The sequence below is a fragment of the Apodemus sylvaticus genome, chromosome 1 (assembly GCF_947179515.1).
Source record: "Apodemus sylvaticus chromosome 1, mApoSyl1.1, whole genome shotgun sequence".
Classification (NCBI taxonomy): domain Eukaryota; kingdom Metazoa; phylum Chordata; class Mammalia; order Rodentia; family Muridae; genus Apodemus; species Apodemus sylvaticus.
Window position 1 is genome coordinate 179800806 of NC_067472.1, and position 144179 is coordinate 179944984.

At 44.9% G+C, this 144179-nt stretch overlaps 2 non-coding genes and 1 pseudogene across 2 annotated transcripts; all 3 read left to right on the forward strand.

Annotated features, from left to right (window-relative positions):
- The first annotated feature begins 3029 nt into the window (after positions 1 to 3029).
- Positions 3030 to 3136, forward strand: LOC127676936 (U6 spliceosomal RNA). The gene has a single exon (XR_007976343.1). It is a non-coding gene; the product is annotated as a U6 spliceosomal RNA (small nuclear RNA).
- A 26577-nt stretch (positions 3137 to 29713) lies between these two features.
- On the forward strand, positions 29714 to 91324 carry LOC127695441 (igE-binding protein-like; annotated as a pseudogene).
- Positions 91325 to 96538: 5214 nt separating this feature from the next.
- Positions 96539 to 96645, forward strand: LOC127676901 (U6 spliceosomal RNA). The gene has a single exon (XR_007976310.1). It is a non-coding gene; the product is annotated as a U6 spliceosomal RNA (small nuclear RNA).
- Positions 96646 to 144179: the final 47534 nt, after the last annotated feature.

A 144179-nucleotide genomic window follows, 5' to 3' on the forward strand; every position in this document is an offset into this window, starting at 1 on the left:
TTGTGAGATGGGGCAGTGAGCAGGGTGAACTAATTAATAAAACAGGCAAAATAGAACAACAAACAAACAAACAAACAAACAAACAAAAAAGAGGTTAGCCTTGGAAGGGGTGGGAGGAGCATTTTACACTCATTGTACCTGTGAGGTTTCTCTCTACTATGTGCACTCTAATGCTGAGCAGGGGTTAATATAAAGCTAAGGGATTTCCGGGACCCACTGCCTTTGTAAGGCCTTTCCCCAGTATAAACTCTCTAATGCAGATTAAGGGAGGATAGTTGGCTAAAGTATTTCCACACAATGAATGGATTCATGTGTAGTAAAAAATAGCAAAAATCCCATGCTTTGACACTTCCTAGATCATTGAGTTGTTAGATGACAGACACACTCATGCCCTTTATATTTACAATAAGCCTTAAGCATCAAAATAGTTGGGCAGTGGCACACCAACTCCAGTTGAATCTGTGTGATGAGTTCCACAGACTGAGGCATTAGACTTTAAAGGAAGGAAGTCTTCTGGAAATGATCGTGGAACTCTTGGCTAGAGCAAACATATTGAGCCATAGTTCTCATGGCAATTTATCTGTTTTGTTTTCTTTCATTCCTTAGTGACAGGCTCCTGGTAGCCTAGGCCAAGATCTCAAGCACGTATTATTGGGCAAGAAACCATCCCTTGAGATGGGGTCACTCACATGACTTTATCCCGGGGGAAACCAACACTTTACTTTTTATACCATTTACAAAATTATTATGAAAAATATAAAATTTACCAACAATAAAATTCCATATGGCTATGTGTGTCATTGGAGGTGGTTTTGGTATATAGTAAAAGAAAGTCTTAATTAGAAAGAATTAAAATAGTTTAAGTTCATGTGTTGAAGATTTAAAAAATCAGGCATTAGATGTTGTCTTAGTCAGGGTTTTAGTGTTGTGAACAGATGCCATGACCAACGCAAGTTTTATAAAAGATATTTAATTGGGGCGGACTTACAGGTTCAGAGGTTCAGTCCATTGTGGTCAAGGCAGAAGCATGGCAGCATCCAGGCAGGCATGGTTCAATGCTCCAGACCTTTAGAGATGTTTTAATCTGCATAGTGGAAGTTTTAGACCCTTGGAAGATCCCCCTCACCTCCTCCAAGCCTAATGGCTTGACTTCACTGGTCAAATTGACTAGATTTAGAGTCACCTCGAAGGAGGCACAGCTCTGAATGCCTCTGCAAGTTACTTTTCAAAGAGGATTAGCTGAGGCATAGAAGGCCCATTGTATAGTATGAGACAAAAGCCTGCAGAGGAGGAGCCTGAAGGGGAAAGGGAGAGAACCAGAAAGTACCAGTATGACGTTCTTTCTGCTCTGTGATCTACCATCACCCCAACTGCCATCCCACCAGGCCATCCTTCATCCCTCCCTATGTTGGACTGACAATTCCGGAGGCTGACGCCAGATGAACCATCCCCCCTCTAGGCTCCCTCTCTCAGGTATTTGACACATAGTGGAGAGAAACACTAATCCAGTGCTCTCACTCTGTCCTGGCTGGTTTTGTGTGTCAACTTGACACAGGTTGGAGTTATCACAGAGAAAGGAGTTTCAGTTGGGTAAGTGTCTCCATGAGATCCAACTGTGAGGCATTTTCTCAAGTAGTGATCAAGGTGGAGGGCCCATTGTGGGTGGTACCATCCCTGGGCTGGCATTCTTTTGTTCTATAAGAGAGCAGGCTGAAGCAAGCCAGCAAGGAACATCCCTCCATGGCTTCTGCATCAGTTCCTGCTTCCTGACCTGCTTGAGTTCCAGTCCTGACTTCTTTTGTGATGAACAGTAATGCAGTATTGTAAGCCGAATAAACCCTTTCCTCCCCAACTTGCTTCTTGGTCATGATGCTTGTGCAGGAATAGAAACCCTGACTAAGACAAATTGGTACCCCTGTAGTGGGGGTATCCCTGTGACAACCTGACCATGTTTTGGGGAGGACTGTGGAAGGACTTTGGAACTTTGGGTCAGATGATCCATTCGGTGTTAAGAACTTGGTGTAATGTTGTGTAGGAGCTTGGAAGATAATGTTGAGAACATTGCAGAAGATGGAGGCCTGACCTGTGAAATTTCAGAGGGAAGATTAAAGACTCTTATCAGGGCCATGTTTTGATTGTGAAGATTCTGTGGTTTTGGTTAGCTCGGGTTGAAGAATCAGCTGTGATTAACAAGATACCAGAACCACTAAAGCAAACCTTTGTGTTTCTAGGACTATTGATAGTGGTTAGCTTAAGCTAAGAAATTAGTGGTGATTAAGAAGAAACCAGCATCACTGAGGTTAAATCTTCTGGGAAGTGTTTTCTGAGAGCATAGAGGCTCTCTTCCAGAGATAGCCACAGTTGTATTTTGTGCTGTCGCTGGATTTGGTACTGTGTAAGAGTCACCCAGATGCTGCTGGTTTTTAAGGCATGAAGGGGTCACAAAGAGCAGCTGAGGCTCTTGGCACACAGTGAGAGACCACGGAAGGCCATTGGTGAAGGTGCAGCCTCAGTTGCAGTTGATGGCCCAGGTCTTGATGGGGTCATGCTTAGGAGCAGGGGCTTGTCACCATGAAGAGAGTCTATGAGAGGCTATTGGTGAAGGCTAATTACAGTGGAAGATAGCAGTGTTTTGGAGATGCCAGTACCATGTGATGACCACCAAGAACAGCAGCAGCAGTGGAGTACAGGCAGCTGGAGCCTAGAAGACAAGCTGTGTGCTACAAAGGGCAGAGCTGGAGAAGTGACCCAAGTCCTTGGAGGAGCCTGGAAGATCATGAGTTGGATCCCAGACATTGAACCATTGGAGTTTGAGTTTTGCTTTTGGTTGTGACTGTGCCCTGATATGTTTCCCTCTTGAAGGAAGAAAGTATTTTAGTGGAGCCCAGAGTTAAGAGACTTTGAATTTTTAAAAGACTTTGAATTTTAAAAATATTGAACATTTTAAAGAGATTGACCTTTTAATATGTAAAAACTGTGGGACTTTTAAAGTAATTTACATCTTGGGGATGAATAAGAAAGTAAGGGTTGTGCTCGCTTCGGCAGCACATATACTAAAATTGGAACGATACAGAGAAGATTAGCATGGCCCCTGCGCAAGGATGACACGCAAATTCGTGAAGCGTTCCATATTTTTCTAGAAAAGGGAAATCATTTGAAATGTAAATAAATTATATCGAATAAAAAAAAAGAAAAAAAAGAAAAAAAAGAAAGTAAGGGTTGAGGCTTAGTAGTGATGTGTTTGTGTCAAGTTGACAAGGGTTAATTGTACTGGTTGGTTTTGTGTGTCAACTTGACACAGGCTGGAGTTATCACAGAGAAAGGAGTATCAGTTGGGGAAGTGCCTCCATGAGATCCAACTGTGAGGCACTTTCTCAGTTAGTGATCAAGTGGGAGGGCCCCTTGTGGGTGGATCCATCCCTTGGCTGGCATATTGGGTTCTATAAGAGAGCAGGCTGAAGTAAGCCAGCAAGGAACATCCCTCCATGGCTTCTGCATCAGCTCCTGCTTCCTGACCTGCTTGAGTTTCAGTCCTGACTTCTTTTGTGATGAACAGCAATGCAGAACTGTAAGCTATGCAACAGATGGAGACACTCATTTTTTTTAAATCTCTAGAAAGAAGCATGGTAGACAAGCCTCCAGGTTCCTCATCTGTAGTGAGGAGAGTTAAGTCACATCAACTTGACAGTCTTTAGACCACCCATAGGCCCCAGAGAGGCAGGAGGCCCCCCCTTCAGAAGCAAGCTGTGGCTAGACACTGGTGAGTTGGAGGCCTGGTTCACAGACATCAGGCCTCAGTCTATGCAAGATGGCCTCCTCCTGTGCTGTTTGGTTTGAATCTGGTTTCCTTCTGTACCCTGTTCCTGTGCTGGAAATTTAGTCCCCAGTGTGGTAACATTAGAGATGGTGTCATGAGGAAGCAGGATGATTAGGTCTCTGGGGTGTTGCTCTAGGAAGGGACAAATCCTATAGACTGGGTGACTTTAGGCTGGAGAGCACTCACGCACTGAGGTGGCCACATGACTCATGCTATTTTCTGACTCTAAGCTGGTGAACCGCTCCTCAACAGAGGTTAAAAAGTGAGGCCAACCTGTGATCTAAAACTCCAGGCTCCCCTGTGAATTGCAAGGCTTTTATTGTTGAATTTCTGTTTTTAGACACCGTGGGGGAAGGGGTCGGATTTGCTACATCTCTGCAGGTGAGCAGGCAAGTGGTTCCCTTGAGTCCTCCTTGAGAGCAAAAAGGTTCCCATCAACAAAAGTGGCTGGCTTTAATTCTTTCCTGCAAAGAGAAAGCCAAATGAGGCCTCAGAGGTAAAGGAGAACTCATGCCTCACTGATCATGCACTGAGAAACCTCCTGGAAGGACCGGCAGCCAGTTTGCAATTGCTCTTGTGTCTTACCAGGACCAGGGAGCCTGGTCCCAATCTGTTGAGACTAGCTCTGTTAAGAGCCTCCAATCCAGCCAGTTGGGAAGAGCCATCTTGTGGGACACCATAGGTACCTGTGGGACAGAAAGGGGAGGAGCTGACAGGGCTCCATGTGAGCCTGTGGGAAGCTGGGGCCTCACAGGGAACTGACTCCTGTCACATGGTAATTATAACCCTCAGAGTTCTGCAGCTGAGGCAATGACTTATCCTACCAGTTCTAGGGACAACATAGGTTCACTTTAATTCTATCCTCGAATGTCCCAGGCCTGGCATCCACACAGTGGCCTGGAGGTACTGAGAACAAAAAAAATAGAGAACTGTTTTGGGGCTGGTGTGGTAGGCTTGAAAGGTCAGGATAAAAGACCCAGGCTGGGGAAGGGTGCCAGGCCTCAAGCTTGTGCAGCTAGACTTGGGAGGCTGTGTCAGGAAGACTGATGGAGGCCACACTTGAGCAGGGATCTAGTGTGGCTTGTCTGAGCTGAGCAGCCCGGCCCCATTCAGGAAGCCTGAGAGTCCCTTCCTGTCCTACCCTCCTGCCATCCTCAATCAGGTGTGTCACATTTCAGTATTCACAGAGAAGCTTCAGAGGTGGGGAGGGCCACAAGGCATGCCCCTAGCCAGACACAGAGTCTCACAATGACATTGGCTATGTGTGTCTTGTCTTTCTCTGTCAACTTGCTATAGGCACAGTTCTTCTTTCTTTCAGCCTCTTCCAGTAAGACAGTATTATTAGTGTATGCTTTCACATGCTTAAGGTAGTCTTCTAAGGTCCCGAGAAAAAATAGTTCAACTTTTGTCTCTATAACTTGGCAAAGGCCACAATCTGGAACACAAAAGTAAGGTCACCCTCCTTTGAAAGTCAGGCATCAGCATAGCCCAGGGGATAGAGGGAGTCAGAGCCTGGAGAGCCTGCATCCCTGGCCCCACATAGTAATACCCACCTCCTCCTGAAGTCAGGAGCAGGACATCCCCGAGGAGCACCAGAGCACCAGCGAGCTTCATGGTAATGGTGGCAGGTGCTCCCTCCCATCTTGGTGCTCTTTTATCCCTGCCCTAGTCTGCTCAGTGGGCAGGGGTGCCTATGCTGAGACCCTCAAGACCCCTTCCAGGACACATCTTAGAACTTCCTGGGACTGTGTGTTTGTGCCCTGGGAAGGTGTATATTTTGGCAAGACAATAGGATCCTGGTCAAATACCTGGCTCAGGCTAGTCCTGTTCTTAGTGATCTTAAGGTCACATGTCATGTGATGGTCAAAGGAAAGTATGACTAGGGAGAGGGTCAAATGACCTCTTAATCAGACCATGAGAAGTAAGGCCTGTGTCCCCCCCATCTCACTGTGAACCTCAATGTTTAGTTAAGAGCTGTACTCACAGTCTGTGTCTAGACAAGGCAGACTTCAGACCACTGTCCATGTGACCCCTGCCCTGTCTCTATCCTGCCCCTGTCTTCCATTTGCTTCGTGGCTTCCCTTGAACAAGTCTCTTCAACCCAAGTTCTTCTGCTGTTATAGGCATCTCAATTTGATCTATCTTTGTTGGTTGTTTTGTTGAGATAGGGTCTCTGTACACAGCCCAGTGTGTCCTGGAACTATGTAGACCAGATTGGCCTTGAACTCACAGAGGGTTTTGTGACTCTCTACCACATGACTTCTGAAGTTAAGGCAAGCACTGCCGCATTTGTCTAACCTTGACCTCTTAAACCCCTGTTTGAGGTTTATGTTTTGTGTTTTTGGGTTCCTTCCTTCCTCTCATTCATTCTTTCTTTTTTTGAGACAGGATTAGTCTTGAGCTTATAACCCTCCTGAGAAAGGTTTGTGTGTTTGTGTGTGTGTGTGTGTGTGTACACATGCTGTATGTTTGTGTGTGTGGTGGATTCAGTTTTCCTTGGAGCTGCTCCAAAGAACCATTTCCAAACAGGTCCACACCCCTCACAGGCTTTGTTCCCTACTACCTCTGGTGGGTGGTTAGTTAAAAGGGATGTTAAAGTGTTTAAGAACCTTCATTAACAGTATAGTGTGAAAAAAATTAAATTTAAAGGGACCCCATACAGGCAACTGGGGATCATGGGAGAGAAGGGCCACATCTTTACTTCATTTCTTTGGACTTTGCCAGTCACCTGACTGTACTGTGTACACCTGAACCTGGAATTTAGCATTTACTTAGCATGTTTGTCATGTGCAGTGTCTCTGTAGGAGGAAGGACACCATTTCTCCATTAGTGTGACCCAAGCGAGAACCAGGGCCTTCATATGCTCTGTTCTCCCTGTCTGAAATGATTTTCCTTCACCTGTCTGGAAGATTTGTCACCTAAATCCCCAGACTGCAACAAAACCAGAATATCTGAGGGAGGGCCAGGTATAGTTTCAACATGTCTTGGGTACACACCAAACACCTGTGTAGAGCCTGGGTCCCCAGTGTGGTAGGGCTGATCAGTGTATAGCGGGTGCTTGAGAAGCAGGGTGGAGCCTCTGCTCTGTGTCTTCCACAATCCCCTGCTGCTCTTCTGTTGTGCACCTGGTGATCAAACAAAGGCCATAGATCCCTGAGGTTATCCTATTCTTGACTTTCAAGATTCCAGACCAAGAAGCAAATTAACCTCTTTCCCATATACATTACCTAGTCTTGTGTTTTTTGTCATAGCAACACAACACAGATTACAACCCTGCAGGGTACATGATGGATCCCTTGTGTATAAGAAGTCTCCCCACCTCCACCATAGTGAAGGCTCTAAACTCCACTTCATCTTCTCTAGATCCTCTTCTATTGGATGCCTTTTGGTGTTCTTTAGTTGTCTGAAGGTTCAGGGGAGCAAGGCCATCCTCTCTCCCAGGGTTAACACACATAGGAGGTCTTCACAAATGCTGGTTAGACTGGCTGAAGGGCTATCTCACGTCTCACAGGTCTATAAACAAGACCCTTCTTAAAATGTGCAACACCATCTTCCCTCATAACTCATGCTTGACCTCAAACTGCTCCTCCTGCCATGCCTATATTACATAAGTCTTTGTGTTTGTGTGATTTGGCTGGTATTTCATTTTAAAAGTAAAGATTGTAAGTGTTTTGATAAGTCAGAATTAAGCAGTTGTTGTAAAAGGCACTTGACTGTCACTTTCTCTCTGTCAGCTGGTGACAGAATGAAGTTTGCTGAAGACTTACTGGTTAGCCGTGCCAACCAGGATTCTCATCCGGTGTTTGGGCAATTAGGTGCCAAGTTCTGACATCTACTTGTGAACTGTCTGCTGAGCCCACTGGTCTTTGTTTTTATGGCCTTCCATGTTCCAAGGGCTGTGGAGGCCTGTAGAATGTTCCCACTGGGGGCCTTTCTCTTCTGTACAGGGTTGGGAATGGGGACAAGCACACAGTGTGGCTAAGCCAGTGACTACTGCTGGGTGACCCTATACTACTCTGTTTTTGGCCATGGTGTCATATCACAGCAACAGAAATCTTAACTAAGACACATGGCACACATATGTGTATGCAACAGGTGGTCAGGGACAGACAGTGAGTGGCTTTTGTTGCTCTCCACCCTATATATATGTGTGTATGCATTTTACATACATATATGTGTATATACATACACATATAATTGTATATATAAACATATGTCTGTGATTTTTTGACATTTTATTTAGTTTTATTTTATGTATGAGGGGACTGTGCCGGCCTGAGTATCTTATGCAGTCATGTTTGCTTTCCCTGTGGAGGTCACAGGAGAGCACTGGATCCCTTGGAACTGGAGTTACAGATGGTTGTTAGCTGCCGTGTGTGTGGTGGAAATGAATCTGGGTCCTCTTTACAGCTGAGACCACCTTATATATTTTGAAACAGGGCCTCTTATTAAGCCTGGAGCTTGTTGATTTGTCTAGATGGGCTGGCCAGTGAGCCCTGGGTGGACTCTTTGGGACTGGGGTTACCAGGGGGCACTTTGTGCCTGGCGGACCTCACAGGTTCTGAGGGCTGAAACTCAAGGGTTCAAGTGTGTGCACCCAGCAAATGCTTCACTGACTGGGCCATTATGTAGAACTTTAGAACTTGTAATACAACTCACACCTAGGGAGGTCAACTCCTAGGAGGAACCTCTACAGATCCCCAGGAATTCTTCTGTGAGATGTAAGAACACTGACTTTTATCCGTATTCATTTATCTGCCATGCAATCATTCACAGCAGAATGGGTTTATAGGTGATTTTACTATTAAGCCCAATCCAATATCATGTTGTTTAGTTTGTTTTTCAGATTGTTTGATATTTGTCCACTAGGAACTTTTTCGAGCTTCCTCAGGGCAGTTTCTCCAGACATTTGTAGGTGGGTGTTCATGTGTTTGTGTGCTTGTGTATGTGTGTGTGTATGCCTGTATATGGGCAGAGGTGCCAAGATGTGTGTGTGTGCACGTAAAGGTCAGATGACAATTTGGAGGAATTAATTCTCTTCTTTTACCAGGTGAATTCTGGGATTTGAACTCAGGTCTTCACCTTTAATCACGACACCTTTAATCACTGACTTCCCTCAACAGCCTTCCACCTTATTTTTTGAGACAAAGTCTCTTATTGAACCTGGAGCTCACATGGGATTAGGCATGCATACCACCATTCTCATGGGTTCTGGGAATCTGAACCCAAGCTTTTATGCTTGCATAATAAACAATTTTCATATTTATTCATCTCTTTGGCTGCCCCTGTTTATGTGTGTGGTGCTGTGGAATAAACCAAGGGCTTTGCACATGCTAAAAAAATCCTCCACCCCTGTTGTAGCGAACTAGTCACCAAATGCCAGGGGAGAAGCACCTTTCTGCTCACAGTTTGAAGGGACACAGTCCATCACGGTGAGCTAGGCACAGTGAGGAACTTGAGGTGGTTGACCACATCTACAATCAGGAAGCAGAGAGGCACGGATGGTTTTGCCCAGCTTGTTTTCCTCTTTCCACCCCTTCTATGACCATAGTTCATGCTGACACATGAAAGTCAGTCTATACTCATCAATTGACAAAGCATAAAAACTCCCACACAGAGCTGTGTTTCCATGGCAACTACAACCCTGTCAGGATAATCATCAAGATGAACCATCACACGGCAAGCAGGGTGAGCTTGGACTGAAGAGCTTCCTGTCTTGAGAAGCATGGACTACAACACCCAGCTGACATGTCATTTGTGCTGAAAATGTCTTCCTTAGGGTAAGTAGGTTGTTCTGAACTTGAGATAGCTTACACACAGAGCACTGCCAACCAACTCAGCTCCAGAATGTGATCGATGAGAGCTTCCCCCTGAATCGTCCTGAGTGGGATTTCAATACAGCTGCAGGTGATGAGCGACTGATGGTCTCCCACCAGGCTCTGGTGGCAGGTTTCTGGGGGGCAGGCCGATACCCCACCAATCTGGCTGTGGTAAGGGAAGTTCTTCAGGGGGAAAAGGAGCCTCCCTCTGTGTTTTTAGAACGGTGTATAGAGGCTTACAGGTGTTATACTCCTTTTGACCCTACTTCTGAGGGTCAGCAGGCAGCAGTAGCCATGGCTTTTATCGGGCAGTCTGCCTCTGATATCAAAAAGCAGTTGCGGGCGGCGGCGGCAGCGGCAGCAGCAGTGGAGCAGTGGCTCGTCCAGCTGAAGGGCCATCAGCAGTGGAACCAAGGCGACACAGGGTCCAGTTAGGCCCTGCGCCCACGACCACTGACCTTCGCTGACCAGCCGGGAGGCAAGCAGCTGCGGTTCTGTGGAGCCTTTCGCTGCACGGAAGCCACTTCAGAACTCGGCTTCCCGCCAGTCAGGAGAGACTCACCTCCATCTTGATTCCGGGCTCCAGAGATCAGACAGACTGAGGTACACAAACATAATCCGAGGCCAACACCGCAGGGGGCTGAGCCCATCGGGCATTGGCCTGCACCTACGCCCTGGGCTGTTCGGGTAGCCATCGGGGTGCCAACCCAGCCAGGAGGGTTTTTTGCCCTGGCCGGCGCAGGCGCCGCCATTTTGCCTATAGGACCCAGAGTGCTCGGGAGGGCAGAGACGGCTAACAAGAGTAGCCTGAGGCTAACAAAACGGTGGTCTAGGCCCCAAAAGGCACAGGACTGACCCCAAGAACTGGGCGGCTTGGTGGGCCATCTGTGTGTCAACCCACCCAGGAGATTGTTAGCACAGCAGACTCTCCCGGTGCTTTCAGGGAGCGCGGACGCACACGCCAGCCATCCGGGTCACCTGGCAGACCCAATTAACAGTCATAGCCCTAGGGGAACTTTGCTCGGACCTTGGCATCCCAGGCTTTTGCCTGGACTCAGGGACTGGGTGGCCAGGCTAACCTTGTGTGCGCCAGCCGGGTTGGGGAACCTGCTGCCCAGCTGAGTGAGCGGAACACAGGGGAGGTCACAGCAGCCTACACCTTCGGCGCTCCCTGGGGGTGCACACAGGCTCCATCTGGTCCACAGACACAATCTGGGGCAAGGCCTCAGGCGGGAGCACTCAGCTCAACTCTCTCCGCTTCAGATCAGCCTGGGCGGGTGCACCACATCTCCAGGTCCCTCAAGAGGCTAGCGGGGGCTTCCGGGCGGCCAGCTGGGAGAAGTCGGTGTGCTCCGGTAAATCCTGCGGGCCCCAACGGGAGCCTTCAGGTGCCTGCTTCGGGATCTGAACAGCCTGGACAGCAACACCCTGTCTACAGGCAGTGCAGGGTGTAAGCTGTGCACCAGAGGCCAACGGGGAAGGGGCAGCTTGCACTAGTGAATCCAGCACTGACAAGACCAAGTAACACCAGTGAGAGCTAGATGGCAAAAGGCAAACGCAGGAACGTCACTAACAGAAATCAAGCCAATATGGCAACATCTGAACCCAATTCTCCTCTACCAGCAAGTCCTGGATACCCCATCACACCAGTAAAACAAGATTTGGATTTAAAATCACTGGTCATGATGCTGGTACAGGAACACATGAAGGACATACTTAAAGAAATTCAGGAGAAAATGGATCAAAAATTAGAAGCCCTTGCAAAGGAAACACAAAAATCATTGAAAGAAATCCAGGAGAATACAAAAGCCAACAAGGAGGAAATGCAAAAAACACTTAAAGAAATACAGGAGAACTTTGGTCAACAGGCTGAGGTCATGAAAGACAAACACAAAAATCTCTTAAAGAAATACAGGAGAACTTTGGTCAACAGGCTGAGGTCATGAAAGAGGAAACACAAAAATCTCTTAAAGAATTACAGGAAAGCACAAACAAGCAAGTGAAGGAGCTAAGCAAAACCATCCAGGATCTAAAATCAGAAGTAGAAACAACTAAGAAAACTCAAAGGGAGACAACTTTGGAGATAGAAAGCCTTGGGAAGAAATCAGGGGACAGAGATGCAAATATCAACAACAGAATACAAGAAATAGAAGAAAGAATCTCAGATGCTGAAGATTCCATAGAAACCATGGACTCAACAGTTAAAGAAAATGCAAAATGCAAAAAGCTTGTAACCCAAAATATCCCGGAAATCTAGGACACAATGAGAAGACCAAACCTAAGGATTATAGGCATAGATGAGAGTGAAGATTTACAACTTAAAGGGCCAGCAAATATCTTCAATAAAATTATGGAAGAAAACTTCCCTAACCTAAAGAAAGAGATGCCCATGAATATACAAGAAGCCTACAGAACTCCAAACAGACTGGACCAGAACAGAAATACTTCCCGTCACATAATAATCAAAACACCAAATGTTCTAAACAAAGAAAGAATATTAAAGGCAGTAAGAGAAAAAGGCCAAGTAACATATAAAGGAAGACCTATCAGAATCACAGCAGACTTTTCACCTGAGACTATGAAGGCTAGAAGGTCCTGGGCATATCTCATGCAGACTCTAAGAGAACACAAATGCCAACCAAAACTACTATATCCAGCAAAAGTCTCAATCACCATAGATGGAGAAACTAAGATATTTCATGACAAAACCAAGTTTACCCAATATCTATCCACAAACCCAGCCCTAAAAATGATAATAGGAGGACAACACCAATACAAGGAGGGAAACTTCACCCTGGAAAAAGCAAGATAGTAACCTTTCATCAAACCCAAAGAAGTTAAGCAATCAAATTATGAAAATAACGTCAAAAATGATAGCAAGTAACAATCACTATTCCTTAATATCTCTTAACATCAATGGACTTAATGCCCCAATAAAAAGACACAGACTAACTGACTGGATACGTAAACAGGACCCTACATTTTGCTGCTTACATGAAACACACCTCAGGGTCAAAGACAAACACTACCTTAGAGTAAAAAATGGGGTACAGAGTTAAACAAAGAATTCTCACCTGAAGAACTTCGGATGGCGGAGAAGCATCTTAAAAAATGCTCAACTTCATTAGTCATTAGGGAAATGCAAATCAAAACAGCACTAAGATTTCATCTTACACCAGTCAGAATGGCTAAGATTAAAAATTCAGGAGACAGCAGGTGTTGGAGAGGGTGTGGAGAAAGAGGAACACTCCTCCACTGCTGGTGGGGTTGCAAATTGGTACAACCACTCTGGAAATCAGTCTGGCGGTTCCTCCGAAACTGGGCACCTTACTTCCAGAAGATCCTGCTATACCACTCCTGGGCATATACCCAGAAGACTCCCCACCATGTAATAAGGATACATGTTCTACTATGTTCATAGCAGCCCTATTTGTAATTGCCAGATGCTGGAAAGAACCCAGGTATCCCTCAACAGAAGAGTGGATGCAAAAAATGTGGTATATCTACACAATGGAGTACTATTCAGCCATTAGAAACAATGAATTCATGAAATTCGTAGGCAAATGGATGGAGCTAGAGAATATCATACTAAGTGAGGTAACCCAGACTCAAAAGGTGAATCATGGTATGCACTCACTAATAAGTGGATATTAACCTAGAAAACTGGAATACCCAAAACATAATCCATACATCAAATGAGGTACAAGAAGAAAGGAGGAGTGGCCCCTGGTTCTGGAAAGACTCAGTGAAACAGTATTCAGCAAAACCAGAACGGGGAAGTGGGAAGGGGTGGGTGGGAGGACAGGGGAAGAGAAGGGGGCTTGTGGGACTTTCAGGGAGTGGGGGGGCTAGAAAAGGGGAAATCATTTGAAATGTAAATAAATTATATCGAATAATAATAAAAAAATATGTGTAGAAAAAAAAGTTCTTAAAATAAAGAAATTGTAAATATTTGATGATAAAAAAAAAAAAAACTCAAAGCACACATTGAACCTAACACAATAATTGTGGGTGACTTCAACACTGCACTTTCCTCAATGGACCGATCAGGAAAACAGAAACTAAACAAGGACACAATGAAACTAATTGAAGCTTTGGACCAATTAGATTTAACAGATGTATATAGAACATTCTATCCTAAAACAAAAGAATATACCTTTTTTTCAGCACCTCATGGTACCTTCTCCAAAATCGACCATATAATTGGTCACAAGACAGACCTCAACAAATATAAGAAGATAGAACTAATCCCATGCCTCCTATCTGATCACTATGGAGTAAAAGTGGTCTTCAATAGCAACAGAAACAATAGAAAACCCACATACACGTGGAAATTGAACAATACTCTACTCAATGATACCTTGGTCAAGGAAGAAATAAAGAAAGAAATTAAAGACTTTTTAGAACACAATGAAAACGAAAACACAACATACCCAAATCTATGGGACACAATGAAAGCAGTGCTAAGAGGAAAACTCATAGCCCTGAGTGCCTCCAAAAAGAAAATGGAGAGAGCATACATTACCAGATTAATGACACACCTGAAAGCCCTAGAACAAAAAGAAGCTATTTCACCCAGGAGGAGTAGAAGGCAGGAAATCATCAAACTCAGGGCCGAAATCAATCAAGTAGAAACAAAGAGAACCATACAAAAAATCAACAAAACCAGGAGCTGGTTCTTTGAGAAAATCAACAAGATAGATAAACCCTTAGCCAGACTGACCAAAGGGCACAGAGAAAGTATCCAAATTAACAAACTTAGAAATGAAAAGGGAGATATAACAATGGAAACTGAGGAAATCCAAAAAAGCATCAGATCCTACTACAAGAGCCTGTACTCAACACAACTGGAGAATCTGAAGGAAATGGACAATTTCCTTGACAGATACCAAATACCAAAATTAAATCAGGACCAACTAGACCATCTAAACAGTCCCATAAAGCCTAAAGAAATAGAAGGAGTCATAGAAAGTCTTCCAACCAAAAAAAAGCACAGGACCAGATGGTTTCAGTGCAGAATTCTACCAGACCTTCAAAGAAGAGTTAACACCAATACTCTTCAAACTATTCCACAAAATAGAAACAGAAGGAACACTACCCAATTCCTTCTACGAAGCCACAATTACGCTGATACCAAAGCCACACAAAGATCCAACAAAGAAAGAGAACTTCAGACCAATTTCCCTTATGAACATCGATGCAAAAATACTCAATAAAATTCTTGCCAACCGAATCCAAGAACACATCAAAACGATCATCCACCATGATCAAGTAGGCTTTATCCCGGGAATGCAGGGTTGGTTCAATATACGGAAATCCATCAATACAATCCACTACATAAACAAACTCAAAGAACAAAACCACATGGTCATTTCATTGGATGCTGAAAAAGCATTTGACAAAATTCAGCATCCTTTCATGCTTAAAGTCTTGGAGAGAACAGGAATTCAAGGCCCATACCTAAACATAGTAAAAGCAATATACAGCAAACCGGTAGCCAGCATCAAACTAAATGGAGAGAAACTTGAAGCAATCCCACTGAAATCAGGGACCAGACAAGGCTGCCCCCTTTCTCCTTATCTTTTCAATATTGTACTTGAGGTCCTAGCTCAGGCAATTCGACAACATAAGGAGGTCAAAGGGATACAAATTGGAAAGGAGGAAGTCAAACTATCATTATTTGCAGACGACATGATAGTCTACCTAAGTGACCCAAAAAACTCCACTAGAGAGCTCCTACAGCTGATAAACAACTTCAGCAAACTGGCAGGTTATAAAATCAACTCCAGCAAATCAGTGGCCTTCCTATACTCAAAGGATAAGCAGGCTGAGAAAGAAATTAGGGAAATGACCCCCTTCACAATAGCCACAAACAATATAAAGTATCTTGGGGTGACTCTTACCAAACATGTGAAAGATCTGTATGACAAGAACTTCAAGACTCTGAAGAAGGAAATGGAAGAAGACCTCAAAAAATGGGAAAACCTCCCATGCTCATGGATCGGTAGAATCAATATAATTAAAATGGCCATTTTGCCAAAAGCAATATACATATTCAATGCAATACCCATCAAAATCCCAACTCAATTCTTCACAGAGTTAGAAAGAGCAATTATCAAATTCATCTGGAACAACAAAAAACCCAGGATAGGTAAAACTATTCTCAGCAACAAAAGAAAATCTGGGGGAATCAGTATCCTTGACCTCAAGCAATACTACAGAGCAATAGTGTTAAAAACTGCATGGTATTGGTACAGTGACAGGCAGGAGGATCAATGGAACAGGATTGAAGATCCAGAAATGAACCCACACACCTATGGCCACTTGATCCTCAACAAAGAGGATGAAAACATCCAATGGAAAAAAGATAGCCTTTTCAACAAATGGTGCTGGTTCAACTGGAGGTCAGCATGCAGAAGAATGCGAATTGATCCATCCTTGTCTCCTTGTACTAAGCTCAAATCCAAATGGATCAAGGACCTCCACATAAAGCCAGACACTCTGAAGCTAATAGAAAAGAAACTGGGGAAGACCCTTGAGGACATCGGTACAGGGAGAAAGTTTCTGACCAGAACACCAATAGCGTATGCTCTAAGAGCAAGAATTGACAAATGGGACCTCATAAAATTACAAAGTTTCTGTAAGGCAAAGGACACCATCAAGAGGACAAATCTGTGACCAACAAATTGGGAAAAGATCTTCACCAATCCTACATCAGATAGAGGGCTAATATCCAATATATATAAAGAACTCAAGAAGTTAGACTCCAGAAAACCAAACAACCCTATTAAAAAATGGGGTACAGAGTTAAACAAAGAATTCTCACCTGAAGAACTTTGGATGGCGGAGAAGCATCTTAAAAAATGCTCAACTTCATTAGTCATTAGGGAAATGCAAATCAAAACAACACTAAGATTTCATCTTACACCAGTCAGAATGGCTAAGATTAAAAATTCAGGAGACAGCAGGTGTTGGAGAGGGTGTGGAGAAAGAGGAACACTCCTCCAGTGCTGGTGGGGTTGCAAATTGGTACAACCACTCTGGAAATCAGTCTGGCGGTTCCTCTGAAAACTGGGCACCTCACTTCCAGAAGATCCTGCTATACCACTCCTGGGCATATACCCAGAGGATTCCCCACCATGTAATAAGGATACATGCTCTACTATGTTCATAGCAGCCCTATTTATAATTGCCACATGCTGGAAAGAACCCAGGTATCCCTCAACAGAAGAGTGGATGCAAAAAATGTGGTATATCTACACAATGGAGTACTATTCAGCCATTAGAAACAACGAATTCATTAAATTCTTAGTCAAATGGATGGAGCTAGAGAACATCATACTAAGTGAGGTAACCCAGACTCAAAAGGTGAATCATGGTATGCACTCACTAATAAGTGGTTATTAACCTAGAAAACTGGAATACCCAAAACATAATCCACACATCAAATGAGATACAAGAAGAAAGGAGGAGCGGTCCCTGGTTCTGGAAAGACTCAGTGAAACAGTATTCAGCAAAACCAGAACGGGGAACTGGGAAGGGGTGGGAGGGAGGACAGGGGAAGAGAAGGGGGCTTACGGGACTTTCGGGGAGTGGGGGGGGGCTAGAAAAGGGGAAATCATTTGAAATGTAAATAAATTATATCGAATAAAGAAAATTTAAAAAAAGAAAAAAAAAGAAGCAAGAAGAAAGAAAGAAAGAAAAAAAGAGCAGTTGCAACATCTAGAAGGCCTGCATACCTTGTCCTTACGGGACATGGTTAAAGAGGCATAAAAAGTATATCATAAGAGAGAGAGTGAGGAGGAGAGGAGAGAGAGGGAAAAGAGGGAAGCTGAAGAGAGAGAGGACAGGCGGGACCATAGACAAGAAAGTAATTTGACTAAGATTCTGGCCAGAGTTGCAGGTGACAGGGAAGCTAACAGAGAAAAGGAGAAACTAGACAGTCAGGGTACCTTGGCAGCTCACAGTCAAGAAGACCCTTGAACCCTGGAGGACTCCCATGTCAACCTTTAAATAAAAACCAATGTGCTTTTGGTAGAGAGCATGGACATTGGGCAGGGGACTGCCCATAGAAGAAACATAAGGCACCCAGGGTTCTTCACCATGGAAGAATATGAATAGGGGAGATGGGACTCGGATCCCCTCCCCGAGCCTAGGGTAACCCTAAAAGTGGAGGGGACCCCTATGGACCTTCTAGTTGACACTGGAACAGAATTTTCTGCCTTAAGGAAGCCTCTAGGACAATTAAAGGATAAAAAGACTATAGTAATTGGGGCCATGGGTCAAAAACCATATTCATGGACTACTGACAGGAAGGTGTACCCAGGAAAGTGACAAGTAACCCACTCTTTCCTTTTCATCCCAGAATGTCCCATGCCACTACTAGGGAGAGATTTACTAACTAAACTAAAGGCTCAAATAAGTTTCTCTTCGGAAGGAGCAACAGTTGATTGGGAGACTCCCACATCTATGGCCCTGGCCATGAAGCTAGAAGAAGAATATAGATTACATGAGCCCCAAGTCCCTGTGATTGAGACACTAGAGAAAAGGAGAAACTTTTCTCTAGTTTGTGTGGCTGAAAAAGTTCCCTAAAGCATGGGCAGAGATGGAAGGTATGGGGGAAGCAAAACGAGTACCCCCCATCATCATTAACTTAAAGACTGATGCAGTTCCTATTGGGTTGTGGCAGTATCCTATGAGTAAAGAGGCTTGGGAGGGCACCAGACCTCAAATCCAGAGGCTGCTACAACTAGGTATCCTAATACCCTGCCAATCTCCCTGGAAGACTCCACTACTGCCTGTCAAGCAGCCTGGTACCAATGGTTACTGGCCAGTGCAAGATCTTAGAGAAGTTAATAAGAGAGTGCAGTACATCCATCCTACTGTCCCTAACCCTTACAACTTGCTCAGCTCTCTTCCTCCTGACAGAAAATAGTATACTGTTCTTGACCTAAAAGATGCATTTTTCTGCCTGAAGCTGCACCCCACGAGCCAGCCGATTTTGGCTTTCGAATGGAGAGACCCAGAGTTGGGACAAGTTGGACAATTAACTTGGACACGACTGCCTCAAGGGTTCAAGAACTCTCCAACTCTCTTCGAAGAAGCCCTCCATTGAGATTTGGCTCTGTTCAGGTCAGAGAACCCCCAAATAACTTTGCTGCAGTACATTGACGATTTGATTTTAGCTGCTGATAATGAACCGGAATGCACACGGGGGACTGAGAAACTGCTGACTGAGTTGGGTGAGTTGGGGTACCAAGATTCGGATAAAAAAGCCCAGATATACCGAACAGAAGTCACTTACTTGGGATACACTCTTAAGGAGGGGAAGCGATGGTTGACAGAAGCTAGGAAGAGAACTGTGACCCAGATCCCCACTCCTACTATCCCAAAGCCAGCGAGAGAATTCCTGGTCACTGCAGGTTTCTGTAGATTATGGATACCAGGATTTGCCATCTTAGCAGCACCCCTTTACCCTCTCATCAAAGAAACCGGGTTTTTTTCATGAACTCCTGAGCATCAGAAAGCTTTCGAAGAAATAAAAAAGGCTTTACCTAGTGCACCAGTCTTGGCCTTGCCTGACTTAACTAAGCCTTTTACCCTCTACGTGGATGAGAGAGCAGGAATAGCCGGAGGGGTCTTGACCCAGGCTTTTGGGCCATGGAAATGACTCGTAGCCTACCTATCAAAGAAGCTAGATCCTGTAGCCAGTGGATGGCCATCTTGCCTGAAAGCCATCGCTGCAGCAACCCTACTTTTCAAGGATGCTGAAAAACTGACCTTAGGACACCAGGTAACTGCAGCCCTCTGACAGGTGGATGACAAACACCCGCATGACTCACTATCAAAGCCTGTTCTTAACTGAGCGAGTGATTTTGTCCCACTGCCTATCCTCAACCCCGCTACCTTAGTACCTGAGGCTGACGACTCCCTGCCTGTACACCAATGTATGGACATCCTGGCAGAAGAAACCGGAATGCGGAAGGACCTCACAGACCAATCCTGGCCAGGGTCCCTTAATTGGTATATAGATGGCAGCAGCTTCGTGGTTGAATGTAAGCGGAAGGCCAGGGCGGCAGTGGTGGATGGAAAACAGGCCATCTGGGCCAGTAGCTTGCCTGAAGGAACATTGGCTCAGAAGGCAGAACCGATTGCACTAACCCAAGCCTTGAGACTGGCAGAAGGGAAGTCCATCAACATCTACACAGACAGCTGGTATGCCTTCGCCACCGCACACAAACATTGGGTAATTTGCAAACAGAGGGGGCTACTCATGTCAGTGGGAAAGGACATTAAAAATAAAGAAGAGGGGTCTTGAGAGAAAGCTCAGTGGGTAAGAGGACCGACTGTTCATCCAAAGGTCATGAGTTCAAATCCCAGCACCCACATGGTGGCTCACAACCATCCATAAATATATCTAGTGTCTAAACACAGCTATGGTGTACTTGCATATAATAAAAACAAAAAAGAAATCCTGAGTTTACTAGAGGCATACATCTACCAAAAAAACTGGCCATTATACATTGCCCTGGCCACCTAAAGGGCCAAGATGCCATTGCCAGAGGAAATCAGATGGCTGACATGGTGGCCAAACAAGTGGCCCAAGGAACCATGATCCTTATAACCAATCAAGGGGCCAAAGAGTCCAAAAACTATTATGACATCAGAGAGACCAGTTTCAGATACACTCCTGAGGATCACCATCAGATGGAAAGATTAAAAATAGTACATAACTACACCCCCTACGGAGTAACAGAGACAGAAGATGGGAAATCTATCTTACCCTGAAAAGAGGGACAACACTATGTCACCAATCTACATCAACTGACCCACTTGAGAGCTAAGAAATTAAAAGACCTTATACTCCACTCCGACTATCATGTCATGGGCCTCTCAGATATTGCTCAAGAGGCAGTACAAAATTGTAAAGCTTGTTCTTTAACCAATGCTGCACATCATATAGGCACACCTGGTAAGCACCTGCAGGGAGATAGGCCAGGAGCATACTGGGAAGTTGACTTCACAGAAGTCAAACCAGCAAAATATGGTAACAGATACTTGTTAGTTTTCATAGATACCTTTTCAGGATGGGTGGAGACCTTCCCCATGAAAAGGGAGATGGCCAACGTGGTGGGAAAGAAGATATTAGAAGATATTTTTCCAAGTTTCCGCATCCCTAAGGTAATTGGATCAGACAATGGCCCTGCCTTCGTTGCCCAGGTAAGTCAGGGACTGGCCACACAACTGCGGATTGATTGGAAATTAATTGTGCTTATAGACCCCAGAGTTCAGGACAGGTAGAAAGGATGAATAGAACATTAAAAGAGACCTTGACTAAATTAGGCTTGGAGACCAGCGGGGAAAGATTGGACAGTCCTCCTTCCTTTTCCCCTGTTTCAAGTACGGAACACCCCAGGGAAATTCATACTCACACCATTTGAGCTCCACCATGGGGGACTGCCCCCTTTGACAGAAGCAGGAGGGATTTTTGACCCTGATGCTCCTTTTTCCCAACCCCTCTTAGCCCACTTAAAGGCCCTTGAACTTGTCAGAAAGGATGCCTGGGAGAAACTCAGAGGAGCCTACGAGCCAGGGACCACTGAGGTGCCCCCACAAGTTCCAAGTGGCAGACTCTGTCCTGATCTGTCATCACCAAGCTAGAACCCTTGAAGCCAGGTGGAAAGGACCCTTTCTAGTACTCCTGACCGGCCCTACTGCTGTCAAGGTTGATGGTATCCTAGCCTGGATCCATGCCTCTCTTGTCAAGATCGCACTGCAGGCAGCCCAAGATGACACCTGGAACCTGGAAAGGACTGATGATCCTCTTAAGCTGTGCCTCCATCGCCTGCCAAACCTTGAAGAATAATAACCCTCAAGCCCCTTAAAGCTGACTTGGCAAGTCCTGTCTCAATCGGGAGACATGGTCTGGTCTACCTCTAAGGCAGCACCCCCTGATACTTGGTGGCCGTCCTTATATCCTGAAATCTGTGCCCTAACAGCAGGCTTAGACTCTTGGGACATTCCAGAATGGACTCACGAGGAGGTTCCCTCAGAGACATCTCAATTAGAAAAACACACCCTTAACCAGGTGGTAAACTCTCAGGGCCACTATATAGCTGATCACCCAGGATGTAAAGATGGGCCTGCCCAGAGGAAGCTGCAGCAAACTCCTTTTTACGTTTGTTCTTGAGACGTCAGAACGCGGGCTGCGGCTTACAGATGTGGAGGGTTAGAACAATTCTTTTGTAAACAATGGTCTTGTGTAACTTCGGGTACCATATATTGGCATTCAGGGCCCTCATGGGATCTGATTATGGTTAATAGAAGAAATAAGGGAACAGACTCCCTTAATACCACTTTTACTGCCCAGGGTAAACAGTTTTCCTCCTGGCATAAGGGACACCTATGGGGACTCAGGTTTTATATGACAGGATGGGATAACGGGTTTACATTCCAGATTCGTCTCAAGATAGAAAGCCTTCCTCCTGTCTCTATAGGACCTGATAAGGTTTTAACACAGCAAGGACTCCCCAAGACTACCCCTAAGAAGATCTTTCCATTACTCACCCCCTTGTGTTTACCAAATCCCCACCTACCCTGCCACATAGTTCCCCTGCTACTCCTGGCTCAACTAGTCCAGAAGAACCACTGAGCACTACCCCTTAGCCCCTACAACTGGAGATCGACTCTTTAATCTCATACAAGGTGCTTTCTTTGCTCTTAATGCTACTAGCCCTGATGCCACGACATCCTGCTGGCTTTGCTTGGCAATGGGACCCCCCTACTATGAGGGAACGGCCATATCAGGTACCCCAACCAGTACCACAGATCATAGCCTATGCCCCTGGGGAGCGAGGGGAAAGCTCACTCTTAATGAAGTTTCTGGTTTTGGGTTTTGTTAGGAAAAGTGCCCCCACCCACCAACATCTCTGCAACATCTCCATGATTCTAAACTCCTCAGAAGTAAGACAGTACCTATCACCCTATCGGTACCTGCTACCCAATAATAACAGCTGGTGGGCATGCAGTACTGGGCTCACCTCTTGCATATCCACGTCCGTTTTCAACCAGACCAAGGATTTCTGTGTCATGATTCAGCTAGTGCCCCGTTGAAGTTGAGCATTTTTTAAGATGTTTCTCCGCCATCCAACGTTCTTCAGTTGAAAATTCTTTGTTTAACTCTGTACTCCATTTTTTAATAGGGTTATTTGGTTTTCTGGAGTCTAACTTCTTGAGTTCTTTATATATATTGGATATTAGCCCTCTATCTGATGTAGGATTGGTGAAGATCTTTTCCCAATTTGTTGGTTGCCGATTTGTCCTTTTGATGGTGTCCTTTGCCTTACAGAAACTTTGTAATTTTATGAGGTCCCATTTGTCAATTCTTGATCTTAGAGCATATGCTATTGGTGATCTGTTCAGAAACTTTCCCCCAGTACCGATGTCCTCAAGGGTCTTCCCCAGTTTCTTTTCTATTAGCTTCAGAGTGTCTGGCTTTATGTGAAGGTCCTTGGTACATTTGGAGTTGAGCTTAGTACAAGGAGACAAGGATGCATCAATTCCCATTCTTCTGCATGCTGACCTCCAGTTGAACCAGCACCATTTGTTGAAAAGGCTATCTTTTTTCCGGATGCTTTCAGCCCCCTTGTCGAGGATCAAGTGGCCATATGTGTATGGGTTCATTTCTGGATCTTCAATCCTGTTCCATTGATCTGCCTGCCTGTCACTGTACCAATACCATGCAGTTTTTAACCCTATTGCTCTGTAGTATTGCTTGCGGTCAGGGATACTGATACTCCCAGAATTTCTTTTATTGTTGAGAATAGTTTTAGCTATCCTGGGTTTTTTGTTATTCCAGATGAATTTGAGGATTGCTCTTTCTAACTCTGTGAAGAATTGAGTTGGAATTTTCATAGGTATTGCGTTGAATCTGTATATTGCTTTTGGCAAAATGACCATTTTAACTATATTAATCCTGCCAATCCACTAGCATGCAAGCCCACTAAAATCAGGGACCAGACAGGGCTGCCCCCTTCCTCCTTATCTTTTCAATATTGTACTTGAGGTACTAGCTCGGGCAATTAGACAACATAAGGAGGTCAAAGGGATACAAATTGGAAAGGAAGAAGTCAAACTATCACTGTTTGCAGATGATATGATAGTTTACCTAAGTGACCCAAAAAACTCCACTAGAGAACTCCTGCAGCTGATAAACAGCTTCAGCAATGTGGCAGGTTATAAAATCAGCTCAAGCAAATCAGTAGCCTTCCTATACTCAAAGGATAAGCAGGCTGAGAAAGAAATTATGGAAATGACCCTCTTCACAATAGCCACAAACAGTATAAAGTACCTTGGGGTGACTCTTACCAAACATGTGAAAGATCTGTATGACAAGAACTTCAAGACTCTGAAGAAGGAAATGGAAGAAGACCTCAATAAATGGAAAAACCTCCCATGCTCATGGATTGGCAGGATTAATATAGTTAAAATTGTTCCATTTTTAATACTGCTAATTCTTAAATTTCACAATTGTTTACACAAATGTAATTCAAATTTCAAAGGATATGTTCTCTAAATGACTGTCCTTTAGATATTTAAAAGCTAACCCAAAGACTGGAGAGACAGCCATGGGTGCTGGGAGCTAGACTCTTATATTTTATGGTTGTAAGCCTGGAGAGATGGCTCAGCCACTAAAGGCTAGGCCCTCATTCATAGAGCATGAGAGCTTGAATCCCAGTGACCACATGGTGACTCACAACCACTTGTGGTGAGATCTATCGCCCTCTTCTGGCGTGTCTAAAGACAACTACAATATACTTATTTTTAACTAAATCTTTAAAAAGGTGCCTGGACATGACCCCTTGGGGCAGGGCACATAAAGTTTGTATCCCAAACAGGCTATATAGAAACATTCAGATGTACAAGCACATTTATTATTTATATCATCAAAAAAGTAATGGCTTAAAAAGTAATTTTATATTTTTATGTTCATGAAATTATAAAGATTTGTTCTTGATGTCCTCAATTTCTACTTCTACCACATAATGGTGTTACTTCTAGTCGACTTAATTAACTTTTACAGATAAATGATACTCATATTTCTAAATTAGAAAATCAAAATATGTGCATATAACTATGATTCATTTTTGGGCATTCTAATTGCAACTGCTCTAGCAAAAGGCAACTGAGAATGCTAGGTTTATTTTCTATAATTACATAGTTATTGCCTATGTTATGGTATATGCTTGTTGTTCCAACTTAGATTGGAACAAACAATAAAACTGGCCATTTAATAAATAAAGGTTATTCATTTGAGATATATTTGACAATTTGATTCTTTATTATCCTCAAAGATGAGGTAATATAAAACATTTTTTAAAAACAAAGCAAAACAATATCTTCTTAAAAAAGAAAGAGAGGGGAAATGGTACCCCCATGCATATGATTTGAATTATGCATATATATGTTTAAGGCATATATATTTTTAAGAATATTTTCAAATTTGGATGCCAAGGAAATCCTTGCTAAATATATATGGCATCCTATCACTAGGCATGCCAATGCCTAGATGAGATGGAAGAATTCACTTATTGGCATGGCTGTTGTCCTCAAGATAGATTAATAATGTTTCTTAGATATGCATGAGGTTGTATTTACTAATATGATCTTTATAGCCTCTGTATAAAAATAGTCTTGATTTTCATAGATGGCTGGTCTGAAGGAAGAGCTAGATATCTTATTTATAATCAACAGGTGGTTATAGAAACACCTGGGCTCAGCTCAGTTAGCAGAGCTGACAATGATATTAAACGTTTTTCAACCTATAAATAATACTTTTAATCCTTTTACAATTAGCTTGTATGTTGCAAAATTTGTCCTTTATTGGAAACCTATGGCATGTTTAATTTTAATATGCCATCAGGATCTGTATTTTCCCTATTGTAAAACAATGCCCTAACCGCCTTTTCTTATCTCCAGCTCCTCATTTAGGGGTTGATCCATGTGGCCTTATGCCCAATCATTTTTGACAAATGGATGTAACTATGTAGATCAGGTTGGACTAGAACTCACAGAGCTTTTTGTGACTCTCTACCACATGACTGCTGAAGTTAAGGCAAGCACTGCCACAGTTGGCTAAACTTGACCTCTTAAACCCCTGGTTGAGGTTTATATTCTGTGGTTTTGGGTTCCTTCTTTCCTCTCATTCATTCTTTCTTTTTTTTGAGACAGGATTAGTCTTGAGCTTATAACCCTCCTGAGAAAGTTTTGTGTGTGTGTGTGTGTGTGTGTGCGTGCGCATGTACACATGCTGTATGTTTGTGTGTGTGGTGGATTCAGGTTTCCTTGGGGCTGGTGGTAAGCACTGTCAAAATCTATTAACAATGGCCAGCTATGGTGGCTCATACCTTTGATTCCAGCTCTTAGGAGGCAGAGGCAGGCCAACCTCTGTGAGTTAGAGGTCAGCCTGGTCTACTTGGAGAGTTCCAGGCCAGCCAGAATTATACAGGGAGACACTGTTTATAAACATCATTAGTGTGTTCACTCAGTTCATGCTACAAGTGCCTGGTATTCATTCTCTCAGAACTAAGCAAAGATATTTAGTTTGGAGCGACTTGATGCCCTAACTGGCCACTGCCAGACTATGTGTTGCTGCTTTAGCTGCTCTGAATGCTGGTCCAAAAGCCAGCGGGATGGGCCATTTAGAATATTCCACAGCTACTTTGGAAAAAGTAGAGTCCAATCTCAGCGAGTTACCCCAGCTCCTGAGGGCTCAGCGTCTTTCCATCTGTGCCAGTGTGTCCAGCCGAGCTTTGCTACCACAGAATTCCAGATGACACTTCAACCATCTCTACCTTGGCCGGAAGTGGAGCACCTGCTCTTCCCACCGACGGAAGCAGATTGCTTGGGCCCACTCGCTCAGCCAGGATACACACTGAAGATGGCTCCACCGGCACTGCCAGTTTGACCTCATGAAAGTCTTACATTGAGCAGTCTGATTCTTGTCTTCCTATCAGGAATATGGGTTGAACAGACGGCAGTGGAGAAGGCAGCAGACAGCAAAGGCTCAGGTATAGGTGAGTAGTCATCAGGCTTAGCTGTGAAATAGGCCAAGTACCTTGAGCCTGCTGCCCTGTGGTAGTGGAAGCATTTGACCGAGGTGCAGGGCAGAAGATAGAAAGGTCTGGAATGAACAGAGGGCAGTGACAGACTCTAAGAAAGGACAAAAGGGACCGAGATGACAGACTCTTTAGTTCCTGTTTGCCAGAAGAGGTCTAGGGATCTGTATAGACTTTGAAGACTCCACCAGGGTCTAGAGCCATCTTACTGCGGAATGCCAGGGAGGCTAGGCTTCCTGTCCATGCTGTGGAGGATCTTCAGCATAGGTAGACCTCACTGTTCCATGGTAGTGTGAGGACTGCTCACCATAGGGCACCACTGCTGCCTCTACCACCTCCAGCTTTTGGGGTTGGTCTCCTGCTTCTGTGCATTCAAATGCCATGATCTGGATGCCCCCACACTCTGATTCTTGGGTAATCTGGTAAACAAATTCTCACATATGCCAAATGTTGCTTTGTAAAATCTGCTTATCTTTGTTGTGACTGGTTAAAAAATGTGTCTTTCTGCCAATGCTGGAGAAAGAGTGGTATTTTGGGCTTTGTTTTTTCACCGGGCTGGGTGCCATAGGTAGGGATCAGAAGACAAGAGAAGAGGAGAGAGGAGGAGAAAGAGGATGGAGAGAGAGGAAGGATGCCATGAGGCCTGATGGCTCAAAAGCACGTGACCAGGAGCAGTGGATCCCAGGGACAGTCTGATGGAGCAGGAATAATGGGGAGCAACACTGAAACAGTAAGTAACACGGGGCCTATGGATTGGTCATAAGTTAAAATAGTACAGAACCTGCCCAATCTAGGCTTACAGCACTTCAAATAAAATTATGTCTTTGTGTGTTTAATAGAGGCTAGCTAGATTATATACTTCATTTACAGCCAGCTTTGGCTCACTGTTGCCACATGTGGTGGGCAAAGAAAGAGACCAAAGTTAGTCCCAAAGAGCATTCCCTTGCTCAGGCACAATTTCTATCTATGTGAATAAGGGGATTTGAAGGGGAAACAAGACGTCATTGGAGAGTCAATTGTGTTGGATGGTGTCTTGCTCAAGCAAAAATGTGAAGGAGTGTTTTCTTGAAGTAAACAGATGTGAAAGGCAAAGGCAGACCCGTGAAGGAACATTTGGGTGAAGCAGACACAGGGGAAAGGATTTTCTCCTACAGCCATCCTGTGAAAGGACAGGGGATGAAGGATTCTTTGATAATGACACACATGTATTGGTTCAACTTAACTGTGTAGTTGAGCTCCGTTTGTCAGGACTCCATAGGAGAAAAGTACCAAAATACTTCCAGTGGTGCGTTGCACAGTGATGTTGTGTGAGACAGACAGACATCTGACACAGGACCCATGGAGGACACATGGTTCTTGAGGGAGTATAAATAGAACTTGACAGGCAGTGACAGAGGTTGGGCTTGACTTGCTGGTACAGCTAACTGTGCAACTCTATTTGGTCTTGCATCTCTGCTGATCTCTTCCCTAGGAGAGGCACACCAGAGAACCTCTCCTGGGATTCTTCCCCAGCCCCTCCTGCTGATGGAAGTCGCAGCTGGGACTTGGCTGTCTCTGCTGGATAGTGCCACCACTACTCATTCAGGCTTGGTATCCCAACACTACAGAAATGGACTTCTGATCTATCAGTGAAGTGCTTGTTAGTAGATCAAGCTACTGCTGTCGATATGTGAACTGAACTGAATTGCCGATTTCCATACAACACACAAAGGAGCTGCTCCAAAGAACCATTTCCAAACAGGTTCATACCCCTCATAGCCTTTTGTTCCCCACTACCTCTGGTGGGTGCTTGGTTAAAAGGAATGTTAAAGTGTTTAAGAATCATCATTAACAGTATAGTGTGAAAAAAGTAAAGTTAAAGGGATCACAGACAGTCAACTGGGGATCATGGGAGAGAAGGGCAACATCTTTACTTCATTTCTTAGGACTTTGCCAGTCACCTGACTGTACTGTGTACACCTGAACCTGGAATTTACCATTTACCTAGCATGTTTGTCATGTGCAGTGTCTCTGTAGGTGGAAGGACACCATTTTTCCATAAGTGTGAGCCAAGTGAGAACCAGGGCCTTCATATGCCCTGCTCTCCCTGCCTGAAATGATTTTCCTTCACCTGTCTGGAAGATTTGTCACCTAAATTCCCAGACTGCATCAAAACCAGAATATCTGAGGGAGGGCCAGGTATGGTTTCAACATATCTAGGGCACACCAAACACCCGTGTGAAGCCTGGGTCCCCAGTTTGGCAGTTCTTAGCAGTGTATGGCGGGTGCTGGTGAAGCAGGATGCAGTCTCTGCTCTCTGTCTTCCCCAATCCCCTGCTACTCTTCTGTTGTGCACCCGGTGCACAAACAGCACAAGGCCATGGATACCCGAGGTTGTTCTATACTTGACTTTCAAGATTCTAGACCAAGAAGCAACCTAACCTCTTTATAATATACATTACCAAGTCTTGTGACTTTTGTCATAGCAACACAACACAGATTACAACCCAGCAGGGTACATGATGGTTCCCATGTGTATAAGAAGTCTCCCCACCTCCACCATAGTGAAGGCTCTAAACTCCACTTCCTCTTCTCTAGCTTCTCTTGTATTTGATGCATTTTGTTGTTCTTTAGATGTCTGAAGGTTCAGGAGAGCAAGGCCATCCTCTATCTCAGGGTTAACACACATAGGAGGTCTTCACAAATGCTGGTTAGACTGGATGAAGGGCTATCTCACTTCTCACAGGTCTATAAACAAGACCCTTCTTAAAATGTGCAATACCTTCTTCCCTCATAACTCAGGCTTGGCCTCAAACTGCTCCTCCTGCAATGCCGATATTCCATAAGTCTTTGTGTTTGTGTGATTTGGCTGGTATTTCATTTTAAAAGTAAAGATTGTAAGTGTTTTGATAAGTCAGAATTAAGCAGTTTGTTGTAAAAGGCACTTGGTTGTCACTTTCTCTCTATCAGCTGGTGACAGCATGAAGTTTGCTGAAGACTTACTGGTTAGCCGTGCCAAACAGGATTCACATCCGGTAAGTGTTTGGGCAATTAGGTGCCAAGTTCTGACATCTACTTGTGAACTGTCTCCTGAGCCCACTGGTCTTTTTTTTTTTTTTTTTTTTTTTTTTTTTTTTTTTTTTTTTTTTTTTTTAGCCTTCCATGTTCCAAGGCCTGCGGAGGCCTGTTGAATGTTCCCACTGGGGGCCTTTCTCTTCTGTACAGGGTTGGCAATGGGGACAAGCACACAGTGTTGCTAAGCCAGTGTCTACTGCTGGGTGACCCTACACTACTCTGTTTTTTGTCATGGTGTCATATCACAGCAACAGCAATCTTAACTAAGACACATGGCACACATATGTGTATGCAACAGGTGGTCAGGGACAGACAGTGAGTGCCTTCAGTTGCTCTCCACTGTATATATATATGTGTGTGTGTGTGTGTGTGTATGTATGTATGCATTTTACATACATATATGTGTTTATACATACACATATAAATGTATATATAAACATATGTCTGTGATTTTTCTGATGTTTTGTTTAGTTTTATTTTATGTATGAGGGGATTGTGCAGCCTGAGTATCTTATGCAGTCATGTTTACTTTCCCTGTGGAGGTCACAGGAGAGCACTGGATCCCCTGGAACTGGAGTTACAGATGGTTGTTAGTTGCCATGTGTGTGATGGAAATGAATCTGGGTCCTCTTTATAGCTGAGACCACCTTATATTTTTTGAAATAGGGCCTCTTATTAAGCCTGGTGTTTGTTGATTTGGCTAGATGTACTGGCCAGTGAGCCCTGGGTGGACTCTTTGGGACTGAGGTTACCAGGGTGCACCTCGTGCCTGGCGGACCTCACAGGTTCTGAGGGCTGAAAATCAAGGGTTCAAGTGTGTGCACCCAGCAAATTTTTTACTGACTGGGCAATCATGTAGAACGTTATTGCTTGCAATACAACTCACACCAAGGGAGGTCAACTCCTAGGAGGAACATCTATAGATCCTCAGGAATTCTTCTGTGAGATGTAAGAACACTGACTTATATCCATATTTATTTATCTGACGTGCAACCACCACACCAGCATATGTGATTTCTCTATTATAGCCCAATCAAATATCAAGTTATTGAGTTTGTTGTTCAGAATTTTGATATTCGTCCATTAGTAACTTTTTCGAGCTTTCTCATGCCAGTTTCCACAGATATTTGTAGGCATGTGTTCATGTGTTTGTGTGCTTGTGTGTGTGTGTGTTTGTTTGTGTGTGTGTGTGACTGTGTGTGGGCAGAGGTGCCAAGATGTGTGTGTGTTCACGTGAAGGTCATACGACAATTTGGAGGAGTTTATTCTCTTCTTCTACCAGGTATGTTCTGGGATTTGAACTCAGGTCTTCACCTTTAATCCCAACACCTTTAATCACTGACCTCCCTCAATGGCCTTCCACCTTACTTTTTGAGACAAGGTCTCTTATTGAACCTGGAGCTCACATGGGATTAGGCATGCACACTACCATTCTCATGGGTGCTGGGAATCTGATCCTAAGCTTTTTTGCTTGCATAATAAACAATTTTCATAGTTATTCATCTCTTTGGCTGCCCCTGTTTATATGTATGGGGTGCTGTGGAATAAACCAAGGGCTTTGCACATGCTAAAAAGTACTCCACTGTCGGGCCTATCTCGACCAGCGAGAAAAGACGCAACACACGAACTCTTCTTTAAGCGGTTTATTCAGGAACCTTGAACAATCTTCTGACTCCCGAGGCACTTCCCCTACCCACTTAAATATATTATAGTGAGCCAATCCCCATGAGCCACCTGGCAGATGCTCATAGGCCACAGCAAGCAGAAGCATTCAAGGCGCTCTAGCTCTTTCAAACAAGGACCTGCCCATTCGTCGAGCAGCCAGCATGGTGCACAGCCAGGCGCCATCTTTAGGGCCCATCAAAACGGCTCCCCACAGTTCTCCCTTTTTAATTTTATTCGTAAAAAGCAACAGGCAAGAGTAGAGGTCCAATCTCTGTAACCATTTTAAGGACCTTGTACCGACTCATAGCAGGGCTCGTCACCCTGTGGGGGTCAGACCAGTCCGACATCTTTTTCTCAGAGACAGGATCTGGGATGCCAACCTGTATGCAATCTGATGTGCTCTTCTCGGGGCCTCTAGAAGCTGACCCGGAGTGCAGTGCTTAGCTTCGCATCCTTAGTGTGCTGATTATTCGTTCGTCATGGAGAGCCATACCTGAGGGGACTAGCCAGCATCCATAGCCACGAATGCTTGCGCCACCATAGCTGCATGCTGCTTTTGAGCAAACCTCATTTTGCAAATGCACCATAAGCCCACCAGACAGGCCACTACCAGCATGACTGCCATGACTCCCAATCCCGGCCATTCTTTCAGATGATTCATGGCTGAGGTAATCCAAGATGACAGCCCCTCAGCAACAGACAAATCCACTCGGGTGGAATTCACATGGACAACAGCAAGGCGAAGATCCCTCATGGTGGATTCAAAATCTTTGGACCCATTTCGTGTCATGACGAATTGGAAGGGGTTTTGGAAACACAGACAATATCCCCCATCTGGGTCCCACCTCCACCTTGCCCCAAATGAGGATCATATCCAGCACTGGCATCAGCTGTATCAGGGAATTCTTCATGATTATCACCCTTGCGAGCTAAGCATCCTGGGATCCAAAAAGGTTCCAAGCGATCCTGAGGGAAAACACACACAGATCCTCTCGCCCACGCCAATACTGGATGTGGACCATGCCAAGTGCCTGTAAGCACATCCTTCCACTTAATGAAACCTTTCAATGATCCACCTTTGTGACAATGATGATCTGCTGTGCTTAGACCCTCAGAATCCAAAATTAAAAAATTAAGAGTAAATAAAGCAAGAGCTATTCTCTCCTTAGGGGTACGACCATGGCCTATTCCCCTTTTTTGTTTTTCAAGAATCTCCTTAAGGGTGCGTTGGGCACGTTCCACAATGCCCTGACACTGGGGATTGTAAGGCAACCAATGAAGTAACTATACCTCCATTTGGCTACAAAAGGAGGCAAAGGAATGTCCTGTATAAGCAGGTCCATTATCTGTTTTCAATTGTTGAGGCTTACCCCAGGCCGCCCATGCATCCAAGCAATGACCGATGACATTTTTTGCTTTCTCTCCACTGAGAGGAGAAGCATAAATGATACCTGAGCAAGTATCCACAGACACATGAACATACTTCAAGGTACCAAACTCTGGGAGATGTGTAACCTCCATTTGCCAAACTTGTAAGGGTCTTAGACCTCGAGGATTCACACCCAAAGAGGGCAGGTGTAGATGAATTATGCATTGAGGACACCTTAAAACCACCTCCCGAGCATCAGATCTAGAGATTTGAAACTCACTCTGTAATGTCTTAGCATTAACATGAAATTTCTGATGAAAGGCACTAGCGTATTCAATTTTGGAACTCGAAAAAATGAACTGCATTCTTCTAAATTTATCCACAACATCATTACCTTCACTAATAGGCCCAGGAAGTCCAGAATGAGCACTCAAATGAGTAATAAAAAAAGGAGTTTTTCTTCCCATAATAGATTTTTGTTATTGCACCATATATGTCTGAATAGGACTAGATATTTTAATTTTTCCTACAGCTTCCAATACTCTTACTAAATTGACAACATATGATGAATCTGATATCAAATTAAAAGGAAACTGACAATTTTGAAACATGTCTAAAACGATTTGGAACTCAACAATCTGAGGAGATCTTGGCTTAAACTGAAACACTTTTGGTTCTCTTTCGCCTATTAAATACGCTCCACATCCTGTTTTGGACCTATCAGTAAACACATTAACGGAGCCTTTAATGGGTCCTTGAGTTGTTACCTTGGAAAAATTATGGGATGTTCTTTAAAAAACGACATCAAAGGATGTTTAGGATAATGATTATCTGATTTGCCAGCAAAACTACATTGTAATATGGCCCAATCATCAATGGTAACATCCAAAATCTTAATTTGCTGAGCAGTATATGGGGTGATAATTACGGCAGGGGCATATCCAAAATATTGTAAACACTGTTGAATACCTTCAGTAGCTAAAGAAGCCATTGCTGTAGGATAATACTCAACCGATTTGGCGGCTGATATTGTTGGATGAATCCACAGCAAAGACCCACCCTGCCACAGCAACCCTGTAGGCTGCCGAAAAGATTGTAAAATGCATAAAGAAATATCCTTGCCCTCTTCTCTACGTTATAAAAAGGCTCCAGCCAGTTCTCTCTCTACTGCTTCCAGGGCTTGTCGTGCCTCAGATGTTAAGCTTCGAGGAGAATCAAGAGCAGCTTCTCCCATTAAAATATCATATAAAGGCTTTAATACATAATTTGGAAGTTTTAAATAACACCTAATCCAATTAATATCACCCAACAATTTTTGAAAATCATGTCAGGGTTTTTAAATTATCTACTCGCAACTCCACCTTTTGGGGAACTATTCATTGATCTTGTAGGCTAGCTCCCAAATAATCTATCACTTGTTTTTGCTGAGCCTTTTCCGGGGCTATAAATAATCCTCTCTCCTCTAAAGCCTTCACCATATCTATATAAACTTTATGCAGAACTTCTTCCAAACGGGCAGCAATCTAAATGTCATCCATATAATGGATGCATCTTACTCAGGATATTTCTTTCTAAATGGCAAAAGAGCTTCTCCCACAAAGGGTTGGCACATAGTGGGACTATTCTCCATCCCCTGCGGTAGCAGTACCCACTGATATCTTTTGTCTGGTTTCTCATGATTAAGGGAAGGAACAGTAATTGCAAATCTTTCACTATCTTTTACACATAAGGGAATAGAAAAAAAAGCAATCCTTAATATCCACAGGCATAAGAGGCCATTTAGCAGGTATTGAAGAGAGCAAGGGCAGCCCTCTCTGTACTGGCCACATGATCTGCATTTGTTGATTAATGACTCTAAGGTCATGTAATACCCTCCATTTTCCAGATTTTTTCTTAATTACAAAAATGGGTGTATTCCAGGGCTTTATATGTCCTAATTGTAATTGTTCCTCCACTAATTGACTGGCTGCTTGTAATTTTTCAGAGGACAGAGCCCACTAAGGAACTCACACTGGCTCCTCTATTTTCCAAGTAATAGGTATTCCTTCCCCAGTGGCCCTATGAAAAACCCAAACCCTCGTTTCCCTTATTTCCTCTAGCTTGAACTGGATTTCTTCTTCCTTGTAAATATTTTCCCACTCCAATACTGGGATAAAACCCCATATCTCTGATCATGGCTTGAGCCTTAAGGGAATAGGGAGAATCATTACTCAATTTGAACCCCATTTCCAGCAAGAGATCTCTCCCCCATAGGGAGACTGGTAATTCTAAAACATAAGGCTGCATAACATCCTTATGACCTTCCGCATCTTGCCATCTTAACTCTCTTGCACTCATGTCTGGGGTTTTTGCATAACCTAGTCCTTGTAGAGTCTGTAAAGTAGCTTGTATTAGCCAACTAGCAGGCCATTCCTTTTTTGCTATAATACTTTTATCTGTTCCAGTATCTAACAGACCCAAAATTTTCTTTCCATCTATGATTAGCTCCAACAAGGGTCGCTTATCAAGATCCAGGGACAGGAAGGTTAAATCAGTCCCTGTAGAGCCAATCCCCTTATTTCCTCTGATTTTATTTTTTCCTTTTGAATTCAGCAGCTCCTGAAGAGCCAGAAAAATTGCGTGCGGTGGAGAAGCGCCCATATTTATTTTCTCTTTTGCTTAGATCGCACTTCAGCAATTCGTTATCACTCCACACAGGAGTCTTTATAGTCTCTTGTACAGAGGACTTTTCCCTTTGTCCCTCCTTACCTGGGAACTTACCAGCCAGCTGCCCTGATTGCAAAACTTTCTGAGTCGTAAGAAATGGAGGATCCCCGTAGGGGCCACCACTTGTCATGCCCATCTCGACCAGCAAGGAAAGACACAACACATGAAGTCTTCTTTAAGCCATTTATTCATGAATCTTGAACAATCTTCTGACTCCCAAGGCACTTCGCCAACCCCCTTAAATATATTATAGTGAGCCAATCCCCATGAGCCACATGGCAGATGCTCATAGGCTGCAGCAAGGTGGAAGGGGTGAGCCAATCCCCATGAGCCACGTGGCAGATGCTCATAGGCCACAGCAAGGCGGAAGCAGGGTAGGCACTCAAGCTCTTTCAAACAAGGACCTGCCCATTCGTCGAGCAGCAAGCCTGGCGCATGGCCAGGCACCATCTTTAGGGCCCATCAAAACGGCTCCCCACACTCCAACACTGTTGTAGTGAACTAGTGACCAAATGTCAGGGGAGAAGCATCTTTCTGCTCACAGTTTTAGGGGACAAAGTCCATCACGGTGAGCTAGGCACAGTGAGGAACTTGAGGTGGTTGACCACATCTACAATCAGGAAGCAGAGAGGCATGAATGGTTGTGCTCAGCTTGTTTTCCTCTTTGCACTCCTTCTATGACCATAGTCCATGCTGACACATGAAAGTCAGTCTATGGTCATCAATTGACAAAGCATAAAAACTTCCACACAGAGCTGTGTTTCCATGGCAACTCTCAACCCTGTCAGGATGATCATCAAGATGAACCATCACACACTGCAAGCAGGGTGAGCTTGGACTGAAGAGCTTTCTGTCTCGAGAAGCATGGACTACAACACCCATCTGACATCTCATTTGTGCTGAAAATGTCTTCCTTAGGGTAAGTAGGTTGTTCTGAACTTGAGATAGCATACACACAGAGCACTGCCTGTGGCCTGTGGAGCACTGTACTTTACAGCCAGGCAGTCCACACTATCCCGTGGGGTTGTGGACAACCGAGAGCTCATGTAGAGCGGTGAGTCCCTCACTCTACCACTCACTGCTCTCACCACATGGACTCTACTGATCAAACCTCTTAGAGACATGGTTCCTGACAGAGCTGAGAGGGGACAGGGTGAGCAGGACAATAGGATTGACCTACTATGGAGTGAAGCAGAATTGGTGATATAAACCCATCATCAGCCTCCAAGGATACCCACATGGCCAAAGAGCTGGGAACTACCCTGGCTGAGAGAAACCAAGAGTAAGATGTCACCTCCATGTCCTCAGGGATCCTGATCAAAGGCCTCAGCAGCTAAAGATGTTCAAGAGGCCTTACAAGAACCCAGACATGCATCCTTCTGCTTAAGCCTTGACCTCAGGCACATCCAGTGTTTTGGACTGCTGACTACCTACAGAGACAGAAACCCTCCTTGACCCCTGTGCCTTCCTGTCCCAACTTGGAGAGGGCATACTTGGAACCAGAAGAGGTGAGGATGTGACCAGGAAGGAGAGTTGTCAAGTAAGTCAGGTCCTTGGGGCATTTGGCTCAGCACTCGAGCTGAGCTCCTTACAAAGGTCAGCTCTAACCTCTCTTTGGCAAAGAATGAACAACTTCTCTCCAGAAAGGGATGACTTCAGGCCTTCTCATGGTGTTTGTTCTTCTGAGTGGGAGGGGCTCGCATACCCCTTCATGTCAGCAAATGGGACAGGGATCCACCAGTGCTAGGTTCTGCCAAAAGGTATTTGGAGCATCTGGGGTGTAGGGTTGGGGGTGGGGTTTGCAGGGCTCAGGGCTATAATGGTTTATAAGGAAGAGCATCTGCTCTGAGTAGTGCATTTAGCACTCTCCACCATGAAGGGGACACTTCTTCTGCTGGCCTTGCTGGTGACTGGAGAGCTGGGCTTCCAGACAAGTGATAGTGGTACCCTCGCTCACCCCCATCTTAGTCCCATGTAGATCTCTAAGTGGGGCCCTGAGACAGACCTAGGGGTCTTTGGGAGGCAAGGAACTGCAGAGGACGGTTGTTACTTTCTGCTCTGGGTTACAACACTTGGGATGGGTGGGTCGGGGAGGTGGACTTGTGCTGGTGATGATGCTTAGTTGTACAGTTGAGGCTGAGGCAAACGGAGGACTTTTCTGAAGGGTCAGTTATGCGGGCCTGTCCACTCATATGAAGTGTGTGTCTCATGGAGACCATGTCATATCTGTGAGACTGCAGTCTTTGGGAGGGCAGGACTATGAGAAAAGATAGTGAAGGCATTTGTAGATGTGTCAAGAACACTTGAGCCTGTTTCTGGCAGCCTGTGGCCTTATAATGATGTCTGTGTTTGCAGCAGAAGCATGCACTCCTTTCTTCAGGGTCTATTTTTCAATACTCTTTGCAAGTAAGAACATGATGAAGTCCCGACTTTCATTGTTTGATGCTTCTACTGAGGAATTGGAGGCCTTTGAAAAACTCCAGGGCTGCTACGAAGCGGGAGGTGTTTACAAAATTCATCTCAATCCTCAAATTCTGGTAAAGTCCTCCCTAACCTCACTTACTCGCCCATGCAGTAAATTGTGGAAGGCTGTGTACAAATGATCAATGTGATCATTAATACATGCCAGGTGACCTGTCACTGAGGATTCAAACCCTTGATCATCATAGCACAGGTCAAAGTAGCATGCCAGGTACACATCCAGTCTGTTCCATGCAGGTTCCTGCAATTCACTACCACATGCTAGGTAAACATGGGGTTCTTACCCATAGTAGGAACAGGGGAGTCTTTATTCTAGCCTCTGCATACGTACAGTAATCACAGATCTGTGCTAAGATACCAGAAACTTCTGTCTACTTACCAGGGTCCTCTTTGGAACCTCCCTTGACTCTACTCCCCTGCCTCAGATGGAGGCGCCATCCATTCACATCATCTGAGGTATAGTCAGAACCTCCCCCAAAGGCTTAAATTCCACCCCTATGCCCAGGGATTGCCTGCCACTGCCTACCACAGCTGAGATGCCTCCTGTTGCCTCTTGTTTCAAGCATAACGGAATCGCAGAGACATATATTTTGAACAGGGCAGCTCTCATCCTGTTCCCCAAAGTACTTTTATTTGAGTGTCAGGTCCGGCAAAACCACAGTGTTATCCAAAAACGAATTTCTTCTAACAAGCCCCCATGGGGGATGTATTTTTAACATGGTCATACTGCCAATGTGCCTGGGGCGATGTGCTCAGGTATTGGAGACATCACCAAACTCGGACTCAGCAATCATGTCTCTCTCTAGACCTAGCCCCCATCATGACTCCTGAAACCTTCTCCCCTTCTTTCCTGTCTGGCTATGGAGGCTTTCAGGTTTCCTCCTGAAGGCTGTGGGTGGGCTCCAGTTCCCTTGAGGCAGAGTCTGTTTATGGAGACCTGAATCACTGCAGAAGATTTTCTTTCTTGTGGATGAAGAGTGATCTCATTCTGGGTGGTTGGGGAGCCCTGCTGAGGTCCTGCACATTGACTGTAGCCACCTCTGTTTCTGTCTGTCTGTTTTCCAGGAATCCATGCTCCTCAGCCCAGAATGCCTGAAATACCATGGCAGTGATATGGTCTAGAATATTGTAGATCAGCTCACCAACTTTAAGGCCCTTACAGTCTAATGGGCTTGGGCAACCCATCTTTGCACCATGTCTGATTCGAGTGCTGTATTGCTGTCCTGTCCTTTTTCCTGAAGTTGGATTCCTGACACCTGTGCCCTCATCCTTGGGTCTCTTCAGCTGATTTTAATAAATGCCTGCAGCTCTGTTCTGTGCTCTGTGTTTGTGTGTGTGTGTGTGTGCTTAACGGGAGTACAGTGATGTCTTCAGAGGATCTGGGAGTCAGTGAGATTAATGACTTGTGTGGTCACTCAGAGCAGAGTGACAGCCCCTGATTAGCCAGGTGATCCTGGGAGAGCCCTTGCAACCTTCTTTTGATGATGCTATGCAGTCTAGGTTGGCCTTGGACTCACAAGAGATCCATGTGTCTCTTCCTCCCAAGTTCTGGGACTGTAGGTGTGCTTACCCATGCTCAGTTTACTGCAGCTGTGTGGTACTGTGCAGACTGGGGTTGTCTGACGGAAATTACATGTAAGCAGCCTTAGACTTCACCAGATTGCAGGACAGAAAGGAGGTTCACAGACACCTCATGTGTTGCCTCTGGGCTTCATCAGAGGACTGTGGGCTACTTGTGTCCAGTTATACCAGGGGAGTTACTCAGGGATCACATGGGTGTGTTTCTCAGATTCTCTTGGTTTGCTAGTGAGAGTCATCATTTGCCACAGCCTGGTTGACTTAGCAATTTCTAGGACAGCCAAGTGTACATAGAGAGACCCTCATCAAAAACAAAACCAGGGCATGGAGAGATGGCTCAGCAGTTAAGAGGTGGCTGCTCTTCCAGACGTCCTGAGTTCAATTCCCGGGGAACCATATGGTGGCTCAAAACCATCCGTGACCCTCTTCAGGTATACCTGAAGACAGCAAAAGTGTAGTCATAGTCATAAAATAAATAAATAAATCCTTAAGAGAAACCCGTACCTTAATAATAACACTTCAATGGGGAAAGAGATAGATGTCCATGCCCAACTAAAGGAAAAATAGGGAAGGGCTGGGAAGAAGGTTCGATGGGCAGAGTGCTACTGTGTGTTATTGGGGACCTGAGCTCAACTCCCAGAACCCGTGTAAAGTCAGACTTGTTAGCATGTGTCTGTAGTCCTACTGCTCCATTCAAGAGATGGGAGGAGACAGGTGAATTCCCAGACATTTGTAGGCCATCTGGCCTGGCAGTCCACAATGTCAGACAGCCAGAGAGCTGTCTTAAATGATGACTGAGGATTGCACCATGATCTCCATGCACACTGTTCTATGTGCTTGCCCTCTCTCCCACATACACTCAAACTCCCAACAGCAGCCACACAGCTAAGAGGGAGAGGAATGGCAAGCAGTGTAAAGGGAAATGATGAACTCCAACTGTTATAATGGACAAACAACACAATACCACAACCCTTTTTTTTAAAGGGAGAAGGATGTAGGTCTTTATCTTATTTTATTTATTACAATTTTCTACAGATGAGCTACTGTGCAATATTCAAGTAATTTACACTGATCATGTGCCAAAATCCGTTGTGTATTTTCTACTGGAATGTGGTATGTGGAATGGATTCTCAGATTTACCTCATAGTACTTAAATTTTGCACAACAAAATGCCTCAGAACATATGATTCATCTTTACAACTTCACATCTTTACAAGTGCTAGGACTTGGCAATGGAAGGGCTGTATTTCACCCTCGGTACAGGCTTTTCTCAGTTGCTAGGAGACTGGCTTCCTAAGCAGGTGTCTGCTTACACTTAGTACCAGCTGCCACCTCCTTACTGAGCCAAATCCAAACTGCATAATGAGAGGAACTCCTACAGGTGTTTCTCCACAGGTGATATTAGTAATATTAGTCAGTTTGTCAACATGTACTTAAAAACAGATTTGAGCAATCTATACCACAACTCTTATTCTGTTTAAGTGTGGCAAAAATTGTGAAGACTTGTTGAACAGAGCAAGTGCTGGTGAGCAGGCTGAGGGACTGAAAGTCATACAAACAGGACACATTGGTCAGTGTGTAAGACTGACAAGCATGAAACCATTTCTCTGTTCATCTGTTTCCTGATGTGACATGATAACACCTAAGGCTTCCTAAGGAAGGCAGCTAGTCCTTGGGAAGTCAAATGTCCCCCCCAGGGACAAAGCTCTCACAGGCAATCCAATGATTCCTGAGCAAACAGACCACCTCCACCTTTTAATGCCCAAGCCAGTATCTTTCCAAAACATCTTTTCAGGCATGGTCCTGAACCTGAACACTATTGAGATTATTCAAACCAATAAATCCAAGAACTGTTTGCTGTGCCCATGGATTCCCAAGAAAAGGTTGAGGCCTCCTCTTCCTCATGTTTTTCTGTCTCCTGCTCAACAATGGTCTGTCTGACATAGGTCTGTGTGTCATGACGTGTGTACCTTCTCTTGGGACATGTTTGTACTATAATCCTTCATTGTTGACCTGTGCCATCATGTCTAGAAGGTAAAGTCTAACATGTAGAAATGGGACATGCAGGCCTTGATGTCTGGATGTTGACACATGGAAGAGAGGGACAGGCAAATGCTCAGAGCAGCTTTATTTGCAATGGTCTCAACCAGAAGGCTGCTAAACGTCTTTGGACAAATGACATGGGAGAAACTGCCTTAGAACACACAATCCCACACTTGAGGTTTAATGGAAAATCTTCATGGTTATACAGGAATGAAAGACACTTATTTTATTTACAAGAACTTCTCAAAGGGGAAAACATATCAATGAACACCAGGATGGGCAGTTAGGAAAGGGGTGACTGTAAAGGAGGGCACACTAGGACCAGTGAAGGTAGGTGTTCATTATCATGACTACAGTGATTTCTTGGGTTTATACATTAAATAATACCTACCATGCCAGGCAGTGTTGGCACAGGACTTTAATTGCAGCACTTGGGAGGCAGAAGTAGAAATATCTCTGAGTTGGAGGCCATCCTGGTCAACAGAAAGACATCCAGGACAGCCAGGGCTACATATAGTAATCTTGCCTCACAATACAAAACCACCACCACCACCATCCACAACAACAAACCTCTTACATTTTATAATTTATGCACAGTAGAGGGCACATAAATTCTGCTTCAACTGAGCTTTATTAAAGAAATGGTTTAGTACAAAAAGTTATTTTTTAAACCGTATGTCTTAGTCAGGGTTTCTATTCCTGCACAAACATCATGACCAAGAAGCAAGTTGAGGAGGGAAGGGTTTATTGACCTTACACTTCCACGTTGCAGTTCATCACCAAAGGAAGTCAGGACTGAAACTCAAGCAGGTCAGGAAGCAGGAGCTGATGCAGAGGTCACAGAGGGATGTTTCTTACTGGCTTGCTTTCCCTGGCTTGCTCAGTCTGCTCTCTTATAGAACCCAAGTGCACCAGCCCAAAGGTGGAACCACCCACAAGGACCCTCACCACTTGATCACTAATTGAGAAAATGCCCCACAGCTGGATCTCATGGAGGCACTTCCCCACTGAAGCTCCTTTCTCTGTGATAACTCCAGCTTGTGTCAAGTTGACACACAAAACTAGCCAGTACAATTGACCCCTTGTCAACTTGACACACATACACATCACTATTATTCCTCAACCCTTACTTTCTTATTCATCCCCAAGATCTAAATTACTTTAAAAGTCCCACCGTCTTTACATATTAAAAGTTTAATCACCTTAAAATATCCAATATCTTTAAAATTCAAATTCTTTTAAAAGTTCAAAGTCTTAACTGTGGGCTCCACTAAAATACTTTCTTCCTTCAAGTGGGAAACATACCAGGGCACAGTCAACATCCAAAAGCAAAACTAAAACTCCAAATGTCCAATGTCTGGGACTCATGATCTTCTGGGCTCCTCCAAGGGCTTTTCTAGCTCTGCCCTTTGTAGCACACAGTTTGTCTTCTAGGCTCCAGCTGCCTGTACTCCACTGCTGCTGCTGTTCTTTGTGGTCATCGCATGGTACTGGCATCTCCAAAACATTGCTATCTTCCACTGTAATTAGGCTTCACCAACAGCCTCTCATAGGCTCTCTTCATGGTGAGAAGCCTCTGCTCCTATGCATGACCCCTTCAAGTCCTGGGCCATCAATTGAAACTGAGGCTGCATCTTCACCAATGGCCTTCCGTGGCCTCTCACTGTGCCAAGAGCCTCAGCTGCTCTTCATGACCCCTTCATGCCTTCAAGATGAGTACCACGTGGTTGACTCTTACACAGTCCCAAGTCCATCCACAGCACAAAATACAACTGTGGCTATCTCTGGAACACACTCTCTGTGCTCTCAGAAAACACTTCCAAGAAGATTTCCTCTCAGTGATGCTGGTCTCTTCTTAATCACTGCTAATTTCTTAGCTCCAGCTAACCAGCATCAATAGTCCCAGTAACACAAAGGTTGGCTTTAGTGGTTCTGGTATCTTGTTACTCACAGCTGATTCTTCAGCCCCAGCTAACCAAAACCACAGAATCTTCACAATCAAAACATGGCCACTGTAAGAATCTTTAATCTTCCCTCTGAAATTTCACAAGCGAGGCCTCCATCTTTTGCACTGTTCTTAGTATTGTCTTCCAAGCTCCTACAGAACTTTCAACAGAGCTCTCAATATTCTAATGGCTTTTCTAGCTCAAAGTTCCAAAGTCCACAGTCCTCCTCCAAACATGGTCAGGTTGTCACAGGAATACCCCACTATGCTGGTACCAATTTGTCTTAGTCAGGGTTTCTATTCGTGCACAAACATCATGGCCAAGAAGCAAGTTGGGGAGGAAAGGGTTTATTGACCTTACACTTCCACGTTGCAGTTTATCACCAAAGGAAGTCAGGACTGGAACTCAAGCAGGTCAGGAAGCAGGAGCTGATGCAAAGGTCACAGAGGGATTTTTCCTACTGGCTTGGTTCCCCTGGCTTGCTCAGCCTGCTCTCTTATAGAACCCAAGAGCACCAGCCCAAAGGTGGACCTACCCACAAGGGACCCTCACCACTTGATCACTAATTGAGAAAATGCCCCACAGCTGTATCTCATGGAGGCACTTTCACAACTGAAGCTCCTTTTTCTGTGATAACTCCTGCCTGTGTCAAGTTGACACAGAGAACTAGCCAGTATACCATCACAAAAATCTGATTTCCTCTATCTATTGGAAAATCAAATGCCCACTGGTCCCACAGTCTTTGTAAGAGATGTCTTCTTTGACTGAAGCAAAACATCAGGAACAGTAAAGACTGGCTTTGAGTTTCAGGTCAAGGGACTATCATATCTTTTTTTCCTTCTCCATTTTCTGGCCTGTGTATCCAGAAACATTTAAATATTTGCTTATAGAGAAAAAAACCAGAGAAGGCCCTCATTGCTCACAGTTCTTAGAGCCTTCTTGGGTTTGCTACCCTCCATTTTTACTAATCGAACCTGGTGTAATTATTGCAGACTGCAATGGGCTTGTTCTACACCTGATACCCTCAAAGGATTATACACGATGTCATACATGTTAAGCTTGGAACACTGTGCGACATGATACACACCAGCTTCCAGAACTGAGCCTGCTTCAGTCGCAAGGACCAATAGTGATAGGACTCTGGAAAGGGATTTGTGTAGATTACAAGAGCATTGGGGCTACTGACGCCTCTCACATACATGTCACCCATAGCTCATGTCTCCACGCTCATGTCTAGACGCAATCAACTTGTGAGTGATGGTTGTATCAGAATGGCCACTTTGGCAGTCATTTCTTCTGTCAGTCATTAACTGTCTGAAGAAGTCGCACATTTCATGAATGTCAAGGTCTTACTCCAAAGTAAATCTTCTTATATCAAAGGAGGGAGAGCCAGTTGCTTAAGGTCTCCTTCATTGTGAGCTCTTTGGTATATAAAGAGGCTGGCTTTTTGTGATTGTTTGTATGTGCGTGGCCCAGGGAGTGGCACAATCAGAAGTGTGGTCCTGTTGGAATAGGTGTGGTCTTGTTGGAGTAGGTGTATCACTGTGGGCATGGACTTTAAGACACTTAACCTAGTTGCCTGGAAGCCAGTACTGTGCTAGCAGCCTTTAGATGAAGATGTAGACCTCTTCCTGTAGCATGTCTGTCTGAATGTTGTCATGTTTCTGCTTTGATGATAATGGTCTGAACCTCTGAAACTGTAAGCCAGTCCCAATTAAATGCTGTCCTTATAAGAGCTGCCTTGGTTATGGTGTCTGTTAACAGTAGTAAGATCCCAGAGATGTGGGTGGGGTTCAGAGGTAGAGCAAAGACTGTGGGAATGGCCAACCAATAACCTGTCAAACTTGAGACCCATCCCATGGGCAAGCACCAATCCCTGACACTATTAATGATACTCTGTTATGCTCATAGGCACAAGTCTAGTATGGCTGTCCTCTGAGAAGCTCCAAACAGCATCTGACTCAGACAGATGCAGTTACCCACTGCAAAACAGTGAACGCTGCTTGGGTACACCTACATAATAAGGGGAAGGAACGCTGTCCCCAAAGGGATAAGAACTCTACAGTAAGACCAACAGAGTCAACTAACCTGGTCCTGTGGGTCTCTCAGAGACTAAGTCATCAATCTGGACCTAGGCCTCTTTGCACATATGTAGCAGATGTGCAGCTTGGTCTTTATGTATGTCTGGAACAACTGGAGTGGTGGCTATTCCAAAAGCTGCTGCCTGTCTGTGGGATATGTTCTTCGAGCTGGGCTGCCTTGTCTGGCCTCAGTGGGAGAAAATGCACATTGCCTTGCAGAGATGATGTACTGGAGGGGAAGGTAACCCAAGAGGGGCCCACCCACTCAAACAATAAGGAGATGAGGAATGAGAGGAAGGATTGTGGGATGGGGTAGTGAGCAGGCTGAATTAATTAATAAAACAAGCGAAATAGAACAACAACAAGCAAACAAAAAGAGGCTAGCCTTGCAGGGGGTGGGAAGAGCATTTTACACTCTTTTCACCTGTGAGGTTTCTCTCTACTATGTGTCCTCTAATGTTGAGCAGGGGTTAATATAAAGCTAAGGGATTTCCTGAACTCGCTGCCTTTGTACGGCCCAGTATAAACTCTCTAATGCAGATTAAGGGAGGATAGTTGGCTAAAGCATTTCCACACAATGAATGGATTCATGTGTAGTAAAAAATAGCAAAAATCCCATGCTTTGACACTTCCTAGATCATTGAGTTGTTAGATGGTAGACACACTCATGCCCTCTATATTTACAATAAGCCTTAAGCATCAAAATAGTTGGGCAGTGGCACACCAACTCCAGTAGAATCTGTGTGAAGAGTTCCACAGACTGAGGCATTAGACTTTAAAGAAAGGAAGTCTTCTGGAAGTGAACGTGGAACTCTTGGCCAGAGCAAACATATTGAGCCATAGTTCTCATGGCAATTTATCTGTTTTGTTTTCTTTCATTCCTTAGTGACAGGTTCCTGGGAGCCTAGGCCAAGATCTCAAGCAAGTATTAATGGGCAAGAAACCATCCCTTGAGATGGGGTCACTCACATGACTTTATCCCAGGGGAAACCAACACTTTACTTTTTATACCATTTACAAAATTATTGTGGTAGGTATAAAATTTACCAACAATAAAATTCCATATGGCTATGTGTGTCATTGGAGGTGGTTTTGGTATATAGTAAAAGAAAACCTTAATTAGAAAGAATTAAAATAGTTTAAATTTATGTGTTGAAGATTTAAAAAAATCAGGCATTAGATGTTGTCTTAGTCAGGGTTTTAGTGTTGTGAACAGATACCATGACCAATGTAAGTTTTATAAAAGATATTTAATTGGGGCGGGCTTAGAGATTCAGAGGTTCAGTCCATTGTGGTCAAGGCAGAAGCATGGCAGCATCCAGGCAGGCATGGTGCAATGCTCCAGACCTTTGGAGATGTTTTAATCTGCATAGTGGAAGTTTTAGTCCCTTGGCAGATCCCCTGACCTCCTCCAAGCCTGATGGCTTGACTTCACTGGTCAACTTGACTAGATTTAGAGTCACTTCGAAGGAGGCGCAGCTCTGAATGCCTCTGCAAGGACATTTTCAAAGAGGATTAGCTGAGGCATAGAAGGCCCATTGTATAGTATGAGACACCAGCTTGCAGAGGAGGAGGCTGAAGGGGAAAGGGAGAGAACCAGAAAGTACCAGTATGGCCTTCTTTCTGCTCCCTGGTCTACCATCACCCCAACTGCCATCCCACCAGGCCACCCTTCATCCCTCGCTATGTTGGACTGACACTTCCGGAGGCTGAGGCCAGATGAACCATCCCCCCTCTAGGCTGTCTCTCTCAGGTATTTGACACACAGTGGAGAGAAACACTAATTCAGTGCTCTCACTCTGTCCTGGCTGGTTTTGTGTGTCAACTTGACACAGGCTGGAGTTATCAAAGAGAAAGGAGTTTCAGTTGGGTAAGTGTCTCCATGAGATCCAACTGTGAGGCATTTTCTCAATTAGTGATCAAGGGGGAGGGCCCCTTGTGGGTGGATCCATCCCTGGGCTGGCATTCTTTTGTTCTATAAGAGAGCAGGCTGAAGCAAGCCAGCAAGGAACATCCCTCCATGGCTTCTGCATCAGCTCCTGCTTCCTGACCTGCTTGAGTTCCAGTCCTGACTTCCTTTTGTGATGAACAGCAATGCAGAACTGTAAGCTGAATAAACCCTTTCCTCCCCAACTTGCTTCTTGGTCATGATGCTTGTGCAGGAATAGAAACCCTGACTAAGAGAAATTGGTACCCCTGTAGTGGGGGTATCCCTGTGACAACCTGACCATGTTTTGGGGAGGACTGTGGAAGGACTTTGGAACTTTGGGTCAGATGATCCATTCGGTGTTAAGAACTTGGTGTAATGTTCTGTAGGAGTTTGGAAGATAATGTTGAGAACATTGCTGAAGATGGAGGCCTGACCTGTGAAATTTCAGAGGGAAGATTAAAAACTCTTATCAGGGCCATGCTTTGATTGTGAAGATTCTGTGGTTTTGGTTAGCTGGGGTTGAAGAATCAGCTGTGATTAACAGGATACCAGAACCACTAAAGCAAACCTTTGTGTTACTTGGACTATTGATACTGGTTAGCTGGAGCTAAGAAATTAGCGGTGATTAAGAAGAAACCAGCATCACTGAGGTGAAATCTTCTGGGAAGTGTTTTCTGAGAGCACAGAGGCTCTGTTCCAGAGATAGCCACAGTTGCATTTTGTGCTGTCACTGGATTTGGTACTGTGTAAGTGTCACCCAGATGCTGCTGGTTTTTAAGGCATGAAGGGGTCACGAAGAGCAGCTGAGGCTCTTGGTACACAGTGAGAGGCCACGGAAGGCCACTGGTGAAGTTGAGGCCTCAGTTGCAATTGATGGCCCAGGTCTTGATTGTGTCATGCTTAGGAGCAGGGGCTTGTCACCATGAAGAGAGCCTATGAGAGGCTATTGGTGAAGCCTAATTACAGTGGAAGATAGCAGCGTTTTGGAGATGCCAGTACCATGGGATGACCACCAAGAACAGCAGCAGCAGTGGAGTACAGGCAGCTGGAGCCTAGAAGACAAGCTGTGTGCTACAAAGTGCAGAGCTGGACAAGTGGCCCAAGCCCTTGGAGGAGCCTGGAAGATCATGAGTTTGATCCCAGACATTGAACCATTGGAGTTTGAGTTTTGCTTTTGGTTGTGACTGTGCCCTGATATGTTTCCCTCTTGAAGGAAGAAAGTATTTTAGTGGAGCCCACATTTAAGAGACTTTGAATTTTTTTCTTTTTTTTTTATTCGATATAATTTTTAATTTACATTTCAAATGATTTCCCCTTTTCTAGCCCCCCACTCCCCAAAAGTCCCATAAGCCCCTTTCTCTTCCCCTGTCCTCCCACCCACCCCTTCCCTTTTCCTCATTCTGGTTTTGCCGAATACTGCTTCACTGAGTCTTTCCAGAACAAGGGGCCACTCCTCCTTTCTTCTTGTACCTCATTTGATGTTTGGATTATGTTTTGGGTATTCCAGTTTTCTAGGTTAATATCCACCTATTAGTGAGTGCAGAGACTTTGAATTTTTAAAAGACTTTGAATTTTAAAGATATTGGACATTTTAAAAGAGATTGAACTTTTAATATGTAAAGACTGTGGGACTTTTAAAGTAATTTACATCTTGGGGATGAATAAGAAAGTAAGGGTTGAGGCTTAGTATTGATGTGTTTGTGTCAAGTTGACAAGGGGTCAATTGTACTGGTTGGTTTTGTGTGTCAACATGACACAGGCTGGAGTTATCACAGAGAAAGGAGTGTCAGATGGGGAAGTGCCTCCATGAGATCCAACTGTGAGGCATATTCTCAATTAGTGATCAAGGGGGAGGGCCCCTTGTGGGTGGTGCCATCCCTTGTCTGGCATTCTTGGATTCTATAAGATATCAGGCTGAAGTAAGCCAGTAAGGAACATCCCTCCTTGACTTCTGCATCAGCTCCTGCTTCATGACCTGCTTGAGTTCCAGTCCTGATTTCTTTTGTGATGAACAGCAATGCAGAACTGTAAGCTGAAAAAACCCTTTCCTCCCCAACTTGCTTCTTGGTTATGATTTTTGTGCAGGAATAGAAACCCTGACTAAGACACACTCCCAGGAGCTGAACAAGCCAGGACTGTTTTATTGCACTTGGCCCGATGCCCTGTGGGTGGTAGGTGATGCTTCTTTCTTCAGTTTTTTTTTTTTTTTAAAGATCCATTCGCATTCAGATTTTTTTTGTGTTTGTTTTCTTGTGTGTATGTATGTGTGTGACCAGCATGCCTGTGAGCTCTTTTACAGGTGACGGTAACTGAACCCCTGTCCTCTGCAAGGTTAAGTTATTGCTATATTTTTGTGCTTATAAACAGTTCTGCTATGAAGATGGATGGATCTACAAGCTGTCTCTTTGAGATCTCACTTGTTTGTTTATTCATTCATTCATTCATTCATTCATTTGTTGAGTCAAAATCTCACTATGTAGTTGTTGTGTGACAAAACCCTTCCTGGGGAGATGCAGCACACAACATCTCTCCACCTCAGTTAGGGAATCTATGACAGACTAACTTGGAAATCCAACTTGGTGATCACATGAGTTTTATGGGGGTTACTTACAGGAGCAGAACTGACTCAAAGACAGCTGCATCACCAAGGCCCACCTCAGCCCCACCGTTGTCACAGAGCTGGGAACCCCAGAACACACCTTACAGCATGCAGGTAGCCTGGCCCTTGTGCTCTCAGCCTTTCTTGCTTTCTTTGGCTTACTGACTCTGTTTTAGGGACTTCCTAGAGCTATTTTTAATTGTTTGCCTTCCTGCTTAAGAAACTTCCTGCAGGCTGGAATAGTTCAATCTTGGAGGAAGTTGTTATGCAACAGTAGGTCTGACTGTTCTGGAATTCACATTGTAGACCAGGCTGGCCTTGAACTTTTAGAGGTCCGCCTGGCTCTGTCTCCCAAGCACTGGAATTGAACGTGTGCATATGCAGAGGAGTCTGTGCATGGTAGGGAGCTGTGTGGAAACTCAAGACAGTGTATGGGAGTCAGGTCTCTCCTTCCTCCACAGGGATCCTGGGGGTGGGATTCAGGCTGTAGGTCGCACTGGGTGGCAAGGACCTTTTTACCCACCAAGCCATCTCACTGGCTGTTGTGTGACACTACTCCAGGGAAGATGTGAACAAGTCTTTATTCACTACAGATTGGGAGTCAGTAGCAAAAGGACGGATCCCACAGAAGTCCAATGGGGGACTCAGTGAGTTCTCCTGGGTTACTGACAGAAGGAGGACTGACTCAAAGACAGCTGCAACACTAACACTTACCCCAGCATGGGTGACAGCTCACGAAGTTGGGAGCCTGGAGCATCCTCCACAGCCTGCGGGGAGCTCAGTGTGTTGGCTTGGATGTCAGACAGAGAAAGATCTGGGAAGTCATATAATACTGATTCCTTCTGGCCCCTGATGGCTCTGACTCTACAGACCGGAGAAAGCAACTAAGTCCTTGAAGGCACAGTAGCTTATGTCACTCTGGAGCAAGTCCCCAAAGAACTGGGTGTGTGTGTGTGGGCAGCTGTGTTCTAGGGAGCATAAACTGTCACTCATGTCCTCCTCAGACTTTGAGCTCTCACATATGACACCAGCAGGCTCATGGAGGGCTGGGACACTATCTGCTTAAGACCAGGCCTACCCAAGCCATCTGTCTCCAATCTCCTGGGAAGCTCAAGATTCTTAGTTTTTGTAGTGCTTTGATTAAGTCCCAGGCCAGCATGAGCTAAGCTATGCAACAGATGGAGACACTCTTTTTTTTTTTAATCTGTAGAAAGAAGAATGGTAGACAAGCCTCCAGGTTCCTCATGTGTAGAGAGGAGAGTTAAGTCACATCAACTTGACAGTCCCTAGACCACCCCTAGGCCCCAGAGAGGCAGGAGGCTCCCCCTTCAGAAGCAAGCTGTGGCTAGACACTGGTGAGTTGGAGGCCTGGTTCAAGACATCAGGCCTCAGTCTATGCAAGATGGCCTCCTCCTGTGCTCTTTGGTTTGAATCTGGTTTCCTTGTGTACACAGTTTCTGTGCTGGAAAACTTCTTTTCTAATTCTTTTTTTTTAATTTATTGATAAATTTAGTCCCCACTGTGGTAACATTAGAGATGGTGTCATGAGAAAGCAGGATGATTAGGTCTCTGGGGTGTTGCTCTAGGAAGGGACAAATCCTATAGACTGGGTGAATAAGGCCCCAGGTACTTTAGGCTGGAGACCACACACACACTGACATGGCCACATGACTCATGCTATTTCCTGACTCCATGCTGGTGAGCGGGTCATAACAGAGATAAAAAGTGAGGCTGCAGGACTGTGGACCTGGAGCCTTCAATATGATGAGTTTTTCCTTATAAATACTCAGCTTGTTATTTCATCACAGCCTTAGGAAAAGAATAATACACTTTACTCTTTTTAGCGCATGCCCTGTAATGAGAGAGCCTGCCCCCACTGGGCATTCCATAAGCCTCTGCATCCTGAGGAACCTATCTGTATTCTTCTGGGTATGCCTGGTGGTGTGAAGCCTGGGATCCATGTGAGGACATGGCTCATTGATGGAGCAGCAAGGCACGTGGTCTTAGGACTGGCCACAAGGCAACTGTTTGCTGACTGGTGTGGGAGAGTACTTCCTGCCATGTCCTCAGAGCAGAGCCACAGGACAGGTCCTAAAGCTCTAGCACCCTGGGTCCAACTCCATGTAAGACCCAGGGGGGAAGTAAATGGGTTCAGAACTGGGTAGTTGACATTAGGATGAAGTGAGTTCTGGTTCTGGACAGGTTCCACACTCATTTCAAGGCTGAACTTCTGTTCACTGTGATGGGTGAGAAGCCTCATGACAGCCTTGTAGATAGTTTTATTTTTGTCTTCTAGATGGGGCACAGAAGCCAAGACAACCACAGATGCACAGACACATACACACACTGCACAACTGGCTCATGTTCCAACACTGGGGAGCAGGGACAGAGTCTGCTGTTTAGAACTTGTGTGGTCCTCAGCAGACCCTTGGTGTCCTTCATCCTACTCAGTTCCATGTTCCTGGGGAGTTCAATCTAGGAGGTCATGTATGTACACTGTGGACCCTGTCCCATGAGAGTGACAGACACTGTGGTGCAGTGAATATGGTTTCAGCATTTTCTAATGCATTCTGCAGGGCATTTTGGCAGCACGAGAATTGAGAAGTGGCACTTGAAAGTCCCCTGGTTGTCCCTGCTGTATCCTTCAACCCAATCAGACCCAACCTGGGATCTAAAACTCCAAGCTCCCATGTGAATTGCAAGGCTTTTATTGTTGGATTCCTGTTTTTAGACACCTTGGGGAAGGGGTGGGGTTTGCTTCATCTCTGCAGGTGAGCAGGCAAGTGGCTTCCTTGAATCTTCCTTGAGAGCAAAGAGGTTCCCATCAACAAGAGGGGCTGACTTTAATTCTTTCCTGCAAAGAGAAAGCCAAATGAGGCCTCACAGGGAAAGGAGAACTCATGTCCCACTGACCATGCACTGAGAAACCTCCTGGAAGGATCTGCAGCCGGTTTGCAATTTCTTTTGTGTCTCACCACGACCAGGGAGCCTAGTCCCCAACCTGTTGAGACTAGCTCTGTAAAGAGCCTCCAATCCAGCCAGATGGGAGAAGGCACCTTGTGGGACACCATAGGTACCTGTGGGATAGAAAGGAGGAGTAGCTGACAGGGCTCCATATGAACCTGTGGGCAGCTGGGGCCCCACAGGGAACTGACTCCTGTCTCATGGTGATGATGACCCTCAGAGGTCTGCAGCTGAGGCAGTGACTTGTCCTACCTGTTCTAGGGACAACATGGGTTCACTTAATTCTATCCTCGAATGCCCCAGGCTTGGCATCCACACAGTGGCCTTGGAGGTACAGAGAACAGGAAAACAGAGGACTGTTTTGGAGCTAGTGTGGTAGGCTTGAAAGGTCAGGATAAAAGACCCAGGCTGGGGAAGGGTGCCAGGCCCCAAGCTTGTGCAGCTAGACTTGGGAGGTTGTGTCAGGAAGACTGATGGAGGCCACACTTGAGCAGGGATCTAGTGTGGCTTCTCTGAGCTAAGCAGCCCGCCCCATTCAGGCAGCCTGAGAGTCCCTTCCTGCCCCATCCTCCTGCCATCCTCAATCAGGTGTGTCACATTTCTGTATTCACAGAGAAGCTTCAGAGGTGGGGAGAAGCACAAGCCCCACCCCTAGTCAGACACAGAGACTCATGATGACACTGGTTATGTGTGTCTTGTCTTCCTCTTTCAACTTGCTATGGACACAGTTCTTCATTCTTTCAGTCTCTTCCAGTAAGACAGGATTATTACTGTATGCTTTTACATGCTTAAGATAGTCTTCCAAGGTCCCTCGAAAAAATAGTTCAACTTTTCTCTCTATAACTGGGCAAAGGCCACAATCTGGAACACAAAAGCAAGGTCACCCTCCATTGAAAGTCAGGCATCAGCACTGCCCTGGGGATAGAGGGAGTGAGAGCCTGGAGCGCCTGCATCCCTGGCCCCCACACAATAATTCCCACCTCCCCTGAAGTCAGGAGCAGGGCAGCCCCGAAGAGCACCAGAGCACCAGAGAGCTTCATGGTAATGGAGGCAGGTGCCCCATCCCAGCTTGGTGCTCTTTATCCCTGCCCTGGTCTGCTCAGTGGGCAGGGAGGGGCCTGTGTCTAAGCCCCTCAAGACCCCTTCCAGGACACATCTTAGAACTCCCTGGCACTGTGTGTTTTTGTCATGGGAAGGTGTCTATTTTGGTAAGACAATAAGATCCTGGTCAAAAACTTGGCTCAGCCTAGTCCTGTTCTTAGTGATCTTAAGGTCACAAGTCATGTGATGGTCAAAGGAAAGTATGACTAGGTCAAATGGCCTCTCAATCAGACCGTGAGAAGTAAGGCCTGTGTCCCCCCATCACACTGGGTACCTCAATGTTTAGTTAAGATCCGTGCTCATAGTCTGTGTCTAGACAAGGCAGACTTCAGACCACTGTCCATGTGACCCCTGCCCTGTCTCTATCCTGCTCCTGTCTTCCATTTGCTTTGTGGTTTCCCTTGAACAAGTCTCTTCAACCCAAGCTTCTCCTGCTGTTATAGGCATCTCAACTTGATCTATCTTTGTTGGTTGTTTTGTTGAGATAGGGTCTCTGTACACAGCCCAGGATGTCCTGAAACTATGTAGACCAGGTTGGCCTAGAACTCACAGAGGTTTTTGTGACTCTCTACCACATGACTGCTGAAGTTAAGGCAAGCACTGCCACAGTTGGCTAACCTTGACCTCTTAAACCCCTGGTTGAGGTTTATGTTTTGTGTTTTTGGGTTCCTTCCTTCCTCTCATTCATTCTTTCTTTTTTTGAGACAGGATTACTCTTGAGCTTATAACCCTCCTGAGAAAGTTTTGTGTGTGTGTGTGTGTGTGTGTGTGTGTACATGCTGTATGTTTGTGTGTGTGGTGGATTCAGGTTTCCTTGGGGCTGGTGGTAAGCACTGACAAAATCTGTTAACAATGGCCAGCTATGGTGGCTCATACCTTTGATTCCAGCTCTTAGGAGGCAGAGGCAGGCCAACCTCTGTGAGTTAGAGGTCAGCCTGGTCTACTTGGAGAGTTCCAGGCCAGCCAGAATTATACAGAGAGACGCTGTTTATAAACATCATTAGTGTGTTCACTCAGTTCATGCTGCAGGTGCCTGGTATTCATTCTCTGAGAACTAAGGAAAGATATTTCAGTTTGGAGCGATTGGTGCCCTAACTGGCCACTGCCAGACTATGTGTTGCTGCTCTAGCTACTCTGACTGCTGGTCTAAAAGCCATTGTGATGGCCATTTAGAATATTCCACAGCTACTTTGGAAAAAGTAGAGTCCAATCTCAGCCAGTTACCCCAGCTCCTGTGTGCTCAGCGTCTGTCCATCTGTGCCAGTGTGTCCAGCCGATATTTGTTACCACAGAATTCCAGATGACACTTCAACCATCTCTACCTGTGCTGGAAGGGAGCATCTGCTCTTTCCACCGATGGAAGCAGACTGCTTGGGCCCACTCGCTCAGCCAGGATACACACTCAAGATGGCTCCCCTGGCACTGACAGTTTGGCCTCATGAAAGTCTTCCATTGAGCAGTCTGATTCTTGTCTTCCTATCAGAAGTATGGGTTGAACAGATGGCAGTGGAGGAGGCAACAGACAGCAAAGGCTGAGGAAGGGGTGAGTAGTCATCAGGCTTAGCTGTGAAATAGGCCAAGGACCTTGAGCCTGCTGCCCTGTGGTAGTGGAAGCATTTGATTGGGGTGCAGGGCAGAAGATAGAAAGGTCTGGAATGAAGATGGGTAGAGGCAGACTCTAAGAAAGGACAAAAGGGACCGAGATGACAGACTCTTTAGTTCTTGTTTGCCAGAAGAGGTCTAGGGATCTGTAAAGACTTTGAAGACTCCACCAGGGTCTAGAGCCATCTTACTGCAGAGTGCCAGGGAGGCTAGGCTTCATGTCCATGCTGTGGAGGATCTGCAGCATAGGTAGACCTCAGCGTTCCATGCTAGTGTGAGGACTGCTCACCATAGGGCACCACTTGTGCCTCTACCACATCCAGCTATTGGGGTTGGTCTCCTGCTGCTGTGTATTCAAATGCCATGATCTGGATGCCCCCACCCTCTGATTCTTGGGTAATTTGGTAAACAAATTCTCACATATGCCAATTGGTGCTTTGTAAAATCTGCTCATCTTAGTCTGTGACTGGGTAAAAAAATGTGTCTTTCTGCCAATGCTTGAGAGGAGAATGGTATTTTGGGCCTTGTTTTTTCACAGGGCTGGGGGCCATAGGTATGGATCAGAAGACAAGAGAAGAGGAGAGAGGAGAAGAAAGAGGTTGGAAAGAGAGGAAGGCTGCCATGAGGCCTGATGGCTCAAAAGCACGTGACCAGGAGCAGTGGAGCTCAGGGACAGGCTGATGGAGCAGGAATAATGGGGAGCAACACTGAAACAGTAAGTAACACGGGGCCTATGGATTGGTCATAAGTTAAAATAGTACAGAAACTGCCCAATTTAGGCTTACAGCACTTCAAATAAAATTATAAGCCTTTGTGTGTTTAATAGGGCTAGCTAGATTATATACTTCATTTACAGCCGGCTTTGGCTCACTGCTGCCACATATGGTGTGCAAAGAAAGAGATCAAACTTAGCCCCAAAGGGCATTCCCTTGCCCAGGCACAATTGCTATCTTTGTGAATAAGGGGATTTGAAGTGGGAACTTAAGAGGTCAATTGTGTTGGATGTTGTTTGGCTGGAGCAAAGATGTGAAGGAGTGTTTTCCTGAACTAAACAGATGTGATAGGCAAAGGCAGACCTGTGAAGGAACATTTGGCTGAAGCAAACACAGGGGAAAGGATTTTCTGCTACAGCAAGCCTGTGAAAGGACATGGGATGAAGGATTCTTTGATAATGACACACATGTATTGGTTTGACTTAACTGTGTAGTTGAGCTCCGTTTGTCAGGACTCCATAGGAGAAATGTACCAAAATACTTCCAGTGGTGTGTTGCAGAGTGATGTCGGGTGAGACAGACACACATCTGACACAGGACCCATGGAGGACACATGGTTCTTGGAGGGAGTATAAATAGAACTTGACAGGCAGTGACAGAGGTTGGGCTTGACTTGCTGATACAGCTAACTGTGCAACTCTATTTGGTCTTGGGTCTCTGCTGATCTTCTCTTCCCTAGGAGAGGCACACCAGAGAACCTCTCCTGGGATTCTTCTCCAGCCCCTCCTGCTGACTGAACTCGCAGCTGGGACTTGGTTGTCTCTGCTAGATAGTGCCACCACTACTCATTCAGGCTTGCTATCCCAACTCTACAGAAATGGACTGCTGATCTATCAGTGAAGTGTTTGTGAGTGGATCAAGCTACTGCTCTCGACATGTGAACTGAACTGAACTGCCAATTTCCAGACAACACACACAGAAGCTGCTCCAAAGAACCATTTCCAAACAGGTCCACACCCCTCATAGCCTTTTGTTCCCCACTACCTCAGGTTGGTGCTTGGTTAAAAGGAATATTAAAGTGTTTAAGAATCATCATTAACAGTATAGTGTGAAAAAAGTAAAGTTACAGGGATCCCAGACAGTCAACTGGGGATCATGGGAGAGAAGGGCAACATCTTTACTTCATTTCTTTGGACTTTGCCAGTCACCTGACTGCACTGTGTACACCTGAACGTGGAATTTACCATTTACCTAGCATGTTTGTCATGTGCAGTGTCTCTGTAGGAGGAAGGACACTATTTTTCCATAAGTGTGAGCCAAGTGAGAACCAGGGCCTTCATATGCTCTTCTCTCCCTGCCTGAAATGATTTTCCTTCACCTGTCTGGGAGATTTGTCACCTAAATTCCCAGACTGCATCAAAACCAGAATATCTGAGGGAGGGCCAGGTATGGTTTCAACATGTCTAGGGCACACACCAAACACCCGTGTCAAGCCTGGGTCCCCAGTGTGGCAGTGCTTAGCAGTGTTTGGCGGGTGCTTGAGAAGCAGGGTGGAGTCTCTGCTCTCTGTCTTCCCCAATCCACTGCTACTCTTGTGTTGTGCACCCGGTGAACAAACAGTATAAGGCCATGGATACCCGAGGTTGTCCTATACTTGACTTCAAGCTTCTAGACCAAGAAGCAAATTAACCTCTTTATAATATACATTACCTAGTCTTGTGATTTTTGTCATAGTAACAGAACACAGATTACAACCCAGCAGGGCACATGATGGTTCCCTTGTGTATAAGAAGTCTCCCCACCTCCACCATAGTGAAGGCTCTAAACTCCACTTCCTCTTCTATATCTTCTCTTGTATTGGATGCATGTTGTTGTTCTTTAGATGTCTGAAGGCTTAGGAGAGCAAGGCCATCCTCTCTTCCAGGGTTAACACACATAGGAGGTCTTCACAAATGCTGGTTAGACTGGCTCAAGGGCTATCTCACTTCTCAAAGGTCTATAAACAAGACCTTTCTTAAAATGTGCAATACCATCTTCCCTCATAACTCAGGCTTGGCCTCAAACTGCTCCTCCCACCATGCCGATACTCCATACGTCTTTGTGTTTGTGTGATTTGGCTGGTATTTCATTTTAAAAGTAAAGATTGTAAGTGTTTTGATATGTCAGAATTAAGCAGTTTGTTGTAAAAGGCACTTGGTTGTCACTTTCTCTCTATCAGCTGGTGACAGCATGAAATTTGCTGAAGACTTACTGGTTAGCCGTGCCAAACAGGATTCACATCCAGTAAGTGTTTGGGCAATTAGGTGCCAAGTTCTGACATCTATTTGTGAACTGTCTGCTGAGCCCACTGGTCTTTTTTTTTTATGGCCTTCCATGTTCCAAGGGCTACGGAGGCCTGTAGAATGTTCCCACTGGGGGCCTTTCTCTTTTGTACAGTGTTGGCAATGGGGATAAGCACACAGTGTGGCTAAGCCAGTGTCTACTGATTGGTGACCCTACACTACTCTGTTTTCTGTCATGGTGTCATATCACAGCAACAGCGATCTTAACTAAGACACATGGCACACATATGTGTATGCAACAGGTGGTCAGGGACAGACAGTGAGTGCCTTCAGTTGCTCTCCACCATATATATATTCACATATAAATGTATATATAAACATATGTCTGTGATTTTTCTGATGTTTTATTTAGTTTTATTTTATGTATGAGGGGATTGTGCCTGCCTGAGTATCTTATGCAGTCATGTTTGCTTTCCCTGTGGAGGTCACAGGAGAGCACTGGATCCCCTGGAACTGGAGTTACAGATGGTTGTTAGCTGCCCTGTGTGTGATGGAAATGAATCTGTGTGCTCTTTATAGCTGAGACCACCTTATACTTTTTGAAACAGGGCCTCTTATTAAGCCTGGTGTTTGTTCATTTGGCTAGATAGACTGGCCATTGAGCTCTGGGTGGACTCTTTGGGACTGAGGTTTCCAGGGTGCACTTTCTGCCTGGCAGACCTCACAGGTTCTGAGGGCTGAAAATCAAGGGTTCAAGTGTGTGCACCCAGCAAATTCTTCACTGACTGGGCCATCATGTAGAACTTTAGAGCTTGTAATACAACTCACACCAAGGGAGGTCAACTCCTAGGAGGATACTCTACAGATCCCCAGGAATTTTTCTGTGAGATGTAAGAACAGCGACTTATATCCATATTTATTTATCTGACATGCAACTATCACACCAGCATATGTGATTTCTCTATTATAGCCCAATCCAATATCATGTTATTTAGTTTGTTGTTCAGAATTTTGATATTCATCCATTAGTAACTTTTTCAAGCTTCCTCATGCCAGTTTCCACAGACATTTGTAGGCATGTGTTCATGTCTTTGTGCACTTGTGTGAGTGTTTGTTTTTGTGTGTGTGTGTGTGTGATTGTGTATGGGCAGAGGTGCCAAGATGTGTGTGTGTTCACGTGAAGGTCAGATGATAATTTGGAGGAGTTAATTCTCTTCTTCTACCAGGTATGTTCTGGGATTTGAACTCAGGTCTTCACCTTTAATCCCGACACCTTTAATCACTGACCTCCTTCAATGGCCTTCCTTCTTACTTTTTGAGACAAGGTCTCTTTTATTGAACCTGGAGCTCACATGGGATTTGGAATGCACACCACTATTCTCATGGGTGCTGGAAATCTGAACCCAAGCTTTTTTGCTTGCATAATAAACAATTTTTATATTTATTCATCTCTTTGTCTGCCCCTGTTTATATGTATGGGGTGCTGTGGAATAAACCAAGGGCTTTGCACATGCTAAAAAGTACTCCACTGTCATGTCTATTTCGACCAGCGAGGAAAGACGCAACACACAAACTCTTCTTTAAGCAGTTTATTCAGGAACCTTGAACAATCTTCTGACTCCCGAGGCACTTCCCTTATGTCCTTAAATATATTATAGTGAGCCAATCTCCCTGAGCCACCTGGCAGATGCTCATAGTCCACAGCAAGCAGAAGCATTCAAGGCGCTCAAACTCTTTCAAACAAGGACCTGCCCATTCGTTGAGCAGCGAGCCTGGTGCACAGCCAGGCGCCATCTTTAGGGCACGTCAAAACGGCTCCCCACAGTTCTCCCGTTTTTATTTTATTCATAAAAAGCAACAGCCAAGAGTAGAGGTCCAATCTCTGTAACCATTTTAAGGACCTTGTACCGACTCATAGCAGGGCTCGTCACCCTGTGAGGGTCATACCAGTCTGTCATCTTTTTCTCAGAGACAGGATCTGGGATGTCAACCTGTATGCAATCAGACGTGCTCTTCTCGGGGCCTCTAGAAGCTGACCTGGAGTGCAGTGCTTAGGTTTGCATCCTGTGCGTGCCGATTATTCGTTCATCATGGAGAGCCATACCTGAGGGGACTAGCCAGCATCCATAGCCATGAATGCTTGTGCCACCATAGCTGCATAGTGCCTTTGAGCAAACCTCATTTCCCAAATGCACCATAAGCCCACCAGACAGGCCACTACCAGCATAACTGCCATGACTCCCAATCCCGCACATTCTTTCAGATGATTCATGGCTGAGGCAATCCAAGATGACAGCCCCTCAGCAACAGACAAATCCACTTGGGTGGAATTCACATGGACAACAGCAAGGTGAAGATCCCTCATGGTGGATTCAAAATCTTTGGACCCATTTCGTGTCATGACGAATTGGAAGGGGTTTTGGAACCACAAACAATATCCCCCATCTGGGTGCCACCTCCACCCTGCCCCAAATGAGGATCATCGCCAGCACAGGCATCAGCTGTATCAGGGAATTCTTCATGATTATCACACTTGTGCGCTAAGCGTTTGGGATCCAAAAAGGTTCCAAGCGATCCTGAGGGAAAACACACATAGATCCTCTCGCCCACGCCAATACTGGATGTGGACCATGCCAAGTGCCTGTAAGCACATCCTTCCACTTAATGAAACCTTTCAATGATCCACCTTTGTGACAATGATGATCTGCTGCACTTAGACCCTCAGAATCCAAAATTAAAAAATTAAGAGTAAATAAAGCAAGAGCTATTCTCTCCTTAGGGGTACGACCATGGCCTATTCCCCCCTTTTGTTTTTCAAGCATCTCCTTAAGGGTGAGATGGGCACGTTCCACAATGCCCTGACACTGCGGATTGTAAGGCAACCAATGAAGTAACTATACCTCCATTTGGCTACAAAAGGAGGCAAAGAAATGTCCTGTATAAGCAAGGTCATTATCTGTTTTTCATTGTTGAGGCTTACCCCAGGCCGCCCATGCATCCAAGCAATGACCGATGACATTTTTTGTTTTCTCTCCACTGAGAAGAGAAGCATAAATGATACCTGAGCAAGTATCCACAGAGACATGAACATACTTCAAGGTACCAAATTCTGGGAGATGTGTAACATCCATTTGCCAAACTTGTAAGGGTTGTAGACCTCGAGGATTCACACCCAAAGTGGGCAGATGTAGGTGAATTATGCATTGAGGACTTTTAAAACCACCTCCCGAGCATCAGCTCTAGAGATTAGAAACTCACTCTGTAATGTCTTAGCATTAACATGAAATTTCTGATGAAAGGCACTAGCGCATTCAATTTTGGAACTCAAAAAAATGAACTGCATTCTTGTAAATTTATCCACAACATCATTACCTTCACTAATAGGCCCAGGAAGTCAGGAATGAACCCTCAAATGAGTAACAAAAAAAGGATTTTTTTCTTTCCCATAATAGATTTTTGTAATTGCACCATGTGTGCCTGAATAGGACTAGATATTTTAATTTTACCTACAGCTTCCAATATTCTTACTAAATTGACAACATATGATGAATCTGATATCAAATTAAAAGGAAACTGACAATTTTGAAACCCGCCTAAAACGATTTAGAACTCAACAATCTGTGGAGATCCTGGCTAAATTGAAACACTTTTGGTTCTCTTTCACCATTAAATACGCTCCACATCCTGTTTTGGACCCATCAGTAAACACATTAACGGAGCCTTTAATGGGTCCTTGAGTTGTTACCTTGGGAAAAATTATGGGATGTTCTTTAAAAAACGACATCAAAGGATGTTTAGGATAATGATTATGACATTTGCCAGCAGAACTACATTGTAATATGGCACAATCATCAATGGTAGCATCCAAAATTTTAATTTGCTGAGCAGTATATGGGGTGATAATTACGGCAGGGGCATATCCAAAATATTGTAAACACTGTTGAATACCTTCAGTAGCTAACGAAGCCATTGCTGTAGGATAATACTCAACTGATTTGGCGGCTGATATTTTTGGATGAATCCACAGCAAAGGCCCACCCTGCCACAGCAACCCTGTAGGCTGCCGAAAAGAGTGTAAAATGCATAAAGAAATATCCTTGCCCTCTTCTATATGTTGCAAAAAATGCTCCAGCCAGTTCTCCCTCTACTGCTTCCAGGGCTTTTCGTGCCTCAGATGTTAGACTTCGAGGAGAATCAAGAGCAGCTTCTCCCATTAAAATATCATATAAAGGCTTTAATACATAATTTGGAAGTTTTAAATAACACCTAATCCAATTAATATCACCCAACAATTTTTGAAAATCATGTCAGGGTTTTTAAATTATCTACTCGCAACTCCACCTTTTGGGGCACTATTCATTGATCTTGTAGGCTAGCTCCCAGATAATCTATCACTTGTTTTTGCTGAGCCTTTTCCGGGGCTATAAATAATCCTCTCTCCTCTAAAGCCTTCACCAGATCTATATAAACTTTATGCAGAACTTCTTCCAAACGGGCAGCAATCAAAATGTCATCCATATAATGGACACATCTTACTTCAGGATATTTCTTCCGAATTGGCAAAAGAGCTTCTCCCACAAAGGGTTGGCACATAGTGGGACTATTCGCCATCCCCTGCGGTAGCACTCACTACCCACTGATATCTTTTGTCTGGTTTCTCATGATTAAGGAAAGGAACAGTAATTGCAAATCTTTCACTATCTTTTACACATAAGGGAATGGAAAAAAAGCAATCCTTAATATCCACAGGTATAAGAGGCCATTTAGCAGGTATTGAAGAGAGCAAGGGCAGCCCTCTCTGTACTGGCCACATGATCTGCATTTCTTGATTAATGGCTCTAAGGCCATGTAATAACCTCCATTTTCCAGATTTTTTCCTTAATTACAAAAATGGATGTATTCCAGGGCAATACAGAGGGCTTTATATGTCCTAATTGTAATTGTTCCTCCACTAATTGATTGGCTGCTTGTAATTTTTCAGAGGAGAGAGGCCACTGAGGAACTCACACTGGCTCCTCTGTTTTCCAAGTAATAGATATTCCTTCCCCAGTGGCCCCTATGAAAAGCAGAAACCCTACTTTCCCTTATTTCCTCTAGCTTGAACTGGATTTCTTCTTCGTTGTAAATATTTTCCCACTCCAAAACTGGGATAAAACCCCATATCTCTGATCATGGCTTGAGCCTTAAGGGAATAGGGAGCATCATTACTCAATTTGAACCCCATTTCCAGCAAGAGATCTCTCCCCCACAGAGAGATTGGTAATTCTAAAACATAAGGCTGCATAACATCCTTATGACCTTCCTCATCTTGCCATCTTAATTCTCTTGCACTCATGTCTGGGCTTTTTGCATAGCCTAGTCCTTGTAGTGTCTGTGAAGAAGCTTGCATTAACCAACTAGCAGGCCAATCCTTTTTTTCTATAATACTTTTATCTGTTCCAGTATCTAACAGACCCAAAATTTTCTTTCCATCTATGATTAGCTCCAACAAGGGTCGCTTATCAAGATCCAGGGACAGGAAGGTCAAATCAGTCCCTGTAGAGCCAATCCCCTTATTTCCTCTGATTTTATTTTTTCCTTTTGAATTCAGCAGCTCCTGAAGAGCCAGAAAAATTGTGTGCGATGGAGAAGCGCCTATATTTATATTCTCTTTTGCTTAAATCGCACTTCAGCAATTCGTTATCGCTCCACACAGGAGTCTTTTTAGCCTCTTGTACCGAGGACTTTTCCCTTTGTCCCTCCTTACTTGGAAACTTACCAGCCAGCTGCCCTGACTGCAAAAAGTTCTGAGTCGTAAGAGATGGAGGAACCCCATAGGGACCACCACTTATCACGCCCATCTCGACCAGCAAGGAAAGATGCAACACACGAACTCTTCTTAAGCCTTTTATTCAGGAATCTTGAACAATCTTCTTGCTCCCGAGGCACTTCGCCAACCCACTTAAATATATTATAGTTAGCCAATCGCCATGAGCCACGTGGCAGATGCTCATAGGCCACAGCAAGGCAGAAGCCAGGTAGGCACTCAAGCTCTTTCAAACAAGGACCTGCCCATTTGTCGAGCAGCAAGCCTGGCGCATGGCCAGGCACCATCTTTAGGGCCCATCAAAACGGCTCCCCACACTCCAACACTGTTGTAGTGAACTAGTGACCAAATGTCAGGGAAGAAGCATCTTTCTGCTAACAGTTTTAAGGGACACAGTCCATCACGGTGAGCTAGGCACAGTGAGGAACTTGAGGTGCTTGACCACATCTACAATCAGGAAGCAGAGAGGTATGCATGGTTGTGCCCAGCTTGTTTTCCTCTTTGCACCCCTTCTATGACCATAGTCCATGCTGAAACATGAAAGTCAGTCTATGGTCATCAATTGACAGAGCATAAAAACTTCCACACAGAGCTGTGTTTCCATGGCAACTCTCAACCCTGTCAGGATGATCATCAAGATGAACCATCACACACTGCAAGCAGGGTGAGCTTGGACTGAAGGGGTTCCTCTCTCCAGAAGCATGGACTACAACACCCAGCTGACATCTCATTTGTGCTGAAATTGTCTTCCTTAGGGTAAGTAGGTTGTTCTGAATGTGAGATAGTCTATACACAGAGCACTGCCTGTGGCCTGTGGCGCACTGTAGTTACAGCCAGGCAGTCCACACTAGCCCGTGGGGTTGTGGACAACTGAGAGGTCATGTAGAGCGGTGAGTCCCTCACTCTACCACTCACTGATCTCACCACATGGACTCTACTGATCAAACGTCTTAGAGACATGGTTCCTGACAGAGCTGAGAGGGGACAGGGTGAGCAGGACAACAGGATTGACCTACTATGGTGTGAAGCAGAATTGGTGATATAAAACCATCATCAGCCCCCAAGGATTCCCACATGGCCAAAGAGCTGGGAACTACCCTGGCTGAGAGAAACCAAGAGTAAGATGTCACCTCCATGTCCTCAGGGATCCAGTTCAAAGGCCTCAGCAGCTAAAGATGTACAAGGGGCCTTACAAGAATCCAGACATGCATCCTTCTGCTTAAGCCTTGACCTCAGGCACATCCAGTGTTTTGGACTGCCGACTACCTACAGAGACAGAAACCCTCCTTGACCCCTGTGCCTTCCTGTCCGAACTTGGAAAGGCCATGCTTGGAACCAAGAGAGGTGAGGATGTGACCAGGAAGGAGAGTTTTCAAGTAGGACAGGTCCTTGGGGCATTTGGCTCAGCACTCGAGCTGAGCTCCTTACAAAGGTCAGCTCTAACCTCTTTTTGGCAAAGAATGAACAACTTCTCTCCAGAAAGTTATGACTTCAGGCCTTCCCATGGTGTTTGTTCTTCCGAATGGGAGGGGCTCGCATACCCCTTCATGTCAGCAAATGGGACAGGGATCCACCAGTGCTAGGTTCTTGCCCAAAGGTATTTGGAGCATCTGGGGTGTAGGGTTGGGGGTGGGGTTTGCTCGGCTAAGGGTTATAATGATTTATAAGGAAGAGGATCTGCTCTGAGCAGTGCATTTAGCACTCTCCACCATGAAGGGGACACTTCTGCTGGCCTTGCTGGTGATTGGAGAGCTGGGCTTCCAGACAAGTGAGAGTGGGACCCTCGCTCACCCCCATCTCAGTCCCATGTAGATCTCTATGTGGGGCCCTGAGACTGACCTAGGGGTATTTAGGAGGCAAGAAACTGCAGAGGATGGTTGTTACTTTCTGCTCTGTGTTAAAACACTTGGGATGGGTGGGACAGGGATATAGAGTTGTGCTGGTGATGATGCTTACTTGTACAGTTGAGGCTGAGGCAAACGGAGGACTTTTCTGTAGGGTCAGCTATGTGGGCCACTCATATGAAGTATGTGTCTCATGGAAACCATGTCATATCTGTGACACTTCAGCCTTTTGGAGGGCCAGACTATGGGAAATGATAGTGAAGTCATTTGTAGATGTGTCAAGAACAGTTGAGCTTCTGTTTCTGCCAACCTGTGGCCTTATAATGATGTTTTTCTGTCTGTGTTTGCAGCAGAAGCATGCATTCCTTTCTTTAGTGTCTATTTTTCAATGCTCTCTGGAAGTGAGTTCAATATGAAGTCCCAGCTTTCATCGCTTTATGTTTCTATGGAGGAATTGGAGGCCTTTGAGAAACTCCAGGGCTGCTACAAAGAGGGAGGAGATCACAAAAGTTTTCGTAATCTTCGGATTCTGGTAAAATCCTCCCTAACCTCACTTACTTGCCTATGCAGTAAATTGTGGAAGGCTGTGTACAAATGATCAATGTGATCATTAATACATGTCAGGTGACCTGTAACTGAGGAATCAAACCCTAGATCACCATCGCACAGGTCAAATGGCATGCCAGGTACACATCCAGTCTGTTCCATGCAGGTTCCTGCAATTCACTACCACATGCTAGGTAAACATGGGGTTCTTACCCATAGTAGGAACAGGGGAGTCTTTATTCTGGCCTCTGCAGAGGTACAGTAATCACAGGTCTGTGCTAAGATACCAGAAACTTCTGTCTACGTACCAGGGTCCTCTTTGGAACCTCCCTTGACTCCACTCCCCTGCCTCACATGGAGGCGCCATCCATTCGCATCATCTGAGGTATAGTCAGAACCTCCCCCAAAGGCTTAAATTCTACCCCCATGCCCATGGATTGCCTGCCGCTGCCTACCATAGCTGAGATGTCTCCTGTTGCCTCTTGTTTCAACTATAACAGAATCGCAGAGACACATATTTTGAACAGGGCAGCTCTCATCCTGTTCCCCAAAGTACTTTTAGTTGAGTGTCATGTCCTGCAAAACCACAGTGCTATCCAAAAACGAATTTCTTCTAACAAGCCCCCATGGGGGGTGTATTTTCAACATGGTCATACTGCCAATGTGCCTGGGGCGATGTGCTCAGGTATTGGAGACATCACCAAACTCATACACAGCTATCATGTCTCTCTCTAGACCTAGCCCCCATCATGACTCCTGGAACCTTCTCCCCTTCTTTCCTGCCTGGCTATGGAGGCTTTCAGGTTTCCTCCTGAAGGCTGTGGGTGGGCTCCAGTTCCCTTGAGACACAGTCTGTTGCTGGAGACCTGAATCACTGCAGAAGATTTTCTTTCTTGTGGATGAAGAGTGATCTCATTCTGGGTGGTTGGGGAGCCCTGCTGAGGTCCTGCACATTGACTGTAGCCACCTCTGTCCCTGTCTGTCTCTTTGTTTTCCAGGAATCCATGCTCCTCAGCCCAGAATGCCTGAAATACCATAGCAGTGATATGGTCTAGAATATTGTAGATCAGCTCACCAACTTTAAGGCCCTTACAGTCTAATGGGCTTGGGCAACCCATCTTTGCACCATGTCTGATTCGAGTGCGGTCTTGCTGTCCTGTCCTTTTTCCTGAAGTTGGATTCCTGACACCTGTGCCCTCATCCTTCGGTCTCTTCAGCTGATTTTAATAAATGCCTGCAGCTCTGTTCTGTGCTCCGTGTGTGTGTGTGTGTGTGTGTGTGTGTGTGTGTGTGTGCTTAACAGGAGTCCTGTGAGGTTTTCAGAGGATCTGGGAAACAGTGAGATTAATGACTTGTGTGGTCACTCAGAGTAGAGTGACAGCCCCTGATTAGCCAGGTGATCCTGGGAGAGCCCTTGCAACCTTCTTTTTATGATGCTATGCAGTCTTGGTTGGCCTTGGACTCACAGAGATCCATGTGTCTCTTCCTCCCAAGTTCTGGGATTGTAGGTGTCCTCACCCATGCTCAGTTTACTGCAGCTGTGTGGTACTGTGCAGACTGGGGTTGTCTGAGGAAAAATAGCATGTAAGCAGCCTTAGACTTCACCAGATGGCAAGACAGAAAGGAGGTTCAGAGACACCTCATGTGTTGCCTTTGGGCTTTATCAGAGTACTGTGGGCTACTTGTGTCCAGTTATACCAGGGGAGTAACTCAGGGATCACATGGGTGTGTTTCTCAGATTCTCTTGGTTTGCTAGTGAGAGTCATCATTTGCCACAGCCTGGTTGACTTAGCAATTTCCAGGACAGTCAGGTGTACATAGAGAAACCCTCATCAAAAACAAAACCAGGGCATGGAGAGATGGCTCAGCAGTTAAGAGATGGCTGCTCTTCCAGTTGTCCTGAGTTCAATTCCTGGGAACCACATGGTGTCTCAAAACCATCTGTGACCCTCTTTAGGTGTCCCTGAAGACAGAAAAAGTGTAGTCATAGTCATCAAATAAATATTTAAATCTTTAAAAGAAACCTGAAACTTAATAATACTTCAGTGGGGAAAGAGATAGATGTCCATGCCCAACTAAAGGAAAGTGAGGGAAGGGCTGGGAAGAAGGTTCGATGGGCAGAGTGCTACTGTGTGTTATTGGGGACCTGAGCTCAACTCCCAGAACAGGTGTAAAGCCAGACTTGTTAGCATGTGTCTGTAGTCCTAGTGCTCCTGTCCAGTGATGGGAGGAGGCAGGTGAATTCCCAGACATTTGTAGGCCATCTGGCCTGGCCGTCCACAATGTCAGACAGCCAGAGAGCTGTCTTAAATGATGACTGAGGATTGTCCCATGATCTCCATGCACACTGTTCTATGTGCTTGCCCTCTCTCCCACATACACTCAAACTCCCAACAGCAGCCACACAGCTAAGAGGGAGAGGAATGGCAAGCAGTGTAATGAGAAATGATGAACTCCACCTGTTATAATGGACACATAGCACAATATTACAACTCTTTTTTTAAGGGAGAAGGATGTAGATCTTTATCTTATTTTATTTATTACAATTTTCTATAGATTAGCTACTATGCAATATTCAAGTAATTTACACTGATCATGTGCCAAAATCCATTGTGTATTTTCTACTGGAATGTGGTATGTGGAATGGATTCTCAGATTTACCTCATAGTACTTAAATTTTGCACAACAAAATGCCTCCGAACATCTGATTCATCTTTACAAATTTACATCTTTACAAGTGCTAGGACTTGGCAATGGAAGGGCTGTATTTCACCCTGGGTACAGGCTTTCCTCAGTTGCCAGGAGACTGGTTTCCTAAGCAGGTGTCTGCTTACACTTCACACCAGCTGCCACCTCCTTACTGAGCCAAATCGAAACTACATAATGAGAGGAACTCTTACAGGTGCTTCTCCACAGGTGATATTATCAATATTAGTCAGTTTGTCAACATGTACTGAAAAACAGATTTGAGCAATCTATCCCACAACTCTTATTCTGTTTAAGTGTGGCAAACATTGTGAACACTTGTTGAACAGAGCAAGTGCTGGTGAGCGTGCTGAGGGACTGAAAGTCATACAAACAGGACACATTGGTCAGTGTGTAAGACTGACAAGCATGAAGTCATTGCTCTGTTCATCTGTTTCCTGATGTGACATGATAACACCTAAGGCTTCCTAAGGAAGGCAGCTGATCCTTGGGAAGGCCAAATGTCCTCCCCAGGGACAAAGCTCTCACAGGCAATCCAATGATTCCTGAGCAAACAGACCATCTCCACCTTTTAATGCCCAAGCCAGTATCTTTCCAAAACATCTTTTCAGGCATGGTCCTGAACCTGAACACTATTGAGATTATTCAAACCAATAAATCCAAGAACTGTTTGCTGTGCCCATGGATACCCAAGAAAAGTTTGAGGCCTTATCCTCCTCCTCATGTTTTTCTGTCTCCTGCTCAACAATGGTCTGTCTGACATAGGTCTGTGTGTCATGACGTGTGTGCCTTCTCTTGGGACATGTTCGTACTATAATCCTTCATTGTTGACCTGTGCCATCATGTCTAGAAGGTAAAGTCTAACATGTAGAAATGGGACATGCAGGCCTTGATGTCTGGATGTTGACACATGGAAGAGACGGACAGGCAAATGCTCAGAGCAGCTTTATTTGCAATGGTCTCAACCAGAAGGCTGCTAAACATCTTTGGACTAATGACATGGGAAAAACTGCCTTAGAACACACAATCCCACACTTGTGTTTTAATGGAAAATCTTCATGGTTATACAGGAATGAAAGACACTTATTTTATTTACAAGAACTTCTCAAAGGGGAAAACAAATCAATGAACACCAGGATGGGCAGTTAGGAAAGGGGTGACTGTAAAGGGGAGTACATTAGGACCAGTGAAGGTAGGTATTCATTATCATGACTACAGTGATTTCTTTCTTTTTTTTTTAAATTTTTTTATTCGATATAATTTATTTACATTTCAAATTATTTCCCCTTTTCTAGCCCCTCCACTCCTCGAAAGTCCCGTAAGCCCCCTTCTCTTCCCCTGTCCTCCCACCCACTCCTTCCCACTTCCCCGTTCTGGTTTTGCCGAATACTGTTTCACTGAGTCTTTCCATAACCAGGGGCCACTCCTCCTTTCTTCTTGTACCCCATTTGATGTGTGGGTAATGTTTTGGGTATTCCAGTTTTCTAGGTTAATAACCTCTTATTAGTGAGTGCATACCATGATTCACCTTTTGAGTCTGGGTTACCTCACTTAGTATGATGTTCTCTAGCTCCATCCATTTGCCTAAGGATTTCATGAATTCATTGTTTCTAATGGCTGAATAGTACTCCATTGTGTAGATATACCACATTTTTTGCATCCACTCTTCTGTTGAGGAATACCTGGGTTCTTTCCTTCATCTGGCAATTATAAATAGGGCTGCTATGAACATAGTAGAGCATGTATCTTTATTACATGGTGGGGAGTCCTCTGGGTATATAACTCCAGGGCTGCTACAAAGAGGGAGGAGTTCAGACAATTCTTAATCCTCAAATTCTGGTAAAGTCCTCCCTAACCTCACTTACTCACCCATGCAATAAATGGCGGAAGGCTGTGTACAAATGATCAATGTGACTCTTAATACATGTCAGGTGACCTGTAACTGAGGAATCAAACCCTTGATCACCATAGCACATGTTAAAGCAGAATGCCAGGCACACATCTGTGTTCCAGGCTGGTTCCTGCAATTCACTACCACATGCTGGTTAACCACGGGGTTCTTACCCATAGTAGGAACAGGGGAGTCTTTATTCTGGCCTCTGCACAGGTACAGTAATCACAGGTCTATGCTAAGATACTAGAAACTTCTGTATATTTGCCAGGGTCTTCTTTCGAACCTCCCTTGATTCTACTCCCCTGCCTCATATGGAGGCACCTTCCACTGGCATCATCTGAGGTATAGTCAGAACCTCCCCTAAAGGCTTACATGCCACCCCCATGCCCAGGGATTGCCTGACACTGCCTACCATATCTGAGCTGCCTCCTATCATTTCAAGCATAACGGAATCACAGAGACATATATTTTGAACAGTGCAGCTCTCATCCTGTTCCCCAAAGTACTTTTAGTTGAGTGTCAGGTCCTGTAAAACCATAGTGCTATTCAAAAATGAATTTCTTCTAAGAAGCCCCCATGGGGGATGTATTTTTAACATGGTCATACAGCCAATGTGCCTGGGGAGATGTGCTCTGTCACTGGAGACATCTCCAAACTCATACTCAGCTATCCTGTCTCTCTCTAGAGCTAGCCCCCATCATGACTTCTGGAACCTTCTGCCCTTCTTTCCTGCCTGGCTATGGAGGCTTTCAGGTTTCCTCCTGAAGGCTGTTGGTGAGCTCCAATTCTCTTGTGGCAGAGTCTGTTGCTGGCGACCTGAATCACTGCAGAATATTTTCTTTCTTGTGGATGAAGAGTGATCTCATCCTGGGTAGTTGGGGAGCCCTGCTGAGTTCCTGCACCTTGACTGTAGCCATCTCTCTTCCTGTCTGTCTCTTTGTTTTCCAGAAATCCATGCTCCTCAGCCAAGAATGCCTGAAATACCAGAGCAATGATATCGTCTAGAATATTGTAGATCAGCTCACCAACTTTAAGGCCCTTACAGTCTAATGGGGTTGGGCAACCCATCTTTCCACCGTGTCTGCTCCAAGCTCCATCTTGCTGATCTGTCCTTTTTCCTGAAGTTGGATTCCTGACACCTGTGCCCTCATCCTTCAGTCTCTTCAGCTAATTTTAATAAATGCCTGCAGCTCTGTTCTGTGCCCCATGTCTCTGTGCTGGATGGGAGTCCTGTGAGGTCTTCAGAGGATCTGGGAGACAGTGAGATTAATGACTTGTGTGGTCACTCATAGTAGAGTGACAGTCCCTGATTAGCCAGGTGATCCTGGGAGAGCCATTGCAACCTTCTTTTTATGATTCTATGCAGTCTAGGTTGGCCTTGGACTCACAGAGATCCATGTGTCTCTTCCTCTCAAGTGCTGGGATTTTAGGTGTGCTCACCTATGCTCAGTTTATTGCAGCTCTGTGAGACTGTGATGACTGGGGTTGTCTGAGGGCAAATAGCATGTTAGCAGCCTTAGGCTTCTCCAGATGGCAGGACAGAAAGGAGTTTCTTAGACATCTCATGTGTTGCCTCTGGGCTTTATCACAGGACTGTGGGCTACTTGAACTCACAGAGGTTTTTATGACTCTCTACCACATGACTTCTGAAGTTAAGGCAAGCACTGCCACAGTTGGCTGAACTTGACTTCTTAAACCCCTGGTTGAGGTTTATGTTTTGTGTTTTGGGATTCCTTCCTTCCTCTCATTCATTCTTTCTTTTTTTGAGATAGGATTAGTCTTGAGCTTATAACCCTCCTGAGAAAGGTTTGTATGTGTGTGTGTGTGTTTGTGTACACATGCTGTATGTTTGTGTGTGTGGTGGATTCAGGTTTCCTTGGGGCTGGTGGTAAGCACTGTCAAAATCTGTTAACAATGGCCAGCTATGGTGGCTCATACCTTTGATTCCAGCTCTTAGGAGGCAGAGGCAGGCCAACCTCTGTGAGTTAGTGGTCAGCCTGGTCTACTTGGAGAGTTCCAGGCCAGCCCGAATTACACAGGGAGACACTGTTTATAAACATCATTAGTGTGTTCATTAAGTTCATGCTGCAAGTGCCTGGTATTCATTTTCTCAGAACTAAGCAAAGATATTTCAGTTTGGAGCGACCTGATGCCCTATCCACTGCCAGACTATGTGTTGCTGCTCTAGCTACTGTGAGTGCTGGTCCAAAAGCCAGTGTGATGGCCATTTTGAATATTCCACAGCTACTTTGGAAAAAGTAGAGTCCAATCTTAGCCAGTTACCCCAGATCCTGAGGTCTCATCGTCTCTCCATCTGTGCCAGTGTGTCCAGCTGTGCTTTGCTCCCACAGAATTCCAGATGGCACTTCAACCATATTTACCTGTGCTGGAAGGGAGCATCTGCTCTTCCCACCTTGGAAGCAGAATGCTTGGGCCCACTCGCTCAGCCAGGATACACACTCAAGATGGCTCCCCTGGCACTGACAGTTTGGCCTCCTGAAAGTCTTCCATTGAGCAGTCTGATTCTTGTCTTGGTATCTGGAGTGTGGGTTGAACACATGGCAGTGGAGGAGGCAGCAGACAGCAAATGCTGAGGCAGGGGTGAGTAGTCATCAGGCTTAGCTGTGAAATAGGCCACGGACCTTGAGCCTGCTGCCCTGTGGTAGTGGAAGCATTTGACAGGGGTGCAGGGCAGAAGATAGAAAGGTCTGGAATGAAGATGGGTAGAGGCAGACTCTAAGAAAGGACAAAAGGGACCAAGAGGACAGACTCTTTAGTTCCTGTTTGCCAGAAGAGGACCAGGGATCTGTAAAGACTTTGAAGACTCCACCAGCGTCTAGAGCCATCTTACCGCAGAGTGCCAGGGAGGCTAGGCTTCCTGTCCATGCTGTGGAGGATCTGCAGCATAGGTAGACCTCAGGGTTCAATGGTAGTGTTAAGACTGCTCACCATAGGGTACTACTGCTGCCTCTACCACCTCCAGCTGTTGGGGTTAGTCTCCTGCTGATGTGCATTGAAATGCCATGATCTGGATGCCCCTACCTTCTGATTTTTGGGTAATCTGGTAAACAAATTCTCACATATGCCAAATGTTGCTTTGTAAAATCTGCTCATCTTAGTCTGTGACTGGTTAAAAAAATGTGTCTTTCTGCCAATGCTGGAGAATAGAGTGGTATTTTGGGCTTTGTTTCTTTCACTGGGGTGGGGGCCATATGTAGGGATCAGAAGACAAGAGAAGAGGAGAGAGGAGAAGAAAGAGGATGGAGAGAGAGGAAGGATGCCATCAGGCCTGATGGCTCAAAAGCACGTGTCCAGGAGGAGTGGAGCTCAGGGACAGGCTGATGGAGCAGGAATAATGGGGAGCAACACTGAAACAGTAAGTAACACAGGGCCTATGGATTGGTCATAAGTTAAAATAGTACAGAACCTGCCGAATCTTGACTTACAGCACTTCAAATAAAATTCCAAGCCTTTGTGTGTTTAATAGAGGCTAGCTAGAATATATACTTCATTTATAGCTGGCTTTGGCTCACTGATGCCACATATAGTGGGCAAAGAAAGAGACCGAAGTTAGCCCCCAAGAGCTTTCCCTTGTCCAGGCACAATTGCTATCTTTGCGAAAAAGGGGATTTGAAGTGGAAACTTAAGAGGTCATTGGAGAGTCAATTGTGTTGGATGGTGTCTTGCTCGAACAAAGATGTGAAGGAGTGTTTTCCTGAAGTAAACAGATGTGAAAGGAAATGCAGACATGTGAAGGAACATTTGGCTGAAGCAGACACAGGGGAAAGGATTTTCTGCTACAGCAAGCATGTGAAAGGACATGGGATGATGGATTCTTTTATAATGACACACATGTATTGGTTTGACTTAACTGTGTAGTTGAGCTCTGTTTGTCAGGACTCCATAGGAGAGAGGAACCAAAATACTTCCAATGGTGTGTTGCAGAGTGATTTCGGGTGGGACAGACACACACATCTGACACAGGACCCATGGAGGACACATGGTTCTTGGAGGGAGTATAAATAGAACTTGACAGGCAGTGACAGAGGTTGGGCTTGACTTGCTGGTACAGCTAACTGTGCAACTCTATTTGGTCTTGGATCTCTGCTGATCTTCACTTCCCTAGGAGAGGCATACCAGAGAACCTTCCCTGGGATTTTTCCCCAGCCCCTCCTGCTGAAGGAAGTCGCAGCTGGGACTTGGCTGTCTCTGCTAGATAGTGCCACCACTATTCATTCAGGCTTGCTATCCCGACTCTACTGAAATGGACTGCTGATCTATCAGTGAAGTAGTTGTGAGTGGATCAAGCTACTGCTGTCGACATGTGAACTGAACTGAACTGGTGATTTCCAGACAACCCACAGAGGAGTTGCTTCAAAGAACCATTTCCAAATAGGTTCACAGCCATCATGGCCTTTGTTCCCTACTACCTCTGGTGGGTGGTTAGTTAAAAGGGATGTTAAAGTGTTTAGGAACCATCATTAACAGTATAGTTTAAAAAAAAAGTTACAGGGATCTCAGACAGGCAACTGGGGATCATGGGAGAGAAGGGCCACATCTTTACTTCATTTCTTTGGACTTTGCAAGTCACCTGACTGTACTGTGTACACCTGAACCTGGAATTTAGCATTTACTTAGCATGTTTGTCATGTGCAGTGCCTCTGTAGGAGGAAGGACACCATTTCTCCATAAGTGTGACCCAAGTGAGAACCAGGGCCTTCATATACCCTGCTCTCCCTGCCTGAAATGATTTTCCTTCACCTGTCTGGAAGATTTGTCACCTAAATCCCCAGACTGCATCAAAACCAGAATATCTGAGGGAGGTCCAGTCATGGTTTTAATATGTCTTGGGTACACCTCAAACACCTGTATTGAGCCTGGGTCCCCAGTGTGGCAGGGCTGAGCAGTGTATAGCGGGTGCTTGAGACGCAGGGTGGAGCCTATGCTCTGTGTCTTCCACAATCCCCTGCTGCCCTTCTGTTGTGCACCCGATGATCAAACAGCAGAAGGCCATGGCTACCTTCGGTTATCCTATTCTTGACTTTCAAGTTTCCAGACCAAGAAGCAAATTAATCTCTTTCCCATACACATTACCTAGTCTTCTGTTTTTTGTCATAGCAACCCAACACAGATTACAACCCTGCAGGGTACATGATGGATCCCTTGTGTATAAGAAGTCTCCCCACCTCCACCATAGTGAAGGCTCCAAACTGTACTTCATCTTCTCTAGCTCCTCTTCTATTGGATGCCTTTTGGTGTTCTTTAGATGTCTGAAGGCTCAGGAGAGTAAGGCCATCCTCTCTCCCAGGGTTAACACACATAGGAGGTCTTCACAAATGCTGGTTAGACTGGCTGAAGGGCTATCTCACTTCTCTCAGTTCTATAAACAAGACCCTTCTTAAAATGTGCAACGCCATCTTCCCTCATAACTCAGACTTGCCTTCAAACTCCACCTCCTGCCTTGCCTATATTAAATAAGTCTTTGTGTTTGTGTAATTTGGCTGGTATTTAATTTTAAAAGTATAGGTTGTAAGTGTTTTGGTAAGTCAGAATTAAGCAGTTTGTTGTAAACGGCACTTAACTGTCAATTTCTCTCTATCAGCTGGTGACAGAATGAAGTTTGCAGAAGACTTACTGGTTGGCTGAGCCAAACAGGATTCACAACAGGTAAGTGTTTGGGCAATTAGGTGCCAAGTTCTGACATCTACTTGTGGACTGTTTGCTGAGCCCACTGGCCTTTGTTTTTATGGTCTTCCATGTTCCAAGGGCTGTGGAAGCCTGTAGAATGTTCCCATTGGGGGACTTTCTCTTCTGTACAGGGTTGGGAATGGGGACAAGTGCAAAGTGTGGTTAAGCAAGTGTCTACTGCCGGGTGACCCTACACTACTCTGTTTTTGGTCATGGTGTCATCTCACAGCAACAGCAATCTTAACTAAGACACATGGCACACATATGTGTATGCAATAGGTGGTCAGGGACAGACAGTGAGTGCCTTCAGTTGCTCTCCACTGTATATATATATGTGTGTGTATGCATTTTACATACATATATGTGTATATACATACACATATAAATTTATATATAAACATATGTCTGTGATTTTTCTGATGTTTTATTTAGTTTTATTTTATGTATGAGGGGATTGTGCCTGCCTGAGTATCTTATGCAGTCATGTTTGCTTTCCCTGTGGAGGTCACAGGAGAGCACTGGATCCCCTGGAACTGGAGTTACAGATGGTTGTTAGCTGCCCTGTGTGTGATGGAAATGAATCTGGGTCCTCTTTACAGCTGAGACCACCTTATATTCTTTGAAACAGGCCCTCTTACTAAGCCTGGAGCTTGTTGATGTGACTAGATGGACTGGCCAGTGAGCCCTGGGTGGACTCTTTGGGACTGAGGTTACCAGCGTGCACTTTGTGCCTGGCGGGCCTCACAGGTTCTGAGGGCTGAAACTCAAGGGTTCAAGTGTGTGCACCCAGCAAATGCTTCCCTCACTGGGCCATCATGTAGAACTTTAGAACTTGTAATACATCTCACACCAAGGGAGGTCAACTCCTAGGAGGAACATCTACAGATCCTCAGGAATTCTTCTGTGAGATATAAGAACACTGACTTATATCCATATTCATTTATCTGCCATGCAACCATTCACACCAGCATGGGTTTATAGGTGATTTTACTATTATAGTCCAATCTGATATCATGTTATTTAGTTTGTTTTTCAGATTGTTTGATATTTGTCCATTAGGAACTTTTTCGAGTTTTCTCATGCCAGTTACCACAGACATTTGTAGGTGTGTGTTCATGTGCTTTTGTGCTTGTGTGTGTGTGTCTGTGTATGGGCAGTTGCCAAGATGTGTGTGTGTGTGTGTGTGCATGTGAAGGTCAGATGACAAATTGGAGGAGTTAATTCTCTTCTTCTACCAGGTGACTTCTGGGATTTGAACTCAGGTCTTCACCTTTAATCATGACACCTTTAATCACTGACCTCCCTCAACAGCCTTCCACCTTATTTTTTGAGACAAGGTCTCTTATTGAACCTGGAGCTCACATGGGATTAGGCATGCACACCACCATTCTCATGGGTGCTGGGAATCTGAACCCAGGATTTTATGCTTGCATAATAAACAATTTTCATACTTATTCATCTCTTAGGCTGCCCCTTTTTATGTGTGATGCTGTGGAATAAACCACGGACTTTGCACATGCTAAAAAATACTCCACCCCTGTTGTAGTGAACTAGTGACCAAATATCAGGGGAGAAGCACCTTTCTGCTCACAGTTTGAAGGGACACAGTCCATTACGGTTAGCTAGGCACAGTGAGGAGCTTGAGGTGGTTGACCACATCTACAATCAGGAAGCAGAGAGGCACGAATGGTTGGGCCCAGCTTGTTTTCCTCTTTCCACCCCTTCTATGACCATAGTCCATGCTGACACATGAAAGTCAGTCTATACTCATCAATTGACAAAGCACAAAAACTCCCAAACAGAGCTGTGTTTCCATGGCAACTCTTAACCCAGTCAGGATGATCATCAAGATGAACCATCACACTGCAAGCATGGTAAGCTTGGACTGAAGAGCTTCCTGTCTTGAGAAGCATGAACTACAACACCCAGGTGACATGTCATTTGTGCCGAAAATGCCTTCCTTAGGGTAAATAAGTTGTTTTGAACTTGAGATAGTATACACACAGAGTACTGCCTCTGGCCTGTGGAGCATTGTAGTTTACATCCAGGCAGTCCACAGGCTAGCCCCTGGGGTTGTGGACAACCGAGAGCTCATGTAGAGCAGTCAGTCCCTTACTCTACCACTCACTGCTCTCACTACATGGACTCTAGTGACCAAACCTCTTGGAGACATGGTTCCTGACAGAGGTGAGAGGGGACAGGGTGAGCAGGACAACAGGATTGAGCTACCGTGGAGTAAAGCAGAATTGGTGATACAAAACCATCATCAGCCCCTGAGGATACCAACATGGCCAAAGAGCTGGGGACTACCCTGGCTGAGGGTCACCAAGAGTAAGAATGTGCTTCCATGTCCTCAGGGATCTAGTTCAAAGGCCTCAGCAGCTAAAGATGTTCAAGGGGCCTTACAAGAACCCAGACATGCAATCTTCTGCTTAAGCCTTGACCTCAGGCACATCCAGTGTTTTGGACTGCTGAATACCTACAGAAACAGAAACCCTGCTTGACGCCCGTGCCTTCCTGTCTGAACATGGAGAGGCCATGCTTGGAGCCAGGAGAGGTGAGGAAGTGACCAGGAAGGAAAGTTGTCAAGTAGAACAGGTCCTTGGGGCATTTGGCTCAGCACTCGAGCTGAACTGCTTACAAAGGTCAGCTCTAACCCCTCTTTGGCAAAGAATGAACAACTTCTCTCCAGAAAGGGATGACTTCAGGCCTTCTCATGCTGTTTTTTCTTCTGAGTGGGAGGGGCTCGCATACCCCTTCCTGTCAGCAAGTGGGAAGAGGATCCACCTGTGCTAGGTTCTTGCCCAAAGGTATTTGGAGCTCCTGGGGTGTTGTTAGGTTGGGGGTGGGGTTTGCTCGGCTCAGGGTTATAATGATTTATAAGGAAGAGGATCTGCTCTGAGTAGTGCATATAGCACTCTGCACCATGATGGGGGCACTTCTGCTGGCCTTGCTGGTGATTGGAGAGTTGGTCTTCCAGACAAGTGAGAGTGGGACTCTTGCTCACCCCCATCTCAGTCTCATGTAGATCTCTATGTGGGGCCCTGAGACAGACCTAGTGGTCTTCGGGAGGCAAGGAACTGCAGAGGACGGTTGATACTTTCTGCTGTGGGTTACAACACTTGGGATGGGTGGGACATGGAGGCAGAGTTGTGCTGGTGATGATACTTAGTTGTACATTTGAGTCTGGGGCCAATGGAGGACTTTTCTGAAGGGTCAGGTATGCAGGCCTGTCCACTCATATGAAGTGTGTGTCTCATGGAAACCATGTCATATCTATGAGACTGCAGCCTTTGGGAGGGCAGGACTATGGGAAAGGTTAGTGAAGGCATTTGCAGATGTGTCCAGAACAATTGAGCCTCTGTTTATGGCAGCCTCTGGCGTTATAATGTTGTTTTTCTGTCTGTGTTTGAAGCAGAAGCATGCACTCCTTTCTTCAGAGTCTATTTGTCATTGCTCTCTGGAAGTAAGAACATTATGAAGTCCCAACTTTCCTCGTTTGATGTTTCTACCAAGGAATTGGAAGCCTTTGAAAAACTCCAGGGCTGCTACAAAGAGGGAGGAGTTCACACCATGATTATTAATCCTGAAATTCTGGTAAAGTCCTCCCTAACCTCACTTACTCGCCCATGCAGCAAATGTTGAAAGGCTGCATACAAATGATCAATGTGACCATTAATACATGTCAGGTGACCTGTAACTGAGAAATCAAACCCTTGATCACCATAGAACAGGTCAAAGCATTGTGCCAGGTATACATCCAGCCTGTTCCATGCAGGTTCCTGCAATTCACTCCCACATTCTGGGTAAGCATGTACCAGCCATTGTAGGAACAGGGGAATCTTTATTCTGGCCTCTGCACAGGTACAGTAATCACAGGTGTATGCTAAGATACCAGACACTTCTGTCTACTTGCCAGGGTCTTCTTTGTAACCTCCCTTGACTCTACTCCCCTGCCTCAGATGGAGGTACCTTCCACTGGCTTCATCTGAGGTATAGTCAGAACATCCCCAAAGGCTTAAATGCCACCCCCATGCCCAGGGATTGCCTGCTACTGCCTACCATAGCTGAGCTGTCGCCTCTTGTTTCAATCATAACGGAATTGCAGAGACATATATTTTGAACAGGGCCACTCTCATCCTGTTTCCATAAGTACTTTTACTTGAGTGTCAGGTCCTGCAAAACCACAGTGGTATCCAAAAATGAATTTCTTCTAACAAGCCCACATGGGGGATGTATTTTTAACATGGTTATATAGCCAATGTTCCTGGAGAGATGTGCTGAGGTCCTGGAAACATCACCAAACTCATACTCAGCTATCCTGTCTCTCTCTAGACCTAGTCCCCATCATGACTTCTTGAACCTTCTCCCCTTCTTCCCTGCTTGGCTATGGAGTCTTTCAGGTTTCCTCCTGAATACTGTGTGGGTGGGCTCCAGTTCCCATGAGACAGAGTCTGTTGCTGGAGACCTGAATCATTGCAGAAAATTTTCTTTCTTGTGGATGAAGAGTGATCTGGGTTGTTGGGGAGCTCTGCTGAGGTCCTGCGCCTTGACTGTAGCCACCTCTATTCCTGTCTGTCTCTTTGATTTCCAGGAATCCATGATCTTCAGTCCAGAATGCCTGAAATAACCTGGCAGTGATATCATCTAGAAAATTGTAGATCAGCTCACCAACTTTAAGGCCCTTACAGTCTAATGGGGTTGGGCAACCCATCTTTCCACTGTGTCTACTCCAAGCTCCATCTTGCTGACCTGTCCTTTTTCCTGAAGTTGGATTCCTGACACCTGTGCCCTCATCCTTCAGTCTCTTCAGCTAATTTTAATAAATGCCTGCAGCTCTGTTTTGTGCCCCATATCTCTGTGCTGAGTGGGAATCCTGTGAGGTCTTCAGAGGATCTGGGAGACAGTGAGACTAATGACTTGTGTGGTCACTCAGAGTAGAGTGACAGCCCCTGATTAGCCAGGTGATCCTGGGAGAGCCATTGCAACCTTCTTTTTATGATTCTATGCAGTCTAGGTTGACCTTGGACTCACAGAGATCCATATGTCTCTTCCTCCCAAGTGCTGGAATTGTAGGTGTGCTCACCCACGCTCAGTTTACTGCAGCTGTGTGAGACTGTGTAGACTGGGTTTGTCTGAGGGCAAATAGCATGTAAGCAGCCTTAGGCTTCACCAGATGGCAGGACAGAAAGGAGGTTTACAGACCCGTCATGTGTTGCCTCTGGGCTTTATCATAGGACTGTGGGGTACTTGTGTCCAGTTATAATAGCGGAGTAACCCAGTAATCACATGGTTGTGTTTCTCGGATTCTCTTGGTTTCCTAGGGAGAGTCATCATTTTTTACAGCGTCGTTGACATAGCAATTTCCAGGACAGCCAGGTGTACATAGAGAGACCCTCGTCAAAAACAAAACCAGGGCATGGAGAGATGGCTCAGTAATTAAGAGGTGGCTGCTGTTCCAGAGGACCGGAGTTCACTTCCTGGGGAACCACATGGTGACTCAAAACCATCGGTGACACTCTTCAGGTGTATCTGAAGACAGCAAAAGTGTAGCCATAGTCATAAAATACATAAATAAATCTTTAAAAGAAACCAGAAACTTAATAATAACACTTCAATGGGGAAAGAGATATATTTCCATGTCCAACTAAAGGAAAAAGAGGGAAGGGCTGGGAAGAAGTTTCGATGGGCAGAGTGCTACTGAGTGTTATTTGGGATCTGAGTTCAATTCCCAGAACCCGAGTAAACCAGACTTGTTAGCATGTGTCTGTAGTCCTAGTGCTCCTGGCGAGAGAAGCGAGGAGACAGGTGAAATCCCAGACATTTTTAGGCCAGCTGGCCTGACAGTCCACAATGTCAGACTCCCAGAGAGCTGTCTTAAATGATGACTGATGATTTTCCTGTGATCTCCATGCACACTGTTCCATGTGCTTGCCCTCTCTCCCACATATATTCAAGCTCCTAACAGCAGCCACACAGCTAAGAGGGAGAGGAATGGCAAGCAGTGTAAAGAGAAATGACGAACTCCATCAGTTATAATGGACACACAGCACAATACCAAAACTCTTTTTTTAAAGGGAGAAGGATGTAGGTCTTTATCTTATTTTATTTATTACAATTTTCTACAGATTAGCTACTGTGAAATATACACATAATTTACACTGATCATGTGCCAAAATCCGTTGTATATTTTCTACTGGAATGTGGATTCCAGTAGATGGAATCCAATGGATTCTAAGATTTATCTCACAGTACTTAAATTTTGCACAATAAATTGCCTCAGAACATCTAATTCATCTTTACAACTTTACATCTTTATGAGTGCTAGGACTTGGCAATGGATGGGCTGTATTTCACCCTCAGTACAGGCTTTCCTCAGTTGCCAGGAGACTGGCTTCCCAAGCAGGTGTCTGCTCACACTCCACACCAACTGCCACCTCCTTGCTGTGCCAAATCGAAACTACATAATGAGAGGAACTCCTACAGGTGTTTCTCCATAGATGATATTAGTAATATTAGTCAGTTTGTCAACATGTACTGGAAAACAGATTTGATCAATCTATACCACAACTCTTATTCTGTTTAAGTGTGACAAACATTGTGAAGACTTGTTGAACAGAGCAAGTGCTGGTGAGTGGGCTGAGGGACTGACTGAAAGTCATACAAACAGGACATATTGGTCAGTGTGTAAGACTGACAAGCATGAAGCCATTTCTCTGTTCATCTCTTTCCTGATGTGACATGATAACACCTAAGGTTCCTAAGGAAGGCAGCTGGTCCTTGGGAAGTCAAATGTCCCCCCCAGGGACAAAGCTCTCACAAGCAATCCAATGACTCCTGAGCAAATGACCACCTCCACCTTTTAGTGCCCAAGCCAGTGTCTTTCCAAAGCATCTTTCCAGGCATGGTCCTGAACCTGAACACTATTGAGATTATTCAAACCAATAAATCCAAGAATTGTTTGCTGTGCCCATGGTTCCCCAAGTAAAGTTTGAGGCCTCCTCCTCCTCATTTTGTTCTGTCTCCTGCTCAACCATGGTCTGTCTGACATAGGTCTGTGTGGCATGACATGTGTGCCTTCTCTTGCAGTATGTTCGTACTATAATCCTTCATTGTTGACATGTACCATCATGTCTAGAAGGTAAAGTCTAACATGTAGAAATGAGACATGCAGGCCTTGATGTCTGGATGTTGATACATGGAAGAGAGGGACAGGCAAATGCTCAGAGCAGCTTAATTTGCAATGGTCCCAACCAGAAGGCTGCTAAACGTCTTTGGACTAATGACATGGGAGGAACTGCCTTAGAACACACGATCCCACATTTGTATTTTAATGGAAAATCTTCATGGTTATACAGGAATGAAAGACACTTATTTTATTTACAAGAACTTCTCAAAGGGGAAAACATATCAATGAACACCAGGATGGGCAGTTAGGAAAGGTGTGACTGTAAAGGAGGGCACATTAGGACCAGTGAAGGTAGGTGTTCATTATCATGACTACAGTGATTTCTTGAGTTTATACATTAAATAATACCTACCATGCCAGGCAGTGTTGGCACAGGACTTTAATTGCAGCACTTGGGAGGCAGAAGTAGAAATATCTCTGAGTTGGAGGCCATCGTGGTCAACAGCGAGACATCCTGGACAGCCAGTGCTACATATAGAAATCTTGCCTCACAATACAAAACCACCACCACCACCATCCACAACAACAAACCTCTCACATTTTATAATTTATGCACAGTAGAGGGCACATCAATTCTGCTTCAACTGAGCTTTAATAAAAGAAATGGTTCAGTACAAAAATTATTTTTTAAACCATATGTCTTAGTCAGGGTTTCTATTCCTGCACAAACATAATGACCAAGAAGCAAGTTGGGAGGAAAGGGTTTATTGACCTTACACTTCCACGTTTCAGTTCATCACCAAAGGAAGTCAGGACTGGAACTCAAGCAGGTCATGAAGCAGGAGCTGATGCAGAGTTCACAGAGGGATGCTTCTTACTGGCTTGGTTCCCCTGGCTTGTTCAGCCTGCTCTCTTATAGAACCCAAGAGCACCAGCCCAAAGGTGAAACTACCTACCCACAAGGGGCCATCATCACTTGATCACTAATTGAGAAAATGCCCCACAGCTGGATCTCATGGAGGCACTTCCAAAACTGAAGCTCCCTTTTCTGTGATAACTCCTGCCTGTGTCAAGTTGACACACAGAACTAGCCAGTACACCGTCACAAAAATCTGATTTCCTCTATCTATTGGAAAATCAAATGCCCACTGGTCCCACAGTCTTTGGAAGAGATGTCGTCTTTGACTGAAGCAAAATATCATGAACAGTAAAGACTGGCTTTGAGTTTCAGGTCAAGGGACTATCATATCTTTTTTCTTTCTCCATTTTCTGGCCTGTGTAGCCAGAAACATTTGAATATTTGCTTATAGAGAAAAAAACCAGAGAAGGCCCTCATCGCTCACAGTTCTAAGAGCCTTCTTGGGTTTGCTACCCTCCATTTTTACTAATCGAACCTGGTGTAATTTTTGCAGACTGCAATGGGCTTGTTCTACACCTGATACCCTTGAAGGATTATACACGAAGTCATACATGTTAAGCTTGGAACACTGTGCGACATGATACACACCAGCTTCCAGAACTGAGCCTGCTTCAGTCGCAAGGACCAATAGTGATAGGACTCTGGAAAGGGATTTGTGTAGATTACAAGAGCTTTGGGGCTACTGACGCCTCTCACATACATGTCACCCATAGCTCAGGTCTCCACGTTCATGTCTAGACACAATCAACTTGTGAGTGATGGTTGTATCAGAATGGCCACTTTGGCAGTCATTTCTGCTGTCAGTCATTAAACTGTCTGAAGAAGTCGCACATTTCATGAATGTCAAGGTCTTACTCCAAAGTAAATCTTCTTATATCAAAGGAGGGAGAGCCAGTTGCTTAAGGTCTCCTTCATTGTGTGTCGGGAGCCGCCCGAACGCTCCTATGTCCTTCATTACAAGATGGCGCCTACTTCCTGTTCTTGCTGAGTCATAAACAGGCCGAGTGTGCATGCCCGAGCAGAGTTTCGTGACACTGAGTCTCTGCCTACCTCGTGGCGTCATATGGGGTAATGAGCCGCAGCCAACCAGGGTACGCCACCTCCAAGGCGGGAGGACTTGCCTATATAAGACTTGGGTTCGCGCTCCCTTGGGGTCTCCTCCCTGTAAGCTTATGCTCTTCCTCTCAAGATGCATTAAAGCTTTCTACAGAAGGATCCTAAGTGTGCCGCGTCGTTCTTGCTGGCGAGACGGTAGCGCAGGACAACTGGTGTCGAAACCCGGGAAACACGACCAGACCATCGTCAGCACCACCGGAGACCCCTCGAACTCGAGGTGGATTCAGAACTGTAGGTGAAGTCGCCCAGAGAGATATGTCTTTTTTGGACTTTGGGTTGAATCTCTCTCCACCTTGGGAAGGCAGTCTTGAGGCCTTGGTCATTGTCCTGAGAGCGCTCCTACTTTCTCTGATAGTTTCCTTTTGCATTCATAAAGGTTGGTGTTAGGTGTGGTAAGGCCGACGTAGATGTAGATAAGCGGCGGCAACTGAGCCCATGCCTCAGTCTCTCGTAGATAAGGGAGCAGTGTGCGGTCCTTTTACCTTCGGTTCCTCGCGCTGGTAAGACGGACATAGATAAGCCGCGAGTGCGCTCTCATCATGGGTTCGCCCCAATCGGTTGTCGCCACCTTAGAGGCTGTGCTGAAACAATGAAATATCAAGGTTGCCAACCACCCGAACGCTTAGGAACTTTGTACGAGAGGTAGATCGAGTGGCTCCCTGGTATGTCTGCTCCACGTCGCTGGCCTTGGTCTCATGGAACAAGTTAGGTAACACGACAGCAATATGGAAACTCATTAAAAACTGCTTGGAGGATAGGGACTGCCAGACTGCCGTTGCCGAGGGCCGAAGTGTTCTCGAAGAAGTCCAGGACAGCATATCAGAAACTGAGCGCAGTGAGAGGTTAGGTGCACGTAAGAAGAAACGGGCCCAGAATAAGGAAAATGGACCTCCCGGAAAGTCTGCTGACAAGGGAGAGTATTTTAAGGAACCTAGATATAAGGAAAATGGACCTCCTGGAAAGTCTACGGACAAGGGAGTATATAAAAGAGAAGTTAAAAACTCCTCCAACCTTGGAAAGATGGACGGAGGGAGTAATGTATACCCCGTCCGTGAGCTGCAAGCTCTGCAGATAAGCATATGTCCACAGCCTCTAAGAGCTGTTTAAAGAGGAAAATGGATGCAATTGCTTAACAAGCATGCTTATCTTTCTGTGTATCTGTGTTTGTCCCAGTGCACTGACTGTTTGTCTATGTGTACATTTATGTCCTCTCTGTGTTTTTGTGTGAATGACTGTTTCATGTTAAAAAGAAAAATTGGTAAGGATTTCATCTGCTGGCAACCTCTTAAGCCAGCCGCAGTTTGTGTGAGGACTGATTTAAAGCTGCGCCACAGCAGTGCAGCTCACTCACCCAAGAGGCAAACATAGCTGGGGAAAAAGCCACTTTTAAAAGCCCAGAAGCCTCAAGATTTGGGAAAACTTTGGTTTGGCTTGTAAAATTCATGTAGTCGCGTTATACTTGTTTCTAATTGGTCTTAACGGTATAAGGTTTTACATAACATCTTGACTGAAGAGTTATAAATTAATTGGGTATGATTTAAAAGATACAGTGTTAGTAAGAAAAGGTTGGTTTAAAAACTGGGGATTCAGTGTTGGAGCCATCTTAACTAGCTACATGTGGCTCAACGCAACTCATGCTTTGTTCTTGTTTATAATTGGATTTAAAGGTATATTTTGCATGTCTTGACTATAGAGTATTGGCTAAAGTCACTGGACATGATTTAAAAGATATATGTTATCAACAAAAAGTTAGGTTAAAGCTGGTAATTTAGGGTAGTCGCCATTTTTAAACAACACGTGGCATGATGCAATCCAGGAAATACAGGCCTTTAAGATGCTCTTAAATTGGCATGGTGTTTTGTGTGAATCTTGGCCTGGAGATTGGATTTTAAGATTTAAAATAATGTCTCTTTAATAAGTTACACTGCCAGACAAACCTTGTGCTGTAAAAATGTGTTTGTCATTGATTTAAAAAAAAAAGATTGTTTTAAAATTGGGATTTACTTCCAAAGTTGTAGCTGTGCTCTAATATTGCAAAGAAAAATTGAGTTACAATAAAAATCGCCAGTGTGTCATTGGCTGCAGTTTTCAGTTTGCACGATTCTTAACATATCTTGTAATTAAGATAATTTTGAGAGTGATACAGCTGTGGCTTTTAGAGGCCCATTGCCACTTTTCCACAAGTTTATAGGCTACAATGGTAAGAGCAAAATTTAACCCTCCAAGATTAAAAAGGGGATCTCAGTGGAAATGTATTTGATATCAAGCAGGTTCCTTTGACCATGGAATTACTGGTTTCTTTTGTTTAATCCTCAAAATGTCCTTGTAGGTTTGGGTCTGGTCTTAGATAAAAGGCTCAGATTAGAAGATATTTACATTTGAGGAACCTCATACAATGTCCTTGTCAAGGACTCAAGGTGGATCCTAGGGCAGATAAAAAAAATTTACATTTGAGTTAATGCAAAACTTAGAGCTGCCTCAGGGGAAGCTAGTGAGGAAGTTTTGAGAAATTGTTTCTGCCTTACATGTCCCACCTAGGGAGTGTTTGGCTTAAAAAAAAAGTTTTTGACTTATCCAGGTGTGGGTTAAAATGCAGTTCAAATCTATGAAAGGTCAAGGAGGCTATAAAGGCATTAACATTTGGCCTGTCTACTCCCTACAAAATTATTGTAAATTTAAAGGGTTGGTTTTTTGCTTTACATTCTGATAATTATAAAAGCATTTGCTTCTAACTTTAAAGAGACAACAAAACAATTTCATTAGAAAGTTTTTGCCTCAAGGAATGGCTAACAGCCTTACGTCCTGTGAGAAAAAATGTTTGTCTCTCTTTCAATACAAGAGTTAGGATCTTACATTTTTCAGTGTATAATGTTCATAGAATGTTTGTTACAGGCCTTTGCTCTAACTGTGGACTTTTAAAATTTTTTAGGTAAATGGTTTTCAAAGGTTGTTAGGATATATTAATTGGCTTTATCTTATTTTTACCTTATTTTAAGCTTGCCACAGGAGGTCTTAAACCTCTGTTTTCAAGAAAACGTTTGTTCCTTACTTCAAGCAGCAATCAAATTAATATTAATGGTTGATCTATTACATGGCAAGCCCTTTTTAGGCAAAATTAATAATTGTTATCCAAAAGAATTTGTACTCTCAGATCACATGTTTATTCCTTTAAGTTTCTCCCTGCTTCAGCACAAATACTATAGCAGCTATTTTTGAGATGTTAATAATCAAGCTTTTAATAATAGTAAAAATATATATATAGCTCATGGTTTGGGTGGAGTCGGAACCCTCACTTTGCCATGACCATTGCTAAGACACCCACGGCGCCCCCTCCTTATGAGGCATGCCGTGGAACCTTCTCTTTCCTACCAGAGGGTGAGGAGAAAGTTCCGGATGTCCTTTCCCGTCTTTGAAAGCCTGAAGAACACTGATCAGGCGTATGCCCCAGTGGAATATAGTAGGATTAAAGAACTGGCTGAGGCCTTTAGAAAATATGGAGTCTCGGCCAATTTCACATTGGGCCAGTTAGACCAACTGGCAGGGGATGCCATGATACCCACCGATTGGCAGACGGTGGCCATGGGACAGTACCTAGAATGGAAGGCTTTATGTCACGAGGCAGCCCAAATTCAGGCTAGGGCCAATGCTGCCTCCCTAACACCCGGAACAGCAGCAATGTACTTTTGATATGCTAACGGGGCAAGGGCACTATGCCGCCAATCAAACTAACTATCCATGGGGGGTATACCAACAGATATCAAGCACAACAATCAGGACATGGAAAGCTCTTTCAAATAGAGGGGAGGGAAGTAATCAGTTTACCAAGATCATACAGGAGACCCAGGAACCTTTCTCTGATTTTGTGGCTAGAATGACTGAAGCGGCGGGGCGAATCTTTGGGGACTCTGAGGCTACCATGCCCTTTATAGAGCAACTCATCTTTGAGCAGGCCACGCAGGAATGCTGCACAGCAATAGCTCCCCGAAAAGAACAAAGGCTTGCAAGATTGGCTCAGAGTGTGCCGGGAGCTAGGTGGCCCACTAACTAATGCAGGACTAGCTGCCGCCATCTTACAGTCTCAGAAACGCCCTCCTCGGGGCCCTGACAGGCGCATCTGCTTTAATTGCGGAAAGCCAGGGCACATGAAGAGGGATTGCAAGAGTCAGAAAAATTCCCCAATGCTTTGTACCAGAAAAGAAGCCCGAGACATTGTTACTCAATGTCAGAACTGCTGTCAGTTCCTTCCCGCCCCCCCATACAGGCGTGAATCCTAGGGGGATTTCTCCCCTACAGGTCTGGCAGATGGATGTCACCCACCTGCCCTCATTTGGGAGGCTCCAATATGTTCATGTGTCTGTAGACACATGTTCTGGCATTCTCCATGCCACACCTCTGACAGGCGAAAATACTACCCTGGTCATTCAACATTGCCTCGAGGCATGGAGTGCCTGGGGGAAACCTAAATGCTTGAAAACTGATAATGGACCTGCTTACACCTCTCAAAAATTTAAACAATTCTGCTTACAAATGCAGGTTATCCATATCACAGGTCTGCCTTATAACCATCAGGGACAAGGCATTATCGAGCGAGCCCACCATACGCTCAAATCCTATTTAATAAAAAAAAAGTGGGGTGGTGGAATAGCGGAGGACTTACCCCCTATACCAAGGGTTGCTATAGCGGTAGCACTCTTTACTATGAATTTTTTGAATTTTGACGACCACGGTCAGACTGCTGCTGACCGGCACTGTCGAGAACCACAAAGACCTAAAAGAACTAGTAAAGTGGAAGGATGTGCTAACCAATGAATGGAAAGGCCCGGATCCTATTCTAATAAGATCCAGGGGAGCTGTTTGTGTTTTTCCACAGAATGAAGAGAATCCTTTTTGGGTCCCCGAAAGGCTTACTCGAATCATATTGGACCAAGGAAAAAATACAACTCGGCCAGTCGATAAAGATGAACAAGCCCCTTCTGCTGATGATCCTGACGATCGAGAACCTCGCTGGGGGATCATGTCAACCTTTCCCCTACCTATGCCGAATTGGACCTCCGAGTTCGAGCAGACGCTTCGCGAGCTTCGAACCGCAGTGCTCTATCCTTCACCAGAGGATTGTCCTCCTGGGTGTTTCCTACTTCAAGGAATGGGTCGGGGTGGGAATGTTTGGCATGGCTGTCTGCTGCGGGCTGTGGTGTTACTGTTATGGTTGGTCTGTAGGCTCAGAACCCAAAGTAAATGAGACAAAGTGGTCATTGCGCAGGCACTTGCGGCTCTGGAGAATGGAACCTCCACGGAAGTATGGCTGTCAATCCTGAGGCAGTAGAAAGCCGGCCCAAACAGCTCTTGCACGCCTGGAGTTAAGCTCATTGCACATGGCAGAGTGTTGGACTGGCGCCTGGAGAAGGTTGTTGAACGAGGTATCGCATGGAGGCTAAATCACCTCCAGGAGGCATATCGCCCAGCATAGGGGTTACCTTCCCAAGTCTCCCCTCTCCCAAAAAATGGCAGAGGACAGGTCGAGGATACCCCGGACGTAGCAAGGAGTCTAGGGGATATCACCGTACATGGTCTGATTTCTCACCTTACATGGTCTGATTTCTCACAGGGAGGGACGATCTCTGTCTCCACCTTCTAACCAGGTTATCTGTTAGCCCTTATAGTAAATCAAAAAGGGTGAGATGTCGGGAGCCGCCCGAACGCTCTTACGTCCTCCATTACAAGATGGCGCCTACTTCCTGTTCTTGCTGAGTCGTAAACAGGCCGAGTGCGCATGCCCGAGCGGAGTTTCCTGCCACTGAGTCTCTGCCTACCTCGTGGCGTCATATGGGGTAATGAGCCGCAGCCAACCAGGGTACGCCACCTCCAAGGCGGGACGACTTGCCTATATAAGACTTGGGTTCGCGCTCCCTCGGGGTCTCCGCCCTGTAAGCTTATGCTCTCCCTCTCAAGATGCATTAAAGCTTTCTACAGAAGGATCCTAAGTGTGCCGCGTCGTTCTTGCTGGCGAGACGGTAGCACGGGACAATTGTGAGCTCTTTGGTATATAAAGAGGCTGGCTTTTTGTGATGGTTTGTATGTGCGTGGCCCAGGGAGTGGCACAATTAGAAGTGTGGTCCTGTTGGAATAGGTGTGGTCTTGTTGGAGTAGGTGTATCACTGTGGGCATGGACTTTAAGACACTTAACCTAGTTGCCTGGAAGCCAGTACTGTGCTAGCAGCCTTTAGATGAAGATGTAGACCTCTTCCTGTAGCATGTCTGTTTGAATGTTGTCATGTTCCTGCTTTGATGATAATGGTCTGAACCTCTGAACCTGTAAGCCAGTCCCAATTAAATGCTGTCCTTATAAGAGCTGCCTTGGTTATGGTGTCTGTTCACAGTAGTAAGATCCCAGAGAAGTTGGTGGGGTTCAGAGATGGAGCAAAGACTGTGGGAATGCCAACCAATAACCTGTCAAACTTGAGACCCATCCCATGGGCAAGCACCAATCCCTGACACTATTAATGATAATCTGTTATGCTCTCAGACACCAGTCTAGTATGGCTGTCCTCTGAGAAGCTCCAAACAGCATCTGACACAGACAGATGCAGTCACCCACTGCAAAACAGTGACCGCTGCTTGGGTACACCTACATAATAAGGGGAAGGAACGCTGGCCCCAAAGGGGATAAGAACTCTACAGTAAGACCAACAGAGTCAACTAACCTGGACCTGTGGGTCTCTCAGAGACTAAGTCATCAATCTGGACCTAGGCCTCTTTGCACATATGTAGCAGATGTGCAGCTTGGTCTTTATGTATGTCTGGAACAACTGGAGCGGTGGCTATTCCAAAAGCTGCTGCCTGTCTGTGGGATATGTTCTTCTAGCTGGGCTGCCTTGTCTGGCCTCAGTGGGAGAAAATGCTCATTGCCTTGCAGGGATGATGTACTGGAGGGGAAGGTAACCCAAGAGGGGCCCACCCACTCAAACCATAAGGAGATGAGGAATGAGAGGAAGGATTGTGAGATGGGGCAGTGAGCAGGGTGAACTAATTAATAAAACAGGCAAAATAGAACAACAAACAAACAAACAAACAAACAAACAAAAAAGAGGTTAGCCTTGGAAGGGGTGGGAGGAGCATTTTACACTCATTGTACCTGTGAGGTTTCTCTCTACTATGTGCACTCTAATGCTGAGCAGGGGTTAATATAAACCTAAGGGATTTCCAGAACCCACTGCCTTTGTAAGGCCTTTCCCCAGTATAAACTCTCTAATGCAGATTAAGGGAGGATAGTTGGCTAAAGTATTTCCACACAATGAATGGATTCATGTGTAGTAAAAAATAGCAAAAATCCCATGCTTTGACACTTCCTAGATCATTGAGTTGTTAGATGACAGACACACTCATGCCCTTTATATTTACAATAAGCCTTAAGCATCAAAATAGTTGGGCAGTGGCACACCAACCCCAGTAGAATCTGTGTGAAGAGTTCCACAGACTGAGGCATTAGACTTTAAAGGAAGGAAGTGTTCTGGAAATGATCGTGGAACTCTTGGCTAGAGCAAACATATTGAGCCATAGTTCTCATGGCAATTTATCTGTTTTGTTTTCTTTCATTCCTTAGTGACAGGCTCCTGGTAGCCTAGGCCAAGATCTCAAGCAAGTATTATTGGGCAAGAAACCATCCCTTGAGCTGGGGTCACTCACATGACTTTATCCCGGGGGAAACCAACACTTTACTTTTTATACCATTTACAAAATTATTATGAAAAATATAAAATTTACCAACAATAAAATTCCATATGGCTATGTGTGTCATTGGAGGTGGTTTTGGTATATAGTAAAAGAAAGTCTTAATTAGAAAGAATTAAAATAGTTTAAATTCATGTGTTGAAGATTTAAAAAATCAGGCATTAGATGTTGTCTTAGTCAGGGTTTTAGTGTTGTGAACAGATGCCATGACCAATGCAAGTTTTATAAAAGATATTTAATTGGGGCGGGCTTACAGGTTCAGAGGTTCAGTCCATTGTGGTCAAGGCAGAAGCATGGCAGCATCCAGGCAGGCATGGTTCAACGCTCCAGACCTTTAGAGATGTTTTAATCTGCATAGTGGAAGTTTTAGACCCTTGGAAGATCCCCCTCACCTCCTCCAAGCCTAATGGCTTGACTTCACTGGTCAAATTGACTAGATTTAGAGTCACCTCGAAGGAGGCACAGCTCTGAATGCCTCTGCAAGTTACTTTTCAAAGAGGATTAGCTGAGGCATAGAAGGCCCATTATATAGTATGAGACAAAAGCCTGCAGAGGAGGAGCCTGAAGGGGAAAGGGAGAGAACCAGAAAGTACCAGTATGACCTTCTTTCTGCTCCCTGATCTACCATCATTCCAACTGCCATCCCACCAGGCCATCCTTCATCCCTCGCTATGTTGGACTGACACTTCCGGAGGCTGAGGCCAGATGAACCATCCCCCCTCTAGGCTCCCTCTCTCAGCTATTTGACACACTGTGGAGAGAAACACTAATCCAGCGCTCTCACTCTGTCCTGGCTGGTTTTGTGTGTCAACTTGACACAGGTTGGAGTTATCACAGAGAAAGGAGTTTCAGTTGGGTAAGTGTCTCCATGAGATCCAACTGTGAGGCATTTTCTCAAGTAGTGATCAAGGTTGAGGGCCCATTGTGGGTGGTACCATCCCTGGGCTGGCATTCTTTTGTTCTATAAGAGAGCAGGCTGAAGCAAGCCAGCAAGGAACATCCCTCTATGGCTTCTGCATCAGTTCCTGCTTCCTGACCTGCTTGAGTTCCAGTCCTGACTTCTTTTGTGATGAACAGTAATGCAGTATTGTAAGCTGAATAAACCCTTTCCTCCCCAACTTGCTTCTTGGTCATGATGCTTGTGCAGGAATAGAAACCCTGACTAAGACAAATTGGTACCCCTGTAGTGGGGGTATCCCTGTGACAACCTGACCATGTTTTGGGGAGGACTGTGGAAGGACTTTGGAACTTTGGGTCAGATGATCCATTCGGTGTTAAGAACTTGGTGTAATGTTGTGTAGGAGCTTGGAAGATAATGTTGAGAACATTGCAGAAGATGGAGGCCTGACCTGTGAAATTTCAGAGGGAAGATTAAAGACTCTTATCAGGGCCATGTTTTGATTGTGAAGATTCTGTGGTTTTGGTTAGCTTGGGTTGAAGAATCAGCTGTGATTAACAAGATACCAGAACCACTAAAGCAAACCTTTGTGTTACTAGGACTATTGATAGTGGTTAGCTTAAGCTAAGAAATTAGTGGTGATTAAGAAGAAACCAGCATCACTGAGGTTAAATCTTCTGGGAAGTGTTTTCTGAGAGCATAGAGGCTCTCTTCCAGAGATAGCCACAGTTGTATTTTGTGCTGTCGCTGGATTTGGTACTGTGTAAGAGTCACCCAGATGCTGCTGGTTTTTAAGGCATGAAGGGGTCACAAAGAGCAGCTGAGGCTCTTGGCACACAGTGAGAGACCACGGAAGGCCATTGGTGAAGGTGCAGCCTCAGTTGCAGTTGATGGCCCAGGTCTTGATGGGGTCATGCTTAGGAGCAGGGGCTTGTCACCGTGAAGAGAGCCTATGAGAGGCTATTGGTGAAGCCTAATTACAGTGGAAGATAGCAGTGTTTTGGAGATGCCAGTACCATGCGATGACCACCAAGAACAGCAGCTGCAGTGGAGTACAGGCAGCTGGAGCCTAGAAGACAAGCTGTGTGCTACAAAGGGCAGAGCTGGAGAAGTGACCCAAGCTCTTGGAGGAGCCTGGAAGATCATGAGTTGGATCCCAGACATTGAACCATTGGAGTTTGAGTTTTGCTTTTGGTTGTGACTGTGCCCTGATATGTTTCCCTCTTGAAGGAAGAAAGTATTTTAGTGGAGCCCAGAGTTAAGAGACTTTGAATTTTTAAAAGACTTTGAATTTTAAAGATATTGAACATTTTAAAGAGATTGACCTTTTAATATGTAAAGACTGTGGGACTTTTAAAGTAATTTACATCTTGGGGATGAATAAGAAAGTAAGGGTTGTGCTCGCTTCGGCAGCACATATACTAAAATTGGAACGATACAGAGAAGATTAGCATGGCCCCTGCGCAAGGATGACACGCAAATTCGTGAAGTGTTCCATATTTTTCTAGAAAAGGGAAATCATTTGAAATGTAAATAAATTATATCGAATAAAAAAAAGAAAAAAAAGAAAAAAAAAAGAAAGTAAGGGTTGAGGCTTAGTAGTGATGTGTTTGTGTCAAGTTGACAAGGGTTAATTGTACTGGTTGGTTTTGTGTGTCAACTTGACACAGGCTGGAGTTATCACAGAGAAAGGAGTATCAGTTGGGGAAGTGCCTCCATGAGATCCAACTGTGAGGCACTTTCTCAGTTAGTGATCAAGTGGGAGGGCCCCTTGTGGGTGGATCCATCCCTTGGCTGGCATATTGGGTTCTATAAGAGAGCAGGCTGAAGTAAGCCAGCAAGGAACATCCCTCCATGGCTTGCTTCTGCATCAGCTCCTGGTTCCTGACCTGCTTGAGTTTCAGTCCTGACTTCTTTTGTGATGAACAGCAATGCAGAACTGTAAGCTATGCAACAGATGGAGACACTCATTTTTTTTTAAATCTCTAGAAAGAAGCATGGTAGACAAGCCTCCAGGTTCCTCATCTGTAGTGAGGAGAGTTAAGTCACATCAACTTGACAGTCTTTAGACCACCCATAGGCCCCAGAGAGGCAGGAGGCCCCCCCTTCAGAAGCAAGCTGTGGCTAGACACTGGTGAGTTGGAGGCCTGGTTCACAGACATCAGGCCTCAGTCTATGCAAGATGGCCTCCTCCTGTGCTGTTTGGTTTGAATCTGGTTTCCTTCTGTACCCTGTTCTGTGCTGGAAATTTAGTCCCCAGTGTGGTAACATTAGAGATGGTGTCATGAGGAAGCAGGATGATTAGGTCTCTGGGGTGTTGCTCTAGGAAGGGACAAATCCTATAGACTGGGTGACTTTAGGCTGGAGAGCACTCACGCACTGAGGTGGCCACATGACTCATGCTATTTTCTGACTCTAAGCTGGTGAACCGCTCCTCAACAGAGGTTAAAAAGTGAGGCCAACCTGTGATCTAAAACTCCAGGCTCCCCTGTGAATTGCAAGGCTTTTATTGTTGAATTTCTGTTTTTAGACACCGTGGGGGAAGGGGTCGGATTTGCTACATCTCTGCAGGTGAGCAGGCAAGTGGTTCCCTTGAGTCCTCCTTGAGAGCAAAAAGGTTCCCATCAACAAAAGTGGCTGGCTTTAATTCTTTCCTGCAAAGAGAAAGCCAAATGAGGCCTCAGAGGTAAAGGAGAACTCATGCCTCACTGATCATGCACTGAGAAACCTCCTGGAAGGACCGGCAGCCAGTTTGCAATTGTTCTTGTGTCTTACCAGGACCAGGGAGCCTGGTCCCCAATCTGTTGAGACTAGCTCTGTTAAGAGCCTCCAATCCAGCCAGTTGGGAAGAGCCATCTTGTGGGACACCATAGGTACCTGTGGGACAGAAAGGGGAGGAGCTGACAGGGCTCCATGTGAGCCTGTGGGAAGCTGGGGCCTCACAGGGAACTGACTCCTGTCACATGGTAATTATAACCCTCAGAGTTCTGCAGCTGAGGCAATGACTTATCCTACCAGTTCTAGGGACAACATAGGTTCACTTTAATTCTATCCTCGAATGCCCCAGGCCTGGCATCCACACAGTGGCCTGGAGGTACTGAGAACAAAAAAAACAGAGAACTGTTTTGGGGCTGGTGTGGTAGGCTTGAAAGGTCAGGATAAAAGACCCAGGCTGGGGAAGGGTGCCAGGCCTCAAGCTTGTGCAGCTAGACTTGGGAGGCTGTGTCAGGAAGACTGATGGAGGCCACACTTGAGCAGGGATCTAGTGTGGCTTGTCTGAGCTGAGCAGCCCGGCCCCATTCAGGCAGCCTGAGAGTCCCTTCCTGTCCTACCCTCCTGCCATCCTCAATCAGGTGTGTCACATTTCAGTATTCACAGAGAAGCTTCAGAGGTGGGGAGGGCCACAAGGCATGCCCCTAGCCAGACACAGAGTCTCACAATGACATTGGCTATGTGTGTCTTGTCTTTCTCTGTCAACTTGCTATAGGCACAGTTCTTCTTTCTTTCAGCCTCTTCCAGTAAGACAGTATTATTAGTGTATGCTTTCACATGCTTAAGGTAGTCTTCTAAGGTCCCGAGAAAAAATAGTTCAACTTTTGTCTCTATAACTTGGCAAAGGCCACAATCTGGAACACAAAAGTAAGGTCACCCTCCTTTGAAAGTCAGGCATCAGCATAGCCCAGGGGATAGATGGAGTCAGAGCCTGGAGAGCCTGCATCCCTGGCCCCACATAGTAATACCCACCTCCTCCTGAATTCAGGAGCAGGACATCCCCGAGGAGCACCAGAGCACCAGCGAGCTTCATGGTAATGGTGGCAGGTGCTCCCTCCCATCTTGGTGCTCTTTTATCCCTGCCCTAGTCTGCTCAGTGGGCAGGGGTGCCTATGCTGAGACCCTCAAGACCCCTTCCAGGACACATCTTAGAACTTCCTGGGACTGTGTGTTTGTGTCCTGGGAAGGTGTATATTTTGGCAAGACAATAGGATCCTGGTCAAATACCTGGCTCAGGCTAGTCCTGTTCTTAGTGATCTTAAGGTCACATGTCATGTGATGGTCAAAGGAAAGTATGACGAGGGAGAGGGTCAAATGGCCTCTTAATCAGACCATGAGAAGTAAGGCCTGTGTCCCCCCCATCTCACTGTGAACCTCAATGTTTAGTTAAGAGCTGTACTCACAGTCTGTGTCTAGACAAGGCAGACTTCAGACCACTGTCCATGTGACCCCTGCCCTGTCTCTATCCTGCCCCTGTCTTCCATTTGCTTCGTGGCTTCCCTTGAACAAGTCTCTTCAACCCAAGTTCTTCTGCTGTTATAGGCATCTCAATTTGATCTATCTTTGTTGGTTGTTTTGTTGAGATAGGGTCTCTGTACACAGCCCAGTGTTTCCTGGAACTATGTAGACCAGATTGGCCTTGAACTCACAGAGGTTTTTGTGACTCTCTACCACATGACTTCTGAAGTTAAGGCAAGCACTGCCGCATTTGTCTAACCTTGACTTCTTAAACCACTGTTTGAGGTTTATGTTTTGTGTTTTTGGGTTCCTTCCTTCCTCTCATTCATTCTTTCTTTTTTTGAGACAGGATTAGTCTTGAGCTTATAACCCTCCTGAGAAAGGTTTGTGTGTTTGTGTGTGTGTGTGTGTGTACACATGCTGTATGTTTGTGTGTGTGGTGGATTCAGTTTTCCTTGGAGCTGCTCCAAAGAACCATTTCCAAACAGGTCCACACCCCTCACAGGCTTTGTTCCCTACTACCTCTGGTGGGTGGTTAGTTAAAAGGGATGTTAAAGTGTTTAAGAACCTTCATTAACAGTATAGTGTGAAAAAAATTAAATTTAAAGGGATCCCATACAGGCAACTGGGGATCATGGGAGAGAAGGGCCACATCTTTACTTCATTTCTTTGGACTTTGCCAGTCACCTGACTGTACTGTGTACACCTGAACCTGGAATTTAGCATTTACTTAGCATGTTTGTCATGTGCAGTGTCTCTGTAGGAGGAAGGACACCATTTCTCCATTAGTGTGACCCAAGCGAGAACCAGGGCCTTCATATGCTCTGTTCTCCCTGTCTGAAATGATTTTCCTTCACCTGTCTGGGAGATTTGTCACCTAAATCCCCAGACTGCAACAAAACCAGAATATCTGAGGGAGGGCCAGGTATAGTTTCAACATGTCTTGGGTACACACCAAACACCTGTGTAGAGCCTGGGTCCCCAGTGTGGTAGGGCTGATCAGTGTATAGCGGGTGCTTGAGAAGCAGGGTGGAGCCTCTGCTCTGTGTCTTCCACAATCCCCTGCTGCTCTTCTGTTGTGCACCTGGTGATCAAACAAAGGCCATAGATCCCTGAGGTTATCCTATTCTTGACTTTCAAGATTCCAGACCAAGAAGCAAAGTAACCTCTTTCCCATATACATTACCTAGTCTTGTGTTTTTTGTCATAGCAACACAACACAGATTACAACCCTGCAGGGTACATGATGGATCCCTTGTGTATAAGAAGTCTCCCCACCTCCACCATAGTGAAGGCTCTAAACTCCACTTCATCTTCTCTAGATCCTCTTCTATTGGATGCCTTTTGGTGTTCTTTAGTTGTCTGAAGGTTCAGGGGAGCAAGGCCATCCTCTCTCCCAGGGTTAACACACATAGGAGGTCTTCACAAATGCTGGTTAGACTGGCTGAAGGGCTATCTCACGTCTCACAGGTCTATAAACAAGACCCTTCTTAAAATGTGCAACACCATCTTCCCTCATAACTCATGCTTGACCTCAAACTGCTCCTCCTGCCATGCCTATATTACATAAGTCTTTGTGTTTGTGTGATTTGGCTGGTATTTCATTTTAAAAGTAAAGATTGTAAGTGTTTTGATAAGTCAGAATTAAGCAGTTGTTGTAAAAGGCACTTGACTGTCACTTTCTCTCTGTCAGCTGGTGACAGAATGAAGTTTGCTGAAGACTTACTGGTTAGCTGTGCCAACCAGGATTCTCATCCGGTGTTTGGGCAATTAGGTGCCAAGTTCTGACATCTACTTGTGAACTGTCTGCTGAGCCCACTGGTCTTTGTTTTTATGGCCTTCCATGTTCCAAGGGCTGTGGAGGCCTGTAGAATGTTCCCACTGGGGGCCTTTCTCTTCTGTACAGGGTTGGGAATGGGGACAAGCACACAGTGTGGCTAAGCCAGTGCCTACTGCTGGGTGACCCTATACTACTCTGTTTTTGGCCATGGTGTCATATCACAGCAACAGCAATCTTAACTAAGACACATGGCACACATATGTGTATGCAACAGGTGGTCAGGGACAGACAGTGAGTGGCTTTTGTTGCTCTCCACCCTATATATATGTGTGTATGCATTTTACATACATATATGTGTATATACATACACATATAATTGTATATATAAACATATGTCTGTGATTTTTTGACATTTTATTTAGTTTTATTTTATGTATGAGGGGACTGTGCCGGCCTGAGTATCTTATGCAGTCATGTTTGCTTTCCCTGTGGAGGTCACAGGAGAGCACTGGATCCCTTGGAACTGGAGTTACAGATGGTTGTTAGCTGCCGTGTGTGTGGTGGAAATGAATCTGGGTCCTCTTTACAGCTGAGACCACCTTATATATTTTGAAACAGGGCCTCTTATTAAGCCTGGAGCTTGTTGATTTGTCTAGATGGGCTGGCCAGTGAGCCCTGGGTGGACTCTTTGGGACTGGGGTTACCAGGGGGCACTTTGTGCCTGGCGGACCTCACAGGTTCTGAGGGCTGAAACTCAAGGGTTCAAGTGTGTGCACCCAGCAAATGCTTCACTGACTGGGCCATTATGTAGAACTTTAGAACTTGTAATACAACTCACACCTAGGGAGGTCAACTCCTAGGAGGAACCTCTACAGATCCCCAGGAATTCTTCTGTGAGATGTAAGAACACTGACTTTTATCCGTATTCATTTATCTGCCATGCAATCATTCACAGCAGAATGGGTTCATAGGTGATTTTACTATTATAGCCCAATCCAATATCATGTTGTTTAGTTTGTTTTTCAGATTGTTTGATATTTGTCCACTAGGAACTTTTCGAGCTTCCTCAGGGCAGTTTCTCCAGACATTTGTAGGTGGGTGTTCATGTGTTTGTGTGCTTGTGTATGTATGTGTGTGTGTATGCCTGTATATGGGCAGAGGTGCCAAGATGTGTGTGTGTGCACGTAAAGGTCAGATGACAATTTGGAGGAATTAATTCTCTTCTTTTACCAGGTGAATTCTGGGATTTGAACTCAGGTCTTCACCTTTAATCACGACACCTTTAATCACTGACTTCCCTCAACAGCCTTCCACCTTATTTTTTGAGACAAAGTCTCTTATTGAACCTGGAGCTCACATGGGATTAGGCATGCATACCACCATTCTCATGGGTTCTGGGAATCTGAACCCAAGCTTTTATGCTTGCATAATAAACAATTTTCATATTTATTCATCTCTTTGGCTGCCCCTGTTTATGTGTGTGGTGCTGTGGAATAAACCAAGGGCTTTGCACATGCTAAAAAAAATCCTCCACCCCTGTTGTAGTGAACTAGTCACCAAATGCCAGGGGAGAAGCACCTTTCTGCTCACAGTTTGAAGGGACACAGTCCATCACGGTGAGCTAGGCACAGTGAGGAACTTGAGGTGGTTGACCACATCTACAATCAGGAAGCAGAGAGGCACGGATGGTTTTGCCCAGCTTGTTTTCCTCTTTCCACCCCTTCTATGACCATAGTTCATGCTGACACATGAAAGTCAGTCTATACTCATCAATTGACAAAGCATAAAAACTCCCACACAGAGCTGTGTTTCCATGGCAACTACAACCCTGTCAGGATAATCATCAAGATGAACCATCACACGGCAAGCAGGGTGAGCTTGGACTGAAGAGCTTCCTGTCTTGAGAAGCATGGACTACAACACCCATCTGACATGTCATTTGTGCTGAAAATGTCTTCCTTAGGGTAAGTAGGTTGTTCTGAACTTGAGATAGCTTACACACAGAGCACTGCCAACCAACTCAGCTCCAGAATGTGATCGATGAGAGCTTCCCCCTGAATCGTCCTGAGTGGGATTTCAATACAGCTGCAGGTGATGAGCGACTGATGGTCTCCCACCAGGCTCTGGTGGCAGGTTTCTGGGGGGCAGGCCGATACCCCACCAATCTGGCTGTGGTAAGGGAAGTTCTTTAGGGGGAAAAGGAGCCTCCCTCTGTGTTTTTAGAACAGTGTATACAGGCTTACAGGTGTTATACTCCTTTTGACCCTACTTCTGAGGGTCAGCAGGCAGCAGTAGCCATGGCTTTTATCGGACAGTCTGCCTCTGATATCAAAAAGCAGTTGCGGGCGGCGGCGGCAGCGGCAGCAGCAGTGGAGCAGTGGCTCGTCCAGCTGAAGGGCCATCAGCAGTGGAACCAAGGCGACACAGGGTCCAGTTAGGCCCTGCGCCCACGACCACTGACCTTCGCTGACCAGCCGGGCGGCAAGCAGCTGCGGTTCTGCGGAGCCTTTCGCTGCACGGAAGCCACTTCAGAACTCGGCTTCCCGCCAGTCAGGAGAGACTCACCTCCATCTTGATTCCGGGCTCCAGAGATCGGACAGACTGAGGTACACAAACATAATCCGAGGCCAACACCGCAGGGGGCTGAGCCCATCGGGCGTTGGCCTGCACCTACGCCCTGGGCTGTTCGGGTAGCCATCGGGGTGCCAACCCAGCCAGGAGGGTTTTTTGCCCTGGCCGGCGCAGGCGCCGCCATTTTGCCTACAGGACCCAGAGTGCTCGGGAGGGCAGAGACGGCTAACAAGCGTAGCCTGAGGCTAACAAAACGGTGGTCTAGGCCCCAAAAGGCACAGGACTGACCCCAAGAACTGGGCGGCTTGGTGGGCCATCTGTGTGTCAACCCACCCAGGAGATTGTTAGCACAGCAGACTCTCCCGGTGCTTTCGGGGAGCGTGGACGCACACGCCAGCCATCCGGGTCACCTGGCAGACCCAATTAACAGTCATAGCCCTAGGGGAACTTTGCTCGGACCTTGGCATCCCAGGCTTTTGCCTGGACTCAGGGACTGGGCGGCCAGGCTAACCTTGTGTGCACCAGCCGGGTTGGGGAACCTGCTGCCCAGCTGAGTGAGCGGAACACAGGGGAGGTCACAGCAGCCTACACCTTCGGCGCTCCCTGGGGGTGCACACCGGCTCCATCTGGTCCACAGACACAATCTGGGGCAAGGCCTCAGGCGGGAGCCCTCAGCTCAACTCTCTCCGCTTCAGATCAGCCTGGGCGGCCGCACCACATCTCCAGGTCCCTCAAGAGGCTAGCGGGGGCTTCCGGGCGGCCAGCTGGGAGAAGTCGGTGTGCTCCGGTAAATCCTGCGGGCCCCAACGGGAGCCTTCAGGTGCCTGCTTCGGGATCTGAACAGCCTGGACAGCAACACCCTGTCTACAGGCAGTGCAGGGTGTAAGCTGTGCACCAGAGGCCAACGGGGAAGGGGCAGCTTGCACTAGTGAATCCAGCACTGACAAGACCAAGTAACACCAGTGAGAGCTAGATGGCAAAAGGCAAACGCAGGAACGTCACTAACAGAAATCAAGGCAATATGGCAACATCTGAACCCAATTCTCCTCTACCAGCATGTCCTGGATACCCCATCACACCAGTAAAACAAGATTTGGATTTAAAATCACTGGTCATGATGCTGGTACAGGAACACATGAAGGACATACTTAAAGAAATTCAGGAGAAAATGGATCAAAAATTAGAAGCCCTTGCAAAGGAAACACAAAAATCATTGAAAGAAATCCAGGAGAATACAAAAGCCAACAAGGAGGAAATGCAAAAAACACTTAAAGAAATACAGGAGAACTTTGGTCAACAGGCTGAGGTCATGAAAGACGAAACACAAAAATCTCTTAAAGAAATACAGGAGAACTTTGGTCAACAGGCTGAGGTCATGAAAGAGGAAACACAAAAATCTCTTAAAGAATTACAGGAAAGCACAAACAAGCAAGTGAAGGAGCTAAGCAAAACCATCCAGGATCTAAAATCAGAAGTAGAAACAACTAAGAAAACTCAAAGGGAGACAACTTTGGAGATAGAAAGCCTTGGGAAGAAATCAGGGGACAGAGATGCAAATATCAACAACAGAATACAAGAAATAGAAGAAAGAATCTCAGATGCTGAAGATTCCATAGAAACCATGGACTCAACAGTTAAAGAAAATGCAAAATGCAAAAAGCTTGTAACCCAAAATATCCAGGAAATCTAGGACACAATGAGAAGACCAAACCTAAGGATTATAGGCATAGATGAGAGTGAAGATTTACAACTTAAAGGGCCAGCAAATATCTTCAATAAAATTATGGAAGAAAACTTCCCTAACCTAAAGAAAGAGATGCCCATGAATTTACAAGAAGCCTACAGAGCTCCAAACAGACTGGACCAGAACAGAAATACTTCCCGTCACATAATAATCAAAACACCAAATGTTCTAAACAAAGAAAGAATATTAAAGGCAGTAAGAGAAAAAGGCCAAGTAACATATAAAGGAAGACCTATCAGAATCACAGCAGACTTTTCACCTGAGACTATGAAGGCTAGAAGGTCCTGGGCATATCTCATGCAGACTCTAAGAGAACACAAATGCCAACCAAAACTACTATATCCAGCAAAAGTCTCAATCACCATAGATGGAGAAACTAAGATATTTCATGACAAAACCAAGTTTACCCAATATCTATCCACAAACCCAGCCCTAAAAAGGATAATAGGAGGACAACACCAATACAAGGAGGGAAACTTCACCCTGGAAAAAGCAAGATAGTAACCTTTCATCAAACCCAAAGAAGTTAAGCAATCAAATTATGAAAATAACGTCAAAAATGATAGCAAGTAACAATCACTATTCCTTAATATCTCTTAACATCAATGGACTTAATGCCCCAATAAAAAGACACAGACTAACTGACTGGATACGTAAACAGGACCCTACATTTTGCTGCTTACAGGAAACACACCTCAGGGTCAAAGACAAACACTACCTTAGAGTAAAAAATGGGGTACAGAGTTAAACAAAGAAATCTCACCTGAAGAACTTCGGATGGCGGAGAAGCATCTTAAAAAATGCTCAACTTCATTAGTCATTAGGGAAATGCAAATCAAAACAACCCTAAGATTTCATCTTACACCAGTCAGAATGTCTAAGATTAAAAATTCAGGAGACAGCAGGTGTTGGAGAGGGTGTGGAGAAAGAGGAACACTCCTCCACTGCTGGTGGGGTTGCAAATTGGTACAACCACTCTGGAAATCAGTCTGGCGGTTCCTCCGAAACTGGGCACCTTACTTCCAGAAGATCCTGCTATACCACTCCTGGGCATATACCCAGAAGACTCCCCACCATGTAATAAGGATACATGTTCTACTATGTTCATAGCAGCCCTATTTGTAATTGCCAGATGCTGGAAAGAACCCAGGTATCCCTCAACAGAAGAGTGGATGCAAAAAATGTGGTATATCTACACAATGGAGTACTATTCAGCCATTAGAAACAATGAATTCATGAAATTCTTAGGCAAATGGATGGAGCTAGAGAATATCATACTAAGTGAGGTAACCCAGACTCAAAAGGTGAATCATGGTATGCACTCACTAATAAGTGGATATTAACCTAGAAAACTGGAATACCCAAAACATAATCCATACATCAAATGAGGTACAAGAAGAAAGGAGGAGTGGCCCCTGGTTCTGGAAAGACTCAGTGAAACAGTATTCAGCAAAACCAGAACGGGGAAGTGGGAAGGGGTGGGTGGGAGGACAGGGGAAGAGAAGGGGGCTTGTGGGACTTTCAGGGAGTGGGGGGGCTAGAAAAGGGGAAATCATTTGAAATGTAAATAAATTATATCGAATAATAATAAAAAATATGTGTAGAAAAAAAAGTTCTTAAAATAAAGAAATTGTAAATATTTGATGATAAAAAAAAAAAAAAAAACTCAAAGCACACATTGAACCTAACACAATAATTGTGGGTGACTTCAACACTGCACTTTCCTCAATGGACCGATCAGGAAAACAGAAACTAAACAAGGACACAATGAAACTAATTGAAGCTTTGGACCAATTAGATTTAACAGATGTATATAGAACATCCTATCCTAAAACAAAAGAATATACCTTTTTTTCAGCACCTCATGGTACCTTCTCCAAAATCGACCATATAATTGGTCACAAGACAGACCTCAACAAATATAAGAAGATAGAACTAATCCCATGCCTCCTATCTGATCACTATGGAGTAAAAGTGGTCTTCAATAGCAACAGAAACAATAGAAAACCCACATACACGTGGAGATTGAACAATACTCTACTCAATGATACCTTGGTCAAGGAAGAAATAAAGAAAGAAATTAAAGACTTTTTAGAACACAATGAAAATGAAAACACAACATACCCAAATCTATGGGACACAATGAAAGCAGTGCTAAGAGGAAAACTCATAGCCCTGAGTGCCTCCAAAAAGAAAATGGAGAGAGCATACATTACCAGCTTAATGACACACCTGAAAGCCCTAGAACAAAAAGAAGCTATTTCACCCAGGAGGAGTAGAAGGCAGGAAATCATCAAACTCAGGGCCGAAATCAATCAAGTAGAAACAAAGAGAACCATACAAAAAATCAACAAAACCAGGAGCTGGTTCTTTGAGAAAATCAACAAGATAGATAAACCCTTAGCCAGACTGACCAAAGGGCACAGAGAAAGTATCCAAATTAACAAACTTAGAAATGAAAAGGGAGATATAACAACGGAAACTGAGGAAATCCAAAAAATCATCAGATCCTACTACAAGAGCCTGTACTCAACACAACTGGAGAATCTGAAGGAAATGGACAATTTCCTTGACAGATACAAAATACCAAAATTAAATCAGGACCAACTAGACCATCTAAACAGTCCCATAAAGCCTAAAGAAATAGAAGGAGTCATAGAAAGTCTTCCAACCAAAAAAAAGCACAGGACCAGATGGTTTCAGTGCAGAATTCTACCAGACCTTCAAAGAAGAGTTAACACCAATACTCTTCAAACTATTCCACAAAATAGAAACAGAAGGAACACTACCCAATTCCTTCTACGAAGCCACAATTACGCTGATACCAAAGCCACACAAAGATCCAACAAAGAAAGAGAACTTCAGACCAATTTCCCTTATGAACATCGATGCAAAAATACTCAATAAAATTCTTGCCAACCGAATCCAAGAACACATCAAAACGATCATCCACCATGATCAAGTAGGCTTTATCCCGTTAATGCAGGGTTGGTTCAATATACGGAAATCCATCAATACAATCCACTACATAAACAAACTCAAAGAACAAAACCACATGGTCATTTCATTGGATGCTGAAAAAGCATTTGACAAAATTCAGCATCCTTTCATGCTTAAAGTCTTGGAGAGAACAGGAATTCAAGGCCCATACCTAAACATAGTAAAAGCAATATACAGCAAACCGGTAGCCAGCATCAAACTAAATGGAGAGAAACTTGAAGCAATCCCACTGAAATCAGGGACCAGACAAGGCTGCCCCCTTTCTCCTTATCTTTTCAATATTGTACTTGAGGTCCTAGCTCAGGCAATTCGACAACATAAGGAGGTCAAAGGGATACAAATTGGAAAGGAGGAAGTCAAACTATCATTATTTGCAGACGACATGATAGTCTACCTAAGTGACCCAAAAAACTCCACTAGAGAGCTCCTACAGCTGATAAACAACTTCAGCAAACTGGCAGGTTATAAAATCAACTCCAGCAAATCAGTGGCCTTCCTATACTCAAAGGATAAGCAGGCTGAGAAAGAAATTAGGGAAATGACCCCCTTCACAATAGCCACAAACAATATATAGTATCTTGGGGTGACTCTTACCAAACATGTGAAAGATCTGTATAACAAGAACTTCAAGACTCTGAAGAAGGAAATGGAAGAAGACCTCAAAAAATGGGAAAACCTCCCATGCTCATGGATCGGTAGAATCAATATAATTAAAATGGCCATTTTGCCAAAAGCAATATACATATTCAATGCAATACCCATCAAAATCCCAACTCAATTCTTCACAGAGTTAGAAAGAGCAATTATCAAATTCATCTGGAACAACAAAAACCCCAGGATAGCTAAAACTATTCTCAGCAACAAAAGAAAATCTGGGGGAATCAGTATCCCTGACCTCAAGCAATACTACAGAGCAATAGTGTTAAAAACTGCATGGTATTGGTACAGTGACAGGCAGGAGGATCAATGGAACAGGATTGAAGATCCAGAAATGAACCCACACACCTATGGCCACTTGATCCTCAACAAAGAGGATGAAAACATCCAATGGAAAAAAGATAGCCTTTTCAACAAATGGTGCTGGTTCAACTGGAGGTCAGCATGCAGAAGAATGCGAATTGATCCATCTTTGTCTCCTTGTACTAAGATCAAATCCAAATGGATCAAGGACCTCCACATAAAGCCAGACACTCTGAAGCTAATAGAAAAGAAACTGGGGAAGACCCTTGAGGACATCGGTACAGGGAGAAAGTTTCTGACCAGAACACCAATAGCGTATGCTCTAAGAGCAAGAATTGACAAATGGGACCTCATAAAATTACAAAGTTTCTGTAAGGCAAAGGACACCATCAAGAGGACAAATCGGCGACCAACAAATTGGGAAAAGATCTTCACCAATCCTACATCAGATAGAGGGCTAATATCCAATATATATAAAGAACTCAAGAAGTTAGACTCCAGAAAACCAAACAACCCTATTAAAAAATGGGGTACAGAGTTAAACAAAGAATTCTCACCTGAAGAACTTCGGATGGCGGAGAAGCATCTTAAAAAATGCTCAACTTCATTAGTCATTAGGGAAATGCAAATCAAAACAACACTAAGATTTCATCTTACACCAGTCAGAATGGCTAAGATTAAAAATTCAGGAGACAGCAGGTGTTGGAGAGGGTGTGGAGAAAGAGGAACACTCCTCCACTGCTGGTGGGGTTGCAAATTGGTACAACCACTCTGGAAATCAGTCTGGCGGTTCCTCCGAAAACTGGGCACCTCACTTCCAGAAGATCCTGCTATACCACTCCTGGGCATATACCCAGAGGATTCCCCACCATGTAATAAGGATACATGCTCTACTATGTTCATAGCAGCCCTATTTATAATTGCCACATGCTGGAAAGAACCCAGGTATCCCTCAACAGAAGAGTGGATGCAAAAAATGTGGTATATCTACACAATGGAGTACTATTCAGCCATTAGAAACAACGAATTCATTAAATTCTTAGTCAAATGGATGGAGCTAGAGAACATCATACTAAGTGAGGTAACCCAGACTCAAAAGGTGAATCATGGTATGCACTCACTAATAAGTGGTTATTAACCTAGAAAACTGGAATACCCAAAACATAATCCACACATCAAATGAGATACAAGAAGAAAGGAGGAGCGGTCCCTGGTTCTGGAAAGACTCAGTGAAACAGTATTCGGCAAAACCAGAACGGGGAACTGGGAAGGGGTGGGAGGGAGGACAGGGGAAGAGAAGGGGGCTTACGGGACTTTCGGGGAGTGGGGGGGGCTAGAAAAGGGGAAATCATTTGAAATGTAAATAAATTATATCGAATAAAAAAATTAAAAAAAAGAAAAAAAAAGAAGCAAGAAGAAAGAAAGAAAGAAAAAAAAGCAGTTGCAACATCTAGAAGGCCTGCATACCTTGTCCTTATGGGACATGGTTAAAGAGGCATAAAAAGTATATCATAAGAGAGAGAGTGAGGAGGAGAGGAGAGAGAGGGAAAAGAGGGAAGCTGAAGAGAGAGAGGACAGGCGGGACCATAGACAAGAAAGTAATTTGACTAAGATTCTGGCCACAGTTGCAGGTGACAGGGAAGCTAACAGAGAAAAGGAGAAACTAGACAGTCAGGGTACCTGGGCAGCTCACAGTCAAGAAGACCCTTGAACCCTGGAGGACTCCCATGTCAACCTTTAAATAAAAACCAATGTGCTTTTGGTAGAGAGCATGGACATTGGGCAGGGGACTGCCCAAAGAAGAAACATAAGGCACCCAGGGTTCTTCACCATGGAAGAAGATGAATAGGGGAGATGGGACTCGGATCCCCTCCCTGAGCCTAGGGTAACCCTAAAAGTGGAGGGGACCCCTATGGACCTTCTAGTTGACACCGGAACAGAATTTTCTGCCTTAAGGAAGCCTCTAGGACAATTAAAGGATAAAAAGACTATAGTAATTGGGGCCATGGGTCAAAAACCATATTCATGGACTACTGACAGGAAGGTGTACCCAGGAAAGTGACAAGTAACCCACTCTTTCCTTTTCATCCCAGAATGTCCCATGCCACTACTAGGGAGAGATTTACTAACTAAACTAAAGGCTCAAATAAGTTTCTCTTCGGAAGGAGCAACAGTTGATTGGGAGACTCCCACATCTATGGCCCTGGCCATGAAGCTAGAAGAAGAATATAGATTACATGAGCCCCAAGTCCCTGTGATTGAGACACTAGAGAAAAGGAGAAACTTTTCTCTAGTTTGTGTGGCTGAAAAAGTTCCCTAAAGCATGGGCAGAGATGGAAGGTATGGGGGAAGCAAAACGAGTACCCCCCATCATCATTAACTTAAAGACTGATGCAGTTCCTATTGGGTTGTGGCAGTATCCTATGAGTAAAGAGGCTTGGGAGGGCACCAGACCTCACATCCAGAGGCTGCTACAACTAGGTATCCTAATACCCTGCCAATCTCCCTGGAAGACTCCACTACTGCCTGTCAAGCAGCCTGGTACCAATGGTTACTGGCCAGTGCAAGATCTTAGAGAAGTTAATAAGAGAGTGCAGTACATCCATCCTACTGTCCCTAACCCTTACAACTTGCTCAGCTCTCTTCCTCCTGACAGAAAATAGTATACTGTTCTTGACCTAAAAGATGCATTTTTCTGCCTGAAGCTGCACCCCATGAGCCAGCCGATTTTGGCTTTCGAATGGAGAGACCCAGAGTTGGGACAAGTTGGACAATTAACTTGGACACGACTGCCTCAAGGGTTCAAGAACTCTCCAACTCTCTTTGAAGAAGCCCTCCATTGAGATTTGGCTCTGTTCAGGTCAGAGAACCCCCAAATAACTTTGCTGCAGTACATTGACGATTTGATTTTAGCTGCTGATAATGAACCGGAGTGCACACGGGGGACTGAGAAACTGCTGACTGAGTTGGGTGAGTTGGGGTACCAAGGTTCAGATAAAAAAGCCCAGATATACCGAACAGAAGTCACTTACTTGGGATACACTCTTAAGGAGGGGAAGCGATGGTTGACAGAAGCTAGGAAGAGAACTGTGACCCAGATCCCCACTCCTACTACCCCAAAGCCAGCGAGAGAATTCCTGGGAACTGCAGGTTTCTGTAGATTATGGATACCAGGATTTGCCATCTTAGCAGCACCCCTTTACCCTCTCATCAAAGAAACCGGGTTTTTTTTCATGAACTCCTGAGCATCAGAAAGCTTTCGAAGAAATAAAAAAGGCTTTACCTAGTGCACCAGTCTTGGCCTTGCCTGACTTAACTAAGCCTTTTACCCTCTACGTGGATGAGAGAGCAGGAATAGCCGGAGGGGTCTTGACCCAGGCTTTTGGGCCATGGAAATGACTTGTAGCCTACCTATCAAAGAAGCTAGATCCTGTAGCCAGTGGATGGCCATCTTGCCTGAAAGCCATCGCTGCAGCAACCCTACTTTTCAAGGATGCTGAAAAACTGACCTTAGGACACCAGGTAACTGCAGCCCTCTGACAGGTGGATGACAAACACCCGCATGACTCACTATCAAAGCCTGTTTTTAACTGAGCGAGTGATTTTGTCCCACTGCCTATCCTCAACCCCGCTACCTTAGTACCTGAGGCTGACGACTCCCTGCCTGTACACCAATGTATGGACATCCTGGCAGAAGAAACCGGAATGCGGAAGGACCTCACAGACCAATCCTGGCCAGGGTCCCTTAATTGGTATATAGATGGCAGCAGCTTCGTGGTTGAATGTAAGCGGAAGGCCAGGGCGGCAGTGGTGGATGGAAAACAGGCCATCTGGGCCAGTAGCTTGCCTGAAGGAACATTGGCTCAGAAGGCAGAACCGATTGCACTAACCCAAGCCTTGAGACTGGCAGAAGGGAAGTCCGTCAACATCTACACAGACAGCTGGTATGCCTTCGCCACCGCACACAAACATTGGGTAATTTGCAAACAGAGGGGGCTACTCATATCAGTGGGAAAGGACATTAAAAATAAAGAAGAGTGGTCTTGAGAGAAAGCTCAGTGGGTAAGAGGACCGACTGTTCATCCAAAGGTCATGAGTTCAAATCCCAGCACCCACATGGTGGCTCACAACCATCCATAAATATATCTAGTGTCTAAACACAGCTATGGTGTACTTGCATATAATAAAAACAAAAAAGAAATCCTGAGTTTACTAGAGGCATACATCTACCAAAAAAACTGGCCATTATACATTGCCCTGGCCACCTAAAGGGCCAAGATGCCATTGCCAGAGGAAATCAGATGGCTGACATGGTGGCCAAACAAGTGGCCCAAGGAACCATGATCCTTATAACCAATCAAGGGGCCAAAGAGTCCAAAAACTATTATGACATCAGAGAGACCAGTTTCAGATACACTCCTGAGGATCACCATCAGATGGAAAGATTAAAAAATAGTACATAACTACAGCCCCTACGGAGTAGCAGAGACAGAAGATGGGAAATCTATCTTACCCTGAAAAGAGGGACAACACTATGTCACCAATCTACATCAACTGACCCACTTGAGAGCTAAGAAATTAAAAGACCTTATACTCCACTCCGACTATCATGTCATGGGCCTCTCAGATATTGCTCAAGAGGCAGTACAAAATTGTAAAGCTTGTGATTTAACCAATGCTGCACATCATATAGGCACACCTGGTAAGCACCTGCAGGGAGATAAGCCAGGAGCATACTGGGAAGTTGACTTCACAGAAGTCAAACCAGCAAAATATGGTAACAGATACTTGTTAGTTTTCATAGATACCTTTTCAGGATGGGTGGAGACCTTCCCCATGAAAGGGGAGATGGCCAACGTGGTGGGAAAGAAGATATTAGAAGATATTTTTCCAAGTTTCCGCATCCCTAAGGTAATTGGATCAGACAATGGCCCTGCCTTCGTTGCCCAGGTAAGTCAGGGACTGGCCACACAACTGCGGATTGATTGGAAATTAATTGTGCTTATAGACCCCAGAGTTCAGGACAGGTAGAAAGGATGAATAGAACATTAAAAGAGACCTTGACTAAATTAGGCTTGGAGACCAGCGGGGAAAGATTGGACAGTCCTCCTTCCTTTTCCCCTGTTTCAAGTACGGAACACCCCAGGGAAATTCATACTCACACCATTTGAGCTCCACCATGGGGGACTGCCCCCTTTGACAGAAGCAGGAGGGATTTTTGACCCTGATGCTCCTTTTTCCCAACCCCTCTTAGCCCACTTAAAGGCCCTTGAACTTGTCAGAAAGGATGCCTGGGAGAAACTCAGAGGAGCCTACGAGCCAGGGACCACTGAGGTGCCCCCACAAGTTCCAAGTGGCAGACTCTGTCCTGATCTGTCATCACCAAGCTAGAACCCTTGAAGCCAGGTGGAAAGGACCCTTTCTAGTACTCCTGACCGGCCCTACTGCTGTCAAGGTTGATGGTATCCTAGCCTGGATCCATGCCTCTCTTGTCAAGATCGCACTGCAGGCAGCCCAAGATGACACCTGGAACCTGGAAAGGACTGATGATCCTCTTAAGCTGTGCCTCCATCGCCTGCCAAACCTTGAAGAATAATAACCCTCAAGCCCCTTAAAGCTGACTTGGCAAGTCCTGTCTCAATCGGGAGACATGGTCTGGTCTACCTCTAAGGCAGCACCCCCTGATACTTGGTGGCCATCCTTATATCCTGAAATCTGTGCCCTAACAGCAGGCTTAGACTCTTGGGACATTCCAGAATGGACTCACGAGGAGGTTCCCTCAGAGACATCTCAATTAGAAAAACACACCCTTAACCAGGTGGTAAACTCTCAGGGCCACTATATAGCTGATCACCCAGGATGTAAAGATGGGCCTGCCCAGAGGAAGCTGCAGCAAACTCCTTTTTACGTTTGTTCTTGAGACGTCAGAACGCGGGCTGCGGCTTACAGATGTGGAGGGTTAGAACAATTCTTTTGTAAACAATGGTCTTGTGTAACTTCGGGTACCATATATTGGCATTCAGGGCCCTCATGGGATCTGATTATGGTTAATAGAAGAAATAAGGGAACAGACTCCCTTAATACCACTTTTACTGCCCAGGGTAAACAGTTTTCCTCCTGGCATAAGGGACACCTATGGGGACTCAGGTTTTATATGACAGGATGGGATAACGGGTTTACATTCCAGATTCGTCTCAAGATAGAAAGCCTTCCTCCTGTCTCTATAGGACCTGATAAGGTTTTAACACAGCAAGGACTCCCCAAGACTACCCCTAAGAAGATCTTTCCATTACTCACCCCCCCTTGTGTTTACTAAATCCCCACCTACCCTGCCACATAGTTCCCCTGCTACTCCTGGCTCAACTAGTCCAGAAGAACCACTGAGCACTACCCCTTAGCCCCTACAACTGGAGATCGACTCTTTAATCTCATACAAGGTGCTTTCTTTGCTCTTAATGCTACTAGCCCTGATGCCACGACATCCTGCTGGCTTTGCTTGGCAATGGGACCCCCCTACTATGAGGGAACGGCCATATCAGGTACCCCAACCAGTACCACAGATCATAGCCTATGCCCCTGGGGAGCGAGGGGAAAGCTCACTCTTAATGAAGTTTCTGGTTTTGGGTTTTGTTAGGAAAAGTGCCCCCACCCACCAACATCTCTGCAACATCTCCATGATTCTAAACTCCTCAGAAGTAAGACAGTACCTATCACCCTATCGGTACCTGCTACCCAATAATAACAGCTGGTGGGCATGCAGTACTGGGCTCACCTCTTGCATATCCACGTCCGTTTTCAACCAGACCAAGGATTTCTGTGTCATGATTCAGCTAGTGCCCCGTTGAAGTTGAGCATTTTTTAAGATGTTTCTCCACCATCCAACGTTCTTCAGTTGAAAATTCTTTGTTTAACTCTGTACTCCATTTTTAATAGGGTTATTTGGTTTTCTGGAGTCTAACTTCTTGAGTTCTTTATATATATTGGATATTAGCCCTCTATCTGATGTAGGATTGGTGAAGATCTTTTCCCAATTTGTTGGTTGCCGATTTGTCCTTTTGATGGTGTCCTTTGCTTACAGAAACTTTGTAATTTTATGAGGTCCCATTTGTCAATTCTTGATCTTAGAGCATATGCTATTGGTGATCTGTTCAGAAACTTTCCCCCAGTACCGATGTCCTCAAGGGTCTTCCCCAGTTTCTTTTCTATTAGCTTCAGAGTGTCTGGCTTTATGTGAAGGTCCTTGGTCCATTTGGAGTTGAGCTTAGTACAAGGAGACAAGGATGCATCAATTCCCATTCTTCTGCATGCTGACCTCCAGTTGAACCAGCACCATTTGTTGAAAAGGCTATCTTTTTTCCGGATGCTTTCAGCCCCCTTGTCGAGGATCAAGTGGCCATAGGTGTATGGGTTCATTTCTGGATCTTCAATCCTGTTCGATTGATCTGCCTGCCTGTCACTGTACCAATACCATGCAGTTTTTAACCCTATTGCTCTGTAGTATTGCTTGCGGTCAGGGATACTGATACTCCCAGAATTTCTTTTATTGTTGAGAATAGTTTTAGCTATCCTGGGTTTTTTGTTATTCCAGATGAATTTGAGGATTGCTCTTTCTAACTCTGTGAAGAATTGAGTTGGAATTTTCATAGGTATTGCGTTGAATCTGTATATTGCTTTTGGCAAAATGGCCATTTTAACTATATTAATCCTGCCAATCCACTAGCATGCAAGCCCACTAAAATCAGGGACCAGACAGGGCTGCCCCCTTCCTCCTTATCTTTTCAATATTGTACTTGAGGTACTAGCTCGGGCAATTAGACAACATAAGGAGGTCAAAGGGATACAAATTGGAAAGGAAGAAGTCAAACTATCACTGTTTGCAGATGATATGATAGTTTACCTAAGTGACCCAAAAAACTCCACTAGAGAACTCCTGCAGCTGATAAACAGCTTCAGCAATGTGGCAGGTTATAAAATCAGCTCAAGCAAATCAGTAGCCTTCTTATACTCAAAGGATAAGCAGGCTGAGAAAGAAATTATGGAAATGACCCCCTTCACAATAGCCACAAACAGTATAAAGTACCTTGGGGTGACTCTTACCAAACATGTGAAAGATCTGTATGACAAGAACTTCAAGACTCTGAAGAAGGAAATGGAAGAAGACCTCAATAAATGGAAAAACCTCCCATGCTCATGGATTGGCAGGATTAATATAGTTAAAATTGTTCCATTTTTAATACTGCTAATTCTTAAATTTCACAATTGTTTACACAAATGTAATTCAAATTTCAAAGGATATGTTCTCTAAATGACTGTCCTTTAGATATTTAAAAGCTAACCCAAAGACTGGAGAGACAGTCATGGGTGCTGGGAGCTAGACTCTTATATTTTATGGTTGTAAGCCTGGAGAGATGGCTCAGCCACTAAAGGCTAGGCCCTCATTCATAGAGCATGAGAGCTTGAATCCCAGTGACCACATGGTGACTCACAACCACCTGTGGTGAGATCTATCGCCCTCTTCTGGCGTGTCTAAAGACAACTACAATATACTTATTTTTAACTAAATCTTTAAAAAGGTGCCTGGACATGACCCCTTGGGGCAGGGCACATAAAGTTTGTATCCCAAACAGGCTATATAGAAACATTCAGATGTACAAGCACATTTATTATTTATATCATCAAAAAAGTAATGGCTTAAAAAGTAATTTTATATTTTTATGTTCATGAAATTATAAAGATTTGTTCTTGATGTCCTCAATTTCTACTTCTACCACATAATGGTGTTACTTCTAGTCGACTTAATTAACTTTTACAGATAAATGATACTCATATTTCTAAATTAGAAAATCAAAATATGTGCATATAACTATGATTCATTTTTGGGCATTCTAATTTCAACTGCTCTAGCAAAAGGCAACTGAGAATGCTAGGTTTATTTTCTATAATTACATAGTTATTGCCTATGTTATGGTATATGCTTGTTGTTCCAACTTAGATTGGAACAAACAATAAAACTGCCCATTTAATAAATAAAGGTTATTCATTTGAGATATATTTGACAATTTGATTCTTTATTATCCTCAAAGATGAGGTAATATAAAACATTTTTTAAAAACAAAGCAAAACAATATCTTCTTAAAAAAGAAAGAGAGGGGAAATGGTACCCCCATGCATATGATTTGAATTATGCATATATATGTTTAAGGCATATATATTTTTAAGAATATTTTCAAATTTGGATGCCAAGGAAATCCTTGCTAAATATATATGGCATCCTATCACTAGGCATGCCAATGCCTAGATGAGATGGAAGAATTCACTTATTGGCATGGCTGTTGTCCTCAAGATAGATTAATAATGTTTCTTAGATATGCATGAGGTTGTATTTACTAATATGATCTTTATAGCCTCTGTATAAAAATAGTCTTGATTTTCATAGATGGCTGTTCTGAAGGAAGAGCTAGATATCTTATTTATAATCAACAGGTGGTTATAGAAACACCTGGGCTCAGCTCAGTTAGCAGAGCTGACAATGATATTAAACGTTTTTCAACCTATAAATAATACTTTTTATCCTTTTACAATTAGCTTGTATGTTGCAAAATTTGTCCTTTATTGGAAACCTATGGCATGTTTAATTTTAATATGCCATCAGGATCTGTATTTTCCCTATTGTAAAACAATGCCCTAACCGCCTTTTCTTATCTCCAGCTCCTCATTTAGGGGTTGATCCATGTGGCCTTATGCCCAATCATTTTTGACAAATGGATGTAACTATGTAGATCAGGTTGGACTAGAACTCACAGAGCTTTTTGTGACTCTCTACCACATGACTGCTGAAGTTAAGGCAAGCACTGCCACAGTTGGCTAAACTTGACCTCTTAAACCCCTGGTTGAGGTTTATATTCTGTGGTTTTGGGTTCCTTCTTTCCTCTCATTCATTCTTTCTTTTTTTGAGACAGGATTAGTCTTGAGCTTATAACCATCCTGAGAAAGTTTTGTGTGTGTGTGTGTGTGTGTGTGTGTGTGCGCGTGCGCATGTACACATGCTGTATGTTTGTGTGTGTGGTGGATTCAGGTTTCCTTGGGGCTGGTGGTAAGCACTGTCAAAATCTATTAACAATGGCCAGCTATGGTGGCTCATACCTTTGATTCCAGCTCTTAGGAGGCAGAGGCAGGCCAACCTCTGTGAGTTAGAGGTCAGCCTGGTCTACTTGGAGAGTTCCAGGCCAGCCAGAATTATACAGGGAGACCCTGTTTATAAACATCATTAGTGTGTTCACTCAGTTCATGCTACAAGTGCCTGGTATTCATTCTCTCAGAACTAAGCAAAGATATTTAGTTTGGAGCGACTTGATGCCCTAACTGGCCACTGCCAGACTATGTGTTGCTGCTTTAGCTACTGTGACTGCTGGTCTAAAAGCCAGCGGGATGGGCCATTTAGAATATTCCACAGCTACTTTGGAAAAAGTAGAGTCCAATCTCAGCCAGTTACCCCAGCTCCTGAGGGCTCAGCGTCTGTCCATCTGTGCCAGTGTGTCCAGCCGAGCTTTGCTACCACAGAATTCCAGATGACACTTCAACCATCTCTACCTGGGCCGGAAGTGGAACATCTGCTCTTCCCACCGACGGAAGCAGACTGCTTGGGCCCACTCGCTCAGCCAGGATACACACTGAAGATGGCTCCACCGGCACTGCCAGTTTGGCCTCATGAAAGTCTTACATTGAGCAGTCTGATTCTTGTCTTGCTATCAGGAATATGGGTTGAACAGATGGCAGTGGAGAAGGCAGCAGACAGCAAAGGCTCAGGTATAGGTGAGTAGTCATCAGGCTTAGCTGTGAAATAGGCCAAGTACCTTGAGCCTGCTGCCCTGTGGTAGTGGAAGCATTTGACCGAGGTGCAGGGCAGAAGATAGAAAGGTCTGGAATGAAGAGAGGGCAGTGACAGACTCTAAGAAAGGACAAAAGGGACCGAGATGACAGACTCTTTAGTTCCTGTTTGCCAGAAGAGGTCTAGGGATCTGTATAGACTTTGAAGACTCCACCAGGGTCTAGAGCCATCTTACTGCAGAATGCCAGGGAGGCTAGGCTTCCTGTCCATGCTGTGGAGGATCTTCAGCATAGGTAGACCTCACTGTTCCATGGTAGTGTGAGGACTGCTCACCATAGGGCACCACTGCTGCCTCTACCACCTCCAGCTTTTGGGGTTGGTCTCCTGCTTCTGTGCATTCAAATGCCATGATCTGGATGCCCCCACACTCTGATTCTTGGGTAATCTGGTAAACAAATTCTCACATATGCCAAATGTTGCTTTGTAAAATCTGCTTATCTTTGTTGTGACTGGTTAAAAAAATGTGTCTTTCTGCCAATGCTGGAGAAAGAGTGGTATTTTGGGCTTTGTTTTTTCACCGGGCTGGGTGCCATATGTAGGGATCAGAAGACAAGAGAAGAGGAGAGAGGAGGAGAAAGAGGATGGAGAGAGAGGAAGGATGCCATGAGGCCTGATGGCTCAAAAGCACGTGACCAGGAGCAGTGGATCCCAGGGACAGGCTGATGGAGCAGGAATAATGGGGAGCAACACTGAAACAGTAAGTAACACGGGGCCTATGGATTGGTCATAAGTTAAAATAGTACAGAACCTGCCCAATCTAGGCTTACAGCACTTCAAATAAAATTATGTCTTTGTGTGTTTAATAGAGGCTAGCTAGATTATATACTTCATTTACAGCCAGCTTTGGCTCACTGTTGCCACATGTGGTGGGCAAAGAAAGAGACCAAAGTTAGTCCCAAAGAGCATTCCCTTGCTCAGGCACAATTTCTATCTATGTGAATAAGGGGATTTGAAGGGGAAACAAGACGTCATTGGAGAGTCAATTGTGTTGGATGGTGTCTTGCTCAAGCAAAAATGTGAAGGAGTGTTTTCTTGAAGTAAACAGATGTGAAAGGCAAAGGCAGACCCGTGAAGGAACATTTGGCTGAAGCAGACACAGGGGAAAGGATTTTCTCCTACAGCCATCCTGTGAAAGGACAGGGGATGAAGGATTCTTTGATAATGACACACATGTATTGGTTCAACTTAACTGTGTAGTTGAGCTCCGTTTGTCAGGACTCCATAGGAGAAAGGTACCAAAATACTTCCAGTGGTGTGTTGCACAGTGATGTTGTGTGAGACAGACAGACATCTGACACAGGACCCATGGAGGACACATGGTTCTTGAGGGAGTATAAATAGAACTTGACAGGCAGTGACAGAGGTTGGGCTTGACTTGCTGGTACAGCTAACTGTGCAACTCTATTTGGTCTTGCATCTCTGCTGATCTCTTCCCTAGGAGAGGCACACCAGAGAACCTCTCCTGGGATTCTTCCCCAGCCCCTCCTGCTGATGGAAGTCGCAGCTGGGACTTGGCTGTCTCTGCTGGATAGTGCCACCACTACTCATTCAGGCTTGCTATCCCAACACTACAGAAATGGACTTCTGATCTATCAGTGAAGTGCTTGTTAGTAGATCAAGCTACTGCTGTCGATATGTGAACTGAACTGAATTGACGATTTCCATACAACACACAAAGGAGCTGCTCCAAAGAACCATTTCCAAACAGGTTCATACCCTTCATAGCCTTTTGTTCCCCACTACCTCTGGTGGGTGCTTGGTTAAAAGGAATGTTAAAGTGTTTAAGAATCATCATTAACAGTATAGTGTGAAAAAAGTAAAGTTAAAGGGATCACAGACAGTCAACTGGGGATCATGGGAGAGAAGGGCAACATCTTTACTTCATTTCTTAGGACTTTGCCAGTCACCTGACTGTACTGTGTACACCTGAACCTGGAATTTACCATTTACCTAGCATGTTTGTCATGTGCAGTGTCTCTGTAGGCGGAAGGACACCATTTTTCCATAAGTGTGAGCCAAGTGAGAACCAGGGCCTTCATATGCCCTGCTCTCCCTGCCTGAAATGATTTTCCTTCACCTGTCTGGAAGATTTGTCACCTAAATTCCCAGACTGCATCAAAACCAGAATATCTGAGGGAGGGCCAGGTATGGTTTCAACATATCTAGGGCACACCAAACACCCGTGTGAAGCCTGGGTCCCCAGTTTGGCAGTTCTTAGCAGTGTATGGCGGGTGCTGGTGAAGCAGGATGGAGTCTCTGCTCTCTGTCTTCCCCAATCCCCTGCTACTCTTCTGTTGTGCACCCGGTGCACAAACAGCACAAGGCCATGGATACCCGAGGTTGTTCTATACTTGACTTTCAAGATTCTAGACCAAGAAGCAACCTAACCTCTTTATAATATACATTACCAAGTCTTGTGACTTTTGTCATAGCAACACAACACAGATTACAACCCAGCAGGGTACATGATGGTTCCCATGTGTATAAGAAGTCTCCCCACCTCCACCATAGTGAAGGCTCTAAACTCCACTTCCTCTTCTCTAGCTTCTCTTGTATTTGATGCATTTTGTTGTTCTTTAGATGTCTGAAGGTTCAGGAGAGCAAGGCCATCCTCTATCTCAGGGTTAACACACATAGGAGGTCTTCACAAATGCTGGCTAGACTGGCTGAAGGGCTATCTCACTTCTCACAGGTCTATAAACAAGACCCTTCTTAAAATGTGCAATACCTTCTTCCCTCATAACTCAGGCTTGGCCTCAAACTGCTCCTCCTGCAATGCCGATATTCCATAAGTCTTTGTGTTTGTGTGATTTGGCTGGTATTTCATTTTAAAAGTAAAGATTGTAAGTGTTTTGATAAGTCAGAATTAAGCAGTTTGTTGTAAAAGGCACTTGGTTGTCACTTTCTCTCTATCAGCTGGTGACAGCATGAAGTTTGCTGAAGACTTACTTGTTAGCCATGCCAAACAGGATTCACATCTGGTAAGTGTTTGGGCAATTAGGTGCCAAGTTCTGACATCTACTTGTGAACTGTCTGCTGAGCCCACTGGTCTTTTTTTTTTAGCCTTCCATGTTCCAAGGCCTGCGGAGGCCTGTAGAATGTTCCCACTGGAGGCCTTTCTCTTCTGTACAGGGTTGGCAATGGGGACAAGCACACAGTGTGGCTCAGCCAGTGTCTACTGCTGGGTGACGCTACACTACGCTGTTTTCTGTCATGGTGTCATATCACAGCAACAGCAATCTTAACTAAGACACATGGCACACATATGTGTATGCAACAGGTGGTCAGGGACAGACAGTGAGTGCCTTCAGTTGCTCTCCACCGTGTATATATATATATGTGTGTGTGTGTGTGTGTGTGTGTGTATGTATGCATTTTACATACATATATGTGTATATACATACACATATAAATGTATATATAAACATATGTCTGTGATTTTTCTGATGTTTTGTTTAGTTTTATTTTATGTATGAGGGGATTGTGCAGCCTGAGTATCTTATGCAGTCATGTTTGCTTTCCCTGTGGAGGTCACAGGAGAGCACTGGATCCCCTGGAACTGGAGTTACAGATGGTTGTTAGCTGTCGTGTGTGTGATGGAAATGAATCTGGGTCCTCTTTATAGCTGAGACCACCTTATATTTTTTGAAATAGGGCCTCTTATTATGCCTGGTGTTTGTTGATCTGGCTAGATGTATTGGCCAGTGAGCCCTGGGTGGACTCTTTGGGACTGAGGTTACTGGGGTGCACTTCATGCCTGGTGGACCTCACAGGTTCTGAGGGCTGAAAATCAAGGGTTCAAGTGTGTGCACCCAGCAAATTTTTTAGTGACTGGGCAATCATGTAGAACGTTATTGCTTGCAATACAACTCACACCAAGGGAGGTCAACTCCTAGGAGGAACATCTATAGATCCTCAGGAATTCTTCTGTGAGATGTAAGAACACTGACTTATATCCATATTTATTTATCTGACGTGCAACCACCACACCAGCATATGTGATTTCTCTATTATAGCCCAATCAATATTGAGTTTGTTGTTCAGAATTTTGATATTCGTTCATTAGTAACTTTTTCGAGCTTTCTCATGCCAGTTTCCATAGACATTTGTAGGCATGTGTTCATGTGTTTGTGTGCTTGTGTGTGTGTGTGACTGTGTGTTGGCAGAGGTGCCAAGATGTGTGTGTGTTCACGTGAAGGTCATACGACAATTTGGAGGAGTTTATTCTCTTCTTCTACCAGTTATGTTCTGGGATTTGAACTCAGGTCTTCACCTTTAATCCCAACACCTTTAATCACTGACCTCCCTCAATGGCCTTCCACCTTACTTTTTGAGACAAGGTCTCTTATTGAACCTGGAGCTTACATGGGATTAGGCATGCACACTACCATTCTCATGGGTGCTGGGAATCTGATCCTAAGCTTTTTTGCTTGCATAATAAACAATTTTCATACTTATTCATCTCTTTGGCTGCCCCTGTTTATATGTATGGGGTGCTGTGGAATAAACCAAGGGCTTTGCACATGCTAAAAAGTACTCCACTGTCGGGCCTATCTCGACCAGCGAGGAAAGATGCAACGCACGAACTCTTCTTTAAGCGGTTTATTCAGGAACCTTGAACAATCTTCCTACTCCCGAGGCACTTCCCCTACGCCCTTAAATATATTATAGTGAGCCAATCCCCATGAGCCACCTGGCAGATGCTCATAGGCCACAGCAAGCAGAAGCATTCAAGGCGCTCAAGCACTTTCAAACAAGGACCTGCCCATTCGTCGAGCAGCCAGCCTGGTGCACGGCCAGGCGCCATCTTTAGGGCACGTCAAAACGGCTCCCCACAGTTCTCCCTTTTTTATTTTATTCGTAAAAAGCAACAGGCAAGAGTAGAGGTCCAATCTCTGTAACCATTTTAAGGACTTTGTACCGACTCATAGCAGGGCTCGTCACCCTGTGAGGGTCAGACCAGTCCGACATCTTTTTTTCAGAGACCTGCCCATTCATCGAGCAGCAAGCCTCGCGCATGGCCAGGCACCATCTTTAGGGCCCATCAAAATGGCTCCCACACTCCACCACTGTTGTAGTGAACTAGTGACCAAATGTCAGGGGAGAAGCATCTTTCTGCTCACAGTTTTAAGGGACACAGTCCATCATGGTGAGTTAGGCATGGTGAGGAACTTGAGGTGGTTGACCACATCTACAATCAGGAAGCAGAGAGGCAAGAATGGTTGTGCCCAGCTTGTTTTTGTCTTTGCACCCCTTCTATGACCATAGTCCATGCTGACACATGAAAGTCAGTCTATGGTCATCAATTGACAAAGCATAAAAACTTCCACACAGAGCTGTGTTTCCATGGCAACTCTCAACCCTGTCAGGATGATCATCAAGATGAACCATCACACACTGCAAGCAGGGTGAGCTTGGACTGAAGGGCTTCCTCTCTCCAGAAGCATGGACTACAATACCCAGCTGACATCTCATTTGTTCTGATATTGTCTTCCTTAGGGTAAGTATGTTGTTCTGAATGTGAGATAGTCTATACACAGAGCACTGACTGTGGCCTGTGGAGCACTGTAGTTTACAGCCAGGCAGCCCACACTATCCCGTGGGGTTGTGGACAACCGAGAGCTCATGTAGAGGTGTGAGTCCCTTATTCTACCACTCACTGCTCTCACCACATGGACTCTACTGATCAAACCTCTTAGAGACATGGTTCCTGACAGAGCTGAGAGGGGACAGGGTGAGCAGGACAACAGGATTGACCTACTATGGAGTGAAGCAGAATTGGTGATATAAAACCATCATCAGCCCCCAAGGATACCCACATGGCCAAAGAGCTGGGGACTACCCTGGCTGAGAGAAACCAAGAGTAAGATGTCACCTCCATGTCCTCAGGGATCCAGTTCAAAGGCCTCAGCAGCTAAAGATGTTCAAGAGGCCTTACAAGAACCCAGACATGCATCCTTCTGCTTAAGCCTTGACCTCAGGCACATCCAGTGTTTTGGACTGCTGACTACCTACAGAGACAGAAACCCTCCTTGACCCCTGTGCCTTGCTGTCCCAACTTGGAGAGGCCATGCTTGGAGCCAGGAGAGGTGAGGATGTGACCAGGAAGGAGAGTTGTCAAGGAGGACAGGTCCTTGGGGCATTTGGCTCAGCACTTGAGCTGAGCTCCTTACAAAGGTCAGCTCTAACTTCTCTTTGGCAAAGAATGAACAAATTCTCTCCAGAAAGGGATGACTTCAGGCCTTCCCATGGTGTTTGTTCTTCTGAGTGGGAGGGGCTCGCATACCCCTTCCTGTCAGCAAATTGGACAGGGATCCACCAGTGCTAGGTTCTTCTCCAAAGGTATTTGGAGCATCTGGGGTGTAGGGCTGGGGGTGGGGTTTGCTGGGCTCAGGGCTATAATGGTTTATAAGGAAGAATATCTGCTCTGAGTAGTGCATTTAGCACTCTCCACCATGAAGGGGACACTTCTTCTGCTGGCCTTGCTGGTGATTGGAGAGCTGGGCTTCCAGACAAGTGAGAGTGGGACCCTCGCTCACCCCCATCTTAGTCCCATGTAGATCTCTAAGTGGGGCCCTGAGACAGACCTAGGGGTCTTTGGGAGGCAAGGAACTGCAGAGGACGGTTGATACTTTCTGCTCTGGGTTACAACACTTGGGATGGGTGGGTCAGGGAGGTGGACTTGTGCTAGTGATGATGCTTAGTTGTACAGTTGAGGCTGAGGCCAATGGAGGACTTTTCTGAAGGGTCAGCTATGCGGTCCTGTCCACTCATGTGAAGTGTGTGTCTCATGGAGACCATGTCATATCTGTGAGACTGCAGTCTTTGGGAGGGCAGGACTATGGGAAAAGATAGTGAAGGCATTTGTAGATGTGTCAAGAACACTTGAGCCTGTTTCTGGCAGCCTGTGTCCTTATAATGATGTCTGTGTTTGCAGCAGAAGCATGCATTCCTTACTTCGGCGTCTATTTTTCGATACTCTTTCAAAGTAAGAACATGATGAAGTCCCAACTTTCATTGTTTGATGCTTCTACTGAGGAATTGGAGGCTTTTGAAAAACTCCAGGGCTGCTACAAAGAGGGAGGACATCACAGAATTCTTCTTAATCCTCAAATTCTGGTAAAGTCCTCCCTAACCTCACTTACTCACCCATGCAATAAATGGTGGAAGGCTGTGTACAAATGATCAATGTGACTCTTAATACATGTCAGGTGACCTGTAACTGAGGAATCAAATCCTTGATCACCATAGCATAGGTCAAAGCAGAATGCCAGGCACACATCCGTGTTCCATACCGGTTCCTGCAATTAACTCCCACATGTTGGTTAACCATGGGGTTCTTACCCATAGTAGGAACAGGGGAGTCTTTATTCTGGCCTCTGCCGAGGTACAGTAATCACAGGTCTTTGCTAAGATACTAGGAACTTCTTTCTATTTGCCAGGGTCTTCTTTCGAACCTCCCTTGATTCTACTCCCCTGCCTCAGATGGAGGCACCTTCCACTGGCATCATCAGAGGTATAGTCAGAACCTCCCCTAAATGCTTAAATGCCACCCCCATGCCCCGGGATTGCCTGATACTGCTTACCATAGCTGAGGTGTCTCCTATCATTTCAAGCATCACAGAATTGCAGAGACATATATTTTGAACAGGGCAGCTCTCATCCTGTTCCCCAAAGTACTTTTAGTTGAATGTCAGGTCCTGCAAAACCTTAGTGCTATCCAAAAACGAATTTCTTGTATTTTTAACATGGTCATACAGCCAATGTCCCTGGGGAGATGTGCTCTGGCACTGGAGACATCACCAAACTCATACTCAGCTATCCTGTCTCTCTCTAGAGCTAGCCCCCATCATGACCTCTGGAACCTTCTGCCCTTCTTTCCTGCCTGGCTATGGAGGCTTTCAGGTTTCCTCCTGAAGGCTGTGGGTGGGCTCCAATTCTCTTGAGGCAGAGTCTGTTGCTGGAGACCTAAATCACTGCAGAATATTTTCTTTCTTGTGGATGAAGAGTGATCTCATCCTGGGTGGTTGGGGAGCCCTGCTAAGGTCCTGCAAGTTGACTGTAGCCATCTCTCTTCCTGTCTGTCTCTTTGTTTTCCAGAAATCCATGCTCCTCAGCCAAGAATGCCTGAAATACCAGAGCAATGATATCGTCTAGAATATTGTACATCAGCTCACCAACTTTAAGGCCCTTACAGTCTAATGGGGTTGGGCAACCCATCTTTCCACTGTCTGCTCCAAGCTCCATCTTGCTGACCTGTCCTTTCTCCTGAAGTTGGATTCCTGACACCTGTGCCCTCATCCTTCAGTCTCTTCAGCTAATTTTAATAAATGCCTGCAGCTCTGTTCTGTGCCCCATGTCTCTGTGCTGGATGGGAGTCCTGTGAGGTCTTCAGAGGATCTGGGAGACAGTGAGATTAATGACTTGTGTGGTCACTCATAGTAGAGTGACAGCCCCTGATTAGCCAGGTGATCCTGGGAGAGCCATTGCAACCTTCTTTTTATGATGCTATGCAGTCTAGGTTGGCCTTGGACTCACAGAGATCCACGTGCCTCTTCCTCTCAAGTGCTGGGATTGTAGGTGTGCTCACCTATGCTCAGTTTATTGCAGCTGTGTGAGACTGTGATGACTGGGGTTGTCTGAGGGCAAATAGCATGTTAGCAGCCTTAGGCTTCTCCAGATGGCAGGACAGAAAGGAGTTTCTTAGACATCTCATGTGTTGCCTCTGGGCTTTATCACAGGACTGTGGGCTACTTGAACTCACAGAGGTTTTTAAGACTCTCTACCACATGACTTCTGAAGTTAAGGCAAGCACTGCCACAGTTGGCTGAACTTGACCTCTTAAACCCCTGGTTGAGGTTTATGTTTTGTGCTTTGGGGTTCCTTTTTTCCTCTCATCCATTCTTTCTTTTTTTGAGACAGGATTAGTCTTGAGCTTATAACCCTCCTGAGAAAGGTTTTTGTGTGTGTGTGTGTGTGTGTGTGTACACAGGTTGTATGTTTGTGTGTGTGGTGGATTCAGATTTCCTTGGTAAGCACTGTCAAAATCTGTTAACAATGGCCAGCTATAGTGGCTCATACCTTTGATTCCCGCTCTTAGGAGGCACAAGCAGGCCAGTCTTTGCAAGCTAGAGGTCAGCCTGGTCTACTTGGAGAGTTCCAGGCCAGCCTGAATTACACAGGGAGACACTGTTTATAAACTTCATTAGTGTGTTCTTTAAGTTCATGCTGCAAGTGCCTGGTATTCATTCTCTCAGAACTAAGCAGAGATATTTCAGTTTGGAGCAACCTGATGCCCTAACTGGCCACTGCCAGACTATGTGTTGCTGCTCTAGCTACTGTGAGTGCTGGTCTAAAAGCCAGTGTGATGGCCATTTTGAATATTCCACAGCTACTTTGGAAAAAGTAGAGTCCAATCTTTGCCAGTTACCCCAGATCCTGAGGTCTCAGCGTCTCTCCATCTGTGCCAGTGTGTCCAGCCGTGCTTTGCTACCACAGAATTCCAGATGACACTTCAACCATATCTACTTGGGCCAGAAGGGAAGCATCTGCTCTTCCCACCAATGGAAGCAGAATGCTTGGGCCCACTTGCTCAGCCAGGATACACACTCAAGATGGCTCCCCTGGCACTGTCAGTTTGGCCTCATGAAAGTCTTCCATTGAGCAGTCTGATTCTTGTCTTCCTATCAGAAGTATGGGTTGAACAGATGGCAGTGGAGGAGGGAGCAGACAGCAAAGGCTGAGGCAGGGGTGAGTAGTCACCAGGCTTAGCTGTGAAATAGGCCAAGGACCTTGAGCCTGCTGCCCTGTGGTAGTGGAAGCATTTGACAGGGGTGCAGGGCAGAAGATACAAAGGTCTGGAATGAAGATGGGTAGAGGCAGACTCTAAGAAAGGACAAAAGGGACCAAGAGGACAGACTCTTTAGTTCCTGTTTGCCAGAAGAGGTCCAGGGATCTGTAAAGACTTTGAAGACTCCACCAGCGTCTAGAGCCATCTCACTTCAGAGTGCCAGGGAGGCTAGGCTTCCTGTCCATGCTGTGGAGGATCTGCAGCATAGGTAGACCTCAGGGTTCAATGGTAGTGTTAAGACTGCTCACCATAGTGTACTACTGCTGCCTCTACCACCTCCAGCTGTTGGGGTTAGTCTCCTGCTGGTGTGCATTGAAATGCCATGATCTGGATGCCCCTACCTTCTGATTTTTGGGTAATCTGGTAAACAAATTCTCACATATGCCAAATGTTGCTTTGTAAAATCTGCTCATCTTAGTCTGTGACTGGTTTAAAAAATGTGTCTTTCTGCCAATGCTGGAGAATAGAGTGGTATTTTGTGCTTTGTTTCTTTCACTGGGGTGGGGGCCATATGTAGGGATCAGAAGACAAGAGAAGACGAGAGAGGAGAAGAAAGAGGATGGAGAGAGAGGAAGGATGCCATCAGGCCTGATGGCTCAAAAGCAAGTGTCCAGGAGCAGTGGAGCTCAGGGACAGGCTGATGGAGCAGGAATAATGGGGAGCAACACTGAAACAGTAAGTAACACAGGGCCTATGGATTGGTCATAAGTTAAAATAGTACAGAACCTGCCGAATCTTGACTTACAGCACTTCAAATAAAATTCCAAGCCTTTGTGTGTTTAATAGAGGCTACCTAGAATATATACTTCATTTATAGCTGGCTTTGGCTCACTGATGCCACATATAGTGGGCAAAGAAAGAGACCGAAGTTAGCCCCCAAGAGCATTCCCTTGTCCAGGCACAATTGCTATCTTTGTGAAAAAGGGGATTTGAAGTGGAAACGTAAGAGGTCATTGGAGAGTCAATTGTGTTGGATGGTGTCTTGCTCGAACAAAGATGTGAAGGAGTGTTTTCCTGAAGTAAACAGATGTGAAAGGAAATGCAGACATGTGAAGGAACATTTGGCTGAAGCAGACACAGGGGAAAGGATTTTCTGCTACAGCAAGCATGTGAAAGGACATGGGATGATGGATTCTTTTATAATGACACACATGTATTGGTTTGACTTAACTGTGTAGTTGAGCTCTGTTTGTCAGGACTCCATAGGAGAGAGGAACCAAAATACTTCCAATGGTGTGTTGCAGAGTGATTTCGGGTGGGACAGACACACACATCTGACACAGGACCCATGGAGGACACATGGTTCTTGGAGGGAGTATAAATAGAACTTGACAGGCAGTGACAGAGGTTGGGCTTGACTTGCTGGTACAGCTAACTGTGCAACTCTATTTGGTCTTGGATCTCTGCTGATCTTCACTTCCCTAGGAGAGGCATACCAGAGAACCTTCCCTGGGATTTTTCCCCAGCCCCTCCTGCTGAAGGAAGTCGCAGCTGGGACTTGGCTGTCTCTGCTAGATAGTGCCACCACTACTCATTCAGGCTTGCTATCCCGACTCTACTGAAATGGACTGCTGATCTATCAGTGAAGTAGTTGTGAGTGGATCAAGCTACTGCTGTCGACATGTGAACTGAACTGAACTGGCGATTTCCAGACAACCCACAGAGGAGTTGCTTCAAAGAACCATTTCCAAATAGGTTCACAGCCATCATGGCCTTTGTTCCCTACTACCTCTGGTGGGTGGTTAGTTAAAAGGGATGTTAAAGTGTTTAGGAACCATCATTAACAGTATAGTTTAAAAAAAAAGTTACAGGGATCTCAGACAGGCAACTGGGGATCATGGGAGAGAAGGGCCACATCTTTACTTCATTTCTTTGGACTTTGCAAGTCACCTGACTGTACTGTGTACACCTGAACCTGGAATTTAGCATTTACTTAGCATGTTTGTCATGTGCAGTGCCTCTGTAGGAGGAAGGACACCATTTCTCCATAAGTGTGACCCAAGTGAGAACCAGGGCCTTCATATACCCTGCTCTCCCTGCCTGAAATGATTTTCCTTCACCTGTCTGGAAGATTTGTCACCTAAATCCCCAGACTGCATCAAAACCAGAATATCTGAGGGAGGTCCAGTCATGGTTTTAACATGTCTTGGGTACACCTCAAACACCTGTATTGAGCCTGGGTCCCCAGTGTGGCAGGGCTGAGCAGTGTATAGCAGGTGCTTGAGACGCAGGGTGGAGCCTATGCTTTGTGTCTTCCACAATCCCCTGCTGCCCTTCTGTTGTGCACCCGATGATCAAACAGCAGAAGGCCATGGCTACCTGCGGTTATCCTATTCTTGACTTTCAAGTTTCCAGACCAAGAAGCAAATTAATCTCTTTCCCATACACATTACCTAGTCTTCTGTTTTTTGTCATAGCAACCCAACACAGATTACAACCCTGCAGGGTACATGATGGATCCCTTGTGTATAAGAAGTCTCCCCACCTCCACCATAGTGAAGGCTCCAAACTGTACTTCATCTTCTCTAGCTCCTCTTCTATTGGATGCCTTTTGGTGTTCTTTAGATGTCTGAAGGCTCAGGAGAGTAAGGCCATCCTCTCTCCCAGGGTTAACACACATAGGAGGTCTTCACAAATGCTGCTTAGACTGGCTGAAGGGCTATCTCACTTCGCTCAGTTCTATAAACAAGACCCTTCTTAAAATGTGCAACGCCATCTTCCCTCATAACTCAGACTTGCCTTCAAACTGCTCCTCCTGCCTTGCCTATATTAAATAAGTCTTTGTGTTTGTGTAATTTGGCTGGTATTTAATTTTAAAAGTATAGGTTGTAAGTGTTTTGATAAGTCAGAATTAAGCAGTTTGTTGTAAACGGCACTTAACTGTCAATTTCTCTCTATCAGCTGGTGACAGAATGAAGTTTGCAGAAGACTTACTGGTTGGCTGAGCCAAACAGGATTCACAACAGGTAAGTGTTTGGGCAATTAGGTGCCAAGTTCTGACATCTACTTGTGAACTGTTTGCTGAGCCCACTGGCCTTTGTTTTTATGGTCTTCCATGTTCCAAGGGCTGTGGAAGCCTGTAGAATGTTCCCATTGGGGGACTTTCTCTTCTGTACAGGGTTGGGAATGGGGACAAGTGCAAAGTGTGGTTAAGCAAGTGTCTACTGCCGGGTGACCCTACACTACTCTGTTTTTGGTCATGGTGTCATCTCACAGCAACAGCAATCTTAACTAAGACACATGGCACACATATGTGTATGCAATAGGTGGTCAGGGACAGACAATGAGTGCCTTCAGTTGCTCTCCACTGTATATATATATGTGTGTATGCATTTTACATACATATATGTGTATATACATACACATATAAATGTATATATAAACATATGTCTCTGATTTTTCTGATGTTTTATTTAGTTTTATTTTATGTATGAGGGGATTGTGCCTGCCTGAGTATCTTATGCAGTCATGTTTGCTTTCCCTGTGGAGGTCACAGGAGAGCACTGGATCCCCTGGAACTGGAGTTACAGATGGTTGTTAGCTGCCGTGTGTGTGATGGAAATGAATCTGGGTCCTCTTTACAGCTGAGACCACCTTATATTCTTTGAAACAGGCCCTCTTACTAAGCCTGGAGCTTGTTGATGTGACTAGATGGACTGGCCAGTGAGCCCTGGGTGGACTCTTTGGGACTGAGGTTACCAGCGTGCACTTTGTGCCTGGCGGGCCTCACAGGTTCTGAGGGCTGAAACTCAAGGGTTCAAGTGTGTGCACCCAGCAAATGCTTCCCTCAGTGGGCCATCATGTAGAACTTTAGAACTTGTAATACATCTCACACCAAGGGAGGTCAACTCCTAGGAGTAACATCTACAGGTCCCCAGGAATTCTTCTCTGAGATATAAGAACACTGACTTATATCCATATTCATTTATCTGCCATGCAACCATTCACACCAGCATGGGTTTATAGGTGATTTTACTATTATAGTCCAATCTGATATCATGTTATTTAGTTTGTTTTTCAGATTGTTTGATATTTGTCCATTAGGAACTTTTTCGAGTTTCCTCATGCCAGTTACCACAGACATTTGTAGGTGTGTGTTCATGTGCTTTTGTGCTTGTGTGTGTGTGTCTGTGTATGGGCAGTTGCCAAGATATGTGTGTGTGTGTGTGTGTGTGTGCATGTGAAGGTCAGATGACAAATTGGAGGAGTTAATTCTCTTCTTCTACCAGGTGACTTCTGGGATTTGAACTCAGGTCTTCACCTTTAATCATGACACCTTTAATCACTGACTTCCCTCAACAGCCTTCCACCTTATTTTTTGAGACAAGGTCTCTTATTGAACCTGGAGCTCACATGGGATTAGGCATGCACACCACCATTCTCATGGGTGCTGGGAATCTGAACCCAGGATTTTATGCTTGCATAATAAACAATTTTCATACTTATTCATCTCTTAGGCTGCCCCTTTTTATGTGTGATGCTGTGGAATAAACCACGGACTTTGCACATGCTAAAAAATACTCCACCCCTGTTGTAGTGAACTAGTGACCAAATATCAGGAGAGAAGCACCTTTCTGCTCACAGTTTGAAGGGACACAGTCCATTACGGTGAGCTAGGCATAGTGAGGAGCTTTAGGTGGTTGACCACATCTACAATCAGGATGCAGAGAGGCACGAATGGTTGGGCCCAGCTTGTTTTCCTCTTTCCACCCCTTCTATGACCATAGTCCATGCTGACACATGAAAGTCAGTCTATACTCATCAATTGACAAAGCACAAAAACTCCCACACAGAGCTGTGTTTCCATGGCAACTCTCAACCCAGTCAGGATGATCATCAAGATGAACCATCACACTGCAAGCAGGGTGAGCTTGGACTGAAGAGCTTCCTGTCTTGAGAAGCATGAACTACAACACCCAGGTGACATGTCATTTGTGCCGAAAATGCCTTCCTTAGGGTAAATAAGTTGTTTTGAACTTGAGATAGCATACACACAGAGTACTGCCTCTGGCCTGTGGAGCATTGTAGTTTACATCCAGGCAGTCCACAGGCTAGCCCCTGGGGTTGTGGACAACCGAGAGCTCATGTAGAGCAGTCAGTCCCTTACTCTACCACTCACTGCTCTCACTACATGGACTCTAGTGACCAAACCTCTTGGAGACATGGTTCCTGACAGAGGTGAGAGGGGACAGGGTGAGCAGGACAACAGGATTGACCTACCATGTAGTGAAGCAGAATTGGTGATACAAAACCATCATCAGCCCCTGAGGATACCAACATGGCCAAAGAGCTGGGGACTACCCTGGCTGAGGGTCACCAAGAGTAAGAATGTGCCTCCATGTCCTCAGGGATCTAGTTCAAAGGCCTCAGCAGCTAAAGATGTTCAAGGGGCCTTACAAGAACCCAGACATGCAATCTTCTGCTTAAGCCTTGACCTCAGGCACATCCAGTGTTTTGGACTGCTGAATACCTACAGAAACAGAAACCCTGCTTGACGCCCGTGCCTTCCTGTCTGAACATGGAGAGGCCATGCTTGGAGCCAGGAGAGGTAAGGAAGTGACCAGGAAGGAAAGTTGTCAAGTAGAACAGGTCCTTGCGGCATTTGGCTCAGCACTCGAGCTGAACTGCTTACAAAGGTCAGCTCTAACCCCTCTTTGGCAAAGAATGAACAAATCTCTCCAGAAAGGGATGACTTCAGGCCTTCTCATGCTGTTTGTTCTTCTGAGTGGGAGGGGCTCGCATACCCCTTCCTGTCAGCAAGTGGGAAGAGGATCCACCTGTGCTAGGTTCTTGCCCAAAGGTATTTGGAGCTCCTGGGGTGTTGTTAGGTTGGGGGTGGGGTTTGCTCGGCTCAGGGTTATAATGATTTATAAGGAAGAGGATCTGCTCTGAGTAGTGCATATAGCACTCTGCACCATGATGGGGGCACTTCTGCTGGCCTTGCTGGTGATTGGAGAGTTGGTCTTCCAGACAAGTGAGAGTGGGACTCTTGCTCACCCCCATCTCAGTCTCATGTAGATCTCTATGTGGGGCCCTGAGACAGACCTAGTGGTCTTCGGGAGGCAAGGAACTGCAGAGGATGGTTGATACTTTCTGCTGTGGGTTACAACACTTGGGATGGGTGGGACATGGAGGCAGAGTTGTGCTGGTGATGATACTTAGTTGTACATTTGAGTCTGGGGCCAATGGAGGACTTTTCTGAAGGGTCAGGTATGCAGGCCTGTCCACTCATATGAAGTGTGTGTCTCATGGAAACCATGTCATATCTGTGAGACTGCAGCCTTTGGGAGGGCAGGACTATGGGAAAGGTTAGTGAAGGCATTTGCAGATGTGTCCAGAACAATTGAGCCTCTGTTTATGGCAGCCTCTGGCGTTATAATGTTGTTTTTCTGTCTGTGTTTGAAGCAGAAGCATGCACTCCTTTCTTCAGAGTCTATTTGTCATTGCTCTCTGGAAGTAAGAACATTATGAAGTCCCAACTTTCCTCGTTTGATGTTTCTACCAAGGAATTGGAGGCCTTTGAAAAACTCCAGGGCTGCTACAAAGAGGGAGGAGTTCACACCATGATTATTAATCCTGAAATTCTGGTAAAGTCCTCCCTAACCTCACTTACTCGCCCATGTAGCAAATGTTGAAAGGCTGCATACAAATGATCAATGTGACCATTAATACATGTCAGGTGACCTGTAACTGAGAAATCAAACCCTTGATCACCATAGAACAGGTCAAAGCATTGTGCCAGGTATACATCCAGCCTGTTCCATGCAGGTTCCTGCAATTCACTCCCACATTCTGGGTAAGCATGTACCAGCCATTGTAGGAACAGGGGAATCTTTATTCTGGCCTCTGCACAGGTACAGTAATCACAGGTGTATGCTAAGATACCAGACACTTCTGTCTACTTGCCAGGGTCTTCTTTGTAACCTCCCTTGACTCTACTCCCCTGCCTCAGATGGAGGTACCTTCCACTGGCTTCATCTGAGGTATAGTCAGAACATCCCCAAAGGCTTAAATGCCACCCCCATGCCCAGGGATTGCCTGCTACTGCCTACCATAGCTGAGCTGTCGCCTCTTGTTTCAATCATAACGGAATTGCAGAGACATATATTTTGAACAGGGCCACTCTCATCCTGTTTCCATAAGTACTTTTACTTGAGTGTCAGGTCCTGCAAAACCACAGTGCTATCCAAAAATGAATTTCTTCTAACAAGCCCACGTGGGGGATGTATTTTTAACATGGTTATATAGCCAATGTTCCTGGAGAGATGTGCTGAGGTCCTGGAAACATCACCAAACTCATACTCAGCTATCCTGTCTCTCTCTAGACCTAGTCCCCATCATGACTTCTTGAACCTTCTCCCCTTCTTCCCTGCTTGGCTATGGAGTCTTTCAGGTTTCCTCCTGAATACTGTGTGGGTGGGCTCCAGTTCCCATGAGACAGAGTCTGTTGCTGGAGACCTGAATCATTGCAGAAAATTTTCTTTCTTGTGGATGAAGAGTGATCTGGGTTGTTGGGGGAGCTCTGCTGAGGTCCTGCGCCTTGACTGTAGCCACCTCTATTCCTGTCTGTCTCTTTGATTTCCAGGAATCCATGATCTTCAGTCCAGAATGCCTGAAATAACCTGGCAGTGATATCATCTAGAAAATTGTAGATCAGCTCACCAACTTTAAGGCCCTTACAGTCTAATGGGGTTGGGCAACCAATCTTTCCACTGTGTCTACTCCAAGCTCCATCTTGCTGACCTGTCCTTTTTCCTGAAGTTGGATTCCTGACACCTGTGCCCTCATCCTTCAGTCTCTTCAGCTAATTTTAATAAATGCCTGCAGCTCTGTTTTGTGCCCCATATCTCTGTGCTGAGTGGGAATCCTGTGAGGTAGGTCTTCAGAGGATCTGGGAGACAGTGAGACTAATGACTTGTGTGGTCACTCAGAGTAGAGTGACAGCCCCTGATTAGCCAGGTGATCCTGGGAGAGCCATTGCAACCTTCTTTTTATGATTCTATGCAGTCTAGGTTGACCTTGGACTCACAGAGATCCATATGTCTCTTCCTCCCAAGTGCTGGAATTGTAGGTGTGCTCACCCACGCTCAGTTTACTGCAGCTGTGTGAGACTGTGTAGACTGGGTTTGTCTGAGGGCAAATAGCATGTAAGCAGCCTTAGGCTTCACCAGATGGCAGGACAGAAAGGAGGTTTACAGACCCGTCATGTGTTGCCTCTGGGCTTTATCATAGGACTGTGGGGTACTTGTGTCCAGTTATAATAGCGGAGTAACTCAGTAATCACATGGTTGTGTTTCTCGGATTCTCTTGGTTTCCTAGGGAGAGTCATCATTTTTTACAGCATCGTTGACATAGCAATTTCCAGGACAGCCAGGTGTACATAGAGAGACCCTCGTCAAAAACAAAACCAGGGCATGGAGAGATGGCTCAGTAATTAAGAGGTGGCTGCTGTTCCAGAGGACCGGAGTTCACTTCCTGGGGAACCACATGGTGACTCAAAACCATCGGTGACACTCTTCAGGTGTATCTGAAGACAGCAAAAGTGTAGCCATAGTCATAAAATATATAAATAAATCTTTAAAAGAAACCAGAAACTTAATAATAACACTTCAATGGGGAAAGAGATATATTTCCATGTCCAACTAAAGGAAAAAGAGGGAAGGGCTGGGAAGAAGGTTCGATGGGCAGAGTGCTACTGAGTGTTATTTGGGATCTGAGTTCAATTCCCAGAACCCGAGTAAACCAGACTTGTTAGCATGTGTCTGTAGTACTAGTGCTCCTGGCGAGAGAAGCGAGGAGACAGGTGAAATCCCAGACATTTTTAGGCCAGCTAGCCTGGCAGTCCACAATGTCAGACTCCCAGAGAGCTGTCTTAAATGATGACTGATGATTTTCCTGTGATCTCCATGCACACTGTTCCATGTGCTTGCCCTCTCTCCCACATATATTCAAGCTCCTAACAGCAGCCACACAGCTAAGAGGGAGAGGAATGGCAAGCAGTGTAAAGAGAAATGACGAACTCCATCAGTTATAATGGACACACAGCACAATACCAAAACTCTTTTTTTAAAGGGAGAAGGATGTAGGTCTTTATCTTATTTTATTTATTACAATTTTCTACAGATTAGCTACTGTGAAATATACACATAATTTACACTGATCATGTGCCAAAATCCGTTGTATATTTTCTACTGGAATGTGGATTCCAGTAGATGGAATCCAATGGATTCTAAGATTTATCTCACAGTACTTAAATTTTGCACAATAAATTGCCTCAGAACATCTAATTCATCTTTACAACTTTACATCTTTATGAGTGCTAGGACTTGGCAATGGATGGGCTGTATTTCACCCTCAGTACAGGCTTTCCTCAGTTGCCAGGAGACTGGCTTCCCAAGCAGGTGTCTGCTCACACTCCACACCAACTGCCACCTCCTTACTGTGCCAAATCGAAACTACATAATGAGAGGAACTCCTACAGGTGTTTCTCCATAGATGATATTAGTAATATTAGTCAGTTTGTCAACATGTACTGGAAAACAGATTTGATCAATCTATACCACAACTCTTATTCTGTTTAAGTGTGACAAACATTGTGAAGACTTGTTGAACAGAGCAAGTGCTGGTGAGTGGGCTGAGGGACTGACTGAAAGTCACACAAACAGGACATATTGGTCAGTGTGTAAGACTGACAAGCATGAAGCCATTTCTCTGTTCTTCTCTTTCCTGATGTGACATGATAACACCTAAGGTTCCTAAGGAAGGCAGCTGGTCCTTGGGAAGTCAAATGTCCCCCCCCAGGGACAAAGCTCTCACAAGCAATCCAATGACTCCTGAGCAAATGACCACCTCCACCTTTTAGTGCCCAAGCCAGTGTCTTTCCAAAGCATCTTTCCAGGCATGGTCCTGAACCTGAACACTATTGAGATTATTCAAACCAATAAATCCAAGAATTGTTTGCTGTGCCCATGGTTCTCCAAGTAAAGTTTGAGGCCTCCTCCTCCTCATTTTGTTCTGTCTCCTGCTCAACCATGGTCTGTCTGACATAGGTCTGTGTGGCATGACATGTGTGCCTTCTCTTGCAGTATGTTCGTACTATAATCCTTCATTGTTGACCTGTGCCATCATGTCTAGAAGGTAAAGTCTAACATGTAGAAATGAGACATGCAGGCCTTGATGTCTGGATGTTGATACATGGAAGAGAGGGACAGGCAAATGCTCAGAGCAGCTTTATTTGCAATGGTCCCAACCAGAAGGCTGCTAAATGTCTTTGGACTAATGACATGAGAGGAACTGCCTTAGAACACACGATCCCACATTTGTATTTTTTTTTATTTATTTTTTTATTCGATATAATTTATTTACATTTCAAATGATTTCCCCTTTTCTAGCCCCCCCCACTCCCCGATAGTCCCGTAAGCCCCCTTCTCTTCCCCTGTCCTCCCACCCACCCCTTCCCACTTCCCCGTTCTGGTTTTCCCGAATACTGTTTCACTGAGTCTTTCCAGAACCAGGGGCCACTCCTCCTTTCTTCTTGTATCTCATTTGATGTGTGGATTATGTTTTGGGTATTCCAGTTTTCTAGGTTAATAACCACTTATTAGTGAGTGCATACCATGATTCACCTTTTGAGTCTGGGTTACCTCACTTAGTATGATGTTCTCTAGCTCCATCCATTTGCCTAAGAATTTCATGAATTCATTGTTTCTAATGGCTGAATAGTACTCCATTGTGTAGATATACCACATTTTTTGCATCCACTCTTCTGTTGAGGGATACCTGGGTTCTTTCCAGCATCTGGCAATTATAAATAGGGCTGCTATGAACATAGTAGAGCATGTATCCTTATTACATGGTGGGGAATCCTCTGGATATATGCCCAGGAGTGGTATAGCAGGATCTTCTGGAAGTGAGGTGCCCAGTTTTCGGAGGAACTGCCAGACTGATTTCCAGAGTGGTTGTACCAATTTGCAACCCCACCAGCAATGGAGGAGTGTTCCTCTTTCTCCACACCCTCTCCAACACCTGCTGTCTCCTGAATTTTTAATCTTAGCCATTCTGACTGGTGTAAGATGAAATCTTAGTGTTGTTTTGATTTGCATTTCCCTAATGACTAATGAAGTTGAGCATTTTTTAAGATGCTTCTCCACCATCCGAAGTTCTTCAGGTGAGAATTCTTTGTTTAACTCTTTACCCCATTTTTTAATAGGGTTGTTCGGTTTTCTGGAGTCTAACTTCTTGAGTTCTTTATATATATTGGATATTAGCCCTCTATCTGATGTAGGATTGGTGAAGATCTTTTCCCAATTTGTTGGTTGCCGATCTGTCCTCTTGATGGTGTCCTTTGCCTTAAAGAAACTCTGTAACCTTATGAGGTCCCATTTGTCAATTCTTGCTCTTAGAGCATATGCTATTGGTGTTCTGTTCAGAAACTTTCTCCCTGTACCGATGTCCTCAAGGGTCTTCCCCAGTTTCTTTTCTATTAACTTCAGAGTATCTGGCTTTATGTGGAGGTCCTTGATCCATTTGTATTTGATCTTAGTACAAGGAGACAAGGATGGATCAATTCGCATTCTTCTGCATGCTGACCTCCAGCACCATTTGTTGAAAAGGCTATCTTTTTTCCATTGGATGTTTTCAGCATCTTTGTCGAGTATCAAGTGGCCATAGGTGTGTAGGTTCATTTCTGGATCTTCAATCCTGTTCCATTGATCCTCCTGCCTGTCACTGTACCAATACCATGCAGTTTTTAACACTATTGCTCTGTAGTATTGCTTGAGGTCAGGGATACTGATTCCCCCAGATTTTCTTTTGTTGCTGAGAATAGTTTTAGCTATCCTGGGTTTTTTGTTGTTCCAGATGAATTTGATAATTGCTCTTTCTAACTCTGTGAAGAATTGAGTTGGGATTTTGATGGGTATTGCATTGAATCTGTATAGTGCTTTAGGCAAAATGGCCATTTGAACTATATTGATTCTACCGATCCATGAGCATGGGAGGTTTCCCCATTTTTTGAGGTCTTCTTCCATTTCCTTCTTCAGAGTCTTGAAGTTCTTGTCATACAGATCTTTCACATGTTTGGTAAGAGTCACCCCAAGATACTTTATACTGTTTGTGGCTATTGTGAAGGGGGTCATTTCCCTAATTTCTTTCTCAGCCTGCTTATCCTTTGAGTATAGGAAGGCCACTGATTTGCTGGAGTTGATTTTATAACCTGCCACTTTGCTGAAGTTGTTTATCAGCTGTAGGAGCTCTCTAGTGGAGTTCTTTGGGTCACTTAGGTAGACGATCATGTCGTCTGCAAATAATGATAGTTTGACTTCTTCCTTTCCAATTTGTATCCCTTTGACCTCCTTATGTTGTCGAATTGCCCGAGCTAGTACCTCAAGTACAATATTGAAAAGATAAGGAGAAAGGGGGCAGCCTTGTCTGGTCCCTGATTTCAGTGGGATTGCTTCAAGTTTCTCTCCATTTAGTTTGATGCTGGCTACCGGTTTGCTGTATATTGCTTTTACTATGTTTAGGTATGGGCCTTGAATTCCTGTTCTCTCCAAGACTTTAAGCATGAAGGGATGCTGAATTTTGTCAAATGCTTTTTCAGCATCCAATGAAATGACCATGTGGTTTTGTTCTTTGAGTTTGTTTATGTAGTGGATTGTATTGATGGATTTCCGTATATTGAACCAACCCTGCATTCCCGGGATAAAGCCTACTTGATCATGGTGGATGATCGTTTTGATGTGTTCTTGGATTCGGTTGGCAAGAATTTTATTGAGTATTTTTGCATCTATGTTCATAAGGGAAATTGGTCTGAAGTTCTCTTTCTTTGTTGGATCTTTGTGTGGCTTTGGTATCAGCGTAATTGTGGCTTCGTAGAAGGAATTGGGTAGTGTTCCTTCTGTTTCTATTTTGTGGAATAATTTGAAGAGTATTGGTGTTAACTCTTCTTTGAAGGTCTTGTAGAATTCTGCACTGAAGCCATCTGGTCCTGTGCTTTTTTTGGTTGGAAGACTTTCTATGACTCCTTCTATTTCTTTAGGCATTATGGGACTGTTTAGATGGTCTAGTTGGTCCTGATTTAATTTTGGTATTTGGTATCTGTCAAGGAAATTGTCCATTTCCTCCAGATTCTCCAGTTGTGTTGAGTACAGGCTCTTGTAGTAGGATCTCATGATTTTTTGGATTTCCTCAGTTTCTGTTGTTATATCTCCCTTTTCATTTCTAAGTTTGTTAATTTGGATACTTTCTCTGTGTCCTTTGGTCAGTCTGGCTAAGGGTTTATCTATCTTGTTGATTTTCTCAAAGAACCAGCTCCTGGTTTTGTTGATTTTTTGTATGGTTCTCTTTGTTTCTACTTGATTGATTTCGGCCCTGAGTTTGATGATTTCCTGCCTTCTACTCCTCCTGGGCGAAATAGCTTCTTTTTGTTCTAGGGCTTTCAGGTGTGTCATTAAGCTGGTAATGTATGCTCTCTCCATTTTCTTTTTGGAGGCACTCAGGGCTATGAGTTTTCCTCTTAGCACTGCTTTCATTGTGTCCCATAGATTTGGGTATGTTGTGTTTTCATTTTCATTATGTTCTAAAAAGTCTTTAATTTCTTTCTTTATTTCTTCATTGACCAAGGTATCATTGAGTAGAGTATTGTTCAGTTTCCACGTGTATGTGGGTTTTCTGTTGTTTCTGTTGCTATTGAAGACCACTTTTACTCCATAGTGATCAGATAGGAGGCATGGGATTAGTTCTATCTTCTTATATTTGTTGAGGTCTGTCTTGTGACCAATTATATGGTCGATTTTGGAGAAGGTACCATGAGGTGCTGAGAAAAAGGTATATTCTTTTGTTTTAGGATAGAATGTTCTATATATATCTGTTAAATCTAATTGGTCCAAAGCTTCAATTAGTTTCATTGTGTCCCTGTTTAGTTTCTGTTTTCCTGATCGGTCCATTGAGGAAAGTGCAGTGTTGAAGTCACCCACAATTATTGTGTTAGGTGCAATGTATGCTTTTAGTTTTAA